Source organism: Staurois parvus, unplaced genomic scaffold (assembly GCF_062004578.1).
Source record: "Staurois parvus isolate SC_StPar_1 unplaced genomic scaffold, SC_StPar_1.0 ptg000750l, whole genome shotgun sequence".
Classification (NCBI taxonomy): domain Eukaryota; kingdom Metazoa; phylum Chordata; class Amphibia; order Anura; family Ranidae; genus Staurois; species Staurois parvus.
In genome coordinates this window covers 2,008,111-2,135,934 of record NW_028318546.1, presented here as the reverse complement: position 1 = coordinate 2,135,934, position 127,824 = coordinate 2,008,111, and the positions used below count along the sequence as shown (strand labels likewise).

The following is a 127,824-nucleotide window of genomic DNA, read 5'->3' as shown; positions in this document are numbered from 1 at the left end:
GGCGGTATTTCTGGACACTGCTGGGTGGCACTGATAATCAGTGCCCTGATTATCAGTGCAGATCTCCCCTGTCATAGCTGCTGGTTATTGGCAGTACTTTCTTCATGCTGTGACAACGTGAAGAAAGTGCAGCCGATAACCGGCAACTGTATTTACATTGTGACCTGATGTGTCATTAAGTGTTCATTAAGCAAAGAATCCACAGGAGGTAGCAAAGTGTCCATAGAGTCCACGGTCAGCAGCTCCAGCAGAGTAAAAGATACACTTTTGGCAGCATTTCCCCAGGCAGAGCACACAGGGAATTTCAATGAGCCCTTTTTATGAGGATCTCTGGAAAATTGGTGCGAAAATCTAGCCAATCAATTCCTCAGATCCACCACACATCTACACTGTAACAATTTGCATGTAAAATTGAAGAAATGAGCACAGACAAGAGAAACAGCACAACTAGAGACAGATAGCTACTGAAGCACTGATGAGTAAGCACAGCAGAAAAAAATGCAACCCCTTGTAGGCACGTGCCTTCAAGCTGTTTTGTTACCTGTGTCCAATTGGAGAGATCCCCCTTTAATATGAGTTCCATAGCCATTAGCCACCACAGAAAGTGAGGGAAATCCCAGGTAGCCACCCAGGATCCCCAGAATAGAGGTCCCCTCTATTCCTGTTCTAGATTAGATCTTACCTTTGGTGATAATAGTATAAAGGCCAAATAGAGGGTGAATCTGCCCAACTGTGGCACAAAGATATAAATAAACAACTGATATATCAGTTATCAGCTGTCAAAGAGGCAGTAAAGCAATGCCCTGTGGTATAAACATAGCAGGAGTCATGACTGGGGACGATCCCTTTGGACTAGTCTGTAGAGTAAAAAAGGGGTTAAGTGATGGCAGGAGGGTGGGATGGTGAAGGGGTGTGATTTGGATTGTGGTGGAGGGATTATTGGCAAGGGGAAAGAAAAGGGTTCCTACATCACCTTAAGTCCCATGATATACTCGTCCCTCAGTTGGAGCTTTTCCTTGAAGAAAGTCCCCACCCTCCCACTCCAATTGCTGGGTTTTGTTGTTATGACTTTGTTTATGACATAAAAAATGTTTTAAAAAAACAATTTTTAAAATATGGATAATAATAAGAGACAAATTATTATCCTTGGTTCCAGTCTAGTATGTTTGTTTTCACATTTTGTCACAGCTAGCGTTTATCCCTTTTTCGAGCTGAGGTGGCAGGTGGCTGGTAGAGGCGATGGAATTGGTAACAGGAAGCCCAGGTGAACCCTTGGGCCTAACCTGGATGGTTGGGGGCTGAATTGGCTCCTGCTAACAAAGAAAAGTGTAGTTATGCCACTTAGCACTGCTAAAGAGGATTTGGTGTTGGAAATGTTTTACTGGTTGAATGTTCATTATTTACAGATATCAAGCTGTGGTCGATACTTAAATAATAAAGTATCAATGCAGTCAAAAGTATCTTTGTTGTTAGTGTGGTTATTTAAGTCAATCTCAGTGAGAATTAAATGGTGTACCAGTCATGCAATGTTAAAATAACAAGAAAGTATCTTACTGGAGTGCTCAGTGGAGCAGGTATCCCCATGTGAAGGTTTTCATTTACCACTAACAACTGCAAATTTTTGGGAATTGGTCACTTTCTGCTACTGTGACTTTAAGCAAAATAGAAAAGGGTGAACCTCCATTCCATTACAGCTCCACTTCCAACAAATGAAACAAAATAAAGCAAAATTAGTAATTGTAGGCAAAATATCCACAAACACTTTTTTTGTAATTTTCTGTGTTTGAAACTTTATAAAATGCTATCACAGTAAAAACTTATCCTTTTTAACAAAATGTTATAGTCACAAATGTCACATGAAAAATGAATCCAACATGTACATGCTTTCAGTGGTATTCCTACACCCCCCCCATCTTTGTCATTATACACGTTATGTCAGGCTCCGCCCAACAGGATCTCTAGTGGTCCACGGCACGGGGTTTCCCAGGACGCGGAGTCTAAGTCCCAGTCTGCCTTTTCACCAGGGCCCCTGATGATGGGGATGGACTTGGTGCAAGACTGAGACCAGGTCGCGTTCCTGGGCACCCCCGGCGGCGGCAGAGGGGTCCCGCTGAGGGTATGTGCCCGGGTTGAGCCTGCTGTGAAGGGGACGACAGATCCCGATCCGAGCGGGATGGATGGGATGACAGATCCCGATCCGAGCGGGATGGATGGGCGACTGTCAGGAGTAGGCGAGGTCAGACTAGCCAGGTCGGTATTGTGCGGGCAGCGTGGTACAGGGGGAGTAAGCGGAGAATGGTCGGGGTCACAAGCCAGGTTCAGCAGGTAGCGGACAGCGTGGTACAGAGGGTCAGGCAGAGGGATGGTCAGGAACGAGCCGGGGTCAGAGCAGGAGAAGGTCAGCATAAAACAGAACAGGCAGAGTTTGGCAACAAGGAAACGTACTTACAGGACAGGAAACAAGACCTTGCAGCAACTAGGAGATGCACAGGGCAGCTTTAAATAGAGCACCCTGCTCTCCCATTGGTGCGGCCGCAATCGCTACTGCGCATGCGTGGCCACCGCCGCGATCGCCGAGGACTCTGCTCTCGCCGGCTGGGACAGATCGGCAGTCTGCACATGCGCGCACCGCCGAGGACCCGGGATCCCTGACACGTTACCAGCAGCAGCAAAAGAAACACCTAGTGGGTTATGTTTACGCTTTGAGTAAGTTTCAGCTTGTGGTCATACATTGTGGTATCAACACGTTCAAACATTTGCTCCTTAATTCTGGGCCACTCTTTACTAACAGTAATCCTTCCAAAATCTGATTAGAAATTTGGCTTCCAAAATTGACATACTTACCAGAGGACAGAATTCCAATCAGAGGGAGCTGAAGGGTGGAGGCAATGCCAGTGGCTGGCCAATGGCAGTTGCATGTTTGTGAATCCATCAAGAGGGAGAAGGAGAAAAATGAACATGAGACTATAGCAGATAATTTCTTGAAAAAAAAACACAACCGGAAGAAATTTAGTATTTTCTTATCATATGATATAGCTGTATAAGCAAGCAAAAAGGAATGCTTCAAAAATGCAACAGGCAAGCAGTACGTGTGCTAGTAGGCAGGCAGTTGACCTTGTGTTTGGTGCAGTTCACTTGATCCAAGGAGGGCAGCAGGCAAGATGTTGGTGGCAGTGGTGAAAAAGGCTGATCAATGGCAGTAGTGTGAATGTGAGTCCAAACTCCAGGAGAAATGAAGGAGAAAAACCAAACATGATAGTATTGTTGCTCCATTGCAGCCATTGCCCCCAGGGACTGCTCCATTGCATTCATCCATATTGCTCCCAGTAGACTGTTCCATTGCATTCATTAATTATTGCCCCAGTAGACAGTGCTCCATTACATGTATTCATGATTGCCCCAAAGAGTTGCCTGCATCAACCATTGACCATTTCATTCATTCATTTCTGTCCCAGTAGTACTGCTCTATTGCAAGTACAGTATATTCAGTTGGCTCCCAGAGCCTGCTCCATCTATTCACCATTGCATTCATTCATTATTACCACTGCTCTATTGCATGTATATTCATTTGCCCACAGTGACTGCTCCATGCATTCAACATTGCATTCCTTTAGCCCCCAGAGACTGCTCCATCCATTGACCATTGTATTAATTTGCCCCCTGGCCACTAACATACCGAAACCAGCAGGCAGATTGAGGCACAGGCAGTCTTTACCACAGACAGAGAGATGCAGAGGGCAAATCAGAAAGATGCAGGCAGCTTGTGCATGATAAAGCTGGAGCCTGAAGGAGGTGTGTTCCCTCTTGCTTCTATAATGGAATGGTGGCTGGCGGGAAAATGGCACAACAGGTATGCTTTTTATACATGCTCAAGGCACCATGCACCATGGTGTTATTTGCAGGAGTCACAGCCCACAGAGCAGGCACAGATTTGCCCGCATAGCGCAGCCTAAAAACCCCTAATACAATTGTTGTGCAGTTCTGTAGCTGCCTCGTGGCCATAATTTTTAATGGGCACCCACGGCCCATAATGGACATTTACGGAGAGGTTAAAAATCAGCCTATTTTTACAAACTATCAGTACATTTACAAGCAGTTGGAAATGCTGAGCTTAGGGCGGGACACAGGTACTCTTTATGGAGGCATCAGGGGTCCATAAGATGCCCAATGTATCCCCTTTCCTCCAAAATATTATAATTATAGTACTTGACATTGATAGATTTCAATTTTTTGTTTTAAAGTGCATACCTTACAATAGTTTTTTGGCTATATTGTGTCTTCTACAAAGCTCAGTTATTACCTCTACACAATTTTTTTTTTTCCAGGCAAAAAACTTAAAACATCTTTTGGGGTGGAAATCAATCATTATGGGTTGCTGTTAGTGCTGTATGAAAGGCAAGCGATTATGTAAATGTAAAGTAAAGGAATAGACATGCAATTTATATGATGCCAGAATATGGTGACGCTGTCATAGCATTTTGTACAACTTTAAAGCATCCACCAAACATCCACCCTCTTAGATTGTAAGCTCCAAGGAGCAGGGCCCTCCTAACCCTCTTGTACTGAACTGTATTGTTGCTGTATTGTCTCCAGTTATATTGTAAAGCGCTGAGCAAACTGTTGGCGCTATATAAATCCTGTATAATAATAATAATAAATAATAATAATGTTATTTACTGAAATTGCTGGTCTGGTCCTCCCACAGTCAGCACACTCTTCTCTCCAGATCAGACTCTCTCACTTCCTGTCTCACCTCCCGGGCTTTCACATATATATGCTTCCTCCCACATGCCAGCTCCCCTGGGAAATGAAGTTCCTTACTAAATTGCTCCTTAGTAAAGTCCTGCAGTTCAGCATACACATTCCATGGGGCTGTTCTACAGAGTGTGAATGCCACTGTTCTGCAGGAAACTGCCATCTTGTGTTTGTTTTAACATTCTGCATCAACACTTGTAGCAATGTGTTACATAAGGTTACTCACAATGTCCTTCCTGATAGCTTAATGGGTTGGTGGCTGCCTTCAGGCCTTTCACTGGGCTGGCTCCTTCTCTGATGCTCAGGTTGTCCCTCTTGGAAGATGGTGGTACAGTGGAGATCCCTTTCTCCAGCACCTGCTTGTAGGTAGGCCCCTTCCCTTGGCTCCCTCCTAGGCTCCAAACTCCAGCCCCTCACTCCATCTTCCACATGACACACTCTGCCCACTCTCCCGGGCTCTGTGATTCTTAGCGTTGCCTTGGTCACCATGCCAAGCCTCCTGCCAGGGAATTGGCCAAGGTCCTTCAATCATGCAGATCAGAGTTGTCTCCCCTCCTCCATCTCTCCTCCAGAAAGCTCTCAGGTTTACGGAGAGGTGGGGAGACTTCAGAAGCTCTGATCCTCAGAACCTCCCTAGCCTGTCCTGAGGTAACCTCTGCCTCACTCACAGGCTGACTCATCCCAGGCTGCTGCTCAGTCTCTGACTGACCAAAAAAACCTACCTAGCTAACCTGGAGGGCGTTACACATAAACAAAAAAAATCTTCTTTTAAGTTTTTATTGCTACTGCAATGACCCCTTTGGGGAGAATGGAGAGTAGTTATCGATACTGCACCTACATTGCAACACATAACAATGTGTATGGTGCAGCCAGTGGAGTGTCCCTGATGTATGCACTGCATGCAATATACATTGGCCCCAAGGCTCAGGGGCCCATTGTACACTCACTGCACATACTAGTCATTTAACTCAGGAAGCACTCCTCTGCCTTCCTTTGAGCTGCAGCTGTATCTGTCTCTTGTGGCTGCAGTTAACAACTAATTACTCAGTCATGGCATAGTGGCTGGATCCCTCTCCTTTCACCACTTGATTCATAGTGTGGCCCAAGGAAGGAGTGATTGGAGAAAGCTATAATGTGATTGGCTGGAGAGAGAGCAGCCTAAGAGCCTGGAAATCAACTCCCAATACACTACCAACTGCTGGGAGGCTGAGCTGTTCTCCACGTATAACTGCCCCTCTGTACTGCCTGTAACCACCATCAACTACCCTTCTGTGCTGCTTGTCCCCATAGCCAACTGCTCACACTGTACTGCCTGTCCTCACCATCAACTGCACACTCTGTAAGACCTGTCTCCACCAACAACTGCCCCATCTGTATTGTTGGCCTTCACCATCAACTTCTCCGTCTGTACTGCCTGTCCCCACTATCAACTACCCCCACCATTAACTAATCCCTCTATACTGCCTGTCCTCACCACTAACTGCCCCTTTCTGTTCTTCCTGCCACCCACCATCACCTGCCTCCTCTATATTTCCTGTTCCCACCATCAAATGCTCCATCTGTACCTCCTGTCCCCACCATAAACTGCCTCTTCTGCATTGCCTGTCTCCACCATCAAATGCCCCATCTGTATTACTGGTCTGCAGCATCAACGACACCTCTGTACCCCCTGTCCCCATCATCAACTGCTCCCTCTGTACTGCCTTTCCCCACCATCAACTGCCGCATCTGTACTGCCTGTCCGCACCACGCCACCATCAACTGCTACTCTGTACTGCCTGTCCCCACCATTAATTGCCCCCATCTATACTGGTGCCCCCACCCTCACCTGCTTCATCTATACTACCTGTCTCCAGTATCAGTTTCCCCATCTATACTTTCTGTTTCCACGATCAACTGCGCTTCTTTGTACTGCTTATTTTTTTCCCTCCCACTGACACCATTACTAAAACATTTTTCCTCTCACTGATACTGTCACAGGGACATTTTTCTTTCCAATGACACCATAAACACAGAGCTCAAAATTGTACACCTGTGGACAAGAGATAATTTCTCAGTGGATAAAATGAGATGTCATGGAGATATGAGTATCATGAAAAAACACTTTTACAATGCTTAAAGTGACGTCTATAACTGCCTAGGGTGTAAACTTAGCAATGATAATGCAGATTTCCAAAGCTAATAGGGGACAAACAGATGCAAGAAGTTCAAGTTCAAAAGTTTTTATGTTTTGTTTTTGGAGAGACTTGAAAATAAGTAAATGCTTCTGTTGAATTTCCGTTGCTGTTGTGACCCTATTGGGAAGATTTAATCTCACTTCCTTTTCTTTTTGACAGCCTATAATACCAGGACAATAAATGAGAGGAGAGTTGTCACTGCTACTGCAAAGGTTGCACTGCACTGCAGAAACATTTTACCTGCTCCAATTTCATGTGGGATGTGGTACTTTTTTAACCCACTAGCATTGTTTAATATAAAGCATGTCAATGCCTAACAATGAATGCATTACAGAAAACTGAAGAGTGTTATGAATACACCCTTAAGAGTGTTCTTTGTCTTTCATTCTGTGCAAAAAAATGGACTGGAGTTGGACTTTAAAGAATAATAATTTTTTATTATTATTATGATTATTATTATTATTGTAAATCCAATATATACTATATAATCTATTTTCTTTTTTCAAGTGTATACTCTTTTTCTTGTGGATTTATGCTCTGTAAATTGTCAGTGAAGCAATGTCTGACAGAGATCATAAACTGTATATCTGTTGTAAGATATTGTTTCTGACTGGATAAAATCAGATTTATTGGAGGTATGATGAGTTTGTCCTTCATTAATGTGAGTGTCAAAACACACGTTTACAGTGCTTAAGATAAGTGGAGTTTTATGGTTCCCTGTGCATGCAAGCACACCCTGCAGGGCGTGAGCTCACCGATGATAATACAGATTTTCAAAGCTAACTGGGGACAAAAAAATCACAGATACAGGAAGCTCAAGTTCAAAGGTTCTTGCGAGTTACTCTATAAAAGGAAAATAACAATTGATTTTTTCCATTAACATATCTACAGAATTTTGCTCTAGGACCGTGAACCTCCCATTGTGTTATATTTTTTTCTGAATGTGATTTTATTTATTGTATACATTTGCAACATATATGTATATTTAATGTTTGCTATATTTGGGAAATTTACATTTAACCTTGGTAATCTTTTGTCTAAGTTTGCCATAAACCATTTACAAAGTTAAACCCTTTCACAATGACCCACGCTGTCTACAATTCAAAGATCTAAAGCTGGCCACAGATGGACCAATATTCGGCTGCTTCAGCAAGGACCGTCAGGTTTCAATCCATCTATGACTATTCTCGCTTGAGAGCTGATCTAATGATTGGCTTCTCTTGAACAGGAATGTTGGAAATGTTTCATTTGATCAGCACCTGACGCCAATCAGCTGTAGCACTGTTAGGTTGGCCATACACTATACAATTTTCTTACAGATTTCTACCCAATTTCCTTTAGATTTACCTTCCACGATGTAGTGCAAGGGCCTGCTTAATTAGATACAATTGAAAATGTTGTTTAGGTTTGACCTCATATTACATGGTTTTTGGTAAATCTAAAGCAAAAATCTCAGGAAAATTGTATAGTGTATGGCCAGCTTAAGTGTATACTGAGAGCTTGTGTGAATGGGGAAATCTGTTAATTTTTTTCAATTATAGTCTGCTGTCTGATGAAAAAAAAACATCTATCTATGACCAGTCTTAGAAGAGCTTTTTATGCTAATCTAGTATTTGTTGCAACCTCCCTCCAGCTGCTGGTAACTAAATACAACCACAGTGGCTGGTCATTTTCCTAATTACAAATGATGATGTTCAGGCAGAACCAGCCAATTAATTTCCCCACCTGAACTCAAATCTCACCTTTTGTCACCAGCCTTACACCCTACTGTTGCTGTTTTGGGCAACTGAAACAGTTGACAGTATGGCACAACAACAAGCAGTGAAGTTGAAGATGACATATATAGAGGGTTGAGCAGAGGGTGTAAAATGGTTTAGGTTTATAAAACAATTTTTCAAATTCCTGTACTTGTCCTACATTTCTAACTGAAAGTGAACTGTGGAAAAGTTGTGTTTTGCTCCTAATTTATTTATATGATCCATTCATCCAACATTGATATTTTCTATTCAACTCAGATTAATTTCCAATTTTGGATTTTTTAAAGTTTGTTTTAATTGAGCAAATTCAACATGAACTAGAAAAAACTTCTTGGCATTCCTGTATTCCTCAGTGTTGATTTATGACTCTTCAGAGGTTAATGTTTCTTCAGCGCTACATTCCAGTTCTTAATCTGCCCTATAAGGTTGATAGTATGCTAGTGACATTCACCGTTTGATTTCTATGCTGCATCTACAATTGAGTCAATACCCCAACATAAATTATATGTCAATGACTTGTAGCAATTATACCAGGCAATGACTGCATGGGTAAGAGATTGTTAGGCTACTTTCACACTGATCCGCCGCAAAAACGCATAGGCTTTTTTGCCATGCTTTCTGAGCTTTTTTAAAGGACACGTAACGTAAAAACTGCACTAAAAATGCTTCTCAGATACGTTTTTGAGGTGTTTTCCATTTATTTCAATGGGAAGAAGCGTTTTCTCTTTAATTCACCAAACATGCCCCAAAGATGCTGCAATCAGGAGTTTTTACACCGCACCGCAAGTGCAACTCCTCAGTGTGCAAACATACATAGATATACATAGGGAAGTGTTTTTCTTAAGCTTTTCAGATGCTTTTTTTACATTTAGCATTTTATTAGCATTTTTACAGCACATGTAGAAAAAAAAACTAGAAAAAAAGCTCTTAAGAGTTTTTCAGTAGCATTTAGGAGCATTCAGCATTTCTTTTCTGCTGCAAAAATGCCCCCCAAAACATTTTTTTTTCTGCTCCTAAATGCCGAAGCTTGAAAAATACTTGTAGCCTAAAGTAGTGTTCATGGACACATAGAATAACAGTATTTAGCTTCTAGGAGCAGAAAACAAAATGCTGATAGGAGTTAAAAAAAAACACCAGTGTGCAGGGAGCCTGAAAGAGAACAAATAAAAACTGCTCCAGATACCAACACCCTCCTTTATCTACAACCGTTCCCATCGAGAGCTAAACTGTCTTACAGTATATGGCTGCTGACATGAAGAATCTGCTAACTACAGGGGTTCTAGAGCTCAGCAAATATTTTGAAGGGCTGGTGAGTAAACTAGTGGAGAAAGCAAGAAGGTAATGAGACCATGCCATTTTGGAACTGCAGACTCTTCAGTCAGCCTAGAATTCAAACATGATGTTGATGTACAGGCATCAAGAAGACTTAGATAACAAGGGCAGAAGATCAAACATTAGATTACGGGGCATCCTGGAATCAGTACCCTCAGTTCAGATCCAAAAATACCTGAGAGTTAGATTCAATAAACTGATCAACTGAGTTTGCCAGAACGCACATTGCCCTAAGACCCTGCAACTTGCAAGAAGATAATCTAAGAGGCATCATATTCTGCCTACAAACCTCTGAAAGAGGAAATTTTACAGAAAGCAAGAAAAGGGCACCCAACTGTGTATGTGCAGAAACTGATCACATTATTCCAAGACCTCTCACAAATGACATTACAACACCACAGAGTTCTCAGTCCAATACTAGAGATACTGAGACAACAGGGGATTCAGTAAAGATGGAGATTTTCCTTTTGCCTCACAGCTACAAAGCAAGGAAAAACAGAAAATCTCAGAACTCCTGAAGACCTAGAAGAAATCTGCACTCAACTAGAGGAGCTTCTGGACTGATCAGGGGCGGACTGACAACTCATGGGGCCCCCGGGCAATAGGGGATCATTGGGCCCCTGTGTCCTTGCCCAAACTCAAAAAAAGCCTATGAAAAAGGTACCAGGGGCATCTCATGGAGCCCCCTACTGACCCCGGGCTCTCGGGCAGTGCCTGAGTTTCCAAATGGTCAGTTTGCCCCTGGGACTGATACAGAGATCTTATTCAACTCGCACTCATCTCTGAAGACTTATCCCCTCAATTGTTTCCACAACATACGCTGAGGAGAAAAAAAAACACAGAACCAGCTATACTCACCTAATGAAGCCAGCAGGAAATTGTTCAGATCCACACCACCAAGGAGGACCGAAAAGCCACAAGAAGAGCTTGCTGGGAGAGACTACAATGAGCTGTGAACAGAAGTTCTTCAATAAATCATCACAATAGCTGAGATTAATGGTTTGCCTCCTTTTACATGGTTTGCTCTGCTTTTCTCTTCCTTTGTGTTTATTACTGTTAGCTACCAATTTTATTGAGAAGGGATAATTAGGCCTTATGTACACATGAACTCCCCTAGACGTTTAGCTCTTCTGGCAACGGAAAAACACTAAACGCGGCAAAAAAGTGTTTAACCATGATACCACATTTAGCCGCATTTTTAGCATTTGGACATTTATTCATTTGATTGGCCAGAGTATTTTCCATCAACATGAATAAACGCCTAAGCTCTAAACGCGGCTAGTGTTTACATGCGTTTACATTCGTTTTTGCTGTGTTTGCCATTTTTTGGGTTAAAACGTATTTTGGGCAGAATAGTTCACTGCCCCTAAACTCTGCTGCTCTTAAACTCTGGTAAAAGCCTATGTGTACATGGACACATAGGGGTTTATTTACTAAACCTGGTTGACTCAGAATCTTGTCCACTTCTGCATAAAAACCAATCAGCTTCCAGGTTTTATTGCTGAAGCTTAACTGAACATGCTGAGGTTAGAAGCTGATTCGCTACCATGCACAGGTGCCCAAGATTCTGAGTCAACCAGGTTTAGTAAATAAACCCCATAGGCTTTTACTGAGTTGAGTTTACGGACTTTGGCAAAAAAACCTGCCAAAATCTCCTAATCTTACTTTTAGGAGCAGCAGTGTACATGAGAATAATACAGACACATTGCACATATCTACTTATGGAGATAAGGGGATAAAAGTTAATTCAAAAATAAATATGGGAACGTTTATAAGAGCCCATGAGATTAATCAATCTGAACTAATGTTGGTTTAAAAGTTAAAAGAATAATATACACTAGATTGACAACACTTTTTTAGATTCAACTGCTTACAACCTTTGCCAATTAATGTGATTTAACTCATGTGAATGAAAGGAGATCTTTATGTAAAGACTGTGCCATCTAGTGGTACTTGAAATTAAACAATTTTCAAACAAATTATCTTTGGTCCTTCAAATCGCTGGGGGTATGACCTGTTTATTTATTTGAAAACTGACACTCTTTCAGATAGGGGGTTGGGGAATGGGGGGTGCAGCAGTAAAAGTGGTCCACCCCTGGGTCTCCCGCCGGAACTATAAAGAAACAGCCAGACAGAGCTGTTCACATACCATGACCACAAAGCCTTCCTTCATGGCTGAGGCATTCTTAAATTGAGGTGCAGTATTTGACAAGCAGCACCTCTTGTCAAACTCTCCCATTGAATTGCATGGGGCCCCACTACAGTAGCATGCATTAGAGAGTTAAATCAGACAATGAGGTAATGTTCCACCCTATGCTGATTACCATTACAGTTTCAAAACCATATAACACACTGGATACTAAATAAGCAAGGTTTAAGGAAGAGGTTTGCAATGCCAAAACACTACATAAATACTGTACTTGTCTAACAAGCTATCTTCCCTCATTTCCCTAAGAAAAATAATGGACACTTTTCTCCTCTACTTTCACCCCAAAGGCATTTCCAATCAAGTGTTTTTGAGGCTTCAATTCTTTCAAAAAAGGCTACTTCCTCTGTGACAAAAATAGAAAAAAAGGTAGCGCTCTAAACAAGTAATCAATAATAACAAAGAACCATCATAAAAACATGAAAAAAAATATTAATTAAAAAAGAAAAAATGAAAAAGTGTATTAAAATCCAAAAATATGATTTTAAATGCAAATAAAATATCATAAATTATTTTATCAAACAAATGAAATGTTCAGTTGCATCATGTAAAAAATATATACATTCTGAAAAATCAATACCAAACATCAAATTATGTCCAATAATAGTGTCCTTAAGTGTAGAGAAAATATGGAAAAAAGCTTTTAACATCAATCAAATTGCAATGTGCAACTTGATAGAGAAAAAAATAAGTAATCTTAAACGTCAGTGCTCCAAACTGTTAATTCTTGAAATAAACCCAAAACACGGTGAAAAATCCACCACCAGATGAATTATATAAACTCACCAGAGCAATATGATGGTCAAGTTATAAACCAGAACACGCGCTTTCGCTCTGGGAGCAACGATCTGCAGATAGATGGCTGGCAATTGGTAGGCGATTCAATGAACATTAATATCTTCTTGACATCAAACAAACTCATAAAGGAAGAGAGAGATGACTAATAGTGTAAAATTGTACAGCAATGTTATTCATAAAAACATTCCATAAATTACACTCACATTCCGTAGTGTCAAAGCTTGAATAGCGTATACAGCACAAATTCAAAAAAGCCCGCTTTGGTGTCAGCCAACACCGACAGCTCATTGGGCATGGTGACGTCACCCCAAGGCTCCACCCTATGTGTTTCGTCACTTGACGTCCTCACAGAGTGGAAGGGTGAGCGCTCCATGAGGACGTCAAGTGAAGAAACACTTTTTACCTTGTTTGAGGGTGATTTTTTTAACTGTTCTTTTAGTTATAGATTTATTATATTTTTGTGTTTAATTAGGTGTTTTCTAGTGGTGCTATCCATACCCTAAACGACTTCCTCTTTGGGGCTATTTGCTTCTTTTCATTACTTCACTTTTTTCGTTCTGGTCCTGCATCCTTTGATCCTAATCCTGATATCTTGCCTCCCCCTCCATTGCCTCCTTCTGTCATCCATGGTCTGGTAAAGCCTCTTTCCATCATCCAGGTCTGGAACTGCATCTTCCATTAGTCCATGTCAGACCTAGCTGTTCCGAAACGCTAATCTACTAATTCCCCAAATTTGAGACTGGAGTGAGAGACCCACCCTCATTGCCTTTTCATTGTTATATCGCTTTATCAACTCTTGCTCCTTAAATTTCCCCTTGCCTTGCTAATACTATAAGGGTTGAGACGAGAAAAGGTCTCAATGCATCTAAAAAGAGAACAGTTAACCTAGGAGAGCTAAAGAGACACAAAGTTAAATGTACTGTAATTCAGGAAGCACACTTTAAGAAAAATAAAGTCTCAAGGTTACAAAATGCCCTTTACACAGAAAGTTTCCATGCCCCTGTCTCCATACTTCTCCACAGGTCCCTTCAATGTATTCTTACAGCAAATCTACAAGCTCCAGGGAGGAGATATAAATTTATAAGGGGAACATTAAGATCAACTCCACTTACCATGCCACATGTATACTCCTCTAATAGAAATCAAGCATGCTTTATACACTATGTACAAAACAGTAAGGAATTCTGATACTGGGAGGAGACATTAATGATCCTCTATAACCCATCATATATGCTTTGAACAGCCAATTCTCATTATCTTCGGAATTCTGAAAAACCTGTAAAACTTGAGTTTGATAGATACATGGAGGACAATACACCTAAAAGGGGGATTTTGGATACTATTCCAACTTACACAAAAAATACTCTAGAATAGAATACATTTTATTAACTCAAAAAGACCCCCCTAAACTGACTGAGGTGAAAATCGAGAACATCACTATAATAGTTTTTGCCTCAACCATGATGGCTTTTGGACTTACACAGAATTTAAACACAAGAAATGGACCTTCAAATCAAACTTAAAGTGTTACTACCCAGGACCCTGCATTCACTATATCTGATCTCCCAAGGTACACAGAAAATGGAAATGCAATTATTTAGTAAATATAAACTGCTAAATACATTTTCTCATCAGCAGTATACAGCAGTCTTGTGAGTTATATCAGTGTCCAGCTGAACACTGGTTAAAGCTTGTAGGAGGAATTTTTATTTTGCTCTAGGAGGATGCAGAACCCCTGACCTCTGTCTGGATAGTGCTGATTGGCCCTGCCCTGATCACATGCGCTCTTCCAAGAAACAAAACCCTCTAGCAATACACACCAAACAGTATGTGCAGAATGACTCCACACAATATATCTTATCAGATAAGAGGGGGACACTGGAAGAAGGGGAGGACCAGAGAAGTCAGAATCAAACAGCCTTTTTACACAATGTGGAGGATTGACCCCTTATGTTCCACAGTGAGTATAACCAGCATGCTTTACTGCATATGCAGACTGATTTTACTGTTGTGAGTTTAGTAACACTTTAAGTCCTCATGCAGACTAGACATTTTTACTGCTGCTGTTTTTAGCTTTTGGTGTTTTTTTCTAAAGCCAGTAAACTCCCCATCATGTTATCCTATGTGCCCATGCACATGTAGGCTTTCATCAGCATTTTTTGAATGGAAAAAAAAACAGAACTAGTGGGTTGCTAGAGGAGTGTTTTAGCTGTAAAAACACTCTTACGCTGGTAAATGGGAAAAACCCTGGGAAAATGCAGCAAATGGCGTTTTGGGCATTTTTTTTTATTTAGCAAAAATGTTTATTTAGTTTTTTGGGTAAATAATGCTAAAAAACGCAAATGCGGAAAAACGCTAATGCAAAAATGCTACAAAATGCAGAAAAACTTGCGTTTTTAATGTTACTTAATACAGCTAACGCTACTGGCGTTTTTAAAATGCCCAGTGTGCATGAGGACTTATGGCTGATACAGAGGTAGTGGCTAAAACAAGGTATACTCTTTCTATCTTCTTTCTAATCAATGACACCCCTGAGGTGACACTAATGAATATATTGTGGAAGTGCACAAGTGCTATATTAGAGGGGAGTTCTTATCTTTAGCCACTAAAATCCAAAAAGATTGATGGAATCTTTGAGAAGGATATAGCTAGACTGGAAGTGCAACACAAGCAAAGCTTAGCAGAACAAATTCTAACAGAATGCACCAATGCTGGACAGGAACTATTGCAACTACTCTTGGCTAAAATATGCAGAGCTTTCACCTTCAGGAATCATCTTTATTATGGATCCACCAAAAAGTAAATGCCTGGTAAAATGATAGCTAGGGAGATGCAAAAAGCTCAAAAACAAACACTAGTACACTATAGACAGCAGCATTGTCAGTCTGGGGAGAGGATAGTGTTAGACTAGCAGTTTTAGATGGACTTGACTAACATATTAAAGAATATGTAAACCCAACATTTCATATTCCTTGTTTGCTTGTTGTATCATTTTGTGAAAAAGTATCCTGTTCTCTTTGTATTGCTTTCTTTATGTGAAATCTCTGGTAATAATAAAAAAATAATATAACAAAAAAACAAAACAAAAAACAAATCTGGTATGGAGGGGGGTCGGGGACCCAAAGCTGTTTTTTTAAATAAACATGTCATTTAAAAACAAAAAAAATGTTATTCCTGCTGCAGCAGGTTCTATATATTGAGCAGATGTGCAACTTTGCAATTAGTTTAAGGGATAAAGGAATTTTTCTTTTTTTTCACTTTAAGCAATGAAAAATGACTGCCCCCTTAAAAAGGTACTTTTTGAAAAACAAAAACATTTTTTCACTGATTCATGTCCTTCAGGGAAGTACTCGAGTCCCCATACCATCTTTATGGCCAATATCTTGCATATAAGCCTTCAAAATGAGCACTTTTGAATTTGCACGTTCGAGTCCCATTGACTTGCATTAGGTTTGATGTTCGCGGTGAACTTTTTGTCTGTTCGAATGTTCAAGCACGAACCGAACCGGGGGTTGTTCAGCCCATCACTATCACTGACAATGATTGCATGTAACTGTAAAGGAGGGTGGGAGCAATCTCCTGGAGGGGATGGACAAGAGCAGGGTATGTGTTACTGATGTCAGCTGCGGAAGTACTTCCTGCTTACAGCTTTCCCTTCCAAATTACCAGGACAAATATCAGGAAGTGTGGGAGGAGATTTCTATAAGGCTGAGGAGAAATCTTTTTTTTCTGCAACAGAGGTATTTAATTGTATATTGGTACATAGGAAACCTGGAAAATTTAGAAACAAAAACCTATCTAAACCTATTTAACCACTTTAAGTAATACTGCTACAGGAAGGACTCTCTGCGCAAAATCATATATATGTATATATACATGATTTGCGCTCTCGTTGTGATCGTGAACAATAAGTGCAGTACAAGCTGATGCAGTGGCTAACACAAGTAGTGTCCCGCAGCCATCAAGAATTCGAACACAAGCCCGTAGAGCCCATAGTCTCCTTCCAGATGTGCTTGCAAATCCGGATTGGCAGCCCACAAATTCTGCAGCACCTGTACTTCCCCCATTCACTGCCCAACCCAGAATTCAGGTGGAAACAGCAAATTTAACTACTCCCCTTGATTTGTTGGAGCTGCTTTTCATGGAAGATTTGTATGCATTGATTGTAGATCAAAGCAATTTACATGCACAACAATTTATCGCCGCCAGCCCAAATTCAAAAGTGTCTGTTTATTTCAATTGGCTCTATGTAATGCTTTTGTGCTTTACAAAGCAACTGGACATAGTGGATCCTTCCTAAAATTACAGAAAGACATCATCACGGCCGTTTGTATCGAGAAGGTGCTAAGGCCCAAACCCCCAACACAGATGCAGTTAGCCAGCTGCATGAGAAGCATTTTCCTGATGCTATTCCTGGTACCCCAACTCAAATGACACCCCAAAAAAGATGTGACTGTAGCAGACATGGAATTAGGCATGACCCGCTTTTTTTGCCCCTCCTGTCCTGGCCAACCTGGTCCCTGCCTCAAGGACTGCTTCCGTTGCTACCATACACTAGTGGACAATTAGTATAGGGTACAGCACGGCACAGTCTAGGGTACACATTTACACAGGGTCTTGAAAGATGTTAGGTAGTCAGAAAACTGGATTTTGAGAGACCCTAACATCTGATAGTTTAAAAAAGAAATTTTTTTTTAAAAAAGTTAAAAAAACATAAAGAAATAAAAAGGTAAAAAAAAAATGAAAAATGAAAAAACAAAAATATTGTTACTGTTTTTTTGTTAACCATTGCTGTTTTCTTTGCAGAAATGCCATTCAGCTGCAGCACCGATCTGTTTTTTCTGACAGCAACATGATTTTGCTCTCAGAATATACATAAGTGTGTGCAGCGCTGTTGGATGAGATTTTATCTTCTGAAGTTAAAAAAGAGCATATATGCCCAAGCATGGGGGCATGGGGTGGCCAGGGGGTGGATGGCCCCTATTCTTTGGCATATATTTTTACTATTTTTTGGCACAGATTTCTTTATCTACCTCGATTATTAAATAATAAAATTCTGACAATATAACTATAAAATACCTTGACCCAGGGGCGGACTGACCATTTGGAAACTTGGGCACTGCCCGAGGGCCTGGGGTCAGTAGGGGGCCCCATGAGATGCCCCTGGTACCTTTTTCATAGGATTTTTTGAGTTTGGGCAAGGACACAGGGGCCCCATGGTCCCCTATTGCCCAGGGGCCCCATGAGTTGTCAGTCCACCCCTGCCTTGACCCATATGCCTAGATTGGTGCATTTACCCTTCTCTCCCTCTCCCCTTCCTCACCACCCCTCTATCCCTGCTCCTTGTTCTCCACCCCCCATAGACCTCTTCTACAACCATACATGGTTCAGAACAAACAGAGAATACCTCGCATGCTAACACCATATATTTCATTACTATCCCCAGCCAATTGGTGGGAAAATATTGTTTACTATGCTGTAATGTCATATCTCAAAATGAACCGTACTTACCTACAATGTTTGTTATAAAATCTTTCAATAAAGACTATTGAAACTAAAACAATTTTCAGTCATACTGGCATCCAAATGCCACCTTCCCCAGAAGTGGCCCTTTTGAATAAAGACATTGATGTACACCCTCCTGAATATAGAACTACAGTAGCTCATATCTTATTTGCAGCAAAATTGACGATTGCCTGTAAATGAAATCATACTGATTATCCAGATCTTTCTGAGATATTCCATAGAATTAGTCTACAATGTCAATATGGAAAGAAATGTTGGCTTATAAAGATAATGCTTTTGTAAAATTTAACAAGTAGAGCAACTCACAGACACCTGTTTAATTGTTTAGAGTAAGCACTGCCTGTTTCAACCTTATAAAAAATAAAATTATAAAATAACAATACATACATGCCTCTTAATAAAGTGCCTCTTTATAAAGTGCTAATGCTTAATTAAGAGGCACTTAATTAAGAGGCAAAGTTTAGATTTGATGTTATGGTACATGCATACACTTTATTCCACTGTGAAAATGTGATATAGACTTCCTCAAGAGTTGGTCCTGGCCAGCTCAGTGGATTGCTTTAAAAAAAGGCCTGGATTGTTTCCTAGATACACACAATAAAATGGGTTGCTAACATTTATAGGTACAGTTGATCCAGGGAATATCCGATTGCCTCTCGGGGGTTCAGGAATGAATTTTTTCCCCTGCAGGAGCAAATTGGATCATGCTTTGCTGGGGTTTTTTTTGCCTTCCTCTGGATCAATGGTGGATATAGGATTATACCTTTTTTTTTTTGGTTGAACTGGATGGACTTTTTTCTTTTTTCAGCCAGACTATGTATGGATTGTTTCTTTATATTTTTTTTTCTCATAAGATTTAAACAGACAGTGCTTACTCCAAAACAATTTAACATTCTTGAGGGTCAGAACTAGAGATGAGCGAATCGAACCTGGCGAAGTGGAATTCGTTTCGAATATTAGGAAAAATTTGATTCGCGCCGAATCTGAATATTAGCAAACTTCGGATGCACGAATCGAATTTTCCCCGATCGGCCGATTTTCATCCCTTCTACAGCCGGCAAAAAGTGTCCCTGCAGAGCTCCGCTATTTCTGACAGTTCTCTGACAGTTCCTTCACATTTACAGCGGTTGAAACATTGTATCTATTTGTTTCCATTTAGGATACAGATGTTTTTATTCGGAAACAAATAGATACAATGTTTCAACCGCTGTAAATGTGAAGGAACTGTCAGAGAACTGTCAGAAATAGCGGAGCTCTCTGCAGATACACTTTTTGCTGGACTAGAATTCTTCTTATTTTCATCCTACTTCTTCTTCTTCTTCTTCTTCATCCTCTTCTTCTTCTTCTTCATCCTCATCCTCTTCCTCTTCTTCTTCTTCATCCTCATCCTCTTCCTCTTCTTCTTCTTCTTCATCCTCATCCTCTTCTTCATCCTTATTCTCTTCTTCTTCATCCTCATCCTCTTCTTCTTCATCCTCATCCTCTTCTTCTTCTTCATCCTCTTCTTCTTCTTCTTCTTCTGCTTCTTCTTCTTCTTTTTTTTTTCTTCATCCTCATCCTCCTCCTCTTCTTCTTCTTCTTCATCATCATCCTCATCCTCTTCTTCTTCTTCCTCACCAACATCCTCTTATTCTTCTTAATCCTCATCCTCTTCTTCATCCTCATCCTCTTCTTCTTCTTCTTCTTTTTCTCATTCTTCTTCATACTCATCCTCATCCTCTTCTTCTTCTTCTTCATCCTCATCTTCTTCTTCTTCTTCTTCTTCTTCTTCTTCTTCATCCTCATCTTCTTCTTCTTCGTCATCCTCATCCTCTTCTTCTTCTTCACCCTCATCCTCTTCTTCTTCGTCATCCTCATCCTCTTCTTCTTCTTCTTCTTCATCCTCATCTTCTTCTTCTTCTTCTTCTTCATCATCCTCATCTTCTTCTTCTTCCTCATCCTCTTCTTCTTCTTCTTCTTCATCCTCATCTTCTTCTTCTTCTTCTTCTTCATTCTCATCCTCTTCTTCTTCTTCATCATCCTCATCCTCTTCTTCTTCTTCATCCTCATCCTCTTCTTCTTCTTCTTCTTCTTCTTCTTCCTCATCCTCTTCTTCTTCTTCATCCTCATCATCATCCTCTTCTTCTTCTTCTTCTTCTTCTTCTTCTTCTTCATCCTCATCCTCTTCTTCTTCTTCTTCTTCTTCTTCTTCTTCTTATTCTTCATCCTCTTCTTCTTCTTCATCCTCATCCTCTTCTTCTTCTTCTTATTCTTCTTCTTATTCTTCTTCTTCATCCTCATCCTCTTCTTCTTCATCCTCATCCTCTTCTTCTTCTTCTTCATCCTCATCCTCTTCTTCTTCATCCTCATCCTCTTCTTCTTATTATTCCTCATCTTCTTCTTCTTCATCCTCATCCTCTTCTTCTTCTTCATCCGCATCCTCTTCTTCTTCTTCATCCTCATCCTCTTCTTCATCATCCGCATCCTCTTCTTCTTCTTCTTCTTCTTCTTCCTCATCCTCTTCTTCTTCTTCTTCATCCTCATCCTCTTCTTCTTCATCCTCATCCTCTTCTTCTTCTTCTTCATCATCCTCATCCTCTTCTTCTTCTTCTTCTTCTTCATCCTCATCCTCTTCCTCTTCTTCTTCTTCTTCTTCTTCCTCACCATCATCCTCTTCTTCTTCTTCTTCATCCTCATCCTCTTCTTCATCCTCATCCTCTTCATCCTCTTCTTCTTCTTCATCATCCTCATCCTCTTCTTCTTCTTCTTCTTCATCCTCATCCTCTTCTTCTTCTTCATCCTCATCCTCTTCTTCTTCTTCCTCACCCTCTTCTTCTTCTTCTTCTTCTTCTTCTTCTTCATCCTCATCCTCTTCTTCTTCTTCTTCTTCTTCTTCTTCTTCCTCATCCTCTTCTGCTTCTTCATCCTCATCCTCTTCTTCTTCTTCTTCTTCTTCATCCTCATCCTCTTCTTCTTCTTCTTCTTCATCCTCATCTTCTTCTTCATCATCCTCATCCTCTTCTTCTTCTTTTTCTTCATCCTCATCCTCTTCTTCTTCTTCTTCTTCTTCATCCTCTTCTTCTTCTTCTTCTTCTTCTTCATCCTCATCCTCTTCTTCTTCTTCTTCTTCTTCATCCTCATCCTCCTCTTCTTCTTCTTCTTCTTCTTCATCATCCTCTTCTTCTTCTTCTTCTTCGTCTTCTTCTTCTTCCTCACCATCATCCTCTTCTTCTTCTTCATCCTCTTCTTCATCCTCATCCTCTTCTTCTTCTTCTTCATCCTCATCCTCTTCTTCTTCTTCTTCTTCCTCATCCTCATCCTCTTATTCTTATTCTTCTTCTTCATCCTCATCCTCTTCTTCTTCTTCATCCTCATCCTCTTCTTCTTCTTCTTCATCCTCATCCTCTTCTTCTTCTTCTTCATCCTCATCCTCCTCTGCTTCTTCTTCATCATCCTCATCCTCATCCTCTTCTTCTTCTTCTTCATCCTCATCCTCTTCTTCTTCTTCTTCCTCTTCCTCATCCTCTTCTTTTTCATCCTCTTCTTCCTCTTCTTCTTCTTCATCCTCTTCTTCATCCTCTTCCTCTTCTTCTTTTTCTTCTTTTTGTCTTCCTCTTGCAGGTCACTGCTCATGCGCAGATTTTTTATCGGCAAAAAATCGTCCGATTTGCCCACTATTGCCGCGGGTGCTGTATGGCCTCCCATTGCTGCTGCCTCCACCGCCACACTGAGTGAAGTGTGCGGTGATTCTAAGATCGACGGCACTCATCTGCATGTCATACTGACTGACAGTATTATTTCTCTTCCCCAGCAGACTCCAAGGGCATTTAAATTAAAGGTACAGTGTTCTGCACTAATATAAAGGCTCTCTGAACCCTAGAAACCCTTTTTATAAGTTAAATTCGCAGCGAATAAATTCGCATCAAATCAAATTTATTCCACAAATTCGGCGAATCAGCCGAATCGAATTTTTGAATAATTCGCTCATCTCTAGTCAGAACCCTATGTAGAAGCAGCAGCCAGTTACACATATAACATTTTAAAAACATATGTATGTAAATATAATAATAATTTTGCACATAAGGTGGTGATCCTAGCACGGGTCATTGGTTTTTAAACTGACCTACACACCCTATGATTTCTATACTGATATGACAACAAATATATTTAAGTCTTGTATGTAAGTGTTAGAATGGATGCATTACAATACCCACCAAAAATGTTATTTTCTCCCCAGTACCTGATAGGATTAGTGGATTTATTTGAGTAAACATAATACAATGACCTTTTAATAATTTGTATAAAATACATTCTTTGGTCCTCAACACATGACATTATATAAGCATGCATATTGGCATGATATGATGTTGTACTACTCTCCTGTATTCTGCGAATATTGTGCTTGTGCTATTAATAAAGTCTCATAAATATATTTGAAGCTATACCATATCATTTCTATTGTTACAACCATAGATGTACACATTTGTTATGGTATATGTTCTTGTATTAAACTGTACTGTTTGAAACAAGTAAATGGTGTTAAAATTCAAATATGGTGGGTATGAGTCCTGTTGACAAAAATGTTTACATGCTCGCTACAATATTTAGGAGCTTTTTCTGTGAAATAAACATACTGTCATGTAATTTATTTTTGTTAAAAATTGGTTAGTGTGGATCCTGTTGAAAAATGGCCTAGTCAGAGTGTTTAAGGGGTATCTCCACTTTTGATGAAAAAAAAATCTTTCTCTTTGGGTGATCATTGTACATTGCAAGGATTTCAACAAAACATGTTGTAGATTCCTACCTTTTTGTTGCTCTAAAGTGTTCTCTGTGTTTTGTTTACCATTTTTTTTAGATACTGAATCTGAATAAGTATAATCACCTTGTGCATTCTCAGTGTTCTGATTAGAAAAGTTGCAGGATATGTATCACTTTAGAAGTACCTAACCCTTAGGGCTTGCTCACACGTGTGTTGATTATAAAGAAAGAAGTGACACTCAGTAAAGTGCCAATAGCATCTATGACGTTTTTGACATGTTTTTGTTATTTTAGAAGAGTTGTAAAAACATCAAGAAAGCTTGTTAAATACCCATGAAAGTATTTTTTTCTCATGGAAAGTGCTTAACCACTTTCGGGCTGTCTGCCCACAATGTACTGTGACAGGGGCGGCAGCTACTGGACCAGCAATGTACCCGAATGCCAATGGTCTTTTGCCAACACAAGGGGGTGCTGCACACATGATCACAATGACAACAAAGATTTTATGAATCAATCTGATTCATAAAAGTTTTGCTTCTGTTACTAGCCAATCACAGCGCCCTGTATCATGTGACCAGCTGGAGCCGATCACAGATCACTATTATATTGAATTTTCATAAACTTAACACATTCATGACAGTTCAAAGCAAGCTTTGCACTGCAGAGCAATGATCTACATTGCTCATGCAATGCAAAGTGTAAAAATAAAATCCCTGATCAGCCCCCAGATTAGTACAATATTGCCATGGTAACATTGCAGAACTTTGATGAAAATATTTAAAAATAAAAATAGTAAAAAAAAGAAAAATAATTTTTAAAAAAATTTAAAAATGTTTTAAAAAGTTATTGAGAGAAATGTGTTTATTTATTTATTTACTTGCTGCCCGCCCACCAACAATGTGTGGGCAAGTGGCAGTTCTGGGCAAAGCGATGTACTCTTACGTCGCTTTCTATTTCTGTGTGCTTGCACATACATGCAACTCCCACTGCTCCCTATGCAGTCCAGGGAGAGAAGAACAAACACGACACTAAAAGCACTATATACACGCACGTTAGATTAGCATTTAACTCTTTCATCACCCCTATTAACCCCATCACCCAGCCAGTGCCTTTAGTACAGTATATAGAATTTTTCACTGATCACTGTATTACTGCCACTAGTGACATGAGATAGTGTCAGGGTCAGTTAGCACCCCTCTCAGCTAGGGTCAGCTAGCGTTACATTGCCCTCACAATATCGCACTCATACTATAGGTTGCTGATCACCACCATTACCAGTATAGTGTTTGTACAGATCATTATATTGATCATAAACAGAACTATACTAGTGCCTCCTTTGTATAGTGTCCCCAAAAACACAGTGTTACCAGAATCAGTCCCGTTCGCTGACAGCACTACAGGCAAACACAAGTGGCAGTCCCATGGCAGTATGTAAACAGAGATTGCACCATGCATGTGAGGTATCACCATGAACGTCAGAACAAGGGCAATAATTCTAGCACTAGACCTCCTGTGTCAATTTGAAGTGGTGACCTGCAAAGGATTTTAAAGCGTCACTTATGAATATTACAAATGTAAGCAATTTGTTGCCATTGCATGGGCGCGCACATTTTTAAAGCATGTCATGTTTGGTATCCATTTACTCAGCATAACATCATCTTTTATATCTTATCAAATAATTGGTCAATATATTGTGTTTTTGTGCATTAAAATTCTAAGAGTGTATTATTTCCAAACAAATTTGCATTTGAAAAATTGCTGTGCAAATACTGTGTGACATAAATAATTTCAACAACCACTGTTTTATTCTCTAGGGCCTCTGCTTTAAAAATATATACTGTGTGGGAGTTAAAAGTAATTATCTAGCAAAAAAACAGTTTTTTCAAGAAAACAAAAAGTGTCAGAAAGACTTGGCCTTCAAGTGGTTAGAAAAGTGGGTGATGTCTGGCAAAGGCTTCTAATGCTGGCCCTGAAATGCCAGGATAGTAGAAGCACCCTCCCAAATGACCCCTTTTTGTAAAGTAGAAACTCCAATGTATTTGCTAACAGGCATGGTGAGTAGTTTGCAGATCTCATTTGTTGCCACAGGTTTTTGTAAAACGAAGAAAGAAAATGAAAATGTATTTTTTCTTTTCTTTTATTCATTTTCAAAACCCTGTAACAAAAATGATATCTGCAAAATACTCATCATGCCTCTTATAAAATTTCTTGGGGTGTCTACTTTCCAAAAAGGGATCATTTGGGGGGTGTTTGTACTATCCTGGCATTTTAGGGCCTCTAAACTGTTATAGGTAGTGAGGAAGTGATATGAGGAAATATGCCCTTTGAAAGCCTGGAGGTGGTCATTGGATTTTGGGGGCCAGTATGTGGCTAGGCTGCCAAAAAGTCTCTCACATGTGGTATCCCCATACTCGAAAGAAGGAACAGAATGTGGTTTGGGGTGTTATTCCACATATACCCATGGCATGCATGAGCAATATATCATTTAACTGACAAATGTGTGTAAAAAAAAAGTCATTTTCCAAAAGTTTGGGGTGTTATTCCAATTTGATTTGGGGTGTTATTACACATATACCCATGGCATGCATGGGCAATATATCATTTAACTGACAAATTTGTGTAAAAAAAACAAAAGTAATTTTCCAAACATTTGTGGCAAAAAATAAAAGTTTCCATGGACTCAAGATACCTCTCAGTAAATTCCTTGGGGTGACTACTTTCCAAAAAAGAGTAATTTGGCAGGTTTTTGTACTGCCCTGGTATTTAGCACCCCAAGAAATGTAATAGGCAGTCAGAAAGTAAAAGCTGCATAGATTCCAATATATACCATAGTTTGTAGATGCTATAACTTTCAAACAAACCAATTAATATACATGTATTTGGATTTCTTTTACCAAAGACATGTAGCAGAATACATAAAACAAAAAAGGTAGCACTATCAAATTAAATGTCCAAATCAAACAGTGATAAATGAAACAGTGAAAAAATTAAATGACCAAAAAAATGTCTCTAAGAAATGTCTCTTTCCATCAACAGTGAAAAATGTCCATCACCATAAAAACAGATTTGTGCAAATCCACCACCAACAGAAATGAATAAACTCACTAGAGCAAATTGCCAGTTAAATTATAAACCAGCAATTGCAGTTGTTTGCTCTGGGAGCAATACTCTGCAGGTAGACTCAGCGGTGACCAGCTTTTCAAATTATTCCTCTCTCAGCTTGTTGATGTAGTATATTGCAAATCAGGGAGACTCAGATATCCAGACACGTATTTATCATCTCTGGGAGCAATACTCTGCAGATCTATAAACTCAGCAGCGAAATCTTCCAGACCGAATTCCAAGAACTTCATACACAGGCTCAGAAAAGAAAAGAAAAACAAACGATCGTGTGATACCGTATGACACGTTTATTTGTAAAAACTCATCATAATCCATTCACATGGAACAGTGTCATAGCTGACACTAGCAACAAACACATTTCATTTAAAACCATAGAAAGTCGAAACGACAGCCTCTTACAGAACGTAGTGACGTTAGTCCGAAGCTCCACTCTACGCGTTTCGTTATCCATCGTCTTCACGGAGTGGAAGGATGAACATCTCTACATCTACAACACAGCAATTTATACCCGCTTGCCAACATGGGAACGAATTGTCGGATCAATACTTATAAAATATTATTAATACGAAAACATAAATTCATATTCTTCATAAAACAACAATAGTATCAAAAATTCAAAAGTATCCTCGTATTTGGGAATCATAGTATCTACAACAAAGAATGTACCCTACACTACTATGATCATTTTGTCCTAAATTTATGACTAACTTTGAGTTTAATATATATTTTTTATATCCAAAAGTAAAAAATATAATTTTTTAAAAACAAAATTATTTTTTTTTTCATTTATATCACAAAAAAATAAAAACCCAGTGGTGATCAAATATCACCAAACTAGAGCTCTATTTGTGTGAAAAAAGGGACATAAAGTTTGTTTGGGTACAGCATTGCATGACTGCGCAATTACCAGATGAAATAGTGCAGTGCTGAATAGCAAAAAATGTCCTGGTCATGAAGGGAGGTATATCTTCCGGAGGGCAAGAGGTTAAAGGGGAAGAGATGTAGAGGAAATCTACTCAGAGGTGTGGTTAGGTTGTAGTGTGATAGCAGGCTTTTTTTTATTTCTCTGCAAACTGGACTAATATACTTTGATCTCTTTGACACTTTGCTTGGTCCAACACAAGATGATCATGGAAAGATTGTCACAATCACTTGCTGGCACTGACTTTTGCTGGCAACGACACTTTGCTGACAGAAAAAGCTTTGCCACTGACAGTAATTCCCAGTGCCTCTGCTCCTAGCTGGCATTGTCAGGATTTCTGGCTGACTTGATGCTTTTGCCCGCATACAGAAGCAAATAGTGTTACCACATGGCTGCTCTGTACAAACAAGAAGAGGCTGGAGCTACTCAGTCTTAGTTCTCTAGTATTTCCCAGGTATTCTGGGATACAGAATACACTACCTCTCCCCTAGCACCCAGCAAATAATTTATAAATCACAGCATTTTGCCATTGAAATTCATGGAGGCAGCTGAAAGCGTCATTTCTTCATGAAAGCAACATGCTACTTAATTTTTAACACAAATACTATTGCGCCTGTGTGTACTGCACTGAGTGGTACCCATTGTAATATTCATGGCCAGAATTGAAAGGCGGTCATGAGGCTTCATAAATGCTGCTTAGATGCTGCTTTAACACTGGGTATTGGTGCAATATTGTAAGTGAAGAGCCCTTTCAGCAAAAATGAAATTTTATTTGCAGTATTTTCTTAAAATCTGACTTGTTTCTTACGGCAGGCTTCTGGGAAAATCAGTGAGCCAATCACATGAGTAGGAAATTAAATTTTTGAGGCATTCATTAGTGAACCTGTTCATTGTAGATATTTTCATTCTTTTGTATATGTATGTAGATCTGTCTTCTAACATCTGAATACTAAAGTTATACATATCATTGCCTGGATTCCTAAATACCATATGGATTTAGTCATCCTTAGCTGCACTATAAGGTTAATGGAGAATATTACAAATGTGACAGCTATATAGTGTGTGGTGGGAAAAAAATCTCATTATTTGGAAGTCTGTAGTTTTTAATTTAATACAATAGGAGAAACTAAGAAACAGTTAAAACTCAAATACGCCAAACCAAAAGACACAGGCTTGCTGGCATTGTTTTCCAATGGTGATTTTGTAGGTTTGATTTGCTATAGAAGTAATAAGTGTTAACTAGGGATAAGCAGACATTACATATTTTCAGATCAGGATGCATTAAGATCCCATTGCATCTTTAAAGCCATCTCACAGTAATTTAGCCTTCCTCATTGACTCCAATGTGTTTTCCTAAAATGGCAAAATTTCAACAAATGTCTCAATATTCTAATGATGCTCCCATTTATTATCAACAGGGGTGGACTGACAACTCATGGGGCCCCCGGGTAATAGGGGATCATGGGGCCCCTGTGTCCTTGCTCAAACTCAAAAAAGCCTATGAAAAAGGTACCAGGGGCATCTCATGGGGCCCCCTACTGACCCCGGGCCCTCGGGCAGTGCCCAAGTTTCCAAATGGTCAGTCCGCCCCTGATTATCAAAGAAAGCATTTAATTAGGAAACACAGTAAAGCTGTGTACATGTCAATAATCCAATCATGCAAAACAAAACCTTTTTTGTATATTATCCTGCACGTAAATGGGTTTTCAAAGGGAACACAACTTCACTTTATTTGGTAAGATAAGTGAACATTCACCTTCCTAGGTGAATATTATTTGCTTCTTTAGTAAAACAACCCCTGTATATCATACTGGGGTTAATTTACTAATACTGGAGAGTGCAAAATCTGGTGCAGCTCAGTCAGTCAGCTTCTGGCTTCAGCTTGTTCATTTGGGCTTTGACAAAAAAAAAATTGGAAGCTGGTTGGTTTTTATGCAGAGCTGCACCAGATTTTGCACTCTCCAATTTTAGTAAATCTCTTCTAATGTGTACTTAATTAATTCGGTATTTAGGAACAAGCAAGAGTCAATTAACAGATTAATTAATTAGCTGAGGCTAACTATAATAGGTACGATTCAAGCGAAAACTTATCTTACATCAATTTTACTGGTGATCACAAATAAGTTCAACAAGTACCTTTCGCTGTTTCATGTTTTTGTGAAATTATATTGAAAATAGGTCATTGTGTTGAAACCTTTTAACCATTTTTATCAAGCAAGCAATAAGGGCTCAGATTGATGGCATCAGTGGACTTTGGTTAGTTGGGAGGTTGGACATCTGAGTGACGTCTGTTTAAGACTAATGGTTAGAACAAGCCACTGATCTATGTTCTACTAGTTTGTGCTATTAGCAATATGTTTGTTTCTTGCAGTTATGTTTGGTATTAATAAGCTGTGTAAAACCATAAAAGCTGTGGCCTTGCTCTTCCAACCTAAACAGACTTAATGCTTTTTATTGGCAGAAAAGGGCCAAGGTACTTAGTTTCTGGATATGGCTTAATACAACAATCATCATACATGGGATTGCAAGCAGTCATCGCCCCAAATAAAAAATTGTTCCCCAAATACAACCATAAATAAAGATACAACACACAAAAATGATAGCAAATTAATTGCCACGGCACTTAATTGTTTCAAGCTCAAACATCAATTAATGCATTATTTATTTATTATTCAACCATAAACAAAGTAAATAATCAATATAAGCTCAGTTATGAGAACTCAAGCCACATTTAAATAAAATTAACAGAAATGTCCCTCCTAGGAATTCAGGGTGACCAAACCACATAAAGAGCCAGTGACAATGGGAGGGAGGGTAGCTTTTCAGAAGCTTCCAAAAATTCCTATTGGCTAATTTTTCTTGAATTTTCTTTAATTTTAAAGAGACAATGTGCCCTATTTTCACATTTACCCCCCCCCCCCCGGATAGAGGCGCTGTAGAGGAAAACCCATGGAGGCGGGCCCAAATACCTGTGCCCTCCTTTTACATTCTTCATATAGGTATACTCTGGTATTTGCTGGTTCTGGTAGTGATAAACTATGATTTTTCTTTTGCACTGCCTGAAGACAGCAGAAATTAGTACTGCTGCTAACAGTACAGCTGTGCTAATGTATATATCTTCAACCAAGTGGCATTAAACCCTACACCACAAATGTATTATATTGCACCTTACCAATCATTAGAAGTGGTGGCTGCATCAGGTTTCTCTTCTTTGGCTTTTTCCCTCTGTCCATATCTGGTGATCTGGATTAAGGAAACATAACTCTGGATGAATAAGCACAGGAGGCACAGCTGTCAGTCTGTGGGGGAGGGGAGTGCTAAATATATTAGCAGGTTTAACTACAATAACAAAGTGAAGCTAACTCCAGCTAATACTATATAATCAGGTACAGCAAACAATTTTTGTCTCATCCATGCAAACCAATACATTCTGCTGGAGAGCTTGTTTTTTCGAAAGCACAAAAGAATTGCTGGCTGGATCACAACATGAAAAGAGAAAGCCTAAAAAAACACTAAAAAATACATCCATTGCATCTAAGAACTGGTAAACTGTTTGGGGGGGGCGCTTTGAAAGAGAAGCTGTCCCTGTACGCAGATGATGCCCTTCTTTATCTAAATGACGCTGGAACATCACTCTCTGCAGCCCTGGAGCTATTTGATACCTACAGCTCTTTTTCGAGTATACGTATCAATTGGGCTAAAGCCTGACTTTTTGCACTTGATGACAGTGCCCGTAGTTGGACTAGCCCCACCAAGCTTTCTTGGGTAGAAGAATTCTAGTATCTGGGAATGCAGGTAACCAGGGATGTGAGCCACTTTCTCAGCCATAACCTTCTGTCACTCCTGCGGGAGCAGTGTCAGAATTGGTCAGATCTTTCATTAAATTTAATAGGCCTTATCAATTTATTGAAGATGATGGTCCTGCCCAAGTTTAACTATCTTTCATAACTATCTTTTAACTATCTTTCCAAAGCAATCGTCTAGAGTTTTGGAGAGTTTTAAAAAACATATCAGCTACAGATTGAAAAAGGAAGATCAGTTTTACTAATATTAAGTGTACTGTATGTTGTATTATTTTTTTTAATGAAAGTAGATTTCTCTTTTAAGGCATGGAATTATGAGATTGAGACATGTGGAGAGAACATCTCCCAAAAGAATGCTTTGGCCTCTTAGTATATTTGGCAGTAGCAGTATTTGTAATACTCATAAAAGCTGAACACTTGAATACCACTACATACTTGAATAAAAAGACTCACAGTAATATAAATCAAATACTTGCTTAGCTAGCTTAAAACCTCTAAAAGTGAAAAGGTGAAGAATTACCTGAACTTTAAACTTAACAGTGGTTAAAATGATAAAAACATCTGTGAATTCTATCATGCTACGCCTATACAATTAGAGGTCAGTATCGGTCATTGTATGGGTGGATATAAGGAACAGTGCAAGGGTATTAGATAAAGTTTTGACGTCAAAGAAGATCCCAGGGAACACCTTTAGTACCATCATATAGTAATTTAAGATTATTCATATCAGGTAATAAACATTTTATTGGAGTTCAACTGGCACACACCTTAGCTATCTGTGTAAGAAATCACAGAATGTCTCAAGTTTTATTCTTTTGTAATGTTGCCTTTATTTCGGATGATAAAAGATTTTGTTATTACATTATATGTTTAGCAATGCTTAGGCTTTACACAACTGTTTTGAACCTTAAGATGAAAACCCCAAAGCACAGACAAAGATAGATACTAGTTGCTGTTTATGTAAATAAATCACTATTTCTGACCCATATAGGAGGGAGTATCCGGTATTAGCACATCACAAAATTCTACAATAAAAATGTGGTTTGGATTCAACCTCCCTTTAAGTATTTGTACCTTAAACACAATTGGTAGAATATGTAACACTTACATCAAACTTCCATGATCCAGTATTTCGCCAGGTTGCTATATAATATATTTTACTTTATTAAAACAAAGGTTCAGCATATACCAGAATATAATGTCAATACACAAAACCAAATTAAAATAAAGACCACATAAATGACCCCCTCTCTCTCTTTTACTTTAAATAACTCAATTGTATCTGTATATTGCATATATAATGTTAACAAGGTGATCCCCACTGAATTAAACAACAGATTGTGATTTTAATCATTAAAATAAATAACTTTCAAAGAAACTCTGAGCAAATGATGGACTTGTGTGCCTTTGGAGTATGTCCATGAGGGTGCCAGTTCTTATGCACTTCAGTGAGTGCCCCCCTCCTCCCCCAATTATTTCTGTGAATGGGTCACTCACTGAAAGGATAGGTGAATATGTTGAAAAAGTTTTACAATCTCTTGTTTGCTACCATTTTTATATGTTAAAGATACTTTGCATCTTTTGACTTTATTACTTGACATAACTTTACCGGTAAATACCTTGCTGGTCATCTTAAATATAGAAGGTTTATACTCCTCTATACCTCATGAGAAAGGTTTACACATCATTGATAAAATCTTGAAATGTAGAGCAGTAGGTAAACAGACTCATAAAGAATTTATTGTGAAGTAGTTAGAATTTTTGTTGGCATACACAATAAGTTTCAATTTAATGGAAAAAGTTATTGTCAGGCCCAGGGCATGGCCATGTCCATGCTCCAGCCCATGTTAATATCTACTTGGGAGACCTGGCTATTTGCTGGTGGAGGGGCATCATCAGTGTGCCTGTCCAGGATTATTTCCTGGTACAGGTACATCAATGATGTCCTTATGTTCAGTTAGAACAATAGAGAGGTGCTTACAGGATCATCTTCATGACATACCTACGTATTATTTGAAACACTCCAAGTCCAACATGTACAGTTGTGCTCATTACCTTGTTACACAGGTCTTTTGACAGTTCTTTTCATTTCCTCATGACTCAGTATCTAGCCTGCTCAGTGCATCCATGTAAGAGCTAACAAACTCTTCAACTATTTATACACAGACTGTAATTGCAATTTAAAGCTGCAGATGTGCGAAATTAAACTTTCATTTCAATTTAAATCTGTGTCTGTCACCTTGTGTATCTGTACCAAGGCCAAACATTCCAGGTATGTAAACTTTTGATAGGGGCCATTTGGGTGATTTCTGTAATCATTATAATTTAAAAAGGGACCAAACAACTATGTGGATAAATGACTTCATATGATCACTATCCTTAAATAAAAGACAGTTATATTTTCAATATCAATGCCAAAATTTCACAATTTCTGCGAGGGCATGCAAACCTTTGAGCACAACTGTATGTCCTAAGCATGAGAGGGACCCCCCAGTGCCTTAAATTCTGGGTTTTGTAGGTTGTTTCCAGAGCTCCAGAGGGGGCAATTATGACCAGGTGGTTTTAGAACATGAGGCCAGGTGGATTTGGGAGCTGGAAGATACAAAGACACATAGCCTCAATGACAGTTTAAGTTTTTCTTCCTTCCTGAAATTAATTTTTTTTTTGTTGAAGGTATTTATGATACTTACATTCACTAAAGCTATTCCCAGTTTTGGGGATCCCTGTATTCCCATTTGGGCCTTGGAGAATGCATTACCCAACATTCATCTATTTATTTACTCTTTTTTTTTATTTTGTAGTGATTCATTACTATATACTACCAAGTTTATAATATAGTTTTTGGTAAATTTAAGACTTTGAGTTTTTGAGTGAATTAGTATAATTGTTTGGAGGAAGAAAATCACTAATGTTTGATCCTTTTTTTGTTTTCACCAGGTTGCTCTGTAGATCTCATTTTAAAGATTTAAATTGAGGATATTCAATTTTTATGTATATGTTATTTGCTGGGTATCATAGTTGGTAATATATTCAGCATGTGCATTTTTGATAACATTGTTCTTTGTTTTTGTATGTGGAATCCTTGGATATCTGCCGGGATGTTCTTTGTCATTTGGAATTCGTGATATACTGTATATCTATCAGTCTTTGGCAATAATGGATTCCTTTTGAACAATATTGGAGCTGCTGTTGATGTCGTGTTCATGATGTCATCACGTTACGTGTATGGTTACGTTGTGTGCTTGGTGACATTGCATAAGTTGTGCACGACGTCACCAAGCGTGCCAACGTACACAGCGGCAGCCATTTTCAAACATTTATAAGCACATGCTGACTAAAAAGCCAACCATTTGCGTCTGATGCAGCTGATTTGATTTGGCGAAACCAGTCAGGTGGTGTCCTTTCACATGCCCTGCCCCTCCTAGGTGATCCCAATTCCAAGTATATGACGTGCATCTCTTACTTTTGACTCTGAGTCTATATTATTATTATACAGGATTTATATAACGCCAACAGTTTTGCTCAGCACTTTACAATATAAAGGGAGACAATATAGCAACAATACAGGTCCTGCTTCTTGCAGCTTACAATCCAAGAGGGAGGGGCTGGTGGTACAAAAGATACTAACTGAGAGATGAGATAATAAGAGGAATAGAAGGTTCCTTTATTAGCTGCACACAGGATAGGCTTCCCTGAAGAGGTTTTCAGAGATCGCCTAAAAGTAGGCAGAGTAGGCGACAGTCGGATAGATTGGGGTAGAGATTTCCAGAGAATGGGGAGGCTCCGGAGAAGTCCTGGAGATCAGCATGGGTGGAGGAGACAAGGGAGCTAGAGGGCAGGAGATCGTGGGAGGAGTGGAGAGGATGGTTTTGTGATATTTGAAGACAAAATTGGTGATGTAATTTGGGGCAGAGTTATAAATGGCTTTATATGTTATTGCTAATGTTTTGAATTTTATATGTTGGGCAAAGGGAAGCCAGTGGAGGGATTGGCAGAGAGGGATGGCAGATATGGAACAGTTAGTAAGGTGGATGAGTCTGGCAGCAGCATTCATGATACTGAAGAGGAGATATGAACATCATGGACAATAATGGGTTGCCTGTTTGAATCATGACAGCTTGAATGATTGAATGTTGGCCTTGTGTGTCAATCCTGTGGCTTTCACTGGTGTGCAATGGAGGTGTTCACAGCATTATATCTGCTTTAAGCCTGTCAAGCAAGGGGATACACCCCCATCACTGAGAAAAGTGTGGTTTATATGTGCCTTATCCTCCTCTGCACCACTGTGCCCTTTGTCTACAAATGGGGTACAACCAGTGTTATTTATGGGCTTTCAAGTTAGAACCATTATCTTTATGGAACTCTAGCATACTGTCCATTTTCCCAGGGGTCTGTTCCTCATGGATATATACCAAAGGCCCACAAGACCATCACTTAGGTCAGAGTTTCTATGAAAGTTATTTACTTTAAGGATCACATGCACAATCTGTTGTTTAATTTAGTGGGGATCACCTTATTAATATTATACATGCAATATGTGATACAATTATACTATACAGATACATGTGAGTAATATAAAGTAAGAGGGGGACATTTATGTGCTTTTGTTTTTAATTATGTTTTGCATATTGTCTTCATCTTTAACATATTTTTTTGCCTTTGCAGTAATCAAGTAAAGTATATTATACAGCAACCTGGTGAAATAATGGATCATGTAAATTTGATGTAAGTGTTACATATTATACCAATTGTGTTTGAGGTAAGAATAGTCAAAAGGAGGTTGTCAGTTATCAGACCTTTCTTACATATAAAGATGTATTAGATTATATAAAAGCTGGAATTTTAAAAGAATTTGAATCCTTGTGCTGCGCTGATGATTTTTCTTTAGTCTAACATATGAGTTTAATGAACAATTTTCAATATTGATATCTGAGAAACAATAAGGAAATTATTTGTGTGTTAAAATTTCTCAGTAGATCAAAAATAGATCATTCACTATAGTAAATAATTACCAGAACACACATAAAAAATATGTAAGTATTAAGAAAATAATTTGGTAGTCAAATGGTTAGTAAAATAGAACATTGTCTTTCAGTGCATCTGTATTTGTACACAGAATGTCCATACACATACATTTGAATAACATTACATCACATCATTTATTAATCCTTAACACAGTAAAGGTAATTATTTAAATATAATCAAGCATATCCCCCTCCTAGATAGGTGGCTAGTCAGTATGAAAATGTAGTTTTTGACTGGGTGGTAGTTATCCCATTTTTTTTTTTTGTAGTCATGCACTGGGTTTTTCCCAACGCATATTTCATATTCATATTTCCCCCAGCCATTCCAATAGGAGGTTCTGGTCACGGGGGCATGATGGGGGAAGGTATAAATATTTGGGGGAGTCCATGGGCTCTTTTTTTGCCTCTGGCTGAGGCCTGAGGAGCTGCTGCTGGACTGTTCATGCTGCTAGACCCAGGATTCTTACGAGCCTAGCATGTCTTTTGGATTACAAGCCTACTTATCTGGCCTAAGGGACTTACCAACTGGGAAAGCTGATTCTCTAAAAGTCAAGTCACTGGTTCATTTGCTGTTCAGGGCTTAGTGGTTAGCACATCTGCCTTGCAGTAAATGGGTCATGGGTTTGATTCCCGACCATGGCGCCTCCTGCATGGAGTTTGCATGTTCTCCCTGTGCTTGCGTGGGTTTCCTCCGGGTGCTCCACTTTCCTCCCACACTCCAAAGACATGCTGGTAGGTTAATTGGATCCTGTCTAAATTGGCCCTAATATGTGTATGTATGAATGTGAGTTAGGGACCTTAGATTGTACACCCCTTGAGGGTTAGGGACTGATGTGAATGTACAATATATATGTAAAGTGCTGAGTAAATTGATGGTGCTATATAAGTACCTGAAATAAATAATAAATACATCTGGATCCTGGCTGAGCCGAGAAGCCTCATCTGTAACTATAGAAACACTGTTGGGACTTCACACTTTAAGGGTCCTATATGCTATCATCTCAGTAGAATGCATCTGAAAATTAAGTCTGGATGGCTATCGCTCGGCCTCATGAGTAAAAGACTGATGATCCACGTGATGTTGTTGCTGCAAAGAGATAAGAGCCAATGTAGTGTTAGGGGTAGAGAATGCTTTACTACCCATAATCTGACTTTTCCCTTCCAGTCCCAGCAGACAAGGCACGCTAGAGTTTCAGGACAGTGAAGTCAGTGTCCTATTCTTGAAATCAGCATTTATCAGAGTATCCCATGCCCTACACCACTCCTCAGTTACAAGTTTATACACCATTAAACTTTAAAAAGACAATCCCCTAGACTGGTTACTGAGTCAGTGTGCATGGAGTCAGCAAAGTGTGTGAATTGGCAGCTTCTGCACAATTATGAGAACTCTGAGTGTCATCTTCATTTATGTGACTACTTTAATCTCATTTTACCATCATCAATCAGGGACTTTTTTGTGGGTACCATGCATCATTACTAGAGATGAGTGAATCGAACCAGGCAAAGTGGAATTCGTTTCGAATTTCAGGAAAAATTTGATTCGCGGCGAATCCGAATATTAGCATACTTCGGGTGCGCGAATCGGATTTTTCCCGATCAGCCGGCAAAAGTGTCCCTGCAGAGAGCTCCGCTATTTCTGACAGTTCTCTGACAGTTCCTTCACATGTACAGCGGTTGAAACATTGTATCTATTTGTTTCCATTAAGGATACAGATGTTTTTATTCGGAAACAGATACAATGTTTCAACCGCTGTAAATGTGAAGGAACTGTCAGAGAACTGTCAGAAATAGCGGAGCTCTCTGCAGATACACTTTTTGCTGTACTGGAATACTTCTTCTTTTCATTCTTCTTTTCATTCTTCTCATTCTTCTTTTCATTCTTCTTTTCATTCTTCTTCTCATTCTTCTTTTCATTCTTCTTCTTCTTTTCATTCTTTTTTTCATTCTTCTCATTCTTCTTTTCTTCTTCATGAAAAGAAGAATGAGAAGAAGAATGAAAAGAAGAATGAAAAGAAGAATGAGAAGAATGAAAAGAAGAATGAAAAGAAGAAGAAGAATGAAAAGAAGAATGAGAAGAAGAATGAAAAGAAGAATGAGAAGAAGAATGAGAAGAATGAAAAGAAGAATGAGAAGAATGAAAAGAAGAATGAAAAGAAGAAGAAGAAGAATGAAAAGAAGAAGAAGAAGAATGAAAAGAAGAATGAAAAGAAGAAGAAGAATGAAAAGAAGAATGAAAAGAAGAAGAAGAATGAAAAGAAGAATGCGAAGAAGAATGAAAAGAAGAATGAAAAGAAGAATGAGAAGAATGAAAAGAAGAATGAAAAGAAGAAGAAGAATGAAAAGAAGAATGAGAAGAAGAATGAAAAGAAGAATGAGAAGAAGAATGAGAAGAATGAAAAGAAGAATGAGAAGAATGAAAAGAAGAATGAAAAGAAGAAGAAGAAGAATGAAAAAAGAAGAAGAATGAAAAGAAGAATGAAAAGAAGAAGAAGAATCTTTTCATTCTTCTCATTCTTCTTTTCATTCTTCTTCTTCTTCTTTTCATTCTTCTTCTTCTTTTCATTCTTCTTTTCATTCTTCTTCTTCTTCTTTTCATTCTTCTTTTCATTCTTCTTCTTCTTCTTTTCATTCTTCTTCTTTTCATTCTTCTTCTTCTTCTTCTTTTCATTCTGCTTCTTCTTTTCATTCTTCTTCTTCTTCTTTTCATTCTTCTTCTTCTTTTCATTCTTCTTTTCATTCTTCTTTTCATGCTTCTTCTTTTCATTCTTCTTTTCATTCTTCTCATTCTTCTTTTCATTCTTCTCATTCTTCTTTTCATTCTTCTTTTGATTCTTCTTCTCATTCTTCTTTTCATTCTTCTTCTTCTTTTCATTCTTCTTTTCATTCTTCTTTTCTTCTTCATGAAAAGAAGAATGAGAAGAAGAATGAAAAGAAGAATGAAAAGAAGAAGAAGAATGAAAAGAAGAATGAGAAGAAGAATGAAAAGAAGAATGAAAAGAAGAATGAAAAGAAGAAGAAGAATGAAAAGAAGAATGAGAAGAAGAATGAAAAGAAGAATGAGAAGAAGAATGAGAAGAATGAAAAGAAGAATGAGAAGAATGAAAAGAAGTATGAAAAGAAGAAGGAGAAGAATGAAAAGAAGAAGAAGAATGAAAAGAAGAAGAATCTTTTCATTCTTCTCATTCTTCTTCTCATTCTTCTTTTCATTCTTCTTCTTCTTCTTTTCATTCTTCTTCTTCTTTTCATTCTTCTTTTCATTCTTCTTCTTCTTTTCATTCTTCCTTTCATTCTTCTTCTTCTTCTTTTCATTCTTCTCGTTCTTCTTTTCATTCTTTTTCTTCTTTTCATTCTTCTTCTTCTTCTTTTCATTCTTCTTCTTCTTTTCATTCTTCTTTTCATTCTTCTTCTTCTTTTCATTCTTCTTCTTCTTCTTTTCATTCTTCTTCTTCTTTTCATTCTTCTTTTCATTCTTCTTCTTCTTCTTTTCATTCTTCTTTTCATTCTTCTTCTTCTTCTTTTCATTCTTCTTTTCATTCTTCTCATTCTTCTTTTCATTCTTCTCATTCTTCTTTTCATTCTTCTTTTCATTCTTCTTCTTCTTCTTTTCATTCTTCTTTTCTTCTTCATGAAAAGAAGAATGAGAAGAAGAATGAAAAGAAGAATGAGAAGAATGAAAAGAAGAATGAAAAGAAGAAGAAGAATGAAAAGAAGAATGAGAAGAAGAATGAAAAGAAGAATGAGAAGAAGAATGAGAAGAATGAAAAGAAGAATGAGAAGAATGAAAAGAAGAATGAAAAGAAGAAGAAGAAGAATGAAAAGAAGAAGAAGAATGAAAAGAAGAATGAAAAGAAGAAGAAGAATGAAAAGAAGAATGAGAAGAAGAATGAAAAGAAGAATGAAAAGAAGAATGAGAAGAATGAAAAGAAGAATGAAAAGAAGAAGAAGAATGAAAAGAAGAATGAGAAGAAGAATGAAAAGAAGAATGAGAAGAAGAATGAGAAGAATGAAAAGAAGAATGAAAAGAAGAAGAAGAATGAATGAAAAGAAGAAGAAGAATGAAAAGAAGAATGAAAAGAAGAAGAAGAATCTTTTCATTCTTCTCATTCTTCTTTTCATTCTTCTTCTTCTTTTCATTCTTCTTCTTCTTTTCATTCTTCTTTTCATTCTTCTTCTTCTTCTTTTCATTCTTCTTCTTCTTATTTTCATTCTTCTTTTCATTCTTCTCATTCTTCTTTTCATTCTTCTCATTCTTCTTCTCATTCTTCTTTTCATTCTTCTTCTCATTCTTCTTTTCATTCTTCTTCTTCTTTTCATTCTTCTTTTCATGCTTCTCATTCTTCTTTTCATTCTTCTTTTCATTCTACTTCTCATTCTTTTTTTCATTCTTCTTCTTCTTCTTTTCATTCTTCTTCTTCTTCTTCGTCGTGCCCCGTGACTGCCCAAATGAGTGAAGTGTGCGGTGATTCTAAGATCGACGGCACTCATCTGCATGTCATACTGACTGACAGTATTATTTCTCTTCCCCAGCAGACTCCAAGGGCATTTAAATTAAAGGTACAGTGTTCTGCACTAATATAAAGGCTCTCTGAAGCCTAGAAACCCTTTTAATTAGTTAAATTTGCAGCGAATAAATTCGCATCGAATCAAATTTCTCCCGCAAATTCGGCGAATCAGCCGAATCGAATTTTTGAATAATTCGCTCATCTCTAATCATTACTACTAGAGATGAGCGAATTATTCAAAAATTAGATTCGGCTGATTCGCCGAATTTGTGGAATAAATTCGATTCGATGTGAATTTATTTGCTGCAAATTTAACTTATAAAAAGGGTTTCTAGGCTTCAGAGAGACTTAATATTAGTGCAGAACACTGTACCTTTAATTTAAATGCCCTTGGAGTCTGCTGGGGAAGAGAAATAATACTGTCAGTCAGTATGACATGCAGATGAGTGCCGTCGATCTTAGAATCACCGCACACTTCACTCATTTGGGCAGTCACGGGGCCAAAACCAGAGTGTGGAGCCACAGTGTGGCGGTGGAGGCAGCAGCAATGGGAGGCCATACAGCACCCGCGGCAATAGTGGGCAAATCGGACGATTTTTTGCCGATACAAAAATCTGCGCATGAGCAGTGACCTGCAAGAGGAAGACAAAAAGAAGAAAAAGAAGAAGAGGAAGAGGATGAAGAAGAGGATGAAGAAGAAGAAGAGGAAGAAGAGGATGAAAAAGAAGAGGATGAGGAAGAGGAAGAAGAAGAAGAAGAAGATGAGGATGAAGAAGAAGAAGTAGGATGAGGATGAAGAAGAAGAAGTAGGATGAGGAAGAAGAAGAAAAAGAAGAAGAAGTAGGATGAGGATGAAGAAGAAGAAGAAGAAGAAGAAGAAGAAGTAGGATGAGGATGAAGAAGAAGAAGTAGGAGGAGGATGAAGAAGAAGAAGAAGAAGTAGGATGAGGATGAAGAAGAAGAAGAAGAAGAAGAAGTAGGATGAGGATGAAGAAGAAGAAGAAGAAGTAGGATGAGGATGAAGAAGAAGAAGAAGAAGGATGAGGATGAAGAAGAAGAAGAAGAAGTAGGATGAGGAAGAAGAAGAAGAAGTAGGATGAGGATGAAGAAGAAGAAGACGAAGAAGAAAAAGTAGGATGAGGATGAAGAAGAAGAAGAAGAAGTAGGATGAGGATGAAGAAGAAGAAGAAGAAGAAGTAGGATGAGGATGAAGAAGAAGAAGAAGAAGAAGAAGAAGAAGAAGAAGAAGAAGTAGGATGAGGATGAAGAAGAAGAAGAAGAAGTAGGATGAGGATGAAGAAGAAGAAGAAGAAGTAGGATGAGGATGAAGAAGAAGAAGAAGAAGTAGGATGAGGATGAAGAAGAAGAAGAAGAAGTAGGATGAGGATGAAGAAGAAGAAGAAGAAGAAGTAGGATGAGGATGAAGAAGAAGAAGAAGAAGGATGAGGATGAAGAAGAAGAAGAAGTAGGATGAGGATGAAGAAGAAGAAGAAGAAGTAGGATGAGGATGAAGAAGAAGAAGTAGGATGAGGATGAAGAAGAAGAAGAAGAAGAAGTAGGATGAGGATGAAGAAGAAGAAGAAGAAGAAAAAGTAGGATGAGGATGAAGAAGAAGAAGTAGGATGAGGATGAAGAAGAAGAAGAAGTAGGATGAGGATGATGAAGAAGAAGAAGAAGAAGAAGAAGAAGTAGGATGAGGATGAAGAAGAAGTAGGATGAGGATGAAGAAGAAGAAGAAGAAGAAGAAGAAGTAGGATGAGGATGAAGAAAAAGAAGAAGAAGAAGTAGGATGAGGATGAAGAAGAAGAAGAAGAAGAAAAAGTAGGATGAGGATGAAGAAGAAGAAGTAGGATGAGGATGAAGAAGAAGAAGAAAAAGTAGGATGAGGATGACGTAGAAGAAGAAGAAGTAGGATGAGGATGAAGAAGAAGAAGAAGAAGTAGGATGAGGATGAAGAAGAAGAAGAAGAAGAACTAGGATGAGGATGAAGAAGAAGAAGAAGAAGAAGTAGGACGAGGATGAAGAAGAAGAGAAGAAGAAGAAGGATGAGGAAGAAGAAGAAGAAGAAGAAAAAGTAGGATGAGGATGAAGAAGAAGAAGAAGTAGGATGAGGATGAAGAAGAAGAAGAAGTAGGATGAGGATGAAAAAGAAGAAGAAGAAGTAGGATGAGAATGAAGAAGAAGAAGAAGAAGTAGAAGTAGAATGAGGATGATGAAGAAGAAGAAGAAGAAGAAGTAGGATGAGGATGAAGAAGAAGAAGAAGAAGAAGAAGAAGAAGGATGAGGATGAAGAAGAAGAAAAAGAAGTAGGATGAGGATGAAGAAGAAGAAGAAGAAGTAGGATGAGGATGAAGAAGAAGAAGAAGTAGGATGAGGATGAAGAAGAAGAAGAAGAAGTAGGATGAGGATGAAGAAGAAGAAGAAGAAGTAGGATGAGGATGAAGAAGAAGAAGAAGAAGGATGAGGTTGAAGAAGAAGAAGAAGAAGAAGTAGGATGAGGATGAAGAAGAAGAAGAAGAAGAAGAAGAAGAAGAAGAAGAAGAGGTAGGATGAGGATGAAGAAGAATTCCATTCCAGCAAAAAGTGTATCTGCAGAGAGCTCCGCTATTTCTGACAGTTCTCTGACAGTTCCTTCACATTTACAGCGGTTGAAACATTGTATCTATTTGTTTCCGAATAAAAACATCTGTATCCTAAATGGAAACAAATAGATACAATGTTTCAACTGCTGTAAATGTGAAGGAACTGTCAGAGAACTGTCAGAAATAGCGGAGCTCTCTGCAGGGACACTTTTTGCCGGCTGTAGAAGGGATGAAAATCGGCCGATCGGGGAAAATTCGATTCGCGCATCCGAAGTTTGCTAATACTAAGAAGAAGAAGAAGAAGAAAAAGTAGGATGAGGATGAAGAAGAAGAAGTAGGATGAGGATGAAGAAGAAGAAGAAGTAGGATGAGGATGATGAAGAAGAAGAAGAAGAAGAAGAAGAAGTAGGATGAGGATGAAGAAGAAGTAGGATGAGGATGAAGAAGAAGAAGAAGAAGAAGAAGAAGTAGGATGAGGATGAAGAAAAAGAAGAAGAAGAAGTAGGATGAGGATGAAGAAGAAGAAGAAGAAGAAAAAGTAGGATGAGGATGAAGAAGAAGAAGTAGGATGAGGATGAAGAAGAAGAAGAAAAAGTAGGATGAGGATGACGTAGAAGAAGAAGAAGTAGGATGAGGATGAAGAAGAAGAAGAAGAAGTAGGATGAGGATGAAGAAGAAGAAGAAGAAGAACTAGGATGAGGATGAAGAAGAAGAAGAAGAAGAAGTAGGACGAGGATGAAGAAGAAGAGAAGAAGAAGAAGGATGAGGAAGAAGAAGAAGAAGAAGAAAAAGTAGGATGAGGATGAAGAAGAAGAAGAAGTAGGATGAGGATGAAGAAGAAGAAGAAGTAGGATGAGGATGAAAAAGAAGAAGAAGAAGTAGGATGAGAATGAAGAAGAAGAAGAAGAAGTAGAAGTAGAATGAGGATGATGAAGAAGAAGAAGAAGAAGAAGTAGGATGAGGATGAAGAAGAAGAAGAAGAAGAAGAAGAAGAAGGATGAGGATGAAGAAGAAGAAAAAGAAGTAGGATGAGGATGAAGAAGAAGAAGAAGAAGTAGGATGAGGATGAAGAAGAAGAAGAAGTAGGATGAGGATGAAGAAGAAGAAGAAGAAGTAGGATGAGGATGAAGAAGAAGAAGAAGAAGTAGGATGAGGATGAAGAAGAAGAAGAAGAAGGATGAGGTTGAAGAAGAAGAAGAAGAAGAAGTAGGATGAGGATGAAGAAGAAGAAGAAGAAGAAGAAGAAGAAGAAGAAGAAGAGGTAGGATGAGGATGAAGAAGAATTCCATTCCAGCAAAAAGTGTATCTGCAGAGAGCTCCGCTATTTCTGACAGTTCTCTGACAGTTCCTTCACATTTACAGCGGTTGAAACATTGTATCTATTTGTTTCCGAATAAAAACATCTGTATCCTAAATGGAAACAAATAGATACAATGTTTCAACTGCTGTAAATGTGAAGGAACTGTCAGAGAACTGTCAGAAATAGCGGAGCTCTCTGCAGGGACACTTTTTGCCGGCTGTAGAAGGGATGAAAATCGGCCGATCGGGGAAAATTCGATTCGCGCATCCGAAGTTTGCTAATATTCGGATTCGACGCGAATCAAATTTTTCCTAATATTCGAAACGAATTCCACTTCGCCAGGTTTAATTCGCTCATCTCTAATTACTACCATCATACACCACCTCCTAAACAATAGACCAAAGTTAAAGGCTAAATTCATGTTTTTTAAAAAATATAAATGCACATGTTTTTGAAGGTTAAAAAATTAGCATTCTTTTTTCTTAACAGCTTGCAGAGCATTGCACCCACCAGGGACATAGATACGGGGGGGGGGGGCAGTGGATTCAAACTTCCCCCCAGAGCATCTGCCAAAAATCAAATGCTTGATGTCCCTGCTCTGCTGCCGGCCGCACATGGCACGAGCCACAAGTAGCATGACAGAGCAGTCAGTGGCAGAGTGTAGTAGTGTGTGTAATAATATAGCTGCTGCAAGGGTCATCAGATCATTATGCTATTGCCACACTCTCGCTTTTCATCATGGAGATGTAGGTCTCAGGATGGCTGACACAGATCTATTCCGCCCGTGGCCAGCAAGGGGCCCCATGAGAGGCTCCTGGCAGAGAGAAGACCAATTGCCTCTCATGGGGGATGCACTGGCTGCTGGCTGCAGCTGTCAAGACTGCTTTCAAAATCGGCCAGACAGTGCAGCTCCCCCCTTTCCTTCCCACCACCAAATGGAAGAGGTGGGAGGTTGAATCTGCTCCACCCGCCACCCATATCCCCCTGTGTCCGCCCACACAGCAACCCCTGGTGTACAGCCTGTGTTGCTGTGCTTGTGATGAGGATTGTTCAGGCGGGGAATTTGAAACCAGCAGCAGCAACTACATCAAGAATCCGGAGATCAGCCTTACGAGTGGGAACAGTGACTGTGTGTGGACTGTGGATGCCGCTGAGTTTGGGACCACCTTCTGCCTACATGACATGGTACATAGTTAAGTCCTTCTCACAGTGCCAGAGGGGAGCAGATAAAATTTCACATAACTGTATTTGCATTAGAAAAGGGGTATTGTATTGATAACAGTGCTTTGGGATATCTAGGGTGTATGGAGGGAAACAGTGGTGAGACGGGATCTGGGGGGAACTTGCATAGTCATATGTATCAAGGGCCTAGAGGGGTCACAGATTGGGGGGAATGGGTAGAGGGGACACATTGTGGCGGGTATCGAGGAAGATAATGGGTAGAGGGGTCACTACAGTGCAGGAGGGAATGGGTACAGGGGGTCACAGTGAGACGGGTATTGGGGTGCATGTGTAGAGGGGTTACAGTTCAGGGGTATTTGGGGGGTAAATGAAAAGAGGGATCACAGTGCAGGGTGTATTGGGGAGGAATGGATAGAGGAGTCACAGTGCAGGGGTGGCAGGGGGAGAATGTGTAGAGGGGTCAGCCATTGCTGCCTCTTTGAAAGTTAATCCACGGTGGATCACTTCTCACAGATTTTTCATGGGAGGTGACATGTTGCCTTTTCACAGCCTGTTATAGCTCTCTAAATGCCACACCATCACCCTGCAACCGTGTGCTTTTTCTGGGACAGTTGTGGTGTGGCTTTGAAGAGAAAATGGGTGTTCGATGACAACAGTTGCAGTGCAGCCTCATACACTTAAATGGATTGCATAAGAGATGGTCCTATGCTGTTTAATATGTACTGTGCCATGTTGTGGTGGTTTATGTAAGGATATATATTATTTATAAAGGGCGTGTCCCTTTCCCTTAGATGAAATATTACAGTGCCTCCAGCCGTTAAAATACGGCAAATATTTAGTAGACCAATAATTTGGACACCTTGATAATTTGATCACCACTTATTATTATACCTTGAATTCTTTTAGCCAATATGATTTCGTACCATACACACAAAATTTGCCTTATAATAGATAAATATAAAAATTTATTTATGTACAAAAATTATATATATATTAACACAAAACGCAAAAGACTGGTGATAAATGAATATTGGTACACACAATCAAAAATATATCCTACCAATGTAAGACACAATAATAAGGTCTCTAACTAATTACATCAATCACAAATTTTAAATGATATGATATTTATTAAATTTATTAATAATTAATAATTTCGAATATCTCAAAGGTTATATTCTTACAAGCCGTGGCCATAGGATTGCAAGAAGGAAGCCCTTGATATATGATACTCTGGTTATTAATATTCAATAAATTATGAAATATGAAAAAAATTTATAATATGGCAATAAACAATTTTTAACAGTAACACAGTATCTTTCTACATATATCTAACTACCCAATATTGTTATGATACACTAAGGTAATTTTATGATTCCACACAACAGAGAAAATAATTAATACAAAATCAAATAAATATCTCACCACACCCGGAATTCAGACTGGGCAACTCTCCCGTGGATTTAGCTGGCAGTGGAACGCCTTTAGACTGATATATAGGGCAAGTAATAGATTCAGTAGGGGAGAATGTAGGAAGTTATAAGATTAGAGGTTTAAAGTTTTAGGAAGTTTGAAAAGATGGAAGAGTAGTTATTCAGCAGAGATCTTCTTCCGATGTCAGGTCTTCCCATGAGGTCTTTATGAGGGTTCCTCTTTTTTCTTAAAGCACATGGGCTTTTATATCCACTAGTCCATTGTTCTAAGATACCTTCCCACCAGGCTTCCTGATTGGCTAGTTGAGAAATGTGTGTACATAAGCTATTTCTCACCTGCCCGCCAGGTGGCGGTCATGTATCACAGAACAATGTGAGTATTTGAGATGACTCATACCTTGGGTGGAATCTTCAGGTAATTTCAGGAATAAAATATACGGCTCTTTCCCGATATAGCAGTGATCATACCTATGATATTCTAAATAGGGACCATGGAATATAGGTGTATATTCAGTTATTCCTTCTTGAAATACCATCCTGTTTGTTTCCTGATAAGACATGTAACTAATGCTAGTTTATAATACATCTTACTTCCCATCATCTCAATACTCAAGTTAGTGATATATAGTTCCCATTGCTGAGTATTTAGTGGTGTTTAAAGTCTATGACATCTTATTTATAATCTGTTTTTGTAGTACATTTTTGTAATGATATACAGTGAACTTTTAGACTTAAATGTCCTGAATTTCACCTCTTTGTTTCAGAATCAACATTTTCTCTGTGTAGGGAAAAAAAAAATTCTCTGTTTGCCTAGCCCTTGTATTGGACTCATGGTAAACAATTGTTAATGCCTTCACCCTTGGTGAACAATAGTAGATGGTAATAGTTTCAGAGGTCTGTTGGTTCATCACACTCTACAGGTTTTGGTTAAGCTTTCAACCAGTTGAGTTCCCGTCTCATTATTGTTGAAATGTTTACAAGTCAAAGTCTTATGTGTTTGACTTTCTGTATGTGCATTCTTCTCAACCTCCATATACAAATAGTCCTTGTTGACAGTTCAAACAGTCTTATTGTCTTGGAAAGGTCTTACTTCCCCCATTCTCTCCAGTTCTTTAACTAGAATTCTTGATGGTTCAACCAAGACAAAATTAACTCTTAGCATCCGGCTATGCTGAGCTGTTTGCCATATAATAGTATGTCTTGATAAAAGTCATATTCTTGAGACATGATTCAAAAGCCCACAACAAATCCCCCTTTGTTTTGGGGTATAGGCACGCGTAGAGGGGTGTCTGTATCGAAAAACATGAGTGGGACTTTTGGTTAGAGTGATCGTTCGTCTTCTCCGGTGAAGGGAATGAAATAATAAAAAAAATTTTTTTTTTTTTTTTTTTTTTTTAATAAAATGGCAGCGGTAATGCTGATTGGTCCTCAACTTGACTCGGCGTCTTTAGATGGACACTTCTGATGACGATCCTGGTCTTGTGATGAGGCCGGCCTGGCCTGGCACATCCACCTTGGGGTCCATGGGTCCTCCGCACGACAGGTCTCTTAGACGGTCTCCTAGGCGGGTCTTTTCCTCTGGACTGGCCCTTGGTGGCCTGGGACATCAGGTTAGCGTCTCCGGATCGATCTCTGGCATCTGGTCTTTCCCACAGGACATTATAGCTTCCTTCTAGGGTCTGGTCATTGACACCTCCGATCGCCGGTCTGATCACAGTCTGGGCCTTCCTTTCTAAATTATTAAAATGAACAGTTTAAGTATTGGATATACATAAAATTATATTATTGGATCCTGTAAGGCAAAAGATGAGTTATATGTTCAAAGGAAATTTAATGATGATCTCAATATCTCCAGATAGGAACTGGTGGGTTAGTCTTCCAACAACTGCAATTGAGACTTTGGATGGCAAGCACGTAATTGATTGATGTGCACCCATCTATCACTGATTTCACCATACCGGGTAACCTGCAATTTATATGCGACCGGAGAGATTTTATCAATGAAAGAGAACGGACCTTTCCAAGATGGAAGGAATTTCCGTTCCTTGATCTGGTCTCTTGCAAAGTTGTATAGATAGACCTTGTCACCAATCTCATATTCCTTCTTGGAGGTTTTGAGATCATAGTATGTCTTAGCACTAGTTGCAGCTCTTTCCAAATTTCGCTGGGCAAAGGCAAAAGCATATTGCAGATGTTTACGTAAATCCTCTATGTACTGGTGTGTGGTGGTAGCATTGATCAAATTTTGATCTGTAGTGCGATACAATAAGTGCTGGGGCAGTACCATCCGTCTACCTGTCATCAGTTCAAAAGATGACATTTTTGTAACTGTATTCGGAGTAGCCCTCAACGCCATCAGGACCAGCGGGAGTTTGACATCCCAATCTTTGCCTGTTTCCTTAACAAATTTCTTAAGGACGTTAACGATGGTCTGATTGTATCGTTCTACACCACCACTAGAGGCTGGCCGATAGGCGATATGCAATTTCCTTTTAACCCCCAAAATTTTCCACAATTTGGCCATCACTTCGCTAGTGAAGTGCGATCCTCTATCAGACTCTATCCTCTGAGGTAAACCAAAACGTGAAAATACATGATTTATTAGCAATGCAGCACATGTCTCGGAGCTGTTATTTGGTGCTGGTATACATTCGACATACTTGGTGAATAAACATGTAACTGTTAACATATACCGATTTCCTCGTGAAGATTTTGTTACTGGCCCAATAAAATCCATCTGAAGGTCTGACCAAGGCATACATATCCCCCTCTTCTGGAGAGGTGCTCTGTGAGTTGGCTTGGTAGGTTGAAATTGGGGACATATTAGGCAACCTTGGCAGTATTCCTTCACATCACGTAACATATGAGGCCAGTAGGCATAATCCCGCAGGATCTCATACGTGATCTTCTCTCCACGATGACCGGAAGTGGGAGCATCATGGGCATGCTGTAGCATCAAACCTCTAAATTTAAGTGGGACGACCCATTGTTGTACGCCACCCTTTGAGGTTCGTATCAACAATCCCTGGTATAAAGAGAATTGGGATTTGGATTTCATTAAGATACGTAAATCCTCCTTCCCACTACATACTTCCTTATTTATGGGATTTTGGTTGGGATCTTCTATATGACTATAAAACAAGCCTATTATTGGGTCTTCTTTTTGGGCAGTAATTAAATCCTCACTAGGAGAATCGTGACTCCACTGTAATGCATTCGGATCACCAGCTGTTCTGGCCTGTTGCCTGGTGACAGCTTCAACCTGTACGGTACCTAAAAATTGATCAATGTCTAACAGTTCACCGGTGATTGCCCCTTCCTTGGCTAGAGAATCGGCCAGATTGTTCCCTTCTTTCTCGGCACCTAGAACCTTGGAGTGGCCTTTGGTCTTCTTGAAGTGCAGGGTGAGATCATTGGACCTTACCAGTTCATCGATGTGACAAAAGAGCTTACCATGTTTCACGGGTTTGTGATTACTCTTGTTCATGTTGTTTCGCTTCCACCTAGGGAAATACTCCACAAAACTATTCCTGACATAATTGGAATCGGTTATGATGGCACACTCTCTGATGTTGAACTCTATAGCCATCTCAACTGCTCTAAGAATTGCAGTAAGTTCAGCAACCTGACTGCTTTTTGGTCCAAGTTTGTATCCCACAGAAATTGGGGTGACACCTTGGGTCCAAACGATTCCAATACCTGCCACTAGTTGGAGCTGTTCCCCATCCTTGTGATGAAAAGCACAACCATCCACATATACACACGGCAGCTGTTTACAGTATTCTTCATCGTAAACCTTGTAGGGAGAGAACAGTTGTTCTTCCAGAAAGTCAGTGTCCGGGCCCTCCATAACAGGCGTAGTTGCGGAACAATCATGGAGCTCGGCTAGGCCCTGGGCTACTGGACTTTCCTTGTTCTGTTTGTACCGAATTTCAAGAGGCCACCCTTGCAAAGACAAAGTCCAAGCAGTGATGCGGCTATTAGACACATTTCCTCCCTTGATACGTTCACTCTTTAAATACTGTAAAGGCTGGTGTGCCGTTTCAACAATGATTCTCTCTCCCTGAATGTAACTGCGGAAATTCTGTAATGCCCACACGGTGGACAATAGAGCTTTTTCACAGTCACTGAACTTTACTTCAACCGGGGACAAAGTTTTACTGGCGTAGGCAATCACCTTACTGACATCATCACGTTTCTGGTAAAGAACAGAACTCATACTTACCTGCGTAAACCCTGTCTCTAGATAGAAATTTTTACCCCCTTCGGGATATCCGAGACACGGGGCTTGTGTGAGACGTTCCTTTAATTCCTTCATGGCGTCCTCCTGTTTCTTACCCCACGACCATCCGACATCCTTCTTCAGTAGGTGAAGCAACGGCTTGCTTATCTCGGCGTAATTATCAATAAACTTACGCGAGTAGTTTACCATACCTAGGAATGATCTCAATTCTTTAAGGTTAGTAGGGACTTTACAGTTCAGAACCGCCTCAACTTTCTTCTTTTGTGGGTTCAAACCTTCAGCAGTAACTTCATGGCCTAGGAAGTTTACCTTCGTGCGACACCACTGGGCTTTTTGTAAGGACAGTTTTACTCCTGCTGCTTTTAATTGGCCCAGGACATGCCGAAGTTCTGTAATGTGTTTGGCCATATCAGTACTTTTGATCAGGATATCGTCCACATATGCCAACATCCCCCTTTCAAAGGCGTCTGGCATGGCCTTGTGCATGAACACAGCAAATTCATGTCCGGAATTTATGAATCCGAAAGGCATTCGTACCCAACAATATTGTCGATTTCCAAAACTGAAGGCCAGTTTGCATTGGTCTTCCTCACTCACCTTTATGGTCCAATACCCCTGTGCACAATCCAAGGCTGTGAAAACTTGGGATCCTTGGAGCTGGGCTAGACATTGGTCTATGTATGGGACAGGCCATCCTGACATGTACACACGTTTGTTCAGCTGACGGAGATCAGCGCACAAACGCCATTGTCCATTGGGTTTTAAAATACCCAGGATCGGGTGGTTGTAGGAGCTGTGGATGGGCCTAATTATACCCCTTTCATGTAACTTCCTGATAATCTCAGCTAGAGATTCATAGGAAGCTAATGGTAACCTATACTGTCTTACGAATACTGGTGGGGCATCTGGATCTGTTTGGATCCTAGCGATGTGTAGGTCAGTAGTCCCACAATCGTAAGAATCCTTGGCAAAGATCTCTTGGAATTCAAGGAGAAGCTCTCGGAGCAATTGTCGGTCGAGATCACTGACACATGCATCGGCGAGGGCCACCATCTCTTCCACTAACTCCTTGAATCCAGGAAAGCTTTCCGGCTGACCTATCTCATATGCCTCTTCAAGTTTCGTGGTGAGGTCATTGGGTATGTGATGTGTGTGTGTGTTCTCCTGCCATCCAGGTTCTTTGGGGTACTCTTGTTCTTTGGTTGGGTGATCAAAGACAATTGATGTCTCTTCGATTCGACAGGTGCCATCTTTAGAATCGAATGGATAAATGGACTCTATGGTGAAAATACCCTCTGGTAATGAATGGAATGTTTGTTCAATTAATTGTTCCTCCGACAAATATTCATCGGGGATGAGTCCAATCACCTGGTTAGTGACCCCAAAGGTGTAATATTCAGTCTCTACCGCTAGACCAATAAGGGTCTCTTTGGGTAAGACAATGTCCTGATTGGACAGATTATGTATGTAAATGTACATCGGGGATTGATGTGTGTTGACTAGGGGCGTGTGTGTAATGTTCAATCCTTCCCCCTGCATTTTATGGGAGAGGCATACTAATGCATCTGACCCCTTCAGTCTATGTCCCTTTTTAACTTGGATGGGGAGCATGAAATTATTTATGCCCTTAGGAATTGTAATCTTCTGGGCTACCTGGACTTCAACAGCATAAGGCATCTGTTGCTGGGATTTTAAAGCTAAGTCCAGATTTTGGTATTTTTCGGGGTCCCCCTTTAGTCGACTCCATAAACAGTCATTAATTAGGTCGACTTGCATTGCAAAGCGATGTAATACATCGTTGCCAAAATAAATTTTAGTTTGGGGATTATCCAAGACTAGGAACACATGGGTGGCTGTTTTGTTTCCTACAGTGACGTTTAAGAGACACCTAGCCATTGAATTGTGATCATCAGAGTCATCAAGGGAGTCTGAAATCCAATGACGCTGAGGTGTGGAGAAACGGATCATTTCCATTTCGGTCAGGTGTTTTATCAACCCATGGCTTACAAAGCTGTGTTCCTGTCTCAAATCTAGTTTGGCATATTTTGACCTATTAAGACCATTTATCCGGATGGGGATAAACAAGTCGCTGTTAACCCTTTCAATACCTGTCAAGAATTGGGTGTGATCTCCCCCTTTTCTTGGTTTATCCTCCTGATGAAAAGATATCGTAAGGATGTCATCTTGGAGGGAAATATCTTTTATTTTATCTTGGGGAATTCTAAAAATGTGTTCCTCATCTCTTCTGATAGGGTTATGGTCATCAGGTTTGATAACCGTTACATCAGGAAGTTGGCTGTTCCTGAAATGGATTTCTAATGATCCAGGCCTTTCTTCCACCAGGTGGCAGTGTTGTCGGGAATGGGGAGTTTTAAGTTTCCCATATTTAATCGGGGTATTTACCTGTGACCACAGTACTTGGTTCACACAGTCAACTATGGTGTTCAGCCTTTTTAGGAAGTCCATCCCAATTATCATGTGGTGCTGGGATATACTGGCAATGATGATGGGGTGTCTCAGTTCCTTATTACCCAGTTTCAATTTAAGCCAGGCGGTACCCATGACTTGTAACGGGTCTCCACCTACACCAATCAATGAGCTGTCAAAACCTTTAAGTCTCGGTTTGGTGGGCATGACATTCGCCACTTTGTCAAAATGTTCCTGTGACATGATGGTTGCTTGGGATCCAGTGTCTATTAAGCCGACAATCGAAAGATCACTGGCATCCTGCACCTGCACCGTGGCATAATATCTCCCATCAGATTCAGTCAGCTCACACATGAAATTAGTGTGGTTGAAGATCTGTGGGCCCTTCAATAACCTATGACTAGCTCTTATCTCACCGCATGTGGTGGACACATCACCCTTATCCTCCCTGGTGGGATTCTTGGACTGTCTCAAGACAGAAGCACAACTAGAAGTTGGTGCTCCGTCTGGCTTGTCAATCCTGATGACTTCCGATGCCGCGACTATATTAGGGGCAATAGATGGACACTGAAAAACAGGAGAATCGTTAATAACCAACAACTGGTCCCCCTTTGCCTGAGAACTAGCTTCTCCATTAGTAGGCGTGTCAAGGATGGGGCACACATCTCCTGTCATTTGACTCAGTGTCCTCCCCTGTTGGTTTAAGGCTTGGTTGCCTGTTAATTCTGTGACCCTTGGTTGGTCACAGGAGCTGCTCCTAAAAAAGGATTGGATGGAAATTGAGTGACAAGCCTGTCCATTTGTTCAGCCATTTTGCTGACCTGTGCCTCTATTTGTCCAATACGCTCAGAGGAGTCATTCTGTTGATTCTCCCTTTTCCTATACTTGCGCTTGTATTTTGGACGGGACTGGTAATGAGACTCAGAGTCAGAACTACTGCTCTGGTCCCGACGCCATTGTTCTCTCTGAGGTTTTGGGGTCTCCCTGTTATTAAAGGGAGCCTGGGGTACTGTATCCCCCCTTTGAGCTTGAGGGTGTTCTTGGCGTGGAGGAAATCTTTGGAAATCGGAGTTCTTATTAAAATTGGGATTCTTATTGTGATTATGGGGCCTGTTGAAATTGGGGTTCCCATAAAAATTCCCATGTTGGTTTTGGCGAGGATAATAGAACCTCTGAGGATACCATTGACTCCTTTGGTTCTCATCACTGTACTGACCCTTACCATACTTTTTATTCTTCTCACTTCCACTACCGTAGTTCCCTGGCTTTTGTCGATCCTTTCTTACCCACTGGTTTTGGGGTGCAAAGTTATGGACCTCCTTCACTTGCTGGGTTTGAGGTACAAATCTAGGGGAACCATTGGTTTTACCCCCACGGACTACTTCCGCATATGATTTCTTCTCTGCCTGCAAATTTGGATTTGGAGGGGAAACGGTAGTGGCTGCTACTATCTTGGGGCTATTTTTAGGTTCTCTTTTTATCCCGCCCTCACTGGACTGTTGGATCGAGAATAAATAGTCGCTCTCTCTCACCAACCAATCAAGAGAGCATCCCTTTCTGTAATCCTTTGCAAGTCCCAATTTTATGTAAGCAGGTAATGCTTCATAGAATAGTGTCTTGAATTCTGGCTGGTTAGGATTGGGATCCTTTTCAGCCAGGAAATAGGCATTTCTGAGGACAGCCAGAAATTCTGCAGGGCTTTGGTGAGGACCACACTTTAAATTGTAGGCCGCAGCCTTGGCAGAGGTTACAGTTTTATAAGGCCCAAATTCCATGTGGCACTTATGTTTAACCTCTCTCCAGGACTGATTGGAATAGGCCCTCAAGGTCTCAAAGAATTGCCGGTATTTCTCTTCAAACACCCATGGCAGCAATTCTATTTTGGTGTGGTCATCTCTAATGCCCAGAATCTCTAACGTTTGTTCATATGTTTTCATGTGTTCGGTGATCTCAAGGGACCCTTTCTTAGAAAACATAGGAACAGTGTCCTTCAGGAACTTAATGACCTTTGGGGTGTCATATCTCCTGAATGACCCCTGGGATTTCCCTTCCTGCCTATATGAAACCTCATATCTTTCTTCAGAGCGCTCTGGAGTGTATCTTGAAAGCTTAGGAGGTGACCTATATTCTGACCCTGACTCACTATCAGATACTTCGCTGTGATGCGGGTATCTCCGCTCATCAGCCTCTGGCTTGACTGGGTTGGTCCGTCTTTGGACCCCAGAATTTATTTGGGCCGTCAACCTTATAATCTGCTCCTCCAGAGTTTTCTGCTCAGATTTTATCAAGGTAAGTTCTGACTGGTCATGCTTATCCCCTGGGTGAACTTTAATTTTGACAGGAGATAACCTCTCTGATCTGAAGTACTCCACCTCATCTTTTAAGTCCTGATACTTCTTTTGAAGTTGTTTTAATTCCTGAAAGTTTCTTTCATATAGGTCCTGAGCACTTCGAAAGTCTCCGACCAATCTATCATAATGTTTCTCGGATTCGTCTAAACGAACACCGGCATGACCAAGCTTCCCTTTCAAAGACTCAATGTCTTGATTTTTGCTTTCTAACAAGAGGCGGGCCTCTGACAACTCTTCCCTTAAAGTCATGGTTCGCTGGGCAGCTCCAGCGGTCATAAACCATAACATGGGCCAAGCTTCTAGGAGAAGTCTGTCACGGCTTTTATCACTTTCTGCTCCAGCAAATGCTATTAAAAACCCAACAACCTGGCCCTTTTGGTTGAACAGGTCCTCAAAGGTGCTCATAGCCTGTTTTTTCTCTTCATCCACAAATTCATTATTGCTATCCCCCAGACCTAATCTCTTGCGGAGATAATCTATTACTCCACATTCAACATACTTCTGCCAAGCACCGACAGCTTTCCGGGCTGGCTTCAGAGTTTCTTCCTCAATACCTTGGGCCGCCATATTTTCCTCGTTATGATTGGAAGAGGTGGATCCGTGATTACTGGATGCCATTTTGATACAAAATATATGTTTGATAAAGTGTACAAATATACAATCACCAGTGCGTTTTGTGTTATGGTACGATTTCTATGGATCTCAGCAGTGCCTCCAAATTTATCCTGTGGTGGTTTATGTAAGGATATATATTATTTATAAAGGGCGTGTCCCTTTCCCTTAGATGAAATATTACAGTGCCTCCAGCCGTTAAAATACGGCAAATATTTAGTAGACCAATAATTTGGACACCTTGATAATTTGATCACCACTTATTATTATACCTTGAATTCTTTTAGCCAATATGATTTCGTACCATACACACAAAATTTGCCTTATAATAGATAAATATAAAAATTTATTTATGTACAAAAATTATATATATATTAACACAAAACGCAAAAGACTGGTGATAAATGAATATTGGTACACACAATCAAAAATATATCCTACCAATGTAAGACACAATAATAAGGTCTCTAACTAATTACATCAATCACAAATTTTAAATGATATGATATTTATTAAATTTATTAATAATTAATAATTTTGAATATCTCAAAGGTTATATTCTTACAAGCCGTGGCCATAGGATTGCAAGAAGCAAGCCCTTGATATATGATACTCTGGTTATTAATATTCAATAAATTATGAAATATGAAAAAAATTTATAATATGGCAATAAACAATTTTTAACAGTAACACAGTATCTTTCTACATATATCTAACTACCCAATATTGTTATGATACACTAAGGTAATTTTATGATTCCACACAACAGAGAAAATAATTAATACAAAATCAAATAAATATCTCACCACACCCGGAATTCAGACTGGGCAACTCTCCCGTGGATTTAGCTGGCAGTGGAACGCCTTTAGACTGATATATAGGGCAAGTGATAGATTCAGTAGGGGAGAATGTAGGAAGTTATAAGATTAGAGGTTTAAAGTTTTAGGAAGTTTGAAAAGATGGAAGAGTAGTTATTCAGCAGAGATCTTCTTCCGATGTCAGGTCTTCCCATGAGGTCTTTATGAGGGTTCCTCTTTTTTCTTAAAGCACATGGGCTTTTATATCCACTAGTCCATTGTTCTAAGATACCTTCCCACCAGGCTTCCTGATTGGCTAGTTGAGAAATGTGTGTACATAAGCTATTTCTCACCTGCCCGCCAGGTGGCGGTCATGTATCACAGAACAATGTGAGTATTTGAGATGACTCATACCTTGGGTGGAATCTTCAGGTAATTTCAGGAATAAAATATACGGCTCTTTCCCGATATAGCAGTGATCATACCTATGATATTCTAAATAGGGACCATGGAATATAGGTGTATATTCAGTTATTCCTTCTTGAAATACCATCCTGTTTGTTTCCTGATAAGACATGTAACTAATGCTAGTTTATAATACATCTTACTTCCCATCATCTCAATACTCAAGTTAGTGATATATAGTTCCCATTGCTGAGTATTTAGTGGTGTTTAAAGTCTATGACATCTTATTTATAATCTGTTTTTGTAGTACATTTTTGTAATGATATACAGTGAACTTTTAGACTTAAATGTCCTGAATTTCACCTCTTTGTTTCAGAATCAACATTTTCTCTGTGTAGGGAAAAAAAAAATTCTCTGTTTGCCTAGCCCTTGTATTGGACTCATGGTAAACAATTGTTAATGCTTTCACCCTTGGTGAACAATAGTAGATGGTAATAGTTTCAGAGGTCTGTTGGTTCATCACACTCTACAGGTTTTGGTTAAGCTTTCAACCAGTTGAGTTCCCGTCTCATTATTGTTGAAATGTTTACAAGTCAAAGTCTTATGTGTTTGACTTTCTGTATGTGCATTCTTCTCAACCTCCATATACAAATAGTCCTTGTTGACAGTTCAAACAGTCTTATTGTCTTGGAAAGGTCTTACTTCCCCCATTCTCTCCAGTTCTTTAACTAGAATTCTTGATGGTTCAACCAAGACAAAATTAACTCTTAGCATCCGGCTATGCTGAGCTGTTTGCCATATAATAGTATGTCTTGATAAAAGTCATATTCTTGAGACATGATTCAAAAGCCCACAACAATGTGAATACAAAAGTAATGGGAAAGTGTAGAGGCAGTGTATAAATTAGATCAATACATTGATTATATAATGTAAACTTGTGTGTGTAGAATGTAGTTTTCTGTTATGTTTGAGTGTGAGCAGGGAATAGGGGGCACCGGGACCTCCTATTGCCCGGGGACCCCATGAGTTGTCAGCCCACCCCTGACCACCAGGCAGCACACTGAGCACAGCTTGAGCAATGCTTGTAGTCCCACCCACCGCTCTCTACACTCTGTATTCCAATTAGCTTGCAATACTTCCCACCTTTGGCTTTGGGGGAGGAGCTTTGCCTGGGCCCTGGCTCGCAGAATGCAAGGCTTGCATAGAGCATAGTGTAGCTGCCGGTCCGCTGCATGGATGAACTGCTACTCTCCAGGTCACAGATGCGTCCCTCTTTCCCTTTTGGCCTAGCCTCGGAGAGTGTCCCCAGACTTACCACTGCTGTGCTGCTGCTGGCATTCTTCTGTTCATACTAGGTAACTGTGAGAGACTGTGAGGCAACTGACAATGTCAGTGACTGAGTCTGGGCTGAGTCTTCCAATGCTGTTGTGTTAGGTCCTGTTCACATCTAGCAATTTCAGATCATGGGTGGAATTGCCGCAACTCTGCCCAAGATTCCAAATTGCACTGCAATGCTGGCAAAACGCAGCATGCATGTTTGTGTGCCATTCATTTTTAGTTCCTTTTTGGGTGACAAGCTTCACAAGATGCCGTTTGCCACATGATAAATTACATGACAATTGTGCTAAAACTGCACCAAATTTTAGGTGCCATTAAAAATGAATGGCACACAAACACACATGTTGTTTTGCCAGCATTGCAGTGTTATTTGGAATTGCAGCAATTCTGCCCACGATCCCAAATCGCTAGATGTTAATGGGGCCTTAACCAATTGACATACATATACATGTATGTCATTGTGTTCAAGCGGTTATACCGGGGCCATGGTTGCAGCTGTCAGCCATAACCCTGGAGTCACTTCCACTGGCGATGCCCTACACTGTAAAAGCAATCCTAGTGGCTAATTAGCCCCTGGATTGCTTTTACAAGTGTCAGTAGGGATAGCCCCCCATACTTAGGTCACGCATGCCTATGTAAACAGTGTTTGCACCACATATGTGAGATATTGATGCAAATGGTATAGTGAGCGCAATAATTTTAGCTCCAAATTTTTACCCCTCCTGCACCGTAGAAGGGCAGGCAGCCTTTTTTTGTTTTTGGCCAGTGGTGATCCCCAACCCGCCTTCTCACCTTCCTTCTTAGAAGAAGAGAAGGAAGAATAAGGCACATTAGAAATCCTGCCAAAAATGAGTGATATGGCCTTAAGGAAGAGGAAAAGGAAAAAGGATTATTAGTAGTCCTCAAAATAAAATGACTGCTATGCCCCCTAAAGCCTAAATTCATGTTTTGGTGAACTTTACATAAGAATAGGCTGATCCAAATGAACTATTTTTTTTAGTAGCACATGCAGCGGTTGTCAGTGCTGTGATAACTCTATATATGTTGCAGCTACATACAGTATACAGCGTTGTGTTCCAGCAGCAGGATAGGCACATTTTTTGTGTGTAAGTCTCAGGTCCCCTGAGATCCATGCCAGATCCTTATCCGAGCATGCATCCTGGAAGGCCAGGAAGGGTGGGGATCAAGCATGCATGCCCCACCTTCTAAGCCATATCAAGCCACATAACTCCAACATGGGAGGGTAATCTTGCTAAGGAGTCCATGCTGATAAGGACAAGGTGTTTTTCCTGTTGTTTTTGGAGTCTGTTAGTGGGGAGCTTATCGGAATCTGGAGGTCTGCTTTAAAATAAGGGGGCCCGCAGTTGCCACCACCTTGCATAAATGAGTAAGGGGTACACTACAAAAACTATTCCAAAAAAAACCCCAAAAAGTCCCACTATGTAAATCCAGTTTGACCAGTGGTGCAGACCTATGTCACTCACAATGAACATTGGCTGCAGACGTGCTGTGGACTCACTGAAAAAAAACCTCAGCTATCTAGCCAATAGGTCTGCTTGTGATCACTGCAAATGACAGCTCCCTGAACTGCCATTGGCAATGTGAACAAAAAGGCAGGGTGTACTGAGGGATGTCATTAACTAAATATGGTCATGGCCTTATTTTGTCAATGTCATTGCCCAGAGTGGCCATGTGGTCAAAATTAGTAACTAATTTCAGCAGTATCACTCCCTCTTTGTTTTCATGGCTGGGGATTCCCAACCAGCAAATTAATGTGCCTGGTGGCTAAGGACATGGTAGGCACCCACTGCTTTCATAGCAAACACTGACTGCAGAAACTGTCATATGAAGTTGCAGAAGAAAATACTCGTATACTCGTGATATTCGGCTCTTGTTGAACAGGTTTTAGTATGAATACCCGAGCAAGCAAAGTTCGGCCAAACCTTTTTTCAGACTGAACAGTGAGTTAATCTCTAGTAGCTATAGAGTAGATGAGGCAGATAAAGGCCTTTTTAATTTTTATTTGCATTTTCAATGCAGTTTTTTATGTTGTTTGTTTAGCAAGACCTTGACCAGTAGCACCCCAGAGAACAACAGTCACCCATTAAAACATGCCTCTTAATTGTTTAACTGATTTGCCAAACTTTGGGAAAGTCACATTTTTCTCATCACTACTTATAATGTAAGGGTCTGCACTTTTGGTCTGTGCAAATGGATAGATAGCCAAGGCTAGCACCCCTCAATGAAATAATCTACCACGCAGTAGTTAAATAATTCAAAAGCCATATGTGGCAAAAAATATTGATTATTGCTGTCCCACAGTAGATAGAATGATAAAAAGTATGACAGTATAATAAAATAGTTAATAAATCATATGCTGCTGTCACCGTTTGCAAGATATTCTTTCATTTTATGGGTAAAGCTGATAGTTATCTCTTCTGTATAGAAGACATATGTATGATCCATGTAACAGCTACCCATATAGTTAACGTGTATGTATTGATAAATGGTTTTTCCAGTTTTAAAATAAAGTAGGAGATGCTTAACCACTTCAATACCTGGCACTTTCAACCCCTTCCTGCCCCGGGCCAATTTTCTGCTTTCAGCACTTTGAATGACAATTGCGCAGTCATGCAACACTGTACCCATTATAAATGTTTTTTAAAAGATTTCACACAAATATAGCTTTCTTTTGTTGGTATTTTATCACCAATGGTTTTTTTTATTTTTTGCTAAATAAATGAAAAAAGACAGAAAATGTTGAAAAAAAAAGTTTTATTCTGTTATAAAATTTTGCAAACAAATAATATTTCTGCATAAATTTACCGAACATTTACTTGGTGAAAATAACCCTAAATCATTGTATAACTTTAGTATTTATATTATTTGTCTGTGTGAAAGTTATAGAGTCCACAAAATATGTTGTGTATATGTGTACTGTGGGAGACCAGTTATAGTGAATGCAGGGTCCTGAGTACTGAAAATCATATGTAATGGAATTGTTTCTTCTTTTAAAAATGAGTATGCTGAGCTTTGCACATTCTGTATTTGCCTGCTATACTCTTGCTTGTGAGGCATTAAAGCACATTTTGTGTGCAAAAAAGACTGAGGCATATGTGCTGTGCATATAGTGAGTAGGCTTAACAGGGATCACAGCACTCAGCAGAAAGGTTAGCGTCAAATTATGTTTTCTATATATTTTATGGCAAATATGTTTGTAGTATGTTGTTTTTCACTGTATTCTCTACAAGAGCTTTTGGGTTTGTCAGTATACCTTTGAACTACACCCATATGTGTGTACCCATTTTCCAGTGGCCATGCCCACTGTTAACCACTGTGTGCCATGCACACTGAATTTTACACAGGGTTTTAATTGCTACCTGGACACATATAATTTTACTTTCTTGGTTTTTACTGGGAATAAATGGTGAAAACTTTAAAAAATGCTTTTTCCTGCATTTTTTTCCAAAGCAACAATATATCCCCCACTGTTTCCAGCTTGTCCTTTGTTTCTTCCAGGTCCCACATTATTAACCATTGGGCAGCCACCAATGATGTAACACCAGCACGTGCGAACAGCCATGGCATCTATCTTTATTCTTTGCATGGCTGTGCAGTGTACAAGCAAACAAAAAATTGCAAGATATATGGTTTTCCCAAACATTAGTTTAATTTTGCCTTTTATCTTGCATTAATGCAATAGCTGGTGATTCTGCCATGAAGGTTCATAATCTGGAACTCCCTGTTACAAAAGGACAATGTCTCCCAATATCTACGTTTTACCTCAACACATATTCCACATGGTCCACGGTGTAGCACCCTCCTAGTTAGGTGCTAGGATGTGTATAGTTAAGTTAAGCATAGCTGTGTTTCTCTGCTTACCAGAGAGGTTGTCAGGTAAATTCAGTGTGGTATTCTGCTTAATAGAGTGATGTGATTGATTAGTTAGGTCTGCTTACGCTGCTCTGGTGCTGTTGGAGTTTGTCTGACTTCTGCCCGCCTTCAGGAAGCTATGAGAGCCTTCCAGAACATGGGTAGGGGCTAGGCAAAGGAACAGCCTGAATATGGATGCAGCCCTGGCCAATTGCAGGGGAAAGCATCCCCGTTGCATGCTGGGAGTGGTATTTATATTCTGATTGCAGGCGCAGGGTCTTTCCCAAGAGTGGATTGCACAAGCCAGGTTGGAGGCAGGCTGCCTCACATGGCATTTGCTTCCATGTGGCCTTAGGTGGGTCGACCTGAGGGCCTGAAGTTAGAGAATGACCCTAGTTTTGCAGGAAGCTGACTGAGGGGAGTTGTCTGCCAAGGCTCTGCCTGGCATCACTGGAGGTCTTCACTTGGAAGATTGGAAGGAGGCAACCATTCTATCCTTGGGCCTTGTGAGTACTGACATTGAGAAATTTGGAGACGCTGTGTGTTTGCTACCTCCCCTGGGTTTTGAGAGTCAGCCTGGGTCTGGAAAAAGGGAACACTGGCTAGTGTTCTGAAGAGATTGTCCAAGTGTTGCTTCTGCAAAGGACTTTGCTCACTCCAAAACTACTTGCTGCTATATGTTACAGAGAAGTCTGCTATCTACTATCAGCCAAGACTTCATTCAGTGGGGCAAAAAAGTATTTAGTCAGCCACCAATTGTGCAAGTTCTCCGACTTAAAAAGATGAGAGAGGCCTGTAATTGGTATCATAGGTAGACCTCAACTATGAGAGACAAAATGAGATAAAAAATCCAGACAATCACATTGGCTGATTTGGAAAGAATTTATTTGCAAATTATGGTGGAAAATAAGTATTTGGTCAATATCAAAAGTTCATCTGAATACTTTGTTATATATCCTTTGTTGGCAATGACATAGGTCAAACGTTTCCTGTAAGTCTTCACAAGGTTGGCACACACTGTTGCTGGTATGTTGGCCCATTCCTCCATGCAGATCTCCTCTAGAGCAGTGATGTTTTGGGGCTGTCGCTGGGCAACACGGACTTTCAACTCCCTCCAAAGGTTTTCTATGGGGTTGAGATCTGGAGACTGGCTAGGCCACTCCAGGACCTTGAAATGCTTCTTACGAAGCCACTCCTTCGTTGCCCGGGCGGTATGTTTGGGATCATTGTCATGTTGGAAGACCCAGCCACGTTTCATCTTCAATGCCCTTGCTGATGAAAGGAGGTTTGCACTCAAAATCTCATGATACATGGCCCCATTCTGTCCTGTACATGGATCAGTCGTCCTGGTCCCTTTGCGGAGAAACAGCCCCAAAGCATGATGTTGCCACGCCCATGCTTCACAGTAGGTATGGTGTTCTTTGGATGAAACTCAGCATTCTCTCTCCTCCAAACACGACAAGTTGTGTTTCTACCAAACAGTTCTTGTCAGGAATCGGCTCAGCACAGGTGGTGCTGGGGCTCACCTGCCTTGTGGGCTGCAGTACCAGTGCTGGCCAGCGGGTGCGCTCAACAGCCAGAATCTCACTCCTGCAGTCAAGCCATCACCTGAGGCTGATTGCAGGAGGTATATTTAAGCAATGGCCAGGCCTGCAGCCAGTGCCTTGGTGTTGTTTCCCATGAGCCCCTGTATCTTGATCCTCTGTTTTGTGAAGTACCCTTTGTTGCTGACCCTGCTTTGATCCTGATCCTGCTGACTGTCTCCTGCACTAACCCCTGCCTCTTTACCTGACTACTCTCTGCCTGCTCCACCTGTACCTACCTGCCCGTTAGTTGCTGAACATAGCTTGGGACCTGACTACTCCCCGTCTGCTCCTCCTGTACCTACCCCCCCAATAGTTACTGACCCGGCCTGCCTGACTACGCTTGTGTTCCTGCACATATTGAGACTAGCTTAAGTTTCGGTTTGGTTTTGCACTGTGTGCTCTGTGTATTGTGTAACCTTAAATAAATTATATTACTTTTACACCATATTTGAAGCCTGCGTTTCCCTTTGTCAGTCCACACATCTCTGGTCATACCTGGATCCCTGACAGTTCTATTTTGGTTTCATCTGACCATATGACATTCTCCCAATCCTCTTCTAGATCATCCAAATGCTCTCTAGCAAACTTCAGACGGGCCCGGACATGTACTGGCTTAAGCAGGGGGACACGTCTGGCACTGCAGGATCTGAGTCCCTGGCGGCGTAGCCTTTGTTACGTTGGTCCCAACTCTCTGCAGGTCATTCACTAGGTCCCCCGTGTGGTCCTGGGATTTTTGCTCACCGTTCTTGTGATCATTTTGACCCCACGGGGTGAGATCTTGCGTGGAGCCCCAGATCGAGGGAGATTATCAGTGGTCTTGTATGTCTTCCATTTTCTAATTATTGCTCCCACAGTTGATTTGTTCACACCAAGCTGCTTGCCTATTGCAGATTCAGTCTTCCCAGCCTGGTGCAGGTCTACAATTTTGCTTCTGGTGTCCTTCTGGAGTGTGACTGTTTGAGGTTGTGGACAGGTGTCTTTTATACTGATAACAAGTTCAAACAGGTGCCATTGATACAGGTAATGAGTGCAGGACAGAGGAGCCTCTTAAAGAAGAAGGTACAGATCTGTGAGAGGCAGAAATCTTGCTTGTTTGTAGGTGACCAAATACTTATTTTCCACCATAATTTGCAAATACATTCTTTCCAAATCAGCCAATGTGATTGTCTGGATTTTTTTTCTCATTTTGTCTCTCATAGTTGAGGTCTACCTATGATGCCAATTACAGGCCTCTCATCTTTTTAAGTGGGAGAACTTGAACAATTTAGGTGGCTGACTAAATACTTTTTTGCCTCGCTGTAAGTGTTCAACTAAGAGATCAGCTAGATGTCCTCAGTGCGAATAGTTCTAATTTTGGAGTATCCTACTACAATAAAACTCCACAGTTCTACAATAAAACTCCAAAACATCCCCTAGACTGGTCATTGACAACAATGAGCAAAAGTGTGTGTGTGTATATAGCTGAAGAAATACAATGTGCCTGGCTGCAGGGCGAAGTAAGGGGAAACCAGGGCAACAAACAAGCAGTTCCTGCGGGGGTAGCGCTACAACAGTTTTCAACATCAGGTGGAAATGCCATGAAGCCATTGCTGGAATCCATGCATGTAAACAGACACATGAATATTTGGTTAGTGGCACAGTTTAAATCAAACAGCTTCTGCTGTGTTACATCTTAAAACAAAACAGATGCATAGTTTCCCTTTTAAAAGTCCATTTCTGTACTTAGGCTTGCACTATTGATGTCTCTTTCTGAAAATGCTAGCTGTCTAGATGTAATTTTTTTTCAGTTTCCTCCATCCTCAATACTTTTTAAACTTTGCAGATCAAGAATTCTTACTTCACATGCTGCACATTGGCATGACATGACATTAGCATGACAGCCAGGCAACATGTTTTTCAGAAGAATGGTATCTTTTCTCACTAAAGGTCTCCTTTAATCAGTTAAACCTGAAAGCCATTTTTGTATTTTTTTATGGGCCTATCAGTTAACCAATAACTTTATTACATATTGTACAGAAATTAGGTATATATTGTTTTGAGGGCACTCAAGGCTTTTTTGGTGATACTTAATGATATTCTTTCTGTTTTAAAGCCAAAAAGAAATAGAAAAACATTTTATATATTTTCTAATTATTTTTACCCTGAAAATTTTTAAACAAGTATTAACTATAAAGAGCTGATCTTATTTTGCCATTTTCTGTATATTTTAGCATCAAAGTACAAAACAGTGACAATGTACAAAGTAATTTACAAATAAAAATAAGTTTTTTTTTTAAATTTTTTTTTATCTCACGTTTTTAAGATATGCTGTCACTTTATCCTATGAGGTTAAAATGTCAAGATACACTGTAGCTAGTTGTGAATCTCTGGACAACCAATTGCAGTGTATCTGTAACAAAAAGGTTAATAAAGGGAAAAAGATTTTGGGCACAAGGTCCTTTCACAGCCCAAGTAGCTATATACATAGTCGTGGATCCAGAAAGAAAGAACTAAAGGCATGTTCCAGGTCCTTAACTGAATAAATAGCCTTCATTTTTATTCCAGACGTAGCAACATGCAGGTTTGTAAAAATAATATAACTCATACAACTTGTGTAATTTGTGTGCATGAGCAATTAAAAGAATCTGTTGGCAACCCTATTGGAGCCTATCTTCTTAGTAGTGACAGTCACAAGGATTTCTACATTGTACATTGCCCCGCTTTATTTGTAAATGTGTAACTGCCAACTTGGATTGTGTTGCAAGTTGGCAGCTTCACAATTCTAGTTGCCAATTTCCCTATATGACATAATAAATAGAAAGTCCAACTGACGCTTAAAAAGGTGAAAGTGAAAAAATGATTTGCATCATATTCTTGTTTTGAGAACTAATAAAATCTGTTTAACATTTAAAATATGTGCTGAACTTCTCTACTTCTCTTTAACCAAGATGGTCAGCCATATTCTTCCTTGTATATAGCTGAATGTGAATTGATAAAGCAGACTGCAGCAGAATTGCTACCAGTAGAAATAACCATTGTCAATAGTGACTGCTGTATTATAACTATAAGTTTATATTTAAAAGTATATATTGAACACAACATGCGTTCCTTTTTTTTTATAATTATGCCTGCACTGGAGTGATGAATGTCAACAAGCCCCTAGGGGAGGGGCTCTGATGTCACAACGCTTAAAAGAAAAGATACAGCAAGTATAAGCAGTGTGGATAACACACAGAAGATCAGTTAAAATTGTACCAAAAAGCAATTTTATCATGTTTGCCATGTGAGTGCACTATAATATGTTTAAATAAATACATTTTAAAGGAGATAAGGCACTATATTATATTCTTTGATTGCATGAAATCTACATTCATGGAGCAACAAGCCAAAAAGGAGTGAAGAGACCCCCTAGAGGAGAAAGGGGGTCCATCCAACTCCAGGTGGAAAGATTAATAGGAAACAGCGATACCCCCTGTTGGAAAAAGGGAATACTCCATCCATCCATCCATCCATCCATCTGAGATAGGGATACTTAAATCCATGTATTTTCAAGTCCAATTAATGAGACACACGCTGTTTATGACCTCACTTAATGGTTTGGTCATATAAATCATGTGAGTGCACACTGGGGAAGGAGCACATAAGTTAAAGTTTTTGTGGACTTTTTTATGTTTCACTAGAGGATGACACATCAAAAGAGCACAGATTGTGTCTTAATAAGCATGCAGTTTTTGAAGGACTGCACACTAAAATTGGACTCACATATGTTATATATATAATTTTAATAAAAACATTTTTGAAAAAGGTTTTTTGAATTTTATATTGTTTATGAATAAGTTTGTTGAGCATATTTTACATCTATTAGTGGAGTGCAACACGTTTTGCATTTGTTTTTGGTTATAGTGATACACAAGTATGAGTACGTGTATGGTGTAGATGACCCACTTCAGTTATTTAGTATATTTTTTTATGTTTGAAAATATCTTTTATAATAGCACGCTATTTAAAGGGGTGTTCATATTTGAATTATTAATTTTCCACAACAAAAAATACACCATAGTAGCTCACAAGAACTCAGCTTTAAAACAAAATATTTCCTTTGTTTATATTGTAGACATAATTATTCTTTCTACACAGTTGGACATATATATATATATATATATATATATATATTTATATTATTATTATTTATTTAAGAAAAAAATAATATAGAACCACTGCGATGGAAAATTAAACAAATTATAGAAGTCATCCCAACTTCCCTACATTTGCTAAGCTAAGGGAAAATGCCCTTGCAACATGCGAATTCCCATGTAAATTGTCTTTTGTAAATCACCCTCAAAGTGTCCCAAAAGAAACTCCAGAAAAAGCCTTCACCCTCTCTTTAAAATTACATTCACCCTTTTTGTTGAAGTAAAGTAAGGTCAAGGTAGGAAAAAGTGTGTGTGCTCTCACTTTAATCAGAAACAGATTACTGTTGATACTGAATATTAGGTTAAATATACAACCAATATTAGGTTTCTGTATGTAAATAAATAAATCTAAAATTAAAACTCATTTTTTCATACCCATTAAGGCAGGCGTCTATTTTGACATAATGTAAAATGTAATGTTAATGTAAAACATTCCCATTATCAGTTATGACAAAAATAGTTTTGCTGCTCTTAATATTGGAAAGATGTATCCGAGAGAATAATAATACAAACATATTTTCTTTAACAAGCCCCACCAAAAACAAAATACAATAAAAAAATAAAATTTAAATAAATGACCACATATTTAAATTCCCATGTATGTTGGTAAGCAATTGATAAGGTAGGTAAGCAATTCTACAGTTGAATCAACGTCTTCCCTATTGAAATGTGTTCTGTAAGTATATGTAAAATATTATGAAGCTAATACGTCTACTGAGTATATAAAAAATCAAGTGTCTAAATGAGACAAAAATAATATGTATCAGTTTACAAATCCATGAAATATAAATATCTAAGTACTATTATGTACAGCCATAAAAATCAATAAGTGAATCTATGAATAGCAAAACATAAACGCAGATATAAATAGGTAAATATGATCATATATTAATTTACAAATTCATTGCAATCCTACCCTATTCATATAAAATAAACCTGTAATTACAGAAAAATAATTCATAAAATTAAATAATATTTAAATACCACTCCACACTAATGTAGCTGACAAAAAAATGAATTATGAACCTAATTGCTGTAAACAATTGCAATACATAAAGTGTACAGCCAAAATGGAAAGTTAAAAAAGAAATCATGTGGAAAGCTTGTTTTAAAGTGGACCTTCATGAAAATGCAAGATCTGCTTTAATGGCAACCCATTCAACCCTACCAACAAAAAAGTTGTAATTTTTTCTTTTATTTGGGGGTGACTCTTTAAATCAAAGAGAAATAGGAATCCATAGACAGCAACAATCTCACAAAAAAATAGGAAAAAATGTTATCTGGGAAAAGTTGATGTTTCTGTGTATACAGGCTTTCTAATTTATCTCCTACTTCAGAGTGGAGATACCCTACTTTACAAGTAATATTGTTTTTTTGGTTGTTATATTTATAGGCTGAGATATAATTTTACAGTATTTTTCAGAGCAGTTTAATGTCATCTGACACAAGATATATCCAAATATAAATATACACTCATGGGCCACTTTATTAGGTACACCTTGCTAGTACAGGGTTGGACCCCCTTTTGCCTTCAGAACTGCCTTCTTCATGGCATAGATTCAACAAGGTATTGATAACATTCCTCAGAGATTTTGGTCCATATTGACATGAGTTACTGTTCCCATTCTATCATCTCGAACCAGCCTGCCCATTCTTCTCTGAGCTCTGACATCAACAAGGCATTTTCGTACACACAACTACTGCTCACTGGATATTTTCTCTTTTTCAGACCATTCTTTGTAAATCCTAGAGATGGTTGTGTGTGAAAATCCCTGTAGATTGGCAGTTTTTTAAATACTTGGACCAGCCTGTCTTGCACCAACAACCATACCATGTTCAAAGTCGCTTAAATCTCCTTTCTTCCTCGGTTTGATCTTCAGCAACTCATCTTCACCATGTCTAGATGCCTAAATGCATTGAACTGCTGCCATGTGATTGGCTGATGAGCAATTTGTGTTACCAAGCAATTGAACAGGTGTACCTAATAAAGCGGTTGGTGAGTGTATATTGATAAGAGGCAAGAAATGAACAGTATGTTGTTGTGATATATGCAGCTGCTACCAAATATTACAAAACATAACATTGAGCAATAATATATTAAGTTATCCACATAACATTCATATACAAACCCAACTATGAATTCAGTGACACCCTGACAACCAAAGTATTGCAAACATATAGTTAGGCATTCTACTAGGTTAATCAGAAATCATTTCCACCTTACATAAATGTTTTTATGGCCACCCACTCCCAGCCCTAATACTATTTAAACCAGCAGCTATCTTATCTTTGTTTCTTAGTTGCTGTAAGCGGCTTCAATAAACCTCCATTATGCAGGCTGAATAATGATAGTGGAATACTATCAGAAATGAGGAGTTTTTGGAAATGTGTGTTTTGTTTGGTTAATTTATTTATTCTTCAAGTTAGCTGGTAAGTAGATTATTTTCATTTCATATTATTTCGAGTATGTCTTTTCATTACAAATAACCAATTGATTAGATGGATTTTAAGGAAATATTACTATCACCTGTTGTGCATTCGGCTAGTTGATGAGAATACAGATGCACTGGCTTGGCTTTAAAGTATATCTAAAGCCAACACTGTTTTATTTTTTTTATTTTGGAGAGAGCTAGGGTTGGCTTAAACCAATTTTACTTTATTTCCTTCTGTGCCTCGTACAAGAGATTTCCCTTTGTTACATTTCAATAGACTTTAACTATTAGCAAAAAGAATTGACAGTTTGTAATCAGTAATGTTTTGTAGTTCATCTGGTAGCTGGAAAAGATTACCTGATCATTTGGTTTACTGCACAATTTGCACATTTAATTTTAATTGCATGTCAATTGAAAATGTATGCTTAAGTTTTACATATGTATGTTGAACTGAGTCCTCTATTGGTTCCTTGGTTCTTTAATGATTTCAGCAGTAAGGTCTTCCAGCAGTAGTGGCTCTGTACCCACACCATGTTGCTCTCTCTTTATCATATAGAATATATTACATTTCAATAGAGAGCATGACCCTCTCATTGTCACTGAGTGCTTGCAAACCTGAAAGCAACTGCAGATATCTCCAATGAAGTTTTCGATAGACAAAAACAATATTAGACAAAAAACATATTTTTTTAGGTCAAAAGAACCATCAAAAACAAACTGCGCTGTTACTGTGTGGATGTGAATCAAAAAATATTCTCATATATCTCAAAACATGCTGCCACATTAAACTAAATACACAAAAAAAATCTAAATAATTTCTGAAAATATGATTATGAAGTAATTTCACATGGTGATCATTAGAGATGAGCGAATCGAAGTATCCGAAGTGGAATTCGAGTCGAATATCGGAAAAATTTCGATTCGTGCCGAATCCGAAAAACAGCCTAATTCGGACGCGCGAATCGAAATTTTTCCGAAAATGGCGGCTGACATGTGCGGCGACGGAGCGGGGATGTCGGGGAAGGCGCGCAGACAAGGCGCGCTGCCCCATAATGCATTCCTCAACGACATGTGATCGCATCAGCCAATCAGCAGCCAGCCAGCCAGCACTGTGTAATGGTCGAGGTATATATAGCGGCCATTTTGGAAATCTTCATTTGCCTGCAGTCATTGAACAGAGGCAGACCGCTCTGTACTAGGGACAGGGACAGAGTTAGGGCCACAGAAACGAGAATTGGGGACAGAGAGAAGTTACTTAGGGACAGAGAACCATTACTTAGGGACACAGACTTGTTAATGAGGGCCACAGAATCGTTATTTAGGGACAAAGAAACGCTAGTTAGGGCCACAGAATTCATACTCAGGGACAGACAGAATTTTCACTCAGTGCCAGAGAATTGTTACTTAGGGCCACAGAAACGTTATTAGGGCCACAGAATTTTTACTCAGGGACAGACAGAATTGTTACTGAGTGCCAGAGAATTGTTACTCAGGGACAGACAGAATTGTTACTGAGTGCCAGAGAATTGTTACTCAGGGACAGACAGAATTGTTACTGAGTGCCAGAGAATTGTTACTCAGGGACAGACAGAATTGTTACTGAGTGCCAGAGAATTGTTACTCAGGGACAGACAGAATTGTTACTGAGTGCCAGAGAATTGTTACTCAGGGACAGACAGAATTGTTACTGAGTGCCAGAGAATTCTTACTCAGGGCCACAGAATTCATTCTCAGGGACAGACAGAATTGTTACTCAGGGACAGACAGAATTGTTACTGAGTGCCAGAGAATTGTTACTCAGGGACAGACAGAATTGTTACTGAGTGCCAGAGAATTGTTACTCAGGGACAGACAGAATTGTTACTGAGTGCCAGAGAATTATTACTCAGGGACAGACAGAATTGTTACTGAGTGCCAGAGAATTGTTACTCAGGGACAGACAGAATTGTTACTGAGTGCCAGAGAATTGTTACTCGCACAGACACAAAATTGTTACTTGCACAGACACAGAATTGTTACTCGCACAGACACAGAATTGTTACTCAGGGCCACAGAATTCATACTCAGGGACAGACAGAATTGTTACTGAGTGCCAGAGAATTGTTACTCAGGGACAGACAGAATTGTTACTGAGTGCCAGAGAATTGTTACTCAGGGACAGACAGAATTGTTACTGAGTGCCAGAGAATTGTTACTCGCACAGACACAAAATTGTTACTTGCACAGACACAGAATTGTTACTCGCACAGACACAGAATTGTTACTCGCACAGACACAGAATTGTTACTCAGGGCCACAGAATTCATACTCAGGGACAGACAGAATTGTTACTGAGTGCCAGAGAATTGTTACTCAGGGACACCTAATCGTTGAATTAAATAGTATGTCAGACAACATGCAGAGGAGTGGCAGAGGAGGCAATGTTTTAGGAGCGAGCAGACGTGGCAGCAGAGGAAGGGGTCGAGGCAGCAGTATTCGCAGCCAGAGGCCAGTGCTCCCGGTGTCATCCAGCGGTCGTGTCTCCACCGACAACCCTGCCATCATTGATTGGTTGGCTCGGTCGTCTTCCTCTTCCCAGGTCACCTCTGACACCTACAGCCAACGGTCGGTGGGTACGTCAGACACAACCGTTAGTTGGCATGGCCCGGGAGCAAGCCCACTGAAATCACGTGTCCTCTACCTGCCCCTGTCCTTTGCTGTTCCCTCACCAAGCGAAGTATCGCATGCTGTGGGCTCAGCCCCACTGTACAGTGAGGAAGAGCTAACAGAGGGCGGTCAGGAACGGGGGAGACATCGGCCTTTTCAGCAGCCAAGCGAACAAGTACTGGCGAGGAGAGTGGCTCGGTAGCCGGTCTAGAGACAGGTCTGTCTCCTGACCCAGACGCAGCCGAGGGGGCTAGTAGTGAGGCGGAGACCCTACTTGATGATGAGGAGGTTGATCGCACTTGGCAGCCTCGTCGTCATCAGGCAATTTCTTCCGCATCATCAGGAGAAGAGGGTGGCAGCTTGGCAGCGAGCAAAACAGTCGGTGGGTTGCCCAGGAGACAGCAGCAGGGTCGCATCAGTGTCAGTGGAGCCAAACGTCCACGGAGTAGAGCACCAGCTCCACTGCAGCCTACCACCACGGCCAGTAGTGGTGCCGGTGCGCACGGAGGAAGTAGCAGTCAGCCAGTGAAGAGTAGCGGGGGCAAAGTTTCCTACTCGGTGGTGTGGCAATTTTTCCTCAAGCCGCCCGAGGAAGTAAACGTAGCCGTATGTCGACTATGTGGCCAGAAATGCAAGCGTGGCCAGGGGGCCCATGTTGGGACTACAGCGTTGCGTCAGCATATGCAGCGTCACCATTCGGTGGCCTGGGAAAACCGTGATAAACATACGGCGGTTCTGCCTGCCCCAGCCCCCGCTCCATCACCCGCTCCGTTACTTGCTCCGTCACCCGACGTCGTCAATCGCCCTCTATCAGCCAGTCAAGGCTCCAACACCTCTGCTGAGGGGAGTTGTCGCTCATTGGCATCTTCCGCTCGTTCAGATGCTCCTTCTCCTGCTACTCCTCTTCTCGGATTCCGTCAACAGTCTTTCTTGGAATCCGTATCCAAGAGACAACAGTTTGCGAGCACGCACCCGACGGTGCAAAAGCTGAACGTCCTCCTGTCCAAGTTGCTGGTGCTGCAGTCCCTCCCTTTCCAACTGGTGGACTCAGCACCTTTCCGAGAAATGATGGCTTGTGCCGCGCCGCGGTGGAGAGTGCCAAGCCGTCATTTCTTTGCCCAAAAGGCAGTGCCAGCCCTGCATTCACATGTAGAAGAGATGGTGGGCCAGTCTTTGAGCATGTCGGTCTCTGCCAAAGTGCACGGCAGCGCCGACGTGTGGAGCTGTAACTACGGTCAGGGACAGTACATGTCATTTACGGCCCACTGGGTGAACGTGGTGCCGGCACAGCCGCACCAGCAACTTGGACAGGTCACGACGCTTTTGCCTCCACGTTTGCACGTCCTTGGTCCAGCAAGCATGTCCGCCTCTACCACCTCTTTTTCCGCCGTGTCCTCAGCCGCCACCCCCGTGCCAAGTCCCATTACCCGACCGGCATATCACATGTGCAGGGCGCAACGATGTCACGCTGTGCTGCACCTGGTATGCCTTGGCGAACGTAGTCACACAGGGGAGGAACTGCTGAGTGTAATGAACAGAGAAATCGACAGATGGCTGTCTCCGCGCAAACTAAAAATCGGAACCATGTTGACTGACAACGGAAAGAACATGGTGTCTGCTCTGCGTCAAGGAAGGTTGTGCCATGCGCCATGCATGGCTCACGTGTTCAATCTGGTTGTCAAGCGGTTCCTAAAATCCACCATCCCACTGCAAGACATCCTTAAAATGTCACGTAAACTGTGCATGCATTTCAGCCATTCCTACACCGCAAAGAACACCCTCATTGAGCTGCAGCGGCAGAACGGAATTCCACAGCATCGCCTGATCTGCGACGTTGCAACAAGGTGGAATTCAACCCTACACATGTTAGACCGCCTTTACGAGCAGCGAAAGGCCATCACCGATTTCCTGATGTTACAAGCGGATAAAGGTACTCCCCTGTGTAACTTAGATGTCAGCCATTGGCAGCTCATGCGTGACACCTGCCGCTTGCTCAGGCCCTTTGAGGAGGCCACGCTATTCGTGAGTCGGCAGGACTATGGGATGAACGACGTCATTCCTCTGTTGCACGTCCTGGAACAAATGCTGTTAACAATGGCTGGTCAGGGTGCGGTAGACGTGGCGCACAGATCTCAACGCCACATGACCCCTGTGGGGGCAGGACAGGAAGAAGAGGTGGAGGTAGAGGAGGACATTTGTGCTCAGGAATTATTGAGTGAAATGGGTGGTTTTTCCACTCAGCGGACAGGAGTGGAGGAGCAGGAGCATCTGGTAGAGGAGGAGGAGGAGGAGACAGAGGACCCAGACGCACCGTGGCAGTATGCTGTGGAGATGGAGGCAGGGAGTCCCTCGCATTCCTTGGCACAAATGGCCCATAGCATGCTCGGTTGCTTGCGTAGCGACAGCCGAATAATAACCATCAGACAGAGGGATGACTTTTGGCTGTCCACCTTGTTGGACCCTCGCTACCGGTCCAAAATGGTGGCCTTTTTCACACCTGCTGAGAGGGAGGCCAAAATTACGTACTACAAAAACCACCTATGTAGTCAGTTGGTCTCTGCCTTTGTGCGCCAACGTCCATCCTCAGACACTGTGGGCCCTGTGCGCTCGCGTTCCGCTGGCATGGCAGCAGGGGAGGGGTGGGGTGGTAGGAGCAGTGGCAGCTCCACCAGCAGCGGCTGCCTCAGTCTGCAGTCGATGATGAGTAGCTTTCTTCACCAGCGCAGTGAGGAAACTACTAACCAGCCGCAGCAGCAGCAGCAGCATCAGGTGGACCTGGAGCAGGAGCTCAAACAACAGGCTTGGGCCTACTTGGACAGCACCCTGCCAACCGAGGTAGACAATCCCCTTGACTACTGGGCAACGAAACTTGACCTTTGGCCCCAACTAGCTGAATTTGCCCTTGAAAGGCTGTCATGCCCGGCCAGTAGCGTGGCATCGGAGCGCGTGTTTAGTGCGGCAGGAGGTATTGTAACTCCGCGGAGGACACGACTGTCCACCCAAAGTGTGGAGAGACTCACGTTTGTGAAAATGAATCAGGCGTGGATTAGTCTGGATTTCAAACCACCAGTTCCTGACACAACTGACTAAATCCGCCATGAATCATGCCTCAAACATGTGCCACTTTCAGGTCTCCTCACACTGCTGGTGTGTTTAATTTTTTGACATAGGGTGCTGGCAGATTACGGGCCTCCTATAGCTGCTGCCAGGCCCCTAATCTGCCATAGGCCCCTATATACCGCCTCCTCATGCTGCTGCTAGGTCCAGAGTCTCTCATGGGTCCCTGTACGGCCTCCCATTGCTGCTGTCTCCATCGCCACACTCTGCTGCCATGTGCCACTTTCAGGTCTCTTCACACTGCTGGTGTGTTTAATTTTTTGACATAGGGTGCAGGCAGATTACGGGCCTCACATAGCTGCTGCCAGGCCCCTAATCTGCCATGGGCCCCTATATACCGCCTCCTCATGCTGCTGCCAAGTCTAGAGTCTGTCATGGGTCCCTGTACGGCCTCCCATTGCTGCTGTCTCCATCGCCACACTCTGCCATGTGCCACTTTCAGGTCTCTTCACACTGCTGGTGTGTTTAATTTTTTGACATAGGGTGCAGGCAGATTACGGGCCTCACATAGCTGCTGCCAGGCCCCTAATCTACCATGGGCCCCTATATACCGCCTCCTCATGCTGCTGCCAAGTCTAGAGTCTGTCATGGGTCCCTGTACGGCCTCCCATTGCTGCTGTCTCCATCGCCACACTCTGCTGCCATGTGCCACTTTCAGGTCTCTTCACACTGCTGGTGTGTTAAATTTTTTGACATAGGGTGCAGGCAGATTACGGGCCTCACATAGCTGCTGCCAGGCCCCTAATCTGCCATGGGCCCCTATATACCGCCTCCTCATGCTGCTGCCAAGTCCAGAGTCTCTCATGGGTCCCTGTACGGCCTCCCATTGCTGCTGTCTCCATCGCCACACTCTGCTGCCATGTGCCACTTTCAGGTCTCTTCACACTGCTGGTGTGTTAAATTTTTTGACATAGGGTGCAGGCAGATTACGGGCCTCACATAGCTGCTGCCAGGCCCCTAATCTGCCATGGGCCCCTATATACCGCCTCCTCATGCTGCTGCCAAGTCCAGAGTCTCTCATGGGTCCCTGTACGGCCTCCCATTGCTGCTGTCTCCATCGCCACACTCTGCTGCCATGTGCCACTTTCAGGTCTCTTCACACTGCTGGTGTGTTAAATTTTTTGACATAGGGTGCAGGCAGATTACGGGCCTCACATAGCTGCTGCCAGGCCCCTAATCTGCCATGGGCCCCTATATACCGCCTCCTCATGCTGCTGCCAAGTCTAGAGTCTCTCATGGGTCCCTGTACGGCCTCCCATTGCTGCTGTCTCCATCGCCACACTCTGCCATGTGCCACTTTCAGGTCTCTTCACACTGCTGGTGTGTTTAATTTTTTGACATAGGGTGCAGGCAGATTACGGGCCTCACATAGCTGCTGCCAGGCCCCTAATCTGCCATGGGCCCCTATATACCGCCTCCTCATGCTGCTGCCAAGTCCAGAGTCTCTCATGGGTCCCTGTATGGCCTCCCATTGCTGCTGTCTCCATCGCCACACTCTGCTGCCATGTGCCACTTTCAGGTCTCTTCACACTGCTGGTGTGTTTAATTTTTTGACATAGGGTGCAGGCAGATTACGGGCCTCACATAGCTGCTGCCAGGCCCCTAATCTGCCATGGGCCCCTATATACCGCCTCCTCATGCTGCTGCCAAGTCTAGAGTCTCTCATGGGTCCCTGTACGGCCTCCCATTGCTGCTGTCTCCATCACCACACTCTGCCATGTGCCACTTTCAGGTCTCTTCACACTGCTGGTGTGTTTAATTTTTTGACATAGGGTGCAGGCAGATTACGGGCCTCACATAGCTGCTGCCAGGCCCCTAATCTGCCATGGGCCCCTATATACCGCCTCCTCATGCTGCTGCCAAGTCCAGAGTCTCTCATGGGTCCCTGTACGGCCTCCCATTGCTGCTGTCTCCATCGCCACACTCTGCTGCCATGTGCCACTTTCAGGTCTCTTCACACTGCTGGTGTGTTTAATTTTTTGACATAGGGTGCAGGCAGATTACGGGCCTCACATAGCTGCTGCCAGGCCCCTAATCTGCCATGGGCCCCTATATACCGCCTCCTCATGCTGCTGCCAAGTCCAGAGTCTCTCATGGGTCCCTGTACGGCCTCCCATTGCTGCTGTCTCCATCGCCACACTCTGCTGCCATGTGCCACTTTCAGGTCTCTTCACACTGCTGGTGTGTTAAATTTTTTGACATAGGGTGCAGGCAGATTACGGGCCTCACATAGCTGCTGCCAGGCCCCTAATCTGCCATGGGCCCCTATATACCGCCTCCTCATGCTGCTGCCAAGTCTAGAGTCTCTCATGGGTCCCTGTACGGCCTCCCATTGCTGCTGTCTCCATCGCCACACTCTGCCATGTGCCACTTTCAGGTCTCTTCACACTGCTGGTGTGTTTAATTTTTTGACATAGGGTGCAGGCAGATTACGGGCCTCACATAGCTGCTGCCAGGCCCCTAATCTGCCATGGGCCCCTATATACCGCCTCCTCATGCTGCTGCCAAGTCCAGAGTCTGTCATGGGTCCCTGTACGGCCTCCCATTGCTGCTGTCTCCATCGCCACACTCTGCTGCCATGTGCCACTTTCAGGTCTCTTCACACTGCTGGTGTGTTAAATTTTTTGACATAGGGTGCAGGCAGATTACGGGCCTCACATAGCTGCTGCCAGGCCCCTAATCTGCCATGGGCCCCTATATACCGCCTCCTCATGCTGCTGCCAAGTCCAGAGTCTCTCATGGGTCCCTGTACGGCCTCCCATTGCTGCTGTCTCCATCGCCACACTCTGCTGCCATGTGCCACTTTCAGGTCTCTTCACACTGCTGGTGTGTTAAATTTTTTGACATAGGGTGCAGGCAGATTACGGGCCTCACATAGCTGCTGCCAGGCCCCTAATCTGCCATGGGCCCCTATATACCGCCTCCTCATGCTGCTGCCAAGTCCAGAGTCTCTCATGGGTCCCTGTACGGCCTCCCATTGCTGCTGTCTCCATCGCCACACTCTGCTGCCATGTGCCACTTTCAGGTCTCTTCACACTGCTGGTGTGTTAAATTTTTTGACATAGGGTGCAGGCAGATTACGGGCCTCACATAGCTGCTGCCAGGCCCCTAATCTGCCATGGGCCCCTATATACCGCCTCCTCATGCTGCTGCCAAGTCTAGAGTCTCTCATGGGTCCCTGTACGGCCTCCCATTGCTGCTGTCTCCATCGCCACACTCTGCTGCCATGTGCCACTTTCAGGTCTCTTCACACTGCTGGTGTGTTTAATTTTTTGACATAGGGTGCAGGCAGATTACGGGCCTCACATAGCTGCTGCCAGGCCCCTAATCTGCCATGGGCCCCTATATACCGCCTCCTCATGCTGCTGCCAAGTCCAGAGTCTCTCATGGGTCCCTGTACGGCCTCCCATTGCTGCTGTCTCCATCGCCACACTCTGCTGCCATGTGCCACTTTCAGGTCTCTTCACACTGCTGGTGTGTTAAATTTTTTGACATAGGGTGCAGGCAGATTACGGGCCTCACATAGCTGCTGCCAGGCCCCTAATCTGCCATGGGCCCCTATATACCGCCTCCTCATGCTGCTGCCAAGTCTAGAGTCTCTCATGGGTCCCTGTACGGCCTCCCATTGCTGCTGTCTCCATCGCCACACTCTGCCATGTGCCACTTTCAGGTCTCTTCACACTGCTGGTGTGTTTAATTTTTTGACATAGGGTGCAGGCAGATTACGGGCCTCACATAGCTGCTGCCAGGCCCCTAATCTGCCATGGGCCCCTATATACCGCCTCCTCATGCTGCTGCCAAGTCCAGAGTCTCTCATGGGTCCCTGTACGGCCTCCCATTGCTGCTGTCTCCATCGCCACACTCTGCTGCCATGTGCCACTTTCAGGTCTCTTCACACTGCTGGTGTGTTAAATTTTTTGACATAGGGTGCAGGCAGATTACGGGCCTCACATAGCTGCTGCCAGGCCCCTAATCTGCCATGGGCCCCTATATACCGCCTCCTCATGCTGCTGCCAAGTCTAGAGTCTCTCATGGGTCCCTGTACGGCCTCCCATTGCTGCTGTCTCCATCGCCACACTCTGCCATGTGCCACTTTCAGGTCTCTTCACACTGCTGGTGTGTTTAATTTTTTGACATAGGGTGCAGGCAGATTACGGGCCTCACATAGCTGCTGCCAGGCCCCTAATCTGCCATGGGCCCCTATATACCGCCTCCTCATGCTGCTGCCAAGTCCAGAGTCTCTCATGGGTCCCTGTACGGCCTCCCATTGCTGCTGTCTCCATCGCCACACTCTGCTGCCATGTGCCACTTTCAGGTCTCTTCACACTGCTGGTGTGTTAAATTTTTTGACATAGGGTGCAGGCAGATTACGGGCCTCACATAGCTGCTGCCAGGCCCCTAATCTGCCATGGGCCCCTATATACCGCCTCCTCATGCTGCTGCCAAGTCTAGAGTCTGTCATGGGTCCCTGTACGGCCTCCCATTGCTGCTGTCTCCATCGCCACACTCTGCCATGTGCCACTTTCAGGTCTCTTCACACTGCTGGTGTGTTAAATTTTTTGACATAGGGTGCAGGCAGATTACGGGCCTCACATAGCTGCTGCCAGGCCCCTAATCTGCCATGGGCCCCTATATACCGCCTCCTCATGCTGCTGCCAAGTCCAGAGTCTCTCATGGGTCCCTGTACGGCCTCCCATTGCTGCTGTCTCCATCGCCACACTCTGCTGCCATGTGCCACTTTCAGGTCTCTTCACACTGCTGGTGTGTTAAATTTTTTGACATAGGGTGCAGGCAGATTACGGGCCTCACATAGCTGCTGCCAGGCCCCTAATCTGCCATGGGCCCCTATATACCGCCTCCTCATGCTGCTGCCAAGTCTAGAGTCTGTCATGGGTCCCTGTACGGCCTCCCATTGCTGCTGTCTCCATCGCCACACTCTGCCATGTGCCACTTTCAGGTCTCTTCACACTGCTGGTGTGTTTAATTTTTTGACATAGGGTGCAGGCAGATTACGGGCCTCACATAGCTGCTGCCAGGCCCCTAATCTGCCATGGGCCCCTATATACCGCCTCCTCATGCTGCTGCCAAGTCCAGAGTCTGTCATGGGTCCCTGTACGGCCTCCCATTGCTGCTGTCTCCATCGCCACACTCTGCCATGTGCCACTTTCAGGTCTCTTCACACTGCTGGTGTGTTTAATTTTTTGACATAGGGTGCAGGCAGATTACGGGCCTCACATAGCTGCTGCCAGGCCCCTAATCTGCCATGGGCCCCTATATACCGCCTCCTCATGCTGCTGCCAAGTCCAGAGTCTCTCATGGGTCCCTGTACGGCCTCCCATTGCTGCTGTCTCCATCGCCACACTCTGCTGCCATGTGCCACTTTCAGGTCTCTTCACACTGCTGGTGTGTTAAATTTTTTGACATAGGGTGCAGGCAGATTACGGGCCTCACATAGCTGCTGCCAGGCCCCTAATCTGCCATGGGCCCCTATATACCGCCTCCTCATGCTGCTGCCAAGTCTAGAGTCTCTCATGGGTCCCTGTACGGCCTCCCATTGCTGCTGTCTCCATCGCCACACTCTGCCATGTGCCACTTTCAGGTCTCTTCACACTGCTGGTGTGTTTAATTTTTTGACATAGGGTGCAGGCAGATTACGGGCCTCACATAGCTGCTGCCAGGCCCCTAATCTGCCATGGGCCCCTATATACCGCCTCCTCATGCTGCTGCCAAGTCCAGAGTCTCTCATGGGTCCCTGTACGGCCTCCCATTGCTGCTGTCTCCATCGCCACACTCTGCTGCCATGTGCCACTTTCAGGTCTCTTCACACTGCTGGTGTGTTAAATTTTTTGACATAGGGTGCAGGCAGATTACGGGCCTCACATAGCTGCTGCCAGGCCCCTAATCTGCCATGGGCCCCTATATACCGCCTCCTCATGCTGCTGCCAAGTCTAGAGTCTCTCATGGGTCCCTGTACGGCCTCCCATTGCTGCTGTCTCCATCGCCACACTCTGCCATGTGTCACTTTCAGGTCTCTTCACACTGCTGGTGTGTTAAATTTTTTGACATAGGGTGCAGGCAGATTACGGGCCTCACATAGCTGCTGCCAGGCCCCTAATCTGCCATGGGCCCCTATATACCGCCTCCTCATGCTGCTGCCAAGTCCAGAGTCTCTCATGGGTCCCTGTACGGCCTCCCATTGCTGCTGTCTCCATCGCCACACTCTGCTGCCATGTGCCACTTTCAGGTCTCTTCACACTGCTGGTGTGTTAAATTTTTTGACATAGGGTGCAGGCAGATTACGGGCCTCACATAGCTGCTGCCAGGCCCCTAATCTGCCATGGGCCCCTATATACCGCCTCCTCATGCTGCTGCCAAGTCTAGAGTCTGTCATGGGTCCCTGTACGGCCTCCCATTGCTGCTGTCTCCATCGCCACACTCTGCCATGTGCCACTTTCAGGTCTCTTCACACTGCTGGTGTGTTTAATTTTTTGACATAGGGTGCAGGCAGATTACGGGCCTCACATAGCTGCTGCCAGGCCCCTAATCTGCCATGGGCCCCTATATACCGCCTCCTCATGCTGCTGCCAAGTCCAGAGTCTGTCATGGGTCCCTGTACGGCCTCCCATTGCTGCTGTCTCCATCGCCACACTCTGCCATGTGCCACTTTCAGGTCTCTTCACACTGCTGGTGTGTTTAATTTTTTGACATAGGGTGCAGGCAGATTACGGGCCTCACATAGCTGCTGCCAGGCCCCTAATCTGCCATGGGCCCCTATATACCGCCTCCTCATGCTGCTGCCAAGTCCAGAGTCTCTCATGGGTCCCTGTACGGCCTCCCATTGCTGCTGTCTCCATCGCCACACTCTGCTGCCATGTGCCACTTTCAGGTCTCTTCACACTGCTGGTGTGTTAAATTTTTTGACATAGGGTGCAGGCAGATTACGGGCCTCACATAGCTGCTGCCAGGCCCCTAATCTGCCATGGGCCCCTATATACCGCCTCCTCATGCTGCTGCCAAGTCTAGAGTCTCTCATGGGTCCCTGTACGGCCTCCCATTGCTGCTGTCTCCATCGCCACACTCTGCCATGTGCCACTTTCAGGTCTCTTCACACTGCTGGTGTGTTTAATTTTTTGACATAGGGTGCAGGCAGATTACGGGCCTCACATAGCTGCTGCCAGGCCCCTAATCTGCCATGGGCCCCTATATACCGCCTCCTCATGCTGCTGCCAAGTCCAGAGTCTCTCATGGGTCCCTGTACGGCCTCCCATTGCTGCTGTCTCCATCGCCACACTCTGCTGCCATGTGCCACTTTCAGGTCTCTTCACACTGCTGGTGTGTTAAATTTTTTGACATAGGGTGCAGGCAGATTACGGGCCTCACATAGCTGCTGCCAGGCCCCTAATCTGCCATGGGCCCCTATATACCGCCTCCTCATGCTGCTGCCAAGTCTAGAGTCTCTCATGGGTCCCTGTACGGCCTCCCATTGCTGCTGTCTCCATCGCCACACTCTGCTGCCATGTGCCACTTTCAGGTCTCTTCACACTGCTGGTGTGTTTAATTTTTTGACATAGGGTGCAGGCAGATTACGGGCCTCACATAGCTGCTGCCAGGCCCCTAATCTGCCATGGGCCCCTATATACCGCCTCCTCATGCTGCTGCCAAGTCCAGAGTCTCTCATGGGTCCCTGTACGGCCTCCCATTGCTGCTGTCTCCATCGCCACACTCTGCTGCCATGTGCCACTTTCAGGTCTCTTCACACTGCTGGTGTGTTAAATTTTTTGACATAGGGTGCAGGCAGATTACGGGCCTCACATAGCTGCTGCCAGGCCCCTAATCTGCCATGGGCCCCTATATACCGCCTCCTCATGCTGCTGCCAAGTCTAGAGTCTCTCATGGGTCCCTGTACGGCCTCCCATTGCTGCTGTCTCCATCGCCACACTCTGCTGCCATGTGCCACTTTCAGGTCTCTTCACACTGCTGGTGTGTTTAATTTTTTGACATAGGGTGCAGGCAGATTACGGGCCTCACATAGCTGCTGCCAGGCCCCTAATCTGCCATGGGCCCCTATATACCGCCTCCTCATGCTGCTGCCAAGTCCAGAGTCTCTCATGGGTCCCTGTACGGCCTCCCATTGCTGCTGTCTCCATCGCCACACTCTGCTGCCATGTGCCACTTTCAGGTCTCTTCACACTGCTGGTGTGTTAAATTTTTTGACATAGGGTGCAGGCAGATTACGGGCCTCACATAGCTGCTGCCAGGCCCCTAATCTGCCATGGGCCCCTATATACCGCCTCCTCATGCTGCTGCCAAGTCTAGAGTCTCTCATGGGTCCCTGTACGGCCTCCCATTGCTGCTGTCTCCATCGCCACACTCTGCCATGTGCCACTTTCAGGTCTCTTCACACTGCTGGTGTGTTTAATTTTTTGACATAGGGTGCAGGCAGATTACGGGCCTCACATAGCTGCTGCCAGGCCCCTAATCTGCCATGGGCCCCTATATACCGCCTCCTCATGCTGCTGCCAAGTCCAGAGTCTCTCATGGGTCCCTGTACGGCCTCCCATTGCTGCTGTCTCCATCGCCACACTCTGCTGCCATGTGCCACTTTCAGGTCTCTTCACACTGCTGGTGTGTTAAATTTTTTGACATAGGGTGCAGGCAGATTACGGGCCTCACATAGCTGCTGCCAGGCCCCTAATCTGCCATGGGCCCCTATATACCGCCTCCTCATGCTGCTGCCAAGTCTAGAGTCTCTCATGGGTCCCTGTACGGCCTCCCATTGCTGCTGTCTCCATCGCCACACTCTGCCATGTGCCACTTTCAGGTCTCTTCACACTGCTGGTGTGTTTAATTTTTTGACATAGGGTGCAGGCAGATTACGGGCCTCACATAGCTGCTGCCAGGCCCCTAATCTGCCATGGGCCCCTATATACCGCCTCCTCATGCTGCTGCCAAGTCCAGAGTCTCTCATGGGTCCCTGTACGGCCTCCCATTGCTGCTGTCTCCATCGCCACACTCTGCTGCCATGTGCCACTTTCAGGTCTCTTCACACTGCTGGTGTGTTAAATTTTTTGACATAGGGTGCAGGCAGATTACGGGCCTCACATAGCTGCTGCCAGGCCCCTAATCTGCCATGGGCCCCTATATACCGCCTCCTCATGCTGCTGCCAAGTCTAGAGTCTGTCATGGGTCCCTGTACGGCCTCCCATTGCTGCTGTCTCCATCGCCACACTCTGCCATGTGCCACTTTCAGGTCTCTTCACACTGCTGGTGTGTTAAATTTTTTGACATAGGGTGCAGGCAGATTACGGGCCTCACATAGCTGCTGCCAGGCCCCTAATCTGCCATGGGCCCCTATATACCGCCTCCTCATGCTGCTGCCAAGTCCAGAGTCTCTCATGGGTCCCTGTACGGCCTCCCATTGCTGCTGTCTCCATCGCCACACTCTGCTGCCATGTGCCACTTTCAGGTCTCTTCACACTGCTGGTGTGTTAAATTTTTTGACATAGGGTGCAGGCAGATTACGGGCCTCACATAGCTGCTGCCAGGCCCCTAATCTGCCATGGGCCCCTATATACCGCCTCCTCATGCTGCTGCCAAGTCTAGAGTCTGTCATGGGTCCCTGTACGGCCTCCCATTGCTGCTGTCTCCATCGCCACACTCTGCCATGTGCCACTTTCAGGTCTCTTCACACTGCTGGTGTGTTTAATTTTTTGACATAGGGTGCAGGCAGATTACGGGCCTCACATAGCTGCTGCCAGGCCCCTAATCTGCCATGGGCCCCTATATACCGCCTCCTCATGCTGCTGCCAAGTCCAGAGTCTGTCATGGGTCCCTGTACGGCCTCCCATTGCTGCTGTCTCCATCGCCACACTCTGCCATGTGCCACTTTCAGGTCTCTTCACACTGCTGGTGTGTTTAATTTTTTGACATAGGGTGCAGGCAGATTACGGGCCTCACATAGCTGCTGCCAGGCCCCTAATCTGCCATGGGCCCCTATATACCGCCTCCTCATGCTGCTGCCAAGTCCAGAGTCTCTCATGGGTCCCTGTACGGCCTCCCATTGCTGCTGTCTCCATCGCCACACTCTGCTGCCATGTGCCACTTTCAGGTCTCTTCACACTGCTGGTGTGTTAAATTTTTTGACATAGGGTGCAGGCAGATTACGGGCCTCACATAGCTGCTGCCAGGCCCCTAATCTGCCATGGGCCCCTATATACCGCCTCCTCATGCTGCTGCCAAGTCTAGAGTCTCTCATGGGTCCCTGTACGGCCTCCCATTGCTGCTGTCTCCATCGCCACACTCTGCCATGTGCCACTTTCAGGTCTCTTCACACTGCTGGTGTGTTTAATTTTTTGACATAGGGTGCAGGCAGATTACGGGCCTCACATAGCTGCTGCCAGGCCCCTAATCTGCCATGGGCCCCTATATACCGCCTCCTCATGCTGCTGCCAAGTCCAGAGTCTCTCATGGGTCCCTGTACGGCCTCCCATTGCTGCTGTCTCCATCGCCACACTCTGCTGCCATGTGCCACTTTCAGGTCTCTTCACACTGCTGGTGTGTTAAATTTTTTGACATAGGGTGCAGGCAGATTACGGGCCTCACATAGCTGCTGCCAGGCCCCTAATCTGCCATGGGCCCCTATATACCGCCTCCTCATGCTGCTGCCAAGTCTAGAGTCTCTCATGGGTCCCTGTACGGCCTCCCATTGCTGCTGTCTCCATCGCCACACTCTGCCATGTGCCACTTTCAGGTCTCTTCACACTGCTGGTGTGTTAAATTTTTTGACATAGGGTGCAGGCAGATTACGGGCCTCACATAGCTGCTGCCAGGCCCCTAATCTGCCATGGGCCCCTATATACCGCCTCCTCATGCTGCTGCCAAGTCCAGAGTCTCTCATGGGTCCCTGTACGGCCTCCCATTGCTGCTGTCTCCATCGCCACACTCTGCTGCCATGTGCCACTTTCAGGTCTCTTCACACTGCTGGTGTGTTAAATTTTTTGACATAGGGTGCAGGCAGATTACGGGCCTCACATAGCTGCTGCCAGGCCCCTAATCTGCCATGGGCCCCTATATACCGCCTCCTCATGCTGCTGCCAAGTCTAGAGTCTGTCATGGGTCCCTGTACGGCCTCCCATTGCTGCTGTCTCCATCGCCACACTCTGCCATGTGCCACTTTCAGGTCTCTTCACACTGCTGGTGTGTTTAATTTTTTGACATAGGGTGCAGGCAGATTACGGGCCTCACATAGCTGCTGCCAGGCCCCTAATCTGCCATGGGCCCCTATATACCGCCTCCTCATGCTGCTGCCAAGTCCAGAGTCTGTCATGGGTCCCTGTACGGCCTCCCATTGCTGCTGTCTCCATCGCCACACTCTGCCATGTGCCACTTTCAGGTCTCTTCACACTGCTGGTGTGTTTAATTTTTTGACATAGGGTGCAGGCAGATTACGGGCCTCACATAGCTGCTGCCAGGCCCCTAATCTGCCATGGGCCCCTATATACCGCCTCCTCATGCTGCTGCCAAGTCCAGAGTCTCTCATGGGTCCCTGTACGGCCTCCCATTGCTGCTGTCTCCATCGCCACACTCTGCTGCCATGTGCCACTTTCAGGTCTCTTCACACTGCTGGTGTGTTAAATTTTTTGACATAGGGTGCAGGCAGATTACGGGCCTCACATAGCTGCTGCCAGGCCCCTAATCTGCCATGGGCCCCTATATACCGCCTCCTCATGCTGCTGCCAAGTCTAGAGTCTCTCATGGGTCCCTGTACGGCCTCCCATTGCTGCTGTCTCCATCGCCACACTCTGCCATGTGCCACTTTCAGGTCTCTTCACACTGCTGGTGTGTTTAATTTTTTGACATAGGGTGCAGGCAGATTACGGGCCTCACATAGCTGCTGCCAGGCCCCTAATCTGCCATGGGCCCCTATATACCGCCTCCTCATGCTGCTGCCAAGTCCAGAGTCTCTCATGGGTCCCTGTACGGCCTCCCATTGCTGCTGTCTCCATCGCCACACTCTGCTGCCATGTGCCACTTTCAGGTCTCTTCACACTGCTGGTGTTTTTAATTTTTTGACATAGGGTGCAGGCAGATTACGGGCCTCACATAGCTGCTGCCAGGCCCCTAATCTGCCATGGGCCCCTATATACCGCCTCCTCATGCTGCTGCCAAGTCCAGAGTCTCTCATGGGTCCCTGTACGGCCTCCCATTGCTGCTGTCTCCATCGCCACACTCTGCTGCCATGTGCCACTTTCAGGTCTCTTCACACTGCTGGTGTGTTTAATTTTTTGACATAGGGTGCAGGCAGATTACGGGCCTCACATAGCTGCTGCCAGGCCCCTAATCTGCCATGGGCCCCTATATACCGCCTCCTCATGCTGCTGCCAAGTCCAGAGTCTCTCATGGGTCCCTGTACGGCCTCCCATTGCTGCTGTCTCCATCGCCACACTCTGCTGCCATGTGCCACTTTCAGGTCTCTTCACACTGCTGGTGTGTTAAATTTTTTGACATAGGGTGCAGGCAGATTACGGGCCTCACATAGCTGCTGCCAGGCCCCTAATCTGCCATGGGCCCCTATATACCGCCTCCTCATGCTGCTGCCAAGTCTAGAGTCTGTCATGGGTCCCTGTACGGCCTCCCATTGCTGCTGTCTCCATCGCCACACTCTGCTGCCATGTGCCACTTTCAGGTCTCTTCACACTGCTGGTGTGTTAAATTTTTTGACATAGGGTGCAGGCAGATTACGGGCCTCACATAGCTGCTGCCAGGCCCCTAATCTGCCATGGGCCCCTATATACCGCCTCCTCATGCTGCTGCCAAGTCCAGAGTCTCTCATGGGTCCCTGTACGGCCTCCCATTGCTGCTGTCTCCATCGCCACACTCTGCTGCCATGTGCCACTTTCAGGTCTCTTCACACTGCTGGTGTGTTTAATTTTTTGAAATAGGGTGCAGGCAGATTACGGGCCTCACATAGCTGCTGCCAGGCCCCTAATCTGCCATGGGCCCCTATATACCGCCTCCTCATGCTGCTGCCAAGTCCAGAGTCTCTCATGGGTCCCTGTACGGCCTCCCATTGCTGCTGTCTCCATCGCCACACTCTGCTGCCATGTGCCACTTTCAGGTCTCTTCACACTGCTGGTGTGTTAAATTTTTTGACATAGGGTGCAGGCAGATTACGGGCCTCACATAGCTGCTGCCAGGCCCCTAATCTGCCATGGGCCCCTATATACCGCCTCCTCATGCTGCTGCCAAGTCTAGAGTCTCTCATGGGTCCCTGTACGGCCTCCCATTGCTGCTGTCTCCATCGCCACACTCTGCCATGTGCCACTTTCAGGTCTCTTCACACTGCTGGTGTGTTTAATTTTTTGACATAGGGTGCAGGCAGATTACGGGCCTCACATAGCTGCTGCCAGGCCCCTAATCTGCCATGGGCCCCTATATACCGCCTCCTCATGCTGCTGCCAAGTCCAGAGTCTCTCATGGGTCCCTGTACGGCCTCCCATTGCTGCTGTCTCCATCGCCACACTCTGCTGCCATGTGCCACTTTCAGGTCTCTTCACACTGCTGGTGTGTTAAATTTTTTGACATAGGGTGCAGGCAGATTACGGGCCTCACATAGCTGCTGCCAGGCCCCTAATCTGCCATGGGCCCCTATATACCGCCTCCTCATGCTGCTGCCAAGTCTAGAGTCTCTCATGGGTCCCTGTACGGCCTCCCAATGCTGCTGTCTCCATCGCCACACTCTGCTGCCATGTGCCACTTTCAGGTCTCTTCACACTGCTGGTGTGTTTAATTTTTTGACATAGGGTGCAGGCAGATTACGGGCCTCACATAGCTGCTGCCAGGCCCCTAATCTGCCATGGGCCCCTATATACCGCCTCCTCATGCTGCTGCCAAGTCCAGAGTCTCTCATGGGTCCCTGTACGGCCTCCCATTGCTGCTGTCTCCATCGCCACACTCTGCTGCCATGTGCCACTTTCAGGTCTCTTCACACTGCTGGTGTGTTAAATTTTTTGACATAGGGTGCAGGCAGATTACGGGCCTCACATAGCTGCTGCCAGGCCCCTAATCTGCCATGGGCCCCTATATACCGCCTCCTCATGCTGCTGCCAAGTCTAGAGTCTCTCATGGGTCCCTGTACGGCCTCCCATTGCTGCTGTCTCCATCGCCACACTCTGCTGCCATGTGCCACTTTCAGGTCTCTTCACACTGCTGGTGTGTTAAATTTTTTGACATAGGGTGCTGGCAGATTACGGGCCTCCCATTGCTGCTGCCAGACATGTAATCTGCCATGGGCCCCCGTACCGACTCCTCATGCTGTGACGTTGCAACAAGGTGTAATTCAACCCTACATATGTTAGACCGCCTTTACGAACAGCTAAAGGCCATCACAGATTTCCTGATGTTAAAAGCGGATAAAGGTACTCCCTGTGTAACTTAGATGTCAGCCATTGTCAGCTCATGTGTGACACCTGCGCTTGCTCAGGCCCTTTGAGGAGGCCACGCTATTCGTGAGTCGGCAGGACTATGGGATGAATGAGGTCAAATCGGCCATGGGCCCCCGTACCGCCTGTTCACGCTGATGCTGGTCCCACAGTGTGACCTGGGTCCCTGTACGGCCTCCCATTGCTTCCACTCTGCCATGTGCCACTTTGAAATCTCCTCACACTCCTGCGGTTGTCCATTTTGTCATAGGTTGCTGGCAGATTACAGGCCTTCCATAGGTGCCACCAAGCCCCATATCGGCCATGGGCCCCCGTACCGCCTGGTCACGCTGCTGCTGGGCCCACAGTGTGACCTGGGTCCCTGTACCGCCTCCCATTGCTCCCACTCTGCCATGTGCCACTTTCAGGTCTCCTCACGCTCCTGCTGGTTTCCATTTTGTCATAGGTTGCTGTATGGCCTCCCATTGCTGCTGCCTCCACCGCCACACTGTGGCTCCAAACACTGGTTTTGGCCCCGTGACTGGCCAAATGAGTGAAGTGTGCGGTGATTCTAAGATCGACGGCACTCATCTGCATGTCATACTGACAGACAGTATTATTTCTCTTCCCCAGCAGACTCCAAGGGCATTTAAATTAAAGGTACAGTGTTCTGCACTAATATTAAGTCTCTCTGAAGCCTAGAAACACCCTTTTTTAAGTTAAATTCACAGCGAATTTATTCGACTCGAATCGAATATTGTCCACGAATTCGCCGAATCAGTCGAATCGAATTTTTCATTTCTTCGCTCATCTCTAGTGATCATAAAAGGACTGGAATATATGGACTTTTTATGCATTTATTTTATAATCATTTATAGATCGCCGCATTAATATTTTGTATTTACAAAATATTATTTTGAACAAACAATATTAGGCAAATTAATACTTCTGAACCTACCAAACCCTTAAATCTCAGTTTTGGCTGGAGTGGAATTTCAATATTCCAGGTCCCTAGGTTGGGGTTACTCATAGATTAGTGCAGTTTTTGTTTGGGATTTGCCCTTTGTGGTAAACTTTTTATTGCATGAAGAAAATCCATGGCATTCACAGATCTATAACTTCACACTTATGATTTCAATAAAGTTTTTTTTTTAACTGAAGTAAACATAACTGCAGTAAATGCATATGTTAAAGGCAATAGTAACAATCAACAAACACTGTTAGTATGAGCAAAACATTGTACGTACACATTTAACATGTAAAGCATTTTATATTTGCTTCCAACAACCATAAAACATTGTTTGCTGGTCATAGAAGTTAAGAGCAAACATATTAAACTACAAAATTAGAGAGATAGATCAAGTTTTATTACCCCAATTATAAACAGTTATTCATTTTCTTTATGTCAATATACAATATTAAAGGTTGCGAATGTGGAGGAATTTGTTATCGGTATAATAATTCTTAGGGCTCATGTACACTGCAGCTCCTAAACTGACATTCAGGAGCTGTTCGGCGTTTTTTCTGCAGCCCCTGAACTCTCCCTAATGATTTCCTATGTGTCCATGTACACATAGTTGTTTACAGTCGTTTACAGGCAGTTGAGCTTACCGTCGTTTTTTTTTAATGTACCAAACTTGCGTTCAGGAGTAGATTATACCGGCATTTCAAATGCCAAACACTTGTAAATGCAGTTAACCGCGTTTATAAGCGTTTGCGTTTAGAAGCGTTTTTTTACTGTTCCATGTCCAGATGCTGTTCAGAGCCTTTTTTCATCATCAGAAATGCATGCAAAGCATTTTCCATGTATTCAAATGGACCTAGTACACCAGCGCAGTCAGTTCCAGGTTTCGTGTGAAGGAAAAAATGGTAGAGCATACTGCTCTCTCCGCTTCTGCTCTCTCTATTCCTCTCAAAATGTCTGAAATCGTTAATTTTGTATTTGTTTTCAGTGCATTTTGGGCATTTGGGAAGGTCTCCTGAGATTATCTTTTAAAAACACTTTTAAACTCAAACGTACATACACGCGCATAAATGCAGTATGCAAACGCGGCTAAACTGACATTTTTTAACCTACGTTTTCCAGCAGTCAGTTTCCATCGTTCAGAAGAGTTTTCCAAACTCCCCTGTGTACATGAGCCCTTACCCTCAATTGCCATTAAAGGATAAGTTCACCTTCCATAGCATGTTTCATGTTATGCCCATATTCAGTGTGTAATATGTAACATGTTATTATCAGGCCGGCCCCTGCTCCCCTTCTTTGACAGCTAGTGGGGGATCTTCTCTCCCCCTGCTAGCTGTCATATTTTAAAAAAACGTGGCCGTGCGGGGCTCTATTCGCCTGGCAGTGTCACTCATTCCCTGCATTCTGTGAATGAGAAACTACAAGTCCTGACAGCCTTAGTGGCTGTTGGCTTGTAGTTCTCAATGAACCACCGTGGTGCTGCTGATCGCTGGTGCAATTCTTTACAGGCTCCTGCAACAAAAATAATAAATGCACATTTTTTTACCTGCAAATAAATGTTTATTATTTTTCGTATAAAGGTGAACTTATTCTTTATATATTGTACTCGTTCCAAACAGACATAAGAGAGAGGGAAAAGGAAATCTTTGGCAGCTTATGGAGAATGTAACAAGGAGGCAAAAAATACAGTGAGAAACAATTTCATGTAAAATAGACTACAGGGTTATTATGTAGTGCATGTTCTTAGATTATTTGTGGAGAATGTAAGCATTTTGTCTGTAATTGCATTCACATTTAAAAAAAACCCCAAAACATTAAAATTCTTGAAATTAAAGTAACAAACGCTTACTGAATGTTTAGTGGAGAGTGATCCCTAGTGCTGCTTTCTGATACAGACAGACAAAGTTGCAATTTTGGAGCAATACATCTTGAAACAAGTAGTTGCAACTACATGATCAACATGTAAAAATAAATAAGTGGTCTATTCAGTAAACTTGGTGTAGAGTTTAAAGTCATCAGAAGACAAGTGGGGCACACTTTACGTCTAGAGGAAAATAAATTTAACCTCCAAATATGGAAAGGTTTCTTCACAGTAAATACTGTGAAAATGTGGAATATACTCCCTCAAGAACCAGTCCTGGCCAGCTCAGTAGATTGTTTTTAAAAAAAGCTTGGATTCTTTTCTAAATGCAAATAATATTGGATACTAATATATTTATGGGTATTAATACCAGGGGTAGTTGATCCAGGGATTAGGCAGCTGAAGAATCAGGAAGAATTTTTTTTCACTACTAGAGCAAATTGGATCATTGTTTTTCTTTTTTTTTTTCTTTGCCTTCCTTTGGATCAACCGTGGTAATATGAGTGTGTATATGAGTTCTTTCTATCTGTGTGTTTGTATTTTTTTTTCTATTGCTTGAACTAGATGGACTTGTGTATTTATTCAGCCTGACTAACTGACCAACTATGTACTGATTACTTCCCAAGGGTACAAGCTATTCACACCTAATGACTATTCTCACTGCACACATAAGTTCTCTAGTGCAATGACACTACTGAGATAAATATGACTGTAAAACAACTACAATGATACTAATGAAGTACAAACCCAATAAATATCTTCCACATGACAGATGACATTCATTATTTTCTAGAAGAGAACAATTCAGGGGTTTTAGGATCATATTTCATTCCTTCAGACATGTTTAACTCTGAAAGTGATAAAATGAAAATTCTTAAATGTCAAAAATTCATTTTTAGCGTCACATTTTAAGGGCCACACAATGAATTTTGATTGGCAAGCAACAAATGTTTTTAGATTTTTTTTTAATATGCTTTATTCTACACAAGGAATTCTTTACTGAAATGAAACATGGAAAGATTTATAGAACTCTCTGGGTAGCAAATTAAGACTTCATCCTTCTAATCATAAATTTGTACTTATAGCCAAAAGACAACTACAGCACAGTCAGCTAGTTCTGGTAGGACGTCTGTGGACATCCTCCCTGAACCACACTTTCCTGGGGCATGCCCCGTGCATGAGCTGTGATCACGTGTCCAGGTACAGAGAGTCAGAGCCCTGTGTCCAATCACAGCTGATCAGTGTAAATAGGTAATTCCGGGTTATCGGCAATCCTCTCCTCACGGTAAGTGGCATTTCTCAGAGGGAACATCTACAATTATCATCAGGGCACTGATGATCAGTGTAGCCCATTCAGTGCCTAGTATCAGTGCCCATCAGTGCTTAGAATCAGTGCCCATCAGTGCTGGCTATCAGTACCCATCAGTGCTGGTCATCAGTACCTCCTATCAATGTACGACAGTACATCAGTGCCGCCTATCAATGCACAGCAGTGCCACTTATCTATGTCCATCAGTGCCGCATATTGGTGCAGCCTCATTAATGCCTCCTTATCAGTACCCATCAGTGCAGCCTATCAGCACACATCAGTAAAGGAAAAAAAGTCACTTATTTACAATACTTTAAAACAGAAACTAAGAAAAACTTTTTTTTTCTATATTTGTTGGACTTTTTTTGTTTGTTTAGCAAAAATAAAAATCCCAGTGGTGGTTAAATACCACTAAAAGATAGCTCTATTTGCCTAAAAAAAAATTGTAACAATTTTGTTTGGGTACAGTGTTGCATGATCGCTCAATTGTCATTCAAAGTGCAAAGGCACTGAAAGCTGAAAATTGGCCTGGGCAGGAAGGGGGTAAAGGTGCCCAGTAGTCAAGTGGTAAAAATGTGTCTATTGCCAGAATATTCGGCTTGAGGGTGGGGCCAAGAGATGTGGTACTCAATTGTGGGGGAGCACTCACACAGAGACCATTTGAAAATAAAAGCTCTTGTATATGAAGAAAAAGTATGTCACAGAGTTGCAGGAGTACAGTTGCAGTTACAGTTGAGGTAACACTGGCAATGACTAATACTCAGCTCCAATACAGCAGTGAATCATTGACATGACTAGTCATAAAATAATTGTTTTATAAAGATTTTAGTAAACTTGCAATTTAGATTTTAATATTCAATTTTTTTGCTTGTTTGCTTTTTGTTTCCTAAAATTGCTCTGTTCAGTCAATGAAGTGTTTTTATTATGTTGAACTGTTAGAAAGTGACCCACTCAAAACTGGATTGACCAGGGTGGAGTACTTAAGCTATTGCTTTTCTCCAAGGATGATAGAGAAATACTGTGGAGTGTCATGTTATTTGGTGTAATAATCAGTCATAATTCCAGCCAAAGTCCACAACAGTTGTCATAAACATTGCCCTCTGGCATTTCCTGTGCTTATAACCCAGTTGAGCAGATTATTCATTATATCCCAAGGATGACGTCTGAGAGCCTACTGGCAGCTGGATAAGCGATTACATTGCTTTAATTATCAGGTCAAACTATAAGCAACTCAGCTGGTTTGGCTATCAGTGCTTCATTCCACTAATATGGAATGTGTCATTGTATTAATTTTGTCTACATAAAGGGCATTTCAAAAATGTTTGTATTTTATTTCCTTAAAGATTTCTTCTTCTCGCTCTTAGTTCCAGTTCTTCATTCCATGTTGCCATTCTGTTGGCTGCTTCTTCTGTCCTGATGACATCTCTCTTAGACCATTGAAAGGCTGCTGGTGAAATTTTTGTGCATGCAGGCCAGAAGTACATCATCCCAGCACCCACCTCCATTCTCAGCACCTTACATGCGAGAAATGGGGCATGAGTGTACAACTCATTGAGCATTTGCTTCAGATAGTGTATGCATAAAAAAAATGACAAGGGGAATAGGAAATAGTTATTGTTTTGGCAGACATGCATGCGCTACCTCCAGTCAGTTTTTCTAGGTATTAGTACTGCTTTAATGGTTCAATAAGTCATTTGATGACAATTAAATCACTGCTTTTGTTAAGAGGCTTTTCAGACACATCTCTTACCAGTGTTCACACTGTGTTGTGCATATACAGGCCATACTGAATCACAAACACATAAGCCATATCATTTAGTGGGTTGAAAAACCCAATTGTAATCTTACATTTGCTATAAACCCCACATACATGTGGACACACAGCAAATTAACTAGCATTAACTATTTAAGAATGATTAAACACAAGAACAAAAAAGCAACAGGTTGCAGATTACAATCCTTAGTGGTTGCGGCTTCCTTTTTTCAAGCTAGGGACATTTTCAGCAAACATAGAAAATACCTGTTGATCTTTCCAGAAATCTCATCTCCTTGTTATCCTCTGTAAACTTTCCTTGCCCCATATGAAATAGAGATGAAGCAATATGATCATGTCTGTAGTCTGTATCTGGAGAACAAAGTGAGTTACAACCATAGCTTTCTCCATGGACTCAATGGAGGACTGACAAAACCAGCCAGGGACAGGAAGTGTGTTTTTTGCAGGATCGCTGAGTAAAAATTATGCAAAAGATGCTTGGAAAACTATCAGTCAGCACATAAAGGACTAGTAAGTTGAAATATACATACAAATATAAACGCAACACAGAAATGGAAGTTCTTCAAAAAGACTGTATATGAACAAACTGTAAAATATATTCCCATGGGCAACAAGTTTAAAAGGCTAAAAATCAAACCTAACGGCCAAAGTTAAAAAAGCTATAGATAATAAGAAAAGAGCTTTTATTAACTATAAAAAATGAAGGAACGTTATCATCATTTAAATATTACAAAGAATATAACAGCATATGCAAAAAGGAAATAAAGGCTGCAAAATTTGAAAACGAACGACAGATTGCAAAAGATAGCAGGACCAACCCCCAAAAATTCTTCAAATATATTAATAGTAAAAAGATCAGATTCGAGCATGTAGGTCCTTTACAAAATAATCTAGAGTGGGTGACTGGGGACAAAGAGAAGGCAAATTTATTAAATACCTTCTTCAGCTCTATGTATACAAAGGAGCATGGAGGAGCTCTTGTCCATAATGGGCAAGGTAATGACACAGCTCCAGATGATCCACATTGGCTCACAATTGATATCCAAAAATATTTAGACAGAATAAAGGTGAATAAAGCACCTGGACCAGATGGCATACACCCATGGGTCCATAAAGAATTGAGCTCTGTCATTAGGGACTCTTCAATGACTGGCATAGTACCACTGGATTGGCATAAGGCCAATGTGGTGCCAATATTTAAAAAGGGGTCAAAATCTTTACAAGTAATTATAGACCTGTTCGTTTAACCTCTATAGTTGGGAAGATACCGGAGAATTTAATAAAAGACCACATAGATGAATGCTTGCTGGGAAAAAAATATTTTAAGCAACAGACAGCATGGGTTCATGAAAGACTTTTTATGAGGAGGTGAGCAAAACCTTGGACAGAGGGGTGGCAGTGGACGTGGTATATTTGGACTTTGCAAAAGCGTTTGACACAGTTCCCCACACACGGCTAATGTGTAAGGTAAAGTCTACAGGCTTGGAAAAATCCTTATGTAAATGGATAGAAAACTGGCTAAAAGATCGTATTCAGAGAGTAGTGGTTAATGATTCATACTCTGAATGGCCTAGGGTTGTCAGTGGTGTACCCCAAGGTTCAATGTTGGGACCCTTACTTTTTAATATATTTATAAATGATATAGGGTCAGGAATTAAAAATACCATTTCAGTCTTTGCAGATGACACCAAGCTGTGCAGTGGAATAACGTCTTTACAGGATGTCTTCAACTTACACATCTCAGCATTTAGCAATGCACTACATTGTATCACAATACATTGACGTGCATAAAGATTTTATGGTATGTAATTTTGTGAGATTTCAACAAAGTTGGAAAATATTAGATATCCGCTGTGTGGTAAGTATACAGTATGTATGGGCTGATACCTCTTCACTAGTAAGGGACAACTACTGCGCCTATGTCCTGACTCCTGAAAACAAGGACATATACAGTAATTCAGATTATTAAAAAATTCAGATTTATTAAAAAAAACTATACTAGACTAAAAGAATTCTGATGACAAGTTTGTGTTTTCTTTGCAGTGTAAGTCAAAATGATGCATCAAATGACTGGGATCCCAATGCTGGTAATTATCAATTTAGACTTATTTTTAATTTATTTTTATTATTACTTTACATTTTTTTATTTAAGTTACATTTTCATAACACTCAGTATGTATTCATTTGCCTTTAGATTTTCTGTCCCTAACTGTATTGTCACGTAGTTGCAATAAAGTAATATATCAGTTATCAGTAGTTGAGAAAGACACAGAATGACTTACCTTATTGCTAAACTTTGTAACAACATCACTGTGGACTATAATCAGCAAAACATGATTCCAATAAAAATTAAACTTTGCCCTGTGATAATGAATATTTATTCATTTGTTTCCTCAGCTTCTCCTTTATTAAAATAGGTAGTGGCTACACAATGAACACTTTTCCTAATAAGACACTTTATTTGGACATTGCACATAAGTGCACACAAAAATAACAAGCAAAAGCACGGATGTCTGCGGCTATTGCTGTAGACTCACTGCTGCTAGTACCCTGGGTATGATTTGTAATTGTAATTTGCATTTATAATGACCTTGTCACAATTACATATGCTTTATTTCTATTATCAGCTATCTAGGTTTTCATTAACATATTTGAGTTGAGTTAATAAAGGAGTAGAGAATGTTCATTTAGTGTCATAAATGCCCCACCCAATTATACTCAGTTTACTAGCATTACTCCACTGCTCCTTCCCTGTTGCAGCCAGCACTAAAGTCCCATGTGTCAGCTGGGGTCAGGTACTAGGGGAAGTGATGAAATCACTCACTTTGTAACAGTGTTCAGGCTTGGTGATCGGCTGCTAGACCTAAGCACTGTGCCAGGGTAAGAGTTCACATGTTCCCCCATACCTGGAAGCAGTAGGTATTGTTCTGCGACAAAGGAAGAAGGGGCAGAGGAGTGATGGCAATGGTAAATATAAGTAGGTAAGTAGAGGAAGCTATGCAAAGGCAATGTCATTTTGCCCTACATTGGAAAGGTGATAGCATCTCATTTACTTCTTCATGCCGGCCGTACGCATATATGCAGCTGCTAGGCGGATGGACCTTAACGCCGAGTGGCTGTATAAATGTGGCCCTGTTAAAACAACTTACCATGATACTTATGATTGGTTCAATCAAGGCCAGGGAAAAATATCAACACAAACAAAATGCTACTAGGCAATGACAGTGGTTCAGACCCAGACGTTTAGGTATGCATTCCGGCTTTATATGGACATACACGTGTATGTCCATAAAGAGTTGAGATGTAATATGGACCAAATTTTATAGAGGATCTTTCTGCCAGTAAGATTCTGTATAAATTTCTAGCTCATGCATTAAAGCCCTAAGAGTGTTTCTAGGCATATACACATGATGGATACACAGGATCACATAGAGATAGAAAACAGTGGAAAAAAGCAGAAAAAAATATGTTTACCTTACACCAGGCTTCATTCTGTAGTATCAGGGTTAAGGTAAGTACTAATTGTTTTTCCCCTATAGGGTTTTAAACAGGTGAAATACAGTGATTTTAGATGTAGAGAGGGAGATCTTGCATTTTTTAGTGTATTTTTAAATATGGCTTGGACAAAAAAATGTGTTCTTGCATGCGTAGGCAGTTTAACATATAATGTTTACATGAGATCTCCAGTTTTAGAGTATAAAAAGAATTTACTTTTTTTTTCAAGCTAAATGTTGATGCTTTGTATAATGATTAGGACAGTAAGGGTATTCTGACTAGTGGGTCGGGTCCATACTAATGAATAATTATTTGTTTTTATTTTAATTTTCAGATTATATAACTTATTGCAACTTCAACGACAATGCTAGGCCATTTTGTGACTGGAAGCAAAGCTATGGTGAACTTGATCAGGCAGACTGGATCAGAGCAAAAGGAAGAACGCCAACACTAGTGACAGGTCCGACTGGGGATTATCCTGATGGATGTAAGATCAATTCAGCATATCATGACAACAGTGCTCCTTTTAAAAATGTTTGGCAGGACATATAGTTTTATAGTTATCTGTCTTCTTACATGCTTTTTCCATAGTCACTTTAAAAAGAACGATTCATGAACATTGTTCTGTAAGTAGAGAAACGCAGATTAGCCAAAATTTTGTTACATCTCCTGTATTTTAATAGAAAGGTTAATGCCTTTCATTTCATAGCTTTTAGGAGTACTTTAACTAGGGCTCCTACTTTTAGAAGATACTGTTTGTTGAGAAATTTTATAGGGAAACCATGCCAAATTGAAGTGATATACTGATACAAACAAATATTACTTCCATTAATGTAGGCACTTTCATATGCTAATAACCTTTTTCTTTTCTTTTAGCTGGTTATTACATCTATCAAGAGGCAACTAATCTCACCCCAGGGGACAATCAAAGGCTTGACAGCACAATCCTGTCCATTCAGAGTGATGTATGCATAGATTTCTGGTATCACATGAGTGGAACAGAAACAGAGCACCAGTTAAAAGTTCTAGTAAAAGATGACACAGATACATATGAGGTTTGGCAAAGGACAGGGCAACAAGGTCCAGATTGGCTTTATGGCTCGGTGACATTTCAATCACAAAGAACGAACTCTATTCAGGTAAACCATTTTAGCTAATCCTCTTGTTTTGATTGTATTGTAGCTGTACTCTCTCCCTTTATATTGTAAAGGGATGTGCAAACTGTTGGCACTATATAAATCCTGTATAATAATATTAATTTCTCTGAAGTTACATGCAACATTTTTAATTGACTCTGGAGAAATGAACTGCCTTCTTTAAAAGCCAACACAGTGGGAAACAATTTTTTTACTAAGTGAAGGGAACAGTTAGAAAATCTGTGAGGGTTTTTTTGTTGTTTGTGTTCATCCAATCATGAACAGAAAATCTCAATTGTAATATAGACAGCAATACCATTCTGAATAGCAGTTCTATGCACCCTTGACTTTGATTAATGATGGGCCCCTTTAAATTGTAATCTTATAATAACATAATATTAATAAGTTAAAAAAACAGTAAAGACTTTTAAAAATGGACAATTTATCAAAATGTGGAATTAATCAAGCAATTGTGTAAGGCTCATTATTTCATTCTCTTTTTTTCTTTCCTCTTCCAGTGCTAATTTCTATCCTATCTGTCTATGATAAGCCAATGATGTTTCAGCATTCATATATCCAGTTTATCATACATTACCTTCTCATATGATCATGCATAGTACTAAAGAGGATCAAAGGACTTTAATAATACAAGAATGGCAAATCCCTTTCCTTATAGTTTATATTTCTAATTTGCACTGGAGAAAACACCCACAGGCAGCTGTTGTGCCCATTTCAACCGAGCTGTCATTCATCATCTTGGTTCACAGACACAGTATACAGAGCCGTTCTTAGTGGCTCTGTACCATGTGATGACCAAATGTAAACATTCTACTTTTTACATTGCTGATCCCTCCCTTGTTATTTACAGGAAGGAGAGGACATAGTTGTAATCTTTGAATGGGAAATTAGTAAATAGATCTGTAGAAGCAGCAGATCCATTCATTCATTTTCACGGACTGTGAGATTTTTTTTTAACCCCTTCACCTGCCCTCCTCTCCTACATATCTGATCTCCAGCATGCCTTTGATATGACCTGTATATTAACCCCTTCACCTCTTATTATCTCTGTGTATGTCCTGTACATTTATGATGTGCTGTATCTAGTGAACTGTTACAAGCTCCATGTTTTAACCACTTCAAACCACCTAGGGGTGTCTACTTTCCCAAAAAGGTAGTTTGGGTTTTTTTTTGTCCTGTCTTAACATTTTTATTTAATAGCTGATACGTCTTATAGCTGAAAGTAAAGGAAAGAGTTTTTTTTCTAAAGTTTTGGCCCTCAGAGTAAGACATAGCGTCTTCTAGTGACGTGACTGCCAAAAGCCACTAATATACATTTATTGCACCTTAAGATTAAAAGCTGTGATGCTTCATAATTTTACTCCAGTTATACTAACTGAGAATTTCATCCATTAGGCAGATTTTCTTACTGCAAATGGATACTGCGCTAGGTGAATCATTAAAACTTTGTGAGAACTATAGAGACATTCGCACCTCTGAAAAGCGATCAAAAGTTTTAAATAAAGCACTGTAATAGTTAAACTAAATAAGTGCATACATATGAAGACCCTCACATCTCTGAAGGTCGATCAAAATTTGAAAAAAAAAAGACGTGAATAAATTGAGTCAGTAATCATAAATACATATAAGAAACCATGATATGTGGTCAAATTAACCTGAAATGTCATGCATTATCTATGAGCCCTAGGAAGACCCTCACACCTCTGAAGAGTGATCGAGGTTGAGGATAGGTCAAATCTCAATGTGCAAAAATTCACCTCAAATATACATAAAGGTTAGTAGAAAAATGTAAAAAAAAAAACCAATAACAAAACGTCCATATAGACATAAACCATAGCCCATAAGTATGAGAATAAAATTCCACAATTGATGGTTTTATTGTAGACAATGCTGTAAATACAAATAAACTTGCTTCAACTGGTCACCAGGGTGCACACCACCACCACAAAGTAACGAATGGGGGCTTACCAGAAATGGAGACCCCTTAATTACAGGGGGTCCCAACTAACTTTTTAACCTCCCTGGCGGTATTCCCGAGTGTAGCTCGGGGTAAAGTTTCAGTACCACAAGCGGTAACCCCGAGCTACACTCGGGCTTACCATGCGGCGCTGCTCCAGAATCTGTTCTGCACTTACCTTGTCCTGCGCTCCCACGATGTCCCTCCTGCAGTGTCCCCGGCAATGTCCTCCGGCGGATGCCGGCATCTGTCATCTGGGTTCCGTCCCCTGCAAGCGTCGGGACGTAAGGGGATGAAACGGCAGAAAATTTGAAAATGACAAAAAGTGACATACACTAAAATCACAATAAAACATTACTGTATCAAACCATTTCTCATACATTTTGTCCCTAGTGCTTTGTCCTGTGCCCTGCCTGCGTTTTTACTGTTCTTTCTGCCTGGAAACTGAGAAACGTCCATGGCGTCCAAAAAGCGTCCCTTTAGGTCAAAATCGGTTTTAGACCAGCTAGAGAACAGCGATAGTAAATTAGAACTACTTGCAGAATTGAGTGATAATGATTCGTGGGGAAATTCGTCATCAGACAATGAAAACGATTTTTGCGACTTTGCTCAGCGATGTGCGAATTTGGCGCTATATTTCAAATTTCAGTGTTTTTAGTTTGATTATATTATTGAATTAAATTTATTATTATTATATTATTATTTTTTATGATTATTTATTAAATTATAATTTATGATTTCGTGTTTCAAATTGTAACATACCTGGGATGTTTACTAGACTCTTGTTCGGACAGATTTCAGTGAGTTATTCCTAAAAATTACAGGCCTACAATAAAAAAAATACATATTTCCATGCAAAAAAATGTACCTCTTTGAGCACAGAAATATGGACATAATCAGACCACTAGGGAGGTTAATGTAGAGCACTGGCAGGCTTCCTGTATCACGCCCCAAAGCATAGAATTTCCCGGACTCCAACTCAAATGTAGATTCAAAGTGTAGTGCCAGACAAGGTCATGAAAGAAAAAACATGCCTCTCATAGTGCAATTCATTTAAAAAAATGTCTTTATGTGCACAATTATGATCCTACTTACAAGCTGTCGAACAATTAAAAGCATTCACATGAACCGTATCCAAGATGGCCGACAGCACCATAACGGCAGAGAGAGAGATTTTGTTACTGGTTATTTAAATATATAAGCAGCTATAGCATATTTTATCATCAATTACAGTTCAAAAATGTTACTTTGAGTTAGAGAGCATGAATGTGCATTCTATGTGTACAAATGGTATAATGCCCATGTATGGCACCTTACTGAAAAAAACACAAAAGAGATGAGACCTACCACTGCTGGGCTCCAAATGCTGTCCACCTGGCTAAGTTTTGCTTTAATGATTCCAGTGTCAGAATACATGCAGCAAAAGAAAGTCATAAAAAATTGGAATTAGTTATCTCTATACTTGAACTGGTCAATGAAAGTATTAGACTTAACAACATCATGACATCAAGCAACTAGTATTTCAGCCGTGGCAGCCAACATATTTCTAAAGGTTTCTTTGACAGTAGGCATATCTCTGCCTGACATTTTGGTTGTTCTTCTAACAGGTCATCTTTGAAGCTATTCGAGGTCTAACAGAATATGGAGATATAGCAATCGATAACATTGGAGTGAAGAATGGACCTTGCGGTAGGGATTTACTGTGTTTCGTACCCTACCAGTCAGAATTTAACCAGACTGTACTAAAGTGACTTTTCTTTCAACTATTCCATCTAACTAGGAAATGTGATAAAAAGAAATCATCAATAGCTATTTTTAATTTAACTGAATCCCTTCCAATTTGTAATACAGTAATGCCTTTCAGTACTGTATTGTAATTGACAGATCTTTCATATTTATCATGCAATTCAAAACACAAACACTTTTCTTTTACGGCATTATTTAAGGAAATTTAAATTTGTAATAATCGTGTTTGACATTAAAGCAAGTATATTTTTTATAGGTATAGAACCAACTGACACTCCTTATTCAACAATAAAGCCAAGCATTCTACCATCTACAAAACCAACATCTCCTCCTGATATATCAGGTATTTTTTCCTCTTTCCTTTTTGTTCCAATTCTCTGATGTAACTTGATTAAAATGTAGTTATATCATTAATACAATTCTGTAATATTTTTTTTAAGATGTGAACGTTAATTTTCTAAAGGAGAAGAGATGGTTTGTGTAGTGTATGTTCACGCTAAGTGAATGTTTGTAAATAAGATGAATTAGTGAATTCCCATAAATGTGCAAGGGAAATTGAATACAGCATATTTGCATATGTTTGATTAATTGAGATGGTTACAACTTCACTTTATTTAGTAACCTCGATGACTAATTACTTTTCTGAGTGAACAAGTTCCTACTCCTTTAAACTTACCCTCCTGTAAAGTTACCTTGTGTTTGCTTCAATGATCATGTACAGGGCATGTCCCTACTTCCTTGACAAATATAGTATTTATCACCTACCTACTTTTTTGTATGCAGGAGGAACATGCAGTGGATATGGTGACCCTCATTATGTTACATTCGATAACTATCCCCACACATTCATGGGGAATTGTACTTACACATTAACAAAACTGTGTGAGGCCAACAGCAGCTTGCCATATTTTAATGTTGAAGTTAGTCATGAATACAGAGGAGGAAACACACGTGTGTCATATGTTAAAGAGGTCACAGTATATGTTCACAGTTACAAAATAAGCCTGCAAAAACAAAAACTTGTGAAGGTAAGTTGAGCATCCACATCCTTCATCATGGCCTTTGTCAAAGAAATGTGAGGCATTTTCCCCCATTCCCCAGCTCTCTGAACTCCTTATGTAGCTGAGAACAGAGGGTATGTGATCATTTATTAAAAAAGGGGGGAAAATATGTTTATAATGTTTTATATTTATACCTTTCATTTCTATTTTAAACTGAAGGGGTTGTTTTAAAAGGTGAGGGTTCATATTTACTTTAATTTTAAGTACGCACCAGTGAGCACAGAGATTAAAAGGATGGGAAATTCTCTTTTTTTTGTGTATTTGTACCACAATTATGACCATCTGAATTGAAGTTTTGCAGCATTATCTATTAATATTGCAGGTCAAGTGAAAGTATAAAATGTAGGTAACTACAATATTTTACAAGCAACTATTATCCAATATATGAGATGAAAGTTAACTCTAATAACAGCTGGCATCAAACTGACACTATAAAAGCAGATAAATCAGTGCAAAGATTATGGTGTCCTTTTATGACCCAGAGAATAGCTGTGATTCAGAGGATCGCAGCTATTCTCTGGTCTTTCACAGTTTATAACACTCAGGAGAACATGTTCAGCCCTTCACTGGAGATCTGTGTTCTCCCTCCAGATTCTCCAGCCCAGAGCTGGAGAATCAGAGGAACCGAAAACTAAGCAGAGGTAATTTACCTCTGCTTAGTAAACTGATCTTTTACTGTAATCTCGTGAGATTATGGTAAAATCAGCCGTTTTCCAGCGTTTGTAGACCGTTCTCCCTTCGTTTGGAGAACTGATCTACATATGCTTCATAAACGGCATTCACAGGAGAACTGTGTTCTCGGAGAATGCCGGAGAACTGAGCAGCGATCTATTACTGCTGGTTCATAAATGGACACCAGAGTAACTATTTACAGTATTAATGAAAAAATATGTAAATGCACTTACAAGCATGGTAAAAGAGAGCACATGTGTGGTATACAGGCAGCCAATGTAACCACAGGTCCACTCTGAGGCAGCCCAGCTGGGCTAAATAGTAAGCATGATGCAGCTCTGAGATAGCTCCACTGACTCTGCCCATGGAGGAAAAGCCACCGCTGCAAGTGCCTACAAACCTCCTGGATGACATGACACGCCGAGGGGGTGCCGAAATGCCGGTAAGGAGAGATGCATATTTCTAGGGGAATTTCTCTTTCATCAGTCTCCAAACATCGACTGCCAGCATATGACACTGCATGCTCTCTCCTTTACCATGTTTGTGAGTGAATGTACATATTTTACATTAATAAACATATACTTACTGCACTATGATATTTTTGTGATGGATTGCTGTCTTTTTGTTTGTCTACATGATCCCAGAGCTCCCCCCTCTGGCCATCTGGCAGCATTGGATCTTTGCACCCTACAAGACATGTCAGTTTCATTTTTAGTCAATTTATTTTGTGTGCATTAGGAAGCACTATTGCAGGCCTTATTGAAAATATAAGAATAGTGGTATTTAACTGGAACTAGGGTTGAGTGCTTGTTTTATCTTTTCACTGATGCCAACTGTTCGAATAGTTGAAATGATAGAAGTGAGTGAATAATGCATATCATTTTGGTCATTGTTTGATCCTCTTATGATCTTGTATAAAGTTTGGACCATTGACTAGAGAGAGCTTCGGCAATTTTAATTAACTGCTTCTTCACCACCCTATAGCAAAACTACTACTACAGAGTAGCAGGGCTGCTACTAAATATATGTGATTTTCGTGTAGGGGGAGCACACGCCACCCTACCTGTGCCACCATTGGCGGCTACAGCTGTTGATCACCAGGTCCCGGCCAGAGATTCCCAACTGGCACCCGTCGATCGCCAAGGAACAGTGAAAGGGGAGAGCTCTGTATGCAAACAACACAGATCTCTCCCCTGTCAGCACGAACAGGCTACTTTGTATTGCTCTGCACAGCAGAGCAATAGAAAGCAACTTGTTTCCTTAGTAAAACACACACAGCACATAATGTAAAACACAACACAGCTCAGAGTTACCCCTTTGATTGCCTGCAGTCCACTATAAGTCACTGATCGCCACCATTACTAGCATAAAAAAAATTCAGTATATATACCACCATTTTGTAGATGCTACAACTTTCACGTAAAACAATTAATTTACAAGTATTGGGATTTTCTTTTAGCAAAGACATGTAGCAGAATACATTTTGACCGAAATTTATGTTGAAATCTGATTTTTCGACTTTTTTTACTGGATATATTTTATAGCAAAAAGTCAAAAATATTGTTTTTTTTTTCAAAATTGTTGTTATTTTTTTTGTTTATAGCACAAAAAATAAAAAACACAGAGGCGATCAATTACCACCGAAAGAAAGCTCTATTTGTGGGGAAATAGGACATAAATTTAATTTGGGTGCAGCGTTGCATGACTTCAATTGTCAGTTAAAGTAACTCAGCACTGTATCACAAAGAGGGCCTGGTCAGGAAGGGGCGTAAATCCTCTGGAGGGCAAGTGATCAAATCTGCACTATTTATCATTACTGTATATGGAAAGAGGGATTACTAGGTCATTTTGAACCTATTTTCTAAAGACATTTAAACCTGGGGTAGTAGACTGTGCAGAGAATAATTTGCTGTCATTTGATACCTATTTAAAACAAACTTTAGATGGCTATACCCCCAATTAATACAATTATACATTAACTAAAAATCTTTGCATGCATATTTAAATAGTGCTTTAATTCCTTTATCTTACTTTTATATTAACATCCTGTAATCCCCTGTACACCATTTCTTGTTTTTTACATGCTTATTAAAAATGGAATTAAGTACTCATTCTTCATGTAGATGTAAATAAATTGTAATCTTTTCAGAGGATTACACTAATTATATTGCGTATCTGACATGCTGGACTATTAATCTGAACTATTTTCTAAATGGCACAATGTCCTTATGGCATTTCTATATCCTGCTATGATTTCACCTTGTATGTACTTTCCTTTTTAATAAAGAATTGATAAAAAGAAAAAAAGAGAGTAAATAATGGGGAAACTGCTATGTGCCAGCCCCTCACTGTAAAGGGGGAAGGGGGGCACAGAGCAACCATAGCCATGTTAGTATATTAGAAGCCGTTGCATGGAAAGAATAGGGAAAGCTGACATATTGTATAAAATGAGATTAGGATTGGTCAGGAAACTGTATGTTGATCCTAATTGCTAGCTCATTTGACAATATACCCCTTTTGCCCCCCTTTATTTTGTGGGCTTATTTGCCTTATATTTTATTTTGTGATGTAGTTAAGGTGAGTGGTCACCTTTAGCTGCTGTCCTTTCCATTGGTTTTTGCTGCAAAACTGTGGACTTTTGTTTCAGGGAGTATTATTTTGGAGTTTAATTTACTAGGAATATAATCATTTTTATTACATGTTGAGAGGGATATTTTAGAATAAAGTGATTTTGCTTTTTTTTTGCCACAGGACTTCCCCCCAAAAAGAAGGCTTTTGTTTCTGGGGTGGTATTTTGGAGTTTCCTTAATAGGGTTTCTTGATTGTTATTTAATGTTGATAGGACGTTTTTTGTTTTTCATTTTCATTCAATTGTGAATGTACTTATTCCCCTGGGAGGGAGCTGATATCTCGATACACCCCAATTTTTATAAAAGAATCTTCCAGATACCACAATATATCTCCTACTATTTCCCCACCTCCTTCTTGGAGCACCGGAAATAGGGAAGAGGCCCTCATCCCTCAACATTGGCACAAGGGTGCTTTTCAAGGTAGAGGGGTACCCTGCAAGTTACCCCCTAATGTTGAAAGACATGTGGCCCGGTCTAGTACAGGAAGGGGTGCAATGTTGCTTCCCTATCCTTCCTAGATTTCGGGATAAAGGCCTGGTTAGAATTTTAAATGGAACCCCACACCCTTTTCTCTATTTTTCTTTTTATTACAACATTGAAACTGCAATGGATAATAATAGGTGCTTCTGTATGTAAGTCAAGCTAATTGTTAAGTTAAAAAATAATTGTTCCACAACCAAATATGCACTCCCAAAGTACACTGCTACTGAAACATTAAGGTATCCCCTAACCAACTAAGACTTGCCTTCTATAGACTTCAGTTGGGTTCCATGATGATTTTGGAAATGCAGGATTCAACTTACCCAATTCAAAACAACCCCAGGCAACCTACTGTCTATAATTCTATTTTAAAACATATAGAAAATATGTTAGCCTAAGCTTTATTAAGTTTGAAATTAAAGTGGTTCTAAACCACTTGAATGGCGATACAAAGAGATGAAACAGATCCTCCTACATAAGTTGCACCTGTTTATCTATATATTTCCCCTACACAGGGGTGGACTGACCATTTGGAAACTCGGGCACTGCCTGAGGGCCCGGGGGCAGTAGGGGGCCCCATGAGATGCCCCTGGTACCTTTTTCATAGGCTTTTTTGAGTTTGGGCAAGGACACAGGGGCCCCATGATCCCCTATTGCCCCATGAGTTGTCAGTCCGCCCCTGCCCCTACATCCATTCATAGTGAACAATTCACACAGGAACTCTCAGCTCTGCAAATCAGGAGGTGGAGAACAGAAGTTACATCAGTGAGTAGAGATCTGTGAGCTGATTGGAGGGAAGGGATACACCCCCTTCACACAGCACACAGGAACAGAGCTGAGGCTGTCAATCTTCTGGAGCTCCCTGTCACTATTTTTCTTTTGGTATCAGCAAAATTTGGCAGAAGAGACTGATACATATGCCAAGGGAACAAGATAGCGGACAGAAATGACATTTAGTGTTCTGGATTGAGACAAGTACACACTACAGAGGGATATGCTTTGTTCATATTTCATATCTGAGGTTTACAACCACTTTAACTATCACAGGTTTATAAAGTGCACAGGAATATCCACCAATAAAATTTAACATTTTCAGACAATTATATTTTGAGAAGACTACCATACTTTACTGACTGCTGAAGCATAGCTCAAGCTGACTGCCAACTATAGCATTGCTGAAGCATAGCTTAAGCAAACAGGCACCCCTCACACACTCCTGTACCCCCAAGTTCTCAAGAGCCCTGCCGTCTAGCTTTACACAACATTTAAAACCCCAATGAAAGGGAATTGTTGTGACGACTGAAATAAGCTGTCTGTAACAGCCTTATAAACAATTAATAGATAAAGTTTTCTGGACTCTACAACCATTGTTGTGGCACCCCCACTACTCTAAGAGCTAGGAGGAAATGACTGAAAGTTTAAAGAATTTTTACAATAAAATTAATTAAATTTTCCTTTAAATATTTAAACAATACAAATGTGTTTTTTCTTAATGCTAAGTCAATGAGCATTTTATTTTTATGTTATGTGTTAGGTGGATGAATTGGTACAGCAGCTACCAGTGAGTTTATCTCCAGATGTTTATATTGGAATTAGTGGTCAATATGTTCAAGTATCAGCTGCCTTTGGACTACGAGTCAAATATGATGGAGATCACAGAGTTGAAGTGACTCTTTCCAAAATCTATGAAAACAAAGTGTGTGGAGTATGTGGAAATTATAATGGAAATAAGGGTGATGATAAACTTAATCCTGATGGAGAAACAGAGACCGATTCATCAAGCTATGGTAACAGCTGGCAAGTGAGCAATGATACAAGGTATGTCCAACATTCTAGTGACATCTTGACCTTTTGTGCTGTCAAAGTACAATGGCCCTGACACTTTAAGGCATTCCCCAAGCTTTTTATTTAAAGGATTTATGTATTTTTTTTTGTGTCCTCAAAGCTATATGAAAACTTCTTCCAGCTGTATGGTATTTGAATTTTTTTTTTTTTGGATTGGTACACGTCCTCTGTGGCAGTGCTCAGCTCTCCATGCCCTTAAGGCCCTTATGTACTTACTCCTCATGCATGCAGGAACGTTTATGCCTGAGAACACACGTTCAAGCACTAAGGAAGCATATGGAATCTGGGATTTATCCATCTGAGTCCTGTTCATGCATGAGAACACAATTCACCAGTTTAAGCTTTTTTTTACTCTTATGCCATATGAGCTAGGAGTCTAATGTATCTGGTGAGTGTGGAGTGTACTAGGTGGCCATCGTGAAGCACTGTGGGGTGACACCATTTGTAGAACACCTATTGTTTGGATATAACAGAGGAATTTCTTTTCATTGAAGCACTGAAGCACTGTTTGTTGGGGACTCTATTACTCTTATTTATTTTCAGTTCATCACAGCACTGAAGTACTGTTTGTTTGGGACTATTTCACTATATCTAAATTTCTTTCACATTTAAGCATTGTTTGCGTTGTGTTATTGACTTATTATTATTTAAGGTGCTTTTCACTTTAGGAACAGCAGCAACATATTTTATTATATTTTGGCAAATATGATTTGTCCCGTTACCACAGGTATTTAAAGTTATATTTGATTTAAAAGATATGCCTTGAATACAATGGAGATCTACTGATGCTCTCGCTCACATGCTGCCTCCAGTGCTGCTGCTGCTGTTGGATGTCAGTGTGACTGATTCACAGTGGTATTTATATCCACTTTACAATACTGACACTTTGTTTCATATTTGTTATTATATTTAACCATTTAACACTAAGTGCAGCACTTTTGCATAATTATGTAGCACAAACCTTTCTACTTCAAGGTACTTGAATCAGTTTCTGTTATTTTGGCATGGCCAGTTTGCTGTACAAGAATAAACATGCAACACTGAAATTATTACTACTGGCTTAAACAAGCACTGAAGGGCAAGAGGGTACTGTTGTAATAATATTAAAAAAAGAGTTCAGATGAAAATGTATATAAAAAAATAAACTTTGTATAAGAACTGTGGCCAAGCTGTAGACATTCAAATATTTAGACACTAAATATAATTTCAGACAAGCCATCATTGTGTTCTATAACTTCAGGGAAAATGGAATAATTCACCCCTAAAGTGAATGCATAACCAAAACAATTTTTAATGTTTTTGATAAAATAGCAAAGTAGGAAACCCCTGTCCCCTTCACTCACTGAGAGAAAAGGCTCTACAAATTGAGGGGAGTGCCCCTATTAGACCATTATTACTTGAACAGGTGTCTCCATTGGAAGATTTTTTGGTGACAAAGGTAAAACATTGGTTTTCCCATCACTTTCATAGGTGACAATGGTCCCCAGGGCTAATAGAGAAGATGAATCTGCTTAACAGGATTTCAGACAGTCATAAAAACTTGCAAACAAACAAAAGATTTCCCAGCACATCTATCAGCCAGCCTTCAAAACAACCAAAATGCTCTAACAGTTTGTGTTTAGGGTTTTATTTGCATACATTTGCAAATATATGCATAAGTCGCAGTGCCCATGAAAAGGGACCTCTATCATTTTCAGAGCCTCCATAGTAGGAGCACATATAACAATGGATAGGTTGAGGGCAGGTGTGCCTAGAGGGAGCCCAATCCTCCTTAAAGGCAGAGGGATGCACAAGACAATAGCACAATGGCAGCAAAGGCATCCAGCATGTCCAATTCAACCAACTGTACAAAAAAATGGTAACCACACCAACCTATATCTAAGCTTTACAGCTAGGTGCACATTAAAGGGAAACGCACATTGCAAACAAACAAAAGATTTCACAGCATGCTTACCACCCATCCTGCAGAATTACCAACCGATTGTGCTGGGAAATCTTTTGTTTGTTTGCGATGTGCGTTGCCCTTCCATGTGCATCTTGCTGTAAATGCTAGTTATAGGTTGGGGTGGTTGCCATTTTTTTGTACATCAATAAAAATTCCTAATCCTTCTCTATGCTTCCAAACATGGGAAATGAGCATTTTGGCTATACATACACAAGGACAGAGGGCAGAGTGTTCTCAGCACTTTTGTGATCTTTGATATAAGGCCTTTTATGGTATTAGGTATACCTGTTTATGTGTGTTTTTAATATGTACAAAAAAAGCTGCTGGTTGCTTTTGAGTTTAATTTTTTTTTTCTTCTTAATACATTTATAATAATATTTTTCGTGGTAGCCCACTAATTTTAGTAATTGACAAAGATTTGGCATTTAATCTCTTTCTACTGGGGGCTCCAGCAATTTCAATTGGTGTAGAGGTATTTTTTGTATTGTGTAGTCTTAGACAGCACATAGGAAGGTGGGACAAGGTGTTACATTTATGTTGTCCCCTTTGAAACAGAACACATCAATAAAAGTGGTTGTAAAACTTCTTCTTTAAAAACTTCTGAACATCTTTCTGTCAAGCAGTATGGAAGGGAGACCAAAGCCAGTAACAACAAAATATACAGTAGTTATAATTACCCAACTTTGTGTTTTTCAAGAGAGTAATACTGCTCAAGGATTCATAAATTACAAATAACAAATTCTTTGGCATTCCAGCTGTGCACCAGCCATTACAGTTCAACCTATCTGCTCAAAAGAAGAAATAGATATAATTCAAAGTCAAGACTCTTGTGCCAAGATGCTTCCTTTTGATGGTGTTTTCCAGTACTGTCACACCATTGTCGATCCTCGAGAATACTTTGCAAACTGTTTTTACGACATGTGTGAGCTCCATCTAGACCCCGACATTCTGTGCAATCATCTTCAAGCCTATGCTGATGCCTGTCATGAGGCAGGAGCCGTAGTGCTGCCGTGGAGAAATGAAACCTTTTGTCGTAAGTGTAAATGTGGTTTCTCTAGTAATCGTTGTTTTAAAGATATTTAACATGTAACTCTAGGCAAAAATGATTTATCAATTATCATTTTTCTGTCTCCCAAGTAAATTACTCAACTTAAGCCAGCCATAGATGGATTGAGTTTTGGCCATTTCAGCAGAGACTGGACAAGATATGATCCATCTGTGGGCAGGCTGGCATACTCAAGTCGATTCATAAATCGACTTTTTACAATCGGCCTGTTGATTTTTTTAAATAGCTGTGTTCTGCTGGCCAGGAAGGCTTTCCGCCAACAAAACGCAATAGCACTGTGGAAGGGATTTCCCCATCAACACTAACTGAGGGAGATTTATTAAGTGTTCTTGCATGGCAAGACCACTTACTGTTATCTCACATATATATTCTTATTATTATAGTCAAATGTACCACCCTAACTCCTCCCACAGTTTTTACACTACATAGACAGTAATATACCGAAACATGTGGATTGTTCCCGATCGGTGTGCTATTACTTTGTGGAACGTTTCGCCGGATGGTTGACAAAATATCAGCATTTTTGTGGTGAAATTGGTCCCATAGGAATGAATGGCGGAATGTTCAAAACTAGAGTGTGAGCTGACAAAAGCTAGAGTGTGAGCTGAAAAATAAAAGTTAAAATGCATTTCTCACTCTATCAGGCTTGCCATGTGCACTTTTTAAATTTGATCAATCAATTGGTTAGTGTAATGTTTACTATCTTTACTCACTCCAAACACTCCACACACTCCACCCAGTTACTCTGCCCACTCCATAAAGTTACTCTGCCCAGTCCAACCTTTTCACAGTTACTCCAGCCACTCCAACCACACAACAGTTACTCAAGCCACTCCACCCAGTTACTCCGCCCACTCCAGTTGTAGACTACTGGTGGAGGCAAGAACACTTCTCACAATTTCCCCATAAATTGTAGCTTTTATAGTTAATACTGGAGCACACATAATCTGGTGCAACTGTGCATAGAAACCAATCAACTTCATTTTTTTTTTGTCAAAGCTTAATTGAACACACTGAAGTTAGAAGATGATTGGTTACCATGCACAGCTGCACCAGATTCTGTGTGTAGAAGTTTTAGTACACATCCTCCACGGTGGTCAAGGGGGAATCAATCAACTTTCTTTCCTTCCACTCATGGTAGAAGGAAAAATACATTTCATAATCTACAGGCTGCTTTAGTTGGTATAAGGTTTTCAACTTCCTTATTCTTTTATTGGGCTGTTTATCTTCATTTGAAATCTGATCTTTCTGTCAGGCATTGTCACCTTAAAACGTCTGATTTAAGTGTAGGTATTTATGAATATATTTTAAATATATATACATTTTGTTCTGTGCAGTGATTTGCTTTGCCCGTTTTCCAAATGCTAATGAGGTTTGCAAACCATGTGACCACTGAGATGTGTAACAAGCAGAGATCATGAAAAGAGCCCTGTGCCTATGCCTGCATACCAGCTGGAAAATCTACTCATAAAAACACAAAAAAAAATTAAACTTCAGCAATTTAATGAAATGTATCATTTAAAAAAACATTTTGTTCTATTGTAATCATCCTATTGCTATAGTAAACAAGTGGTATAGCAAACTCATTATTAGTATTGTTGTATTTCTATTGGGCAGAACACACAGTATGGTGGTCTGTGTTTCTGATTATAATGTGTAGCAATACTTTCACTGTTTAGTATAAAATAGCTTACTTATATTAATGGGTTGCTGTCTTTTCTACTGTTATATATTCAACAAAATTCCACAAGTGGTTATGTACTCTTAGTGTGTATCTTTGTAAGACTGTAAGCTTATTTTAGGTATTAGAATAATTTTATTATTTTATCATTTACAGCTCTGGATTGCCCTCCAAACAGTCACTATGAGCAATGTGGAACAGCTTGCCCAGCTACTTGTGTCAATCCAGTATCACCATCCAGCTGCAATCTTCCCTGCACAGAAGGGTGTGTATGTGACTCGGGATATGTCCTTTATGATAAAAAGTGTGTGCCAAGTAGTCAGTGTGGATGTTGGGAAGACGATAAACATTACCCTGTAGGCTCAGAGTTCTGGACGGATGATACCTGTTCCACTAAATGCAGATGTCCCTCTGCTGGTGGTAGTTTATTGTGCAATTCTGCCTCATGTCCACCTGGAAAATACTGTGGCATAAAAGATGGACTTCCTGGCTGCTATGATTTCACATTTGGTAACTGTGTCATATATGGAGATCCTCATTACAACACCTTTGATAAGGAAATTCATCATTTTATGGGAATTTGTACTTATACGCTCTCAAAACTTTGCACCAATATCACATCTCTGCCATATTTCAACATTGAAGGAAAGAATGAGCATAGGTATGGGAATCCAACAGTGTCATGGATACAGAAGGTTATGGTGGAAGTTTATGATCATAAAATAGACATAATTAAAGATGAGCCTAGCCGTGTTTTGGTAAGTTTCTTACAACATTTTCTAATCTCTCATAATATTTAAAGGATCAATTGTTGCTTATTATCCAATAAATGTTGTTCATTTTCAGGTGGATGGTATCTGGACAAATCTTCCAGTCATCTTAGTCAATGGATCGCTGACAGTGAAGCAGAGTGGTCGATATGTTATTCTGGAGTCTGATTTTCATCTAACAGTGTCTTATGACACTGACCATACAGTGGAAGTTAATGTCCCAACTACATATTTCAATCAAACCTGTGGAATGTGTGGAAACTTAAATGGCATCCCACACGATGACTATTTGATGCCCAACGGAGAGTTAGCCCAGAACTCCAATCAACTGGGAGACAGCTGGCAGGTGGATGATCCATTATGTAACACAATTTCTCCTACACCTCCACCACCATGTCCTCCAGAGACAGAGTTACTCTATTCAGGCAATCAGTTCTGTGGTTTGTTAACCAGTAAGGATGGTCCTTTTGAGGCATGTCATTCAGTGATCAATCCAGGCCACTTCTTTGACAGCTGTGTATTTGATATGTGTGCTCTTGGGGACAGCACTTTATGTAAAACATTGGAAGCCTATGCAGATGCATGTCAACGAGCAAGAGTCACTATTACCTGGAGAAATGCTACTTTCTGCCGTAAGTGTTCTTTAACATTTCAAAAAAATATTCATAATACTTTGAGGGGATTACAAGCTATTTACCATATATCATCATATAAAAAAATTATATGTCAAACCATGTATATATTCAGTTAAGTTGGATCCACCTAAAATATATCCTTATGTATAATTATTAAAGTTTACTTTTCCTTCACTTTCTTACCTATTATACAGTATAGTTACATTGAATGTTTTCTTTTTATTCAGCTATCCCATGCCATGACAATAGTCACTACAATCCTTGTGCCAGTGCTTGCCCAGCAACATGCACAGATCAAAGCGCACCAAACAACTGCAACAGGCCTTGTACTGATACGTGTGAATGTGATGATGGCTTTGTGCTCAGTGGTCAAACTTGTGTTCCTGTCAGTGAATGTGGATGCTTTTATGATGGCAAGTATTATCAGGTAAGTGATATTTTCTTTTAATGTCACATTTTTCAGTTTGATGGACATTCCAAACAGTTTGTATTATCCAAATACACTTTTGCAAATGCAAAATTTGTAAGCTTATGAAGGTCAGTGTTGTACCATTTTCAGATACTGACAGCTAATGAGCCCCCAAATTAAAATGTACACGCTATGTACATAGGCATTTGAACAATGGTATTCAACATCCTTGATTACAACCCAATGAGCTTAATTTTTAAGGTAGAGAGAAATTTGCAAAACTGAAGTAACATGCAATAACCAATCATTACCCCAGAGTTGTGTAAAGGATATGCTCACATTATTTCAAAATAATAGTTATCAAGTTAATTTCTGTTGTAAAGGGATTCATTTATTTACTATTATGCTTACTGCAGCAATTTACTTTTTTACACTTGGGTAGAATAGGGTGAAATAATATATGTAATATCACATTTTATTTTTATAGAAAAATGAGATATTCTTGAAGGGAGACTGTGAAAGTCACTGTACTTGTCAAGGAAACAATCAAGTCAGCTGTACAACTCAGACTTGTGCCCCTGATGAGGTTTGCAAAGTACAAAATGGAATCAAGGCTTGTTTCCCTGCTGATACCTCCATCTGCCATATCTATGGTGATCCACACTACATAACATTTGATGGAAAGTTATACCATTTCCAAGGAGCCTGTAATTATACAGCTGTGGAGACCTGTGGAAACACAAGTGTGTCCTTCTCAATCACTACAAGAAATGAACATAGAGGAAGCATAACCTGGACAGCTATAAACTCAGTTGCAGTCAGCTTCAATGACCTTAATATCATTCTGGGGAAAAACAAAGTGGTGGAGGTAAGATTTCTAAATTACACACTTCAACAAATGTATTATGACTCTGTCAACCTACAAATGAATCTTTAATACAAATACAAATTAATGTGTATTTCATTTTTAGATTAATGGACTTGTTGTCTCCCTGCCTGTGGCCCCAGCACCTGGTATCTCAATAGGTTTAAGTGGTGCATTTGTTGTTCTACAAACTAACTTTGGTCTTGAAGTTAAGTTTAATGGTGACCATGAACTGTTTGTTAAAGTAAATGAGAACTTTAAAGGAAAACTGTGTGGCCTCTGTGGCACTTATAATGGAAACCAGCAAGATGATTTTCTCACCCCTGAAGGTGTACTTGCACCCACATCCAATGACTTTGGAAACAGCTGGCGTGTTCCTGATGCAGGCTGGATGTAAGTATAGGCAAGAAATTTACATTAATGATGATGAATGTTCAGTGCAAATTTTTTAAGAGCCCTGAACCTATGGGATTATTTTTTGTGTAGAGCTTTTCTAGCGATTATTTTTCTCATACTCAAATTGTATGTTGTCTAGTACATTTGTCAGTGTAGCCATTTCATTTTCAGACATTTGTAGTAGCTGGTCATTTTGAGATCTTGCTGTTAACAATCCATATCTTGGATAATACTGACAACAATCCATATCATGGATAATATGCAAGTAGGTCACACATAGATAACTAAGAAAATGTAGGCATATGTTGAACTATTTTTTCACATGTAAAATAATTTTAAAAGTAGAGGTCCTGTAGAACAAAACAACAGTAGTTGCATTTTTTATGTTGAATGATAGTTGAGCAATTGTTTTTCAGACTCATGTTTTCAATAGCAAGTGAATTTTAGTGCACAAATGCAATAAAATGTTAAAATTTTCAGCATAACATGGTACATGTTTTCAAACACTTAAAATGAAAGGAAAGATTTCTTACTCACACATCCCCAACACTACTCTGAGGTCCTGGGCCACACTCCAGCTGTGAATGCCAGCAGAACTTTGGGCTCTGTCACATCACCTTTGCAGCAGGAAAAAAAATACAAATGTACAACCGCAGATTGCTTCTTCCACCGCATAGGAAACCTAAATGTGCAAATGGCATAGAGACCTTCTACATACTCCTTCCTCTGACTCTGATTCAGCCCAATCTGGGATAAAAATGTATCAGGTTGAGTGTTTTTGTGCCTTGTACAATTTTGTATGCAGAGCAAGCAGTGCACAGTTCTAAATTTGTTTCTAAAGAAAATATGTAGTGAATAACAATTATTTAAAATTACAATTTTGCGTGTCTTTTTAGATGTGAAGATGACATTGTTGATCCTCCACCATGTGATCCCACTGATGAGATTAATTATGAAGATGAATGCAAACTGATATTAGCAGGCAATGGACCTTTCAAGGACTGCCACCCCCACATTCTTCCTCAGATATATTTTGAAAACTGTGTGTATGACTTGTGTGCAACTGGAGGAAACCAAGATCAGTTTTGCAATGCTTTAGAAGCCTATGCTGCCGCTTGTGAAAATGCTGGTATCATTGTTGGTGATTGGAGAGAGGACACCATCTGCTGTAAGAAAGAAATACTTTATATGACTTTTGTTGAGGTGAAAAAAATGTATCCCTCCATTGCCCCTTTGCATTTCATAATGTACATCTGCAAAGAAGCTGAATTTAGACCTGGGCAAATTTGGCCTGGCCAAAAATATGGAATGCAGCTGAGAGCAGACATGGAAACACAATTGTTATTTTAGTTTCATTTTACCATTTCCTAATTATTTTTCTGGGTTTTTTTTCAATTAACAGATATTACAACAACCACTACCACAACACCCAGTGTGGAAGGTAAGAGACATTCAAGTCAGTTTTAACATTTCAGTGAATGAACAAATCACAATTTAGACCAGGGAATGCACTAAACCCTGTTGTTCCATAGCAGACAAAAATGATTAGTATGCTATGCATCTCCAGGTGAAAACTAACGTTATTAGCTGTAGAGAACTGAAAGGAGGAAAGTACTATGTAAGGAAGATATTTTAAGTCCTTTGTATACTGTATATTATAGGCTCGAATACTAGAATGATAATTATTCTTACCTGTAATCCTGCTTAATTTTCATTCACATTTTTCATCCAATAATTAGGCTTAATCCAATTAGCACGTTTGCTTTTGTATTGCTTAGGATGTTTATTTTAAGCTGTTTAATAACAGTAACAGCGACATATATCAATGTTCAACTATAATGTCACAGACAAAATGATAAATAGTAATTAAAATAAAAAAAGCTTAAAGCAGCACTCCGGGTGAAACTGTATTTACATGTCCTTTTTGTTGATTTCATACCTTCACTGAATATGTCATCTATCTTCTGGTTCACTCAGTAGTTGCTCTGAAATAGCCTCTTCATTTTCAAATCAAGCGTTTTCTCTTTGGTTTCCTGTTTGTAGGATTGGTGGCTACTATGCCTCCTATTCCCCCAGCCACAGGTCTTGGCACATCTCTTCTGTAGTTCTTTCTCCAGGAAGCAGTGATGTAATTCAGTTTCTGCTGCTAGGGCGGCAGAAAGATGTCCTGCATACATCTTTAATTTAGTCTCTTTGCATGCCAAATTCATTCACACTTTCCTGGCCATCCACTCATATTATCTTGTGCAACCTCATGCAATTCTGGGCAGAATTGCAACCTTGAAACTGGGAATAGTGTTGTCATCTGTTTGTAAGTGCAGTGTGGTAGAGCTGTGCAAATAAGAAATATCCAGCTGTTGTTGTGCTATTGATAAAAAATATACTAATAGTGAGTCAATTATACTTTAAATGTGCTCCTACCAATAATATTATTAAGTCAAAATGCATGAATCACCATACAATGAAAAAGTCTTCTGATGACAAAATTCCGATTATGATGAACAGCCGTATCCACAATAATCCTCCAAGTGTGTAATGAAATAGAGACTCTTGTGCCCACCACCACAAAAAACACACTGCTCCTTACCGAATAGTTAGACCCATGATTATAAGTGGTCTAACAGAGAATGGTGCCGAACATATCTTGCTTGTAACATCCTAGATGTAAAATATGTGTCACAGACTTCAGTATCTCTCCTCATCTCTTCCTCCCTTTTTGTGATCTGCTGTGTGTGTTCTCTGTCAAAAAGGATAATACTCCAGATAGTGTGATAACTTACAAATGATTTATTAAAATAAATAAAAAAACACTTACAAACTTCAAAGACAAACAGCCATGCAAGTCATAAACACTGCTGATGCCAGCTCCAGACAGGCATGGGTGATGTCAGCACAATATCCGCCCAACCCCCATGTATGTTTTGTCTCAATAGACATCAAGGGGATCAGGAGGCCTATCAGGAGGCCTACTGTAATTAACATATTTATATACTGTACATAGTTATGTGCCAGTTGTTTGGTTAACCATGGTTCAACATGTTACCATTTCCATATTACCAGTTATTCTTTAGTCTGAAGCAGGTGATACCTACTATGATAGGTTATTCTTTGTATATCTGCTAGTATTATTGTTTTATATAGAAAATCACAATTCATATGGTATAACTAATGGTTAGAAACAAGGCATTTTTTATTCTTTAATGTGTTCTAGTTTGAAGTAATCTCTTTAATAAAGGGGAAACCTACACGTGACTCTTGACAGTTTATATGGTTTTTAGGGTCCCTAAAATAAAACAAAGCTAGTTTGGAGGTGTGACGGAAGCACAGGCAGGACAGAACACACAAAGAGGATGGAGGACACACCAAGCTTTATTAAGACAACAAAATGACAGCCACTCGATGGGGAAATGGCAGGAAGGGTGATCTGGCCAATAGGGGGGTGACAGCGAGGAGGGCACCAAGGGCAAAGGAATAGTCTCTGTGGCGGATGGTAATCCCACAAGGGGCAAGGGTCATCACAGGAACAGTTCGGATAAAACAGGGGATCGTCCCAGAAGCAGTTCAGGTAAAACAGGGAACAGCATGTACCCACGTATCCGACAGGGTGTCTGGTCCCCCAGGGATAATAAAGTAAGACACAGATACCTGTTGGAGGTCCTGGACAGGCAAGGGGTCTCAGGCAGGCTGTCTTGTGTGGTCTTTCCCTCTCTTTGGACTGGGGTCTTCGGGCAACAGGCGAACAACCTCCCCCCCAAGCTGAGGTCTCCAGCGACAGGCAGGCAATCCACCCCTGGACTGGGGTCTCGGGCAGCAGGCAGGCAATCCACCCCTGTACTGGGGTCTCGGGCAGCAGGCAGGCAATCCACCCCTGGACTGGGGTCCCGGGCAGCAGGCAGGCGATCTCCCCCCTAGGCTTGGGGGGGGTCCCAGGCAGGGCCTGGTCACGAGGGTCCCGCCTCAGCTGGGCTCCCTCCGTGACTGCACAGCAGACTGGGGTCTCGGGCAACAGGCAGCAACCTACCCCTGGCAGGGGTCTCGGGCAACAGGTGGCAATCTACCCCTGGACTGGGGTCTCCGGTAACAGGCGGCAACCTACCCCTGGGCAGGGGTATTGAGCAACAGGCAGACAACCTACCCCTGGGCAGGGGTCTTGGGCAACAGGCGGCAATCTACCCCTGGACTGGGGTCTCAGGCAACAGGCGGGCAACCTACCCCTGGGCAGGAGTCTCGGGCAACAGGCGGCAATCTACCCTGGACTGGGGTATCGGGTAACAGGCGGCAACCTACCCCTGGGCAGGGGTCTCGGGCAACAGGTGGAAAACCTACCCCTGGGCAGGGGTCTCGGGCAACAGGTGGCAATCTACCCCTGGACTGGGGTCTCGGGTAGCTGGCAGGTAGTTTCCCCTCGGCTGGAGGGTCTCAGGTAGGGCCAGGCGGTTTCCCCTCGGCTGGAGGGTCCCAGGTAGGGCCATGCGGTCTCCCCTTAGCTTGGGGGTCTCAGGTAAGGACAGACGATCTCCCCCCCAGGCTTGGGGGGGTCCCAGGCAGAGCCTGGGCCATTAGAGTCCAGCTGGATCTCTCAGTGGCTGCCCAGCAGAATGGCCAGGAGAGACCAGCACTGGCCTCTTAAACCCCCTGAGCAGGATGAGAGGTGGAGGGGGGTCATTAGCAGGATGACAATGGAGGGACTGGCTTAATTGAGTTTAGGGACATTTTGGATGACAATGGAAAGATTGGTTGGACAGGATGGACACAATAATTCAATTTGTAGCTGTAAACAGGGTAACAGTGAGGAGAATACATTAATACAAATGTAAAGCACTAATTAGGGATGTAGGACATCTAGACACAACACAAAAATTGGATTTGCAGCTGTAAACAGGGTAACAATGGGGAGAATACACTAATTGAAATTGGGACCTTTTGTGGAGGGGGCGCGTTAATTACAGTTAGGGGCCTTTGGCAAACAGAAGTAGAATACTAATTGGAGGATGTACTTCCTCTAAACACAAGGGATTAATGAGGGAATTAATAATTGGGGACATTAATGAGAGGATTAAGCAAGAATTAATAATTGGCCGGGCCCCTATACCGTGACAGGAGGATTTTTTTCTGAAATACTTATCTGTGCTGCAATTTTTGTATGATTTCAGAAAATCATAAAATATTAACATTGCCTTCATTTGTAATCTCTTTTACAGGCACTTCCTCGACAACTACAGCAAGGCCAGTCACCCCAGCACCAGGTAAACCCTTTTGCTACTATGGAAATCCTTTTTGCTCCATCAATTGTGTTCAGTGTGTCTCACTATATGTTGTGTTGTATAGTTTTCCAATGATTTACATTCATTAAGACATTGAAAACATGAATAAAGGACTGCCTAAAATATCATATGAATAATATTTTCATCTAGAATCCTTTAATATAAACCTGAACTTTTGGAGCAAACAATGAGGAGGAATTAATAAGTGTGTGGTAGAACTGTGCAAAAAAAACATATGTAGCAGTTTGTGCACAGGTTGCTGTATGAATATATTTTTATATACAGCATAGTTATGTTTCTGACAGTTGTTCAGTTAACTATGATCCAAAATATTACCAGTCGTTCTTTAATCTGAAGCAGGCAATGCCTAATATGACAGGTCATTCTTTACACATCCTGTTAGACATGTGCTCACTGGAAATTTTAGTTTTATTTCGGATCTACTTGAATTATTGAAGAATTTCATTTTGTCATATTCGTTATGTTGAACCAATTCTTTAACAGCATTTGTTTCGTTATAATCGGAATGTGTTTCATATATTTGTTGATCCAGGTGGATTAGAAAAATGCTGCAGTTTTATTGAAAGATTGCTATACGTTAGTTTTCGGTTTTGTTAATTCAGGTGGATTCATTATTCATATATATTGGAAGCATTCAACATTTTCTGGTACAATGGAATTACCGTAGTAATGCATAATTTGGCAGACTTGAATTTTTTCAACCTAAAAAGTGCATTAAACTTGGAACTGAAGTGAATGACTGGGGCAATTACAAATTCAATTTAAACCACAACTTTACTCAAATCCGAATTTAAAAACTTAATTAATTTTCACATGGGCCCAAACTAATATTGCATTATGTCACGTTATCTGAACGAAACAAATGCATTAATTAATTTCATTATAACTTTTTTTTATTCGTTGACATTCATTGCAAAACTAGTCTCAAAACTGTTTGATATCACCTCGCATTTAGCAAAAACATTTAAACTTTTTTTTTTTCATTTTTGATAGAGTAGTAGTGGTTTTGGTGGTGGTGGGGGGGGGTGTGTTAAAAACTTGTAACCAAGTGGAAGGCCAGCTCCAACTTATGTTTGAGATAGGAAACAACACCTTGGGGGTCACTGGACTCTTCCTGGTTGCAAAAGGTCTCTGGCTTACTCACGAACCAAGGGATCCCTTGTCCCAATTAACCCTTTCATTGTAATCTATAGCACTCATTTAATCTTTTCCTACAACAGAGCAGACACCAGGCATACCAAACCTTGCTGCAAGAGCCAATTCAGATTCTAATATTCATTGTTCCACTTTACATTTCCATCACACAATAAACTAATATCCAGTCAGATTAATTTAAATAAAACCCAGTATTGACTCCCACAAGTGCCAATGAACATTAAGAAAGAAAATTATCAACACTTGCAATGTTCTCCAATAAAGAGACTATATAAATCTGTTTTTAGATGGGAAGGCTATTTTCCTTTTAACTGTCCTGCCATTCAATTAGTTCCTAGTATTATGTTTACATTAAAGTCTCCCTGTTTCTCCCATTGCCATAAATACTTAGTCATTGATGCAGCATGAATTCTGGACCATTATGACAGGGGATACATAAATGCATTTCTACAGGACACACTTCCCTAATTAGCTCCTCCCACTTGATCTGATATAGCCTATCACTCAGGAGCCTATGGGGTGGATTTACTAAAGGCAAATAAATTGTGCAGTTGCACTTGAATGCCCCTGAGCTTAGAGAATGTGGTGAAGGTTGGAGATTTCCATCATCCACTCACGTGCAAGCAAAAAAACTGTTTTTTTTCTTGCACATTATTGGATATTTTTTATAAAGTGAAGCTTCATCACCTTCACTTAAGTCTGGATAAAATGAGTGCAACAACACTTGCAAAGTGTACAGTCTATTTGCCTTTAGTAAATGAACCAATAAGTATCAGATTTGTTGCATGAAACACAGGCAGAAATAACTCCTAAGGGAACTTACCACCCCACTACAAACTGCTGACAGTTTATTTCCATCTATGTCATATCAGGGAGATTTTCTATTACTTCTTTAACAGGAGGTGAGATGAAATGTTAACAATGAGAAGGAGATCAACATTTAAATAGTTGTAACAAGAACAAGTGTCCCCATCTGTGGAAAATCAAAAATTTGGATTTACCCTTTCTTTCTTTCCTGGTGATACTGGTGATCAGGGCAATTGGAGAGAATGCCCTGCAAATCTAAATCTAGAAAAAGGTTTTGCCTAGAG

At 41.3% G+C, this 127,824-nt stretch overlaps 1 protein-coding gene across 1 annotated transcript; it reads left to right on the top strand.

Moving 5' to 3' along the window:
- The first annotated feature begins 9,929 nt into the window (after positions 1 to 9,929).
- Positions 9,930 to 125,543, top strand: LOC149445022 (IgGFc-binding protein-like). The gene is made up of 17 exons (XM_089654292.1): positions 9,930 to 10,027; positions 99,530 to 99,573; positions 101,316 to 101,468; positions 101,858 to 102,120; positions 105,700 to 105,781; positions 106,101 to 106,181; positions 106,622 to 106,866; positions 112,216 to 112,499; positions 115,227 to 115,504; positions 117,375 to 117,976; positions 118,065 to 118,620; positions 118,851 to 119,050; positions 119,520 to 119,900; positions 120,004 to 120,290; positions 121,190 to 121,633; positions 121,696 to 121,734; positions 125,495 to 125,543. The coding sequence occupies exons 1-17, from the start codon at positions 9,930 to 9,932 to the stop codon at positions 125,541 to 125,543; spliced, it is 4,086 nt and encodes a 1,361-aa protein (XP_089510418.1).
- The last annotated feature ends 2,281 nt before the right edge of the window (positions 125,544 to 127,824 follow it).

What these genes read in the sequence shown, in the direction of transcription:
- LOC149445022 (XM_089654292.1), top strand. Translation starts at nt 9,930, where the DNA reads ATGGCTGCTGACATGAAGAATCTGCTAACTACAGGGGTTCTAGAGCTC. An exon ending in ATGATGGCAAGTATTATCAG is followed by an intron (nt 119,051 to 119,519) that starts GTAAGTGATATT and finishes TTATTTTTATAG; the next exon opens with AAAAATGAGATATTCTTGAA. An exon ending in GGAAAAACAAAGTGGTGGAG is followed by an intron (nt 119,901 to 120,003) that starts GTAAGATTTCTA and finishes TTTCATTTTTAG; the next exon opens with ATTAATGGACTTGTTGTCTC.